At 33.1% G+C, this 141860-nt stretch overlaps 16 protein-coding genes and 1 pseudogene across 42 annotated transcripts in view; 9 read left to right on the forward strand and 8 right to left on the reverse strand.

Annotated features, from left to right (window-relative positions):
• Window positions 1–8935: 8935 nt before the first annotated feature.
• On the forward strand, window positions 8936–10415 carry LOC123196976 (fasciclin-like arabinogalactan protein 21). Its single transcript, XM_044611140.1, has one exon. The coding sequence runs from the start codon at window positions 9148–9150 to the stop codon at window positions 10186–10188; it is 1041 nt and encodes a 346-aa protein (XP_044467075.1). The 5' UTR covers window positions 8936–9147; the 3' UTR covers window positions 10189–10415.
• Window positions 10416–12555: 2140 nt separating this feature from the next.
• LOC123196585 lies at window positions 12556–13242 on the reverse strand. Its single transcript, XM_044610639.1, has one exon. It carries the CDS (start codon window positions 13240–13242, stop codon window positions 12556–12558), a length of 687 nt encoding a protein of 228 aa, XP_044466574.1.
• Window positions 13243–17626: 4384 nt separating this feature from the next.
• LOC123195907 (pentatricopeptide repeat-containing protein At3g12770) lies at window positions 17627–20490 on the forward strand. Its single transcript, XM_044609773.1, has one exon. The coding sequence runs from the start codon at window positions 17987–17989 to the stop codon at window positions 20231–20233; it is 2247 nt and encodes a 748-aa protein (XP_044465708.1). The 5' UTR covers window positions 17627–17986; the 3' UTR covers window positions 20234–20490.
• Window positions 20491–25077: 4587 nt separating this feature from the next.
• Window positions 25078–27378, reverse strand: LOC123195974 (indole-3-acetic acid-amido synthetase GH3.6-like). The gene is made up of 3 exons (XM_044609852.1): window positions 26967–27378; window positions 25926–26851; window positions 25078–25824 (listed from the first exon to the last, which is right to left on the reverse strand). The coding sequence occupies exons 1-3, from the start codon at window positions 27296–27298 to the stop codon at window positions 25244–25246; spliced, it is 1839 nt and encodes a 612-aa protein (XP_044465787.1). The 5' UTR covers window positions 27299–27378; the 3' UTR covers window positions 25078–25243.
• Window positions 27379–38535: 11157 nt separating this feature from the next.
• Window positions 38536–39364, reverse strand: LOC123196005 (calcium-binding protein PBP1-like). Its single transcript, XM_044609891.1, has one exon. It carries the CDS (start codon window positions 39085–39087, stop codon window positions 38728–38730), a length of 360 nt encoding a protein of 119 aa, XP_044465826.1. The 5' UTR covers window positions 39088–39364; the 3' UTR covers window positions 38536–38727.
• Window positions 39365–50999: 11635 nt separating this feature from the next.
• On the forward strand, window positions 51000–54604 carry LOC123195494 (G-type lectin S-receptor-like serine/threonine-protein kinase At4g03230). 5 transcript variants are annotated; one of them, XM_044609230.1, is made up of 8 exons: window positions 51004–51216; window positions 51341–52504; window positions 52587–52730; window positions 52812–53014; window positions 53116–53326; window positions 53430–53667; window positions 53770–53920; window positions 54007–54604. In XM_044609230.1, exons 2-8 carry the CDS (start codon window positions 51586–51588, stop codon window positions 54307–54309), a joined length of 2169 nt encoding a protein of 722 aa, XP_044465165.1. In that variant the 5' UTR covers window positions 51004–51216; window positions 51341–51585; the 3' UTR covers window positions 54310–54604. The 5 variants fall into 5 exon arrangements, with proteins under 5 accessions (XP_044465164.1, XP_044465163.1, XP_044465165.1 ...); XM_044609231.1 differs by having other exon boundaries at window positions 51396–52504; XM_044609229.1 differs by having other exon boundaries at window positions 51000–52504; window positions 52815–53014.
• Window positions 54605–58736: 4132 nt separating this feature from the next.
• On the reverse strand, window positions 58737–60013 carry LOC123196587 (G-type lectin S-receptor-like serine/threonine-protein kinase At4g03230). The gene is made up of 5 exons (XM_044610640.1): window positions 60002–60013; window positions 59723–59933; window positions 59385–59619; window positions 59126–59276; window positions 58737–59039 (listed from the first exon to the last, which is right to left on the reverse strand). The coding sequence occupies exons 1-5, from the start codon at window positions 60011–60013 to the stop codon at window positions 58737–58739; spliced, it is 912 nt and encodes a 303-aa protein (XP_044466575.1).
• Window positions 60014–60281: 268 nt separating this feature from the next.
• LOC123195497 lies at window positions 60282–62478 on the forward strand (annotated as a pseudogene).
• A 7629-nt stretch (window positions 62479–70107) lies between these two features.
• LOC123195493 (G-type lectin S-receptor-like serine/threonine-protein kinase At4g03230) lies at window positions 70108–88559 on the forward strand. Of its 4 annotated transcripts, none has more exons than XR_006497477.1 (8): window positions 70109–71598; window positions 71681–71824; window positions 71906–72108; window positions 72210–72420; window positions 72524–72761; window positions 72863–73013; window positions 73101–73461; window positions 88509–88559. XR_006497477.1 is itself a non-coding variant. In XM_044609227.1 (8 exons), exons 2-8 carry the CDS (start codon window positions 70671–70673, stop codon window positions 73401–73403), a joined length of 2178 nt encoding a protein of 725 aa, XP_044465162.1. In that variant the 5' UTR covers window positions 70110–70301; window positions 70481–70670; the 3' UTR covers window positions 73404–73691. The 4 variants fall into 4 exon arrangements, 3 of the variants coding, with proteins under 3 accessions (XP_044465161.1, XP_044465160.1, XP_044465162.1); XM_044609227.1 differs by lacking the exon at window positions 88509–88559 and having other exon boundaries at window positions 70110–70301; window positions 70481–71598; window positions 73101–73691; XM_044609226.1 differs by lacking the exon at window positions 88509–88559 and having other exon boundaries at window positions 70108–71598; window positions 71909–72108; window positions 73101–73691.
• Window positions 82944–83844, reverse strand: LOC123195496 (G-type lectin S-receptor-like serine/threonine-protein kinase At4g03230). The gene is made up of 3 exons (XM_044609236.1): window positions 83647–83844; window positions 83388–83538; window positions 82944–83301 (listed from the first exon to the last, which is right to left on the reverse strand). The coding sequence occupies exons 1-3, from the start codon at window positions 83730–83732 to the stop codon at window positions 82999–83001; spliced, it is 540 nt and encodes a 179-aa protein (XP_044465171.1). The 5' UTR covers window positions 83733–83844; the 3' UTR covers window positions 82944–82998.
• On the forward strand, window positions 85228–88788 carry LOC123195492 (G-type lectin S-receptor-like serine/threonine-protein kinase At4g03230). Of its 4 annotated transcripts, none has more exons than XR_006497476.1 (8): window positions 85230–86644; window positions 86727–86870; window positions 86952–87154; window positions 87256–87466; window positions 87570–87807; window positions 87911–88061; window positions 88148–88512; window positions 88560–88788. XR_006497476.1 is itself a non-coding variant. In XM_044609223.1 (8 exons), exons 2-8 carry the CDS (start codon window positions 85720–85722, stop codon window positions 88448–88450), a joined length of 2175 nt encoding a protein of 724 aa, XP_044465158.1. In that variant the 5' UTR covers window positions 85256–85350; window positions 85530–85719; the 3' UTR covers window positions 88451–88559. The 4 variants fall into 4 exon arrangements, 3 of the variants coding, with proteins under 3 accessions (XP_044465157.1, XP_044465156.1, XP_044465158.1); XM_044609223.1 differs by lacking the exon at window positions 88560–88788 and having other exon boundaries at window positions 85256–85350; window positions 85530–86644; window positions 88148–88559; XM_044609222.1 differs by lacking the exon at window positions 88560–88788 and having other exon boundaries at window positions 85228–86644; window positions 86955–87154; window positions 88148–88559.
• Window positions 88789–95583: 6795 nt separating this feature from the next.
• LOC123195495 (G-type lectin S-receptor-like serine/threonine-protein kinase At4g03230) lies at window positions 95584–98936 on the reverse strand. 2 transcript variants are annotated; one of them, XM_044609235.1, is made up of 7 exons: window positions 97440–98936; window positions 97214–97357; window positions 96944–97143; window positions 96632–96842; window positions 96291–96528; window positions 96038–96188; window positions 95584–95951 (listed from the first exon to the last, which is right to left on the reverse strand). In XM_044609235.1, the coding sequence occupies exons 1-7, from the start codon at window positions 98803–98805 to the stop codon at window positions 95649–95651; spliced, it is 2613 nt and encodes an 870-aa protein (XP_044465170.1). In that variant the 5' UTR covers window positions 98806–98936; the 3' UTR covers window positions 95584–95648. The 2 variants fall into 2 exon arrangements, with proteins under 2 accessions (XP_044465170.1, XP_044465168.1); XM_044609233.1 differs by having other exon boundaries at window positions 96944–97146.
• Window positions 98937–104070: 5134 nt separating this feature from the next.
• Window positions 104071–105230, forward strand: LOC123196274 (zinc finger protein CONSTANS-LIKE 2-like). 3 transcript variants are annotated; one of them, XM_044610242.1, is made up of 2 exons: window positions 104071–104802; window positions 104906–105230. In XM_044610242.1, exons 1-2 carry the CDS (start codon window positions 104380–104382, stop codon window positions 104951–104953), a joined length of 471 nt encoding a protein of 156 aa, XP_044466177.1. In that variant the 5' UTR covers window positions 104071–104379; the 3' UTR covers window positions 104954–105230. The 3 variants fall into 3 exon arrangements, with proteins under 3 accessions (XP_044466177.1, XP_044466178.1, XP_044466176.1); XM_044610243.1 differs by having other exon boundaries at window positions 104071–104766; XM_044610241.1 differs by having other exon boundaries at window positions 104095–104823.
• Window positions 105231–106259: 1029 nt separating this feature from the next.
• On the reverse strand, window positions 106260–109591 carry LOC123196272 (frataxin, mitochondrial-like). Of its 12 annotated transcripts, none has more exons than XM_044610235.1 (6): window positions 108280–109588; window positions 108035–108116; window positions 107668–107715; window positions 107486–107580; window positions 106805–106911; window positions 106260–106429 (listed from the first exon to the last, which is right to left on the reverse strand). In XM_044610235.1, exons 1-6 carry the CDS (start codon window positions 108495–108497, stop codon window positions 106401–106403), a joined length of 579 nt encoding a protein of 192 aa, XP_044466170.1. In that variant the 5' UTR covers window positions 108498–109588; the 3' UTR covers window positions 106260–106400. The 12 variants fall into 12 exon arrangements, with proteins under 12 accessions (XP_044466170.1, XP_044466168.1, XP_044466169.1 ...); XM_044610233.1 differs by lacking the exon at window positions 106260–106429 and having other exon boundaries at window positions 106590–106911; window positions 108280–108547; window positions 109345–109586; XM_044610234.1 differs by lacking the exon at window positions 106260–106429 and having other exon boundaries at window positions 106590–106911; window positions 108280–108564; window positions 109345–109586.
• A 1513-nt stretch (window positions 109592–111104) lies between these two features.
• On the forward strand, window positions 111105–115125 carry LOC123195477. Of its 3 annotated transcripts, none has more exons than XM_044609195.1 (6): window positions 111105–111488; window positions 112173–112428; window positions 112495–112623; window positions 112711–113947; window positions 114083–114229; window positions 114331–115125. In XM_044609195.1, exons 3-6 carry the CDS (start codon window positions 112573–112575, stop codon window positions 114957–114959), a joined length of 2064 nt encoding a protein of 687 aa, XP_044465130.1. In that variant the 5' UTR covers window positions 111105–111488; window positions 112173–112428; window positions 112495–112572; the 3' UTR covers window positions 114960–115125. The 3 variants fall into 3 exon arrangements, with proteins under 3 accessions (XP_044465130.1, XP_044465131.1, XP_044465129.1); XM_044609196.1 differs by having other exon boundaries at window positions 112503–112623; XM_044609194.1 differs by lacking the exon at window positions 111105–111488 and adding an exon at window positions 111608–111754 and having other exon boundaries at window positions 112173–112623.
• A 10878-nt stretch (window positions 115126–126003) lies between these two features.
• LOC123195478 (universal stress protein PHOS32-like) lies at window positions 126004–128110 on the reverse strand. Its single transcript, XM_044609197.1, has 2 exons — window positions 127350–128110; window positions 126004–126327 (listed from the first exon to the last, which is right to left on the reverse strand). Exon 1 carries the CDS (start codon window positions 128054–128056, stop codon window positions 127358–127360), a length of 699 nt encoding a protein of 232 aa, XP_044465132.1. The 5' UTR covers window positions 128057–128110; the 3' UTR covers window positions 126004–126327; window positions 127350–127357.
• A 12493-nt stretch (window positions 128111–140603) lies between these two features.
• The window catches only part of LOC123195866 (5' exonuclease Apollo-like), a 2487-nt gene continuing 1230 nt past the window's right edge, over window positions 140604–141860 (forward strand). The window contains exons 1-3 of the mRNA XM_044609730.1: window positions 140604–140993; window positions 141084–141292; window positions 141692–141799. Of these exons, the coding sequence (XP_044465665.1) occupies window positions 140702–140993; window positions 141084–141292; window positions 141692–141799 (609 nt within the window). The 5' untranslated portion in view covers window positions 140604–140701. The remainder of the gene's footprint in view (window positions 140994–141083; window positions 141293–141691; window positions 141800–141860) is intronic.

Genomic DNA, 141860 nt, shown 5'->3' on the forward strand with positions numbered 1-141860 from the left:
TTTCATCTCCCATGGGTGTAGGTTTAAGAAGAGTCTAAAATTTGGATAGAAAATAGTCCTTTTCCTTTTTTTTAAAAGATAATCCACCTATTATAAATTTCAGTTCAAAATATGTTTTCATAATATCCATTTATTGTACAATACAATTCTTAGATATTTTTAATATAATCAAATTATAATAATATAAAAATTCTTTTATCTCGATCCCTTCTAATATCCATCTCTAAAATTCTTTTAGAGGGCCTCTATTCTTTATGTCAACTTTAATTTTCAACAAGTTTTTCAACCTATATAAGTCTTTGATATCTTTAAAAACAATTAATATGTCACATATATAAATGAGTAAATACACAAAACCATTTTTATTTGACTTTTGAAAATAAACACAATGGCCAAAGCTACATCTAGAGAGCTCCAAAGATAAGACATACTCATAAAATCTTTTATACCATTGCTTTGAGAATGTTTTAGTCCATAAAGTAACTTTGTTTTCAAAACCCCTTTTTATAGACCCTTCAAGTTGTTCTAGATAGATTTGTTCTTCTAGATTATTATATAAAAAGGAAATTGTGATATCTAATTGTTCTAATTCTAAATCAAGCATTACAACAACAAACAACATTAATCTTATGAAAGGATGTTTAACTACAGGTAAACAAAAAAAAAAGAAACTTCATGATAATAAATGTCCTCTACTTGTGAGAACTTATTGGCTATTACTTTAAGCCTTAAATCTAAAATTTTCAATGTCAAGTATTCCATATTTTTTTCTTAAAAACCCATTTATATCCTATTACCTTCTAGTTTCAAGTGTGTCCACTAAGGACCATGTCCAGTTCCTTTCAACTGAACTCAGTTTTTAGTCCATGGCTCTTAGCCATTCAAGCCTATTTCTACTTTGACATGCCTACCTAAAATTAACTGGTCCTCCTAATTCAATAACTCCACCAATTTACAAGGCATAAGAGATCATATCAGCCTGAGCAAATCTAGAGGCGGGTTTTTTTTTTTTTTTAAATACTATTCCTAGACTAGAGATAATCGGAAAGATCAACATTCTAATTATCTTTAGTTTTGATTCTCAATGTAGCTTGAGATACTTCCTTATTGTCGTTAGTTTCTTAATGATTTGAACAATTTTGAAGCATAAATTTCATTTGTATTTTGATCAAGTGTGTTATCCACCATTTGATTTTGGTTTTGGTTGGGGAGTACATATTTCTCCACCTCAATTTTAGGCTATCCAAAACTCTGCATACCATTGTTAACTTGTAAGAGATCTTTATGAAAACATCAGTTCATTAAAACAACAACTCTGCTAATAATACAATTCTTTTAATTTATTAGCCAGACCTTATAACCCCTTGCACCTATATGGTATACAGAAAAATTGCCTTAAAGGGCTTTTGGATTCAAGTTCCCCTGATTTTATAGACTAAACATCCAAAAGGTCTTAGATGATTTAAATGTTATAGCTTATTTGTCCAATTTTCCGTGGGTGTTTAAAAATTCAAGGATAAAAATGGGTGACCTATTTATTCAAAAGTAGGTATTTGCTATTGCTTCCATCCAAAATTTCTTACTCAATCTGAAATCAATTAGCATACACCTAACATTATTTAAAATGTTTCTATTCATCCTTTTAACAAATCCCTTTTATTGAAATGTATCAGCACATGTATTCTATCTGAGAATTATGTGTTTTTGGCAAAAGTTAGAAAACAACAAAATTTTAGACCATTATCAACCATTAAAACTTCAGATGATCACTTCCCAACCATCGACAAAACCTATTTTTTCCAACGAAGATGAAATTGTCTTTGTCAAAGTGTCTTCGTCTCAGACACTTTGATGCCACCAGAGATGACTATCTCTGGCTACGGTTTGCAAACCTTAAGGGGGAAATTTTGATTTTTTTAAATTTTAAATGAAAAAATTATGAGTTTTCAAACTAAGGGGGCCAAATAAATAAAACCTTAATTTTTTTAATTAAATAATAGTTTTATCATTAACCTTAATTTAAATTTGTAATGAATAGATAAGATTTTTAGATTTTCAAATCTCATAGATACAACTTCAAAAATACACTTAAACTTGGGTGGGAAAAGTCGTTTGGCCTTTACAATGTAAGAACTGCCTCAAGCACAATATAGATCTTATGGAGAAAAATAATCAGACAATGTTGTAGGTCCATTGTACATTATTAAAAAATATTTAGATGTTACGGAAGCAATCTAATGCACGAAGCCTCGTATAGAGAGATTAAAAAAGTGATGGGTGACATCTTGGATTGTGGACAGCCGATGCAAATCTTTTATTCAAGGGGAAAATAACAATTTCCCACCCAAATTTTAGCATCATCCAGAAATCGTATCTACGATAGAGGAAAAGTTAAATACTTATCCATAGAATAACTGTTATCCAAATTTTCAGTTAAAGATAGAGGTAAAATTATTATTTTACCTATAAACTTTAAAACTTTAAAATTTTTATCATTTTCCCTTCAGATTTTAAAGACTAACACTTCAACTTATTTTTAAAGTTTAAAAAGTTTAGATTTCACCCCTAAGGTTTGCTTTCTTCTACGACCACCATCATTTAGAACGACGATCAATGCTTTCAATTGATCTTCCATCTTTGACTATAAAGGACAACGAAAAATGACATTTTGTTATTCAGATTTAGATGACAAAACGTCGTTCAGATTTGGAAGAAGAGACGAAGGATGACGCTTTATCATCTTTCGTCACGTCATCCAAACATGTCATTACTTCTGGACGATGCGACGAAGGATGATGAAATGTCGTCATTCGTCTCTTCTTTTCGATTTGGACAACGTTTCGTTGCGCAGCTTTGAGAGACAAAGGGTCATCCTTCGTTGTCTTTTGCAGTTGGAGATCAAAGATCAGTGGAAAACATTGGCCGCCGGTAGGAATGATGGTGGTCGGAGAAGGAAGCAAACCCTAGGGGTGAAATCTAAACTTTTCAAACTTTGAGGATGGATTAAAGTGTTAGTTTTTAAAACCTGGAGGGTGAAATAGTAAAATTTAAATTTTTTAAGTTTATAGGTAAAATGATATTTTACCCATGTGTTTAACTGAAAATTTGCATGACATTTCATTTATTGTGGGTAAGATTTTTATCTTAGGCTAAACTTTGGGTGGGAAATAGATCTTTCCCCTTATTCAAGATGCCAAACGGCATGGGATCCTTAGTGAAGTCAATGATATAGCCATCTTTTTTCAGCTGCCCGACCCAACTTCATTTTTTAAAGTTATCTTTCCCTAATTTTGAATAACATTCTTCGACTACTCATTTTGTCTGAAATTCTTCAGCACTAATCTGAATTTTCCGCTAACTTAGGTACCTTCCAATCCATTCTATCATTCCTCGAGTCTTCGTAGAATCTTCTCTCTTCATTCTGCGCATATTCCTTCCATCCCTCTTGGAAATCCATCGCATTTGTGGGCAGTGAAAGCAAGAAGACTATGACTTGTCACGTGTTTGGTCTGCTGCTCAGGAATATGATGAGAGCAGAGTTGAAGTCTTATGGGTCGATAGGGTTTCAAGATTTGTCCACAGATTTTGGAGCTTTGTTGTGTATCCCTGAATATCGCCTATGCATGCAACATATTGTTATTGGTTTTGTTGGGTTTGAATCAGGCATTATTTTATTGTTTGGGGTTTGGAATTTGGTTGAAAATTCTTGGAAATTTACAAAACTGAATTTCAATAAAATTATGTGCAGAATGCACAATTTGATTTAATAAAAAAGTAGTATATAATTATATGATAATATATTATTTATGAAATTTTATATACAATTTTTAAAGTAACTTAAGGTTGATCACTCAAAAAAAAAAAATAAACCTTGTAAGTTACGGATAGATAAGTTTTACAAAAATATAATGAGATACCATAACCGATTATATGAGTTTTCACTTATATGAATTGACGGATTTCACTTTTGATTTCGCCCTCTTATCTTTTAATAAGATATATGGACTTGCTCACTGCTAATGTATACATCCATTCTATTCATTGTTTTTATAAAATAATTATGTGTATCTATTTTGAATATACAAATAGATACATATTTGATGTATGTTATCATGTGATTAAATAATTTTAAATTAAAAATAAAATAACGCTTAATCGTATGATAACACCTATAAATATGTATTTATTTGTATATTCAAAATGAATACGTATAATATTATTTTTGTTTTTATATATCTTATGTGAGATTTAAAGACTACCTCGCATGAACGAAAGTTCCATTGTAACTTATAATGGTTGTTACACTAGTTCATAAATTTTAATTATGTGTGGTAAAATAAGATGGTCACAATACACTTTCAAGTAAAAAAATATTGTATAATAATAATAATAATTTGTACTAATTCAAACCATATAATATTTAAAATTACATGTTTTTTATGAGGGAATGGTCAGAGTAACATGAATTCCCGCGTTTACTTAGCTTTGTTTGGTTTGGCAAGTCGTTGTGGACCAAATTCTTGACTTGTATTGTGCCTTTTATAGCGAGTCCCAGTCAACAGAGTCAATCGATTGTTGAATATATAGAAGCCCACCTGGTTGGTGAGATCTAACATTGATAATTTGTAGACCCCACGGCATCCAGCTGGTTTTGCCACCAACTACCCTCAATTTTCCTGAACCAACTTTTGCTATCATTTATAGTATAAATTTTTAAGTTTTGGGTCTTCAAAGGTACCTAGTTTGAGTGGTAAATGAGAAATATTCCAAACGTAAAGGGTGAACAGAAAGAAATTGGTTAGCAGATGGCAGAATTAGTGAAACCATTGAAAAGACTGACTGTTTGCCCTTTCCTCTATCGAAAGAAAAGAAAGGAAGGAGATAACAAATGGATGGAATCCAGTTAATACTTTGAATTGTCACTCTGGGTGTGGCTGGCTGTGGCTGGTTTTAGGAGAATCTAATTTAACTCAACTCTACAGCTTACTTATGACTATTCTGTCACTTTCCCAATACCAGATTCCACCTCCCCCTGTTAATTTCATTTTACTACCGCATGGGTCCACAGTCTATGCTGATACTTCTTTCCTCTTTCTCAATTGACCATATGTTTATTTCAAATCCGATAATCTTAACCATCCATTTCCTTTCTCTCTATATATTCCCCTCCAACACTTCACACATGCAAGCAAATTAAGATTCACTCAATCACTTTTCCTTTTGCATTGGCAAATCTGATTTAGATCCCAAGTCAAATACCTAAATCTTTGTTGTCTTTGCATATTCTTTAACCATGGCTAGACTTGTCCTGGTTTTATTTGTTGTTGTTGGGATCTTGGGGTTGCAAACAACGGCTGAGAAATCTGAGGTGAACCCATCATTGGTCAAGTATCAGAAAGAGGACGAAACAAATGGGGTGGCAGCTAGAATATCAGATCAACCTGCTTCAAGTCCCTCAGAGTCATCATCTGATGAGTCCACAGCAGCTGAGGCTCCGGAGATCAGACGGCTGGGAAAGCACCATTCATCTGATAAGTCAGTGGCTGGTGGTGGAGTCATCATTGGTGGTCTTGTCACTGCTATTTTTGCAGCTGTCTTTTGTTACATCCGAGTAACTAGAAGAACTGATGATGTTAAGTGACCAATCATGGTGGTTCTGATTCCTGTGGATAGTTTTCTTCTCCTTTGATTTTGTTCAAGTTGCGTTGGGGTGAAGAAGAGATTTTGATAGGAAAATATAATGTGAGCCGATGAATTAGCAGAGATTTTTTCTACCGTAATGTAAATATTAGATTGAGATTGCTATATAGTAAAGATTTTCTTGTTTGTTCTTTCAAATGAAAATCTGAGACATGGTATAAAGTTAATGGGGAATGGCATCATGAATTGTCAAAAGAAACTCTAAAAGCAACATCAGTTTACACAAAGAAACAGAAAAGAATAAACGAAAAGCAAATTCTTTATGATTTAATCTAATGTATTGTTACTGGAATATTTCTCAACTTTGAGCAAAATGTTTCTTTTCACAATGGCAAGATCGATGGTCGCAGAACTTGGAAAGAAATGTCCTGACTCCTGAAGCGAGTTCTGTGATTTTTCTGAGTTCTGATAAAGTCTCTTTACGTCATAACCAAGAAGCTGAGTGGTTAAGGAAACATGAGAGTAATCGTTCTGATTCTCTCCAACAACAATATTTTAATATTAAATTTCTGGCTTATTTGGTGTATTAATTATAAATTTGTTTACTTAATTTGAGATTTTACTTGTTTGGTGTGATTAGTTCAATCTCAAAGAGACAATTCCAACTTTTACCTACTTGAATTGATCGGTTTGGTTTCGAAAAAATAAATCCGTTTGAGTAAAGTTTAGTCTTTACCAATAATTTAAAAAAAAACAGTAGGTGTTCCAATTTCCAAATGTGTGGGAACAGAACACCTCAAAACTCACAGCATGACCTTACAAACCAAAGCTAGAATTTGGTTGGGAGATTTCACGTTTGGCCTTGGTATCATAACCAGGTCATATTTTAGAAGTCAAAAAGTGGCAGAGAAACTCTGAAAGCAACGTCAGTTTACCAAAAGAAACAAAAGAAAAATAAACGAAAAGCAAATTCTTTATGACTTAATCCAATGCAGCGAGTTCTGTGATATTTCTGAGTTGTGAGAAAGTCTCTTTAGGCCATAACCAAGAAGCAGGTGGGTGTTCCAATTTCCAAACGTGACCGAACACCACAAAACTCACATCATGACTTTAAGAACCCAAAGCTAGAATTTGGTTGTTAGATTTCACATTTGACCTTGGTATCATAAACAGAATATATTTTAGAAGTCAAAAAGTGGCAAAGATGCAAAGTTCAGACTTTATTACTTGCATTAATTGTATTGCTGGGTCTAGAAGGTTGAATAAGTCATTGTCATCCCTGTAAATTCAATTCAACTCCTAGAACATTAAGAATTGGGTCTGCAACTGCGAGCATCCAGCCATACCCATAATGGAGGCCTAGCGTTGAAGGGAAAAAGTAATCCCTCCCTCCATTTAATGCTACAAGATACCTAAGAAATCACAATTCTTAAGTTACGCGGTATGATGTTGACTATTATGCTATCCTTCACCCTTCTGAATAGTAAGGAATTTATATTATCTAGAGGAGGATGATAGCACAAGATGATGCTCAACCCACAAAATAGTATCATATAAAGATATGTTTCTGTATCAACAGTTATGCTTCGTTTGATGCCTTTTTGTCATCGATTAAAAGAATGTAACGTGAAGCTTTGTATAAAATGGGCTAGGATAACAGTGATTGAAACTGTGAGATAATTCATTTACCTCACAAATGAGACATAAAGAGAATGTTTTTAACAGAATTCAACCCACAATTTGATAATCTACATCCACCATTATAATATTCATAGAAAGTGTTTTGACAAGGTTTATATAGTGATTACAAAAGACTTGTCCTTCAAATAAAAAAATTATCTAAAAATATCTAGCAAGGGTATGTATATACTTTTGGAGGGATCTCATTTGACTATCTCTTGACAGATTATTTTATGTCTTCTTTATATTTATAGGATGAAGAGATCCAGTTATAAGCTAATACGTTACATTCAAATTTAAATTCGAAATCGATTTTTCACATTGTTTCATTAGAGATTTGATAACATTGATTTCGGTTTGATATAAAGTTATTATTTTCCTACGTTGACACGAGATATTAATGATATATATTTTAGAGTATTGTTACTTTCGGGTGAAAGGTTGCAACATGCATGCTTACTTGATATATATATTGTTATTACTATAGTTTATCATTTCATTGGATGTCGTTTCATGAATTTGATTGACAAAAAGTTTTATAATGTAACATCGGCCAAAGGAATTATTCCCGCTCAAAGGATATTGTTTTCTTAAATTTTCATCCTTTAATTTTGAGAATTTCATTTACCCATCCATAAACTAAAATTTTATTTTTTTTCCTCTTCAAAACCTTAAAAAGTAACAATTTTCCCCTAAACCAATTTTTAAAAACTCACATTTATCCCTTAGGTTATACACTTCAATATTCGGTTACTTCCTCTAGTGATTTTCCCTCCTGACAGTTCCTCTTCCTTAAAAAATCACATTTCCTCTCTAGGGTTTATATTTCAATATCCAATCACTTTCTCTGGCGATTTTTTCTCCCGATGGTTTCTTTTTCTTCAATGGTCTTTCTCAATGTCTTTTCTCCCTTTGACGGTTGTACATTACTTGTTTAGAAAGATAAATCGTCTTCCTAAACAAAGACAAGATTTTCATCGATCTCATCTTTGTCTAAGAAGATGATCATTTTGTCAAAAGAAAATAACTTGTCTTTTTCTATCTAGATGACTCATCTTTTTTTGGGAAGGTGACCATCTTTCTAGATAAAGATGAGATCCCTCGTTTTCTTCAGGGAAGACGAAGAGCTTCATCTTCTCGATGAAACTCTTTGTCTTCTCGGCTTAAATAACTAGTCAGAGGAGAGAGAGATGACAAAAGAGACATTGTCAGATGAAGAGGAAGCAATGGGAGGGAGAGGTTGTCGACGATGGCGCTGAAGATGTTGCCTAAAATTGAAACCTAGCCATAGGGGGAAAATATTGTTTTTTAAAACCTGACATTGGGAAAAATTTTTAGTTTTTAGGATTTATAAGGAAAAAGAAATAAAATTTTAAGGGGTTAGAGTTTTGTTAATTTTAATCTGTGAGTAAATGAAATTTTAATAGTTAAAGGATAGGAACTTGAGAAATCAACAATCTTTAGGTGGGACTTAGTTATTTGGCCTATAACATCTTTCAAATGAAATAAAACAAAATTCCGCATCCATGTCCAAGCCACAAAATGAAGCTTTTGAAGCAGTTAGCAACTCTTTCTAAAAACCCAATCAAATTTTCAAGTTTAACATTAAAAGGATTGCAAGTTGAATTAATTAGCGCTTAAATTTCCCTTCATCAAATTGAAGACTAGCATGCTCCTCGTATTTGTTCCAAATATTTTCTCAACGGGCCTCCTTCCTTTTCCCATTTCCCTTCCCACGATCACACACAAACCAGGAAGCATTAAACCCCTTCCCTGAGAAAATCTGGGCTACAAATGCACTTTCTCCTCTCAGTCTAAACCATAACGATGTCGCCTTCTTGCTCAGAATGGTTGCAGGCACCAATTTACTTCACCGTCTCAGCAGTCCTGGCCTTCATGGCAATCTCAACAGCAGTCCATCACACCGACGATGCAACCCCACTAACTAATCCCACCACCTACCGCCTCTCTTTGAACGCCTCTAGAGCTCTTAGAACATCAGGCTTCAACATCATCGCCACTCTTCTCCAGGTTTCGCCTGAAATCTTCCTGTCTTCTCCGAACTCAACAATCTTTGCCATCAAAGATTCTGCCATCTCCAACACCTCTCACCCTCCCTGGCTCTTTAAAGATCTTCTTCAGTACCACACCTCTCCTCTCAAACTTTCCATGAATGACCTGCTTGAGAAGCCTCAAGGTAGTTGCTTGCCTACCCTTCTTGATAGACAGAAGATTGCCATAACCAAGATTGGTGCAAAGAAAAGACTTCTAGAGATTAATAACGTCCCACTGTCACATCCTGATATGATTCTTGAAGGACCCTTGTCAATTCATGGAGTTCTCCAGCCATTTTCTTATCTTAATGCTCAAGATTCTCTCCAAAGTTCGAATTACATTCAATCACCGATATGTGATTCCAATTCTAGACTGGTTTCTGATTCCAAGATTAGTTTCGAATGGAACCCAATTATCCGTTTGCTAAGCGCAAATGGTTTTGTTTCATTTGCAATTGGATTGCATTCTGTTCTTGATGGGATTCTCGAAGATCACATGAACCTAAATTCGACAACAATCTTTGCTCCGCTAGAGTTCTCTTTTGTAACATCTCCTTCTCCATTGCTAGATAGAATTGTGAGATTTCATATACTCCCCCAAAGATTTACTTTCAAAGAACTTGCTTCTTTGCCTGAGAAAACATTATTGAGAACTTTGGTTACCCATCAAGATCTTGAAATCACTGGAGGGGTCAACTCTACCCAAGGATTATGTGTCAATAGAGAGCAAATCATTGCACCTGACATCTTTTCGTCCAAAAAGTTTGTGATTCATGGAATTTCTCAAGCTTTAGGAGATGGCAGGGCTTCCTAATACATCAAGATTGCAGAGTCTCACATTACTAAGAGCTGGTTAATGACCTAGCAATGTAAGCAATTGTGTTAGTATAGATTGTTAACTTTTCTCTGTTCCTATAGGATGTCCCGGATAGAATAGTTTCTAAGTGTTCTCATTCTGTAGATTGTAAGTGTTTCCCTTTGTATAGTTTATGTCACCTGTCTTTTTCCTCAGCTCTGATATATTTACTTCATTTGTTACGACACCTGATTGTTATATAATATACAGTCTTAAACTTCAATAACATCAATTTTCAGAATTCTAATATCCTAGGAATATATTAGGCAAATTCTAAAACAATTGCAGTAAATTCACTTCAGGTTTTGCCGTTTGGCTGAGGCTAAAGAGTCAATAGGTGCAAGCTGTAGAAATGGAAAACACCATCTTTCTTTCTTTGATATCCAACTAGTAGTACCAGCCGCTGCCTAACATTATACTGCCACGAGAAATTTAAATCCTTATGCCAAACTAGTTTCCATGTCCCGAAACTGTAGTTGTACAGGTACAAAAAGAACATCAGTACAAAACTTATCACTGATGTTCTTTTTGTACCTGAAATTGATCAGAATTTGTTATGTGTGGGGCAACTTCAACAGAAACAATACAAGAGACAATATAAAGGCCAGAAAAGCAGCAAAGTCCACCACTGGGTAGCCGTCAGAGTTTCCTTGTTAACTAGAACTGTCGTTATTTCTGTGGCTACTTCCTGGCTGTATCATTGAAAACTCTCTTCAGCCAATAGCCCTTCCCTATGGCTACCCTTTATATGGTCCCATCTCTATAGGGAAGGGTAAAAGTATAACAAAAAAGAAGGAAAAAGAAAAAAGAAAAATACCCTACTATTTTGAACGCAGTTGACTAATAAGGTTACTAACAATGTGGTTCAAGTATGACCAAGGGAAACTCATGGTGGAAAATGTGGCATCAGTTTGAAGTGAAAATTGACCACAATGACCCCTAAGAGTCAGCAAAATTGGTTGAGCAATTGAATTTTCAGAGAAAAGGTTTGGATTTAAGTTCCTACCACGTTTGTAAAACTTTGACATATTTGATACAGTGGTTATGGGTCGGGTTACTTTGTTCTGGGTTTACCTATTCACTCAATACGGTGGGGTCCCCAATTACCCAAAAAAATTTGACCACAATCAGACTTACTTGCATGAAAAAAATAAAAATATAGAAGATCATATTCTCTGACATATGTCTGAACACCCACACGACATACAGAAATACGGACAGATTCAATAATCAAGAGAAGTTTATGCTCATTTTGACAGGAAAACAAGTAGTAGCAAAACTTCAATCGGTAACTAGGGGGGATAAAATCAAAAGCACCCCTCTTATGTAGAAATCTAAGGATCTTAAAATGGCTACTACTCAAATCAAACACAAGAGAGTGGGGAGAGTTACATTTGTGTCCTGTGAATGGGTGTCCCTTTTTGTTTGTATGGAAAATAATGATATCAAACTCCAGCACTCAAGTTCCTACATATTCTTTTTCACCATCTCCCAAACTATCTCCAACGTTTGTACATAAGTGTATAATTTTGAATGTAGAGAATGAAATGCAGCATCACCAACAAAAATGTCTATAAGTAAACAAGCAAGTCTATGCTCATTAAGCCATTAACATGAAAACATGATTCGATTCTAAATTTCATGAGTTTCTAATCCAATTTATTCATGGTTCCAAAAAACTATCATTAAAAAATCTGGTCATAATATAAACAAAACAATTGAATCCTGGCACATTCATATTTTCTTACTTCTCAAACAATAACTACAATAATGCATAAAAAAGATATAAGCTATACTTACATGGTATAAATCCACCAAATGGGAAGCATGAAGCCTGTCCCTTGAGTTAGAAATTGAACTTACTGCAGCACTGTGCATTCACCCACATATTCATTAAAGAGCTTAAATTCAAATGCTGAAAATTCCAATTGCTAACTTGATAAATGCAAAGGTGAGCAGTAACTTAATCCTCATACTGAAGAACCTAATTAGCTCCAGTCAGAGCATGATTTTTATCATCAAAGAACATGCAGCATTCACCTCCTTCAAATTTGCAAAGGCCACAATCAGCATAAGTCAATAACACTGCCACGATATTACAAATTATAGAAATACAAATTTTATTCTCATCAAGTTTTGATTAAAGCAGAAGTATACTACAACTCCAGAAAGTCAGCCGATACACTTTATTATGTCTAAAACACCATGTAAACCAATCTAGCTAATTCTAAATTACAAAGTTGGGAAAACCATTTTAACGGCAACAGGGCATAATTCAATTGCCTCTACAACAAATAAAGAATGAAATGAACAATTTTCAAACACTCAAGCAGAAACTCTAGTTGTTCTCATTAAAATCCGAGTTACATTAGACCCAATAAACGTAATATTAACTGCATCAATTAACCTCGACTTTCTAAACAAACCCACGATCTCCTTCAGCTCTTGAACCCCGCATTGCTCCACAAGAACCACACACAACCCATCATTCTTAACCGTCCTCTCCATCTCGCTAGCAAACCGTGATGGAAACAACGCCTCTGTCAAATGCGCCGTGAACGCCAAGTCAAACACCTCATCAAAAAAAGGCAAATTATGCGGGTCGGCCCTGCTGACTAAAGGCAACGAATCCATCAGCTCGACACCAGTGACATCAGCCACTCCGAGTCTGTTCAAAGCCATGACCTCGTGGCCAGCACCGGCAGAAACGCAGAGGACTTTGGAGTGGTTAAAGAGAAGGTTGAGGCGTTGGAGTTGTTGAAAGTGTAGCATGTGGGCGCGTACTTGTTGGTTCCATGACTTGGAGGACCAGAGACGTTGGTTCTTTTTTTCGAGTGGGAGGTGTTGACGGTGCGATGAGTCGCAAGATGATTTGGGGAATTTGACCATGGGTTTCTTCTCGACGATGCAAGTTTCAGGGGTTCGGAGGATCATCATTACTAGAGTAATTGTTGCAACAGTTATTGCTCCGAATGAGATTTTTCTTAAGATATCCTCGATGTGTTTCTCCATCTTCTTCTTCAGATCGCACGCTCTTGTTTTTCTCCTTTTATCTTTCCCTCTTTCTCCCTTTCAGCTGAGCGAATAATGTTGCTTTTATTTAAATCTTATTCGAATGTAATATTTAAATAAATATTAAATATGAGTCATTTTGTTTTTTTGGTCCCTTGGATTCAGCCTAATTACCTTTAGGTCCTATAGATTTGGAAATAACACGCAGATTTTTATCAGATATTAATTATATAAGTTTCTTTTTTACAGCGTAAATTGTAAAATATCTTTAATTTTATAATTCTTCTAAATAACATAATTGTCTCTTTAAAGTTAATTATGTTATAATGGAAGGTGGCAATCTAGGTTTGTTCAAACCTGATTCAATCAATAATATCGAATTGTGGGTAGAACTTTTGGTCTAGCCAGACTCAAAATCACATTTAAAAAGTTTGTAACTTTTGTAAATAACTTATTTCGTTCTCAATGTTATCAGTTATCACTAAGTGTATAATTTTTTATTATAAAAAATAAAGATTATAACAAAATAAATTATTTAAAAGATTATTAGATATTGTAATATCCCTTTCTAAATATATTCCTATATTCGGAATATAGACTTGAAGAAACATGTTAATTTAAAATTTTTTATGACACTTTTAAACAAATCTTACTATGAATTGAGAATATTGATTTTCTTATTAATTCAGAGTACAGAACGTTACAATATATATAATATCAGAGAAGGTATAAAAAAAAAAATCCCTAATCAAATCAAATCAAATCAAATCCCTAAAAATATATATTTTATCCTAATATGCTTTGATAACCTTCCTAATATAACATAATACAACTCAACACTCCCCCTCAAGCTGGAGCATATGAATCATATGCACCAAACTTGTTACAAATGAAATTAATTTGAGGTCCTTGAAGAGATTTAGTAAGTATATCCGCTAGCTGATCATTTGAACTGACATGACTTGTAGAGATACAACCAGACAAAATCTTTTCTCTCACAAAATGACAATCGATTTCTATATGTTTTGTTTTTTCATGAAACACAGGATTTGAGGAAATCTTTTCTCTCACAAAATGACAACCGCCATATAGAGAACGACGAAGTTTACAAACCAATCCAGACTCCCCCTGAGCAACAAAACCAGAAGGTTGCTCCATATAAATTTCTTCTTGCAATTCACCATGAAGAAAAACATTCTTGATATCTAACTGATGCAAAGACCAATGGCGAATGACAGCCATAGAGAAAAATAGGCGAACAGAGGACATTTTAGCAACCAGAGAGAAAGTCTCATAATAATCAAGACCATATGTCTGAGTGTATCCTTTAGCAACCAACTGCGCTTTCAATCTGTCAACCTGACCATCAGGACCAACTTTAATAGTATAGATCCATCGACATCCAACCGTTGAGTGACCAGGAGGCAAAGGAACTAGTTCCCAAGTATTATTAGCATGTAGAGTAGACATCTCATCCACCATTGCTTGTCGCCATTCGAGATCAGATAATGCCTCATGAATAGTAGTAGGGGTAGATACAGAGGATAAAGTGGACACAAAGACATAGTATGGTGAAGATAAACGATGATAACTCAGAAAATTATAGATGGGATGAGGATTACAAGTTGAGCGCATACCTTTGCGAATAACGATGGGAAATTGATCATCATGAGGTAAGACTGCAGAGACAGAGGATTTTAGAGCAGGAAGTGAGTGCATTGGGTTTGGAGAGACTGTCTCACTTGAAGGAGAAGTAAGGCCATCACCTGTAGAATGACTAGTTAGTGTAAGATTTGCACTAATCGAAGATTGGTTAGTTGAAGAGTGTGAATTTATTAGGGGAACAATGTAGGACACAGGAAGAACTTCTGTAACTGACCTGGAGAAACCTATAGAATGTAAGATCACTTGTAGAATGACCTGTAACAATGTAAGATCACCTGTAGAATGACTAGTGGGTGTAACGAATCAAAGAACAGAAGAAGTTTTCTGAAGAAAAATGAAGATCCAGAGAAATCGAGGTCCACAAACTGACCACCGGAGCAACCAGTGGAGGTGGGTCTTTAACATAACTGACCACCGGCTTCTACTGAGTCAATTGGTGGCGGCGGTGTAGTTCCACATGCGTTGAAACAGTAGATCGGAGATCACGTTTCAAGAGGATAAACGGTCAGCGCGTGCAACAGATTTCGGTGTCGGATGACTGCAAACTCACCACAGATGGACTCGTCAACATCGTCTGAGTTCAACGGAAGAGGCGGTGTCATCACACTGTGGTTAAAACAAGAGATAGACGTCAGAAGATACCAAGAGATTGAGTGGCGCGTGGAACGATGAATAATGATGTTGCTTTGACGGATGTGTCGACGAGAGAATCTTGATCACACTGGTATAGACACGATCATCAAAAAAATGACAGAAGCACAGTGATCAGAGAAACAGTAGAGAAAGGACTTGGATTCGTCGGAAACTAAGTTGAGAACGTCGAAAAAATTTTAAATGCTAGGCTCTAATACCATATGAATTAAGAATATTGTTTTTCTTATTAATTCAGAGTACAAAACGTTACAATATATACAATTACAGAGAAGGTATAAAAAGAAATAAATCAAATCAAATCAAATTAAATCCCTAAAAATATATATTTTATCCTAATATGCTCTGATAACCTTCCTAATATAACAGAATACAACTCAACACTTACATCGGTAAAACACGAGAGATATGTTAGGTTTGTCTGTACATTTCACATCGCTTGAGAATGAGGAGATTAAACTGATTAAATAACATGTGAGATTCTTAAGCTGTCAAAACAAGTTTTGTGTTGTAAAACCTAAAAATAAAACCATGATGGACTACGTATCCAAAGTAGATAATATGTTAATAATGGGCTAGACTATTCGATTAGAGATGTTACAAATGGTGTTAGAGCTACTGCATATGTACTCTTGAGTGATGGTAGGGCAAACCTCAGCGAAAACGCTAAGTCCCGTAAGGGGGTGTATGTGAGAGCCCAAAAGTGAAACTATGATAAATTGTGTATTTAAAGTGAAAAATCTCTTGATAGTAGGTTGAATTATTGGACCAGAGACATTAAGTAAAAATGAGAGTGAGAGTAAGTATTTAAGTGATATAAGAAGTGTATGTAATGAGAATGAGAAGGTTTATATAGATGTGATAAAAAGTAATTTTGGTATTTTAAAAAAAATTAGCGCATTTTTGTTTATAAATAGGAAAAATGGGCATTTTTGCTTAGGAATAAGAGAAATAGACATTTTTTTTTAGGAATAGGAGAAATGGGTATTTTTGCTTAATAAAAAGGATAAAATGGGTATTTAATATAATTTCCCTAGATTAAAGTACCTTGTCGCTCCCTAATTTTTTGGCTTGTCATTTTCCACCCTTTGAATGCAAAAATTACACTTTCTCACCCATTTACTCACTACGTTAATAGAAATTTGGTGGTTGAAGAGCAAGACTGCTGTTTTGCTTTCACCAACTAACAACATCACAACCCATTTGCAGACTCAATTTCCAGCAATTGGAAGGGATTCGTAGATGCTAGAATTTGCATCTAAATTCTAGAAAACATGCTTTCTTATTCAAAATCAATCTTCTTAGTTTCTCTTCTATATTGAAAAATATGTTTCCCAACTCTTTCAATGATTCCATCGCAATAACAAACTCAATATTATAGTTAATAATCATGCTTCACAAATTTGCGTCTCCACTTTTTGCACCATTACCACAACTGCAATCATCTCAACAACTCATGAGCCCCACACCACACTTTTTCAAAACAAATGGCCCTAAGGAAATCATGAAAGGCCTAGAGTGTCACACCAATTTGTGTCTCCACTTTTGCATCATTACCACCACCATAACCATCTCAAAAGCTCACAAACTCTAGGATTTTTCAATCAATAACTAAATGGCCTTGCAGTGGTCGTCGAAGGCCTGGATTCTCACGCCAACATCAAGTTACCCTGTGACCACCTGTTTTCTTCTTTCCTTCTTTCTCCACAACCTTTTCTCATCTCTTTCTCTATTGCATTTCTTATTTCTTCTTTATTCTCCATCTCTATACCTTTCCTTAAACAATCAAGAAACCTGCGATCCTCACCTCGTGCTAACTATACCATGTTACACCCACAACCTATCTTTCCTTTGTCGTCACAACCTCACCCATCTAAGACCTTCCCTCCATAGCCACTTACCTTTAAATCCACATGACTACATGGGAAATCAAAATAAAAATGATCAATTTTTTTTACTGCAAGTTAAACATAAAAAGTCAGATCCAAGCATGGGAAAATTATCTATAAGTGAACTAAAGCAAAGATGGGAAGAATGGAGGTACGGAGAAACATAACTATTAGAGGCCAAATTTAGACTTAAAGGCAACTCATTGAGGCACTATCCAATACAATTAAGTTTAAAGCCTTAACATCCATCCATAATCATCCATCCAAACCCAAACCTAAACCACCGGAATCTTTGCTTACCCAATCTCTAATCTATTTCTACACCAGCCATCTACAAAGTTGGAAAGAGTGAAAACGAGAGCAGAGAAAGATGGTGTTGATGACAGATTCAATAAGTAAAAATATATTAAAATTTTTGTTAAATTGAGTTGATACGTTAATTCTGAAAAATCAAATAGATCCTGAAGCATTGTGAAAATGTAAATGGCTCAAATTTTGAATATAAATGATTTTTGAAATGAGTGAGGTTAAACACGCGCATGGCTCTAAATCTTCCTCCCATTAGAAAAATTTCAGTCATTCACCGTTTCATTTCTCCGTATCCTCTTCCCGCAAAAATCCTAAAGTTGGGTTCGCCAGCCGGACCATCATTTCAACTGCCCGCAGCCCAGTTCGAATTTCTCAAACAGATTTCTTCTCTATCATCGTCCCTTTACGAAGCCGACTATTACGACGAACACCGCTTCCATTTCCCCAGTTTCAATCCTGACTCGTTTTATGCATCTCTTATCGATAATTCAACCCATTGGAGAAACTTAAAGCAAGTTCATGCCCAGTTGCTGGTATCTGGATTGTTCAAAAGTGGTTTTTTAATTACAAAACTTGTTAACGGGAGCTCAAATCTTGGAGAAATTTGCTATGCGAGACAACTGTTCGATGAATTTATTGAACCAGATGTCTTTTTGTGGAATGCTATTATTAGGTGCTATTCCAGGCACAATTTCTTTAGTGAAGCTGTTGAAATGTATTGTAAAATGCAAGTGGCGTGGGTCAGTCCTGATGGCTTTACTCTGCCGCTTGTGCTCAAAGCTTGCAGTGGCATCCCTTCGCGTGAAATAGGTCGAAGAGTACATGGGCAGATAATTAGGCATGGGTTTGGATTGGATGTGTTTGTGCAGAATGGTCTTGTGGCATTTTATGCTAAATGCGGCCAAATTGTGCAGGCCAGGATTGTGTTTGATCGGTTGCTTAATAGAACCGTTGTTTCTTGGACTTCAATCATTTCTGGTTGTGCGCAGAACGCCCAGCCGATGGAAGCTCTTAGAATCTTTAGTCAAATGAGGAAAATGAATGTGGAACCTGACTGGATCACTCTTGTGAGTATTTTGAGAGCCTACACTGATGTAGAAAACTTGGATCAAGGGAAATCTCTTCATGGTTTTGTGATTAAATTAGGTCTTGAACTTGAACCTGATTTACTTATTTCACTTACAGCCATGTATGCAAAATGTGGGCAAGTGACAATTGCAAGATCATTGTTCGATAAGGTGAAGATTCCAAATTTAATTTTGTGGAATGCTATGATTTCTGGTTACACCAAGAATGGTTATGCAGAGGAAGCCATAGAGTTATTCCGTCAGATGGCATCTAAGAATATAAGAACTGATTCTATCACTGTTAGTTCTGCTATTTTAGCTTGTGCTCAAGTGGGATCACTTGAGTTAGCAAAATGGATGAAGGATTATATCAGCAAAAGTGAGTATAAAAATGATATTATTGCTAATACTGCCCTCATTGATATGTATGCAAAATGTGGAAGTGTAGATTTGGCTCGCCAGGTTTTTGATAGAACAAATGATAAGGACATTGTTACGTGGAGTGCAATGATCATGGGATATGGATTGCATGGTCGAGGCCAAGAAGCAATTAATCTTTACCATGCGATGAGGAAATCTGGGGTTCACCCAAATGATGTCACATTTGTCGGTCTCCTCACAGCGTGCAACCATTCAGGTCTTGTAGAAGAAGGATGGAAGATTTTCCATTGCATGAGAGATTATGGGATTGAGCCTCGCCACCAGCATTATGCTTGTGTCGTTGATCTTCTTGGTCGTGCAGGCCACTTGACTCAGGCTTATGATTTTATTATGAACATGCCTATTGAACCTGGAACTTCTGTATGGGGGGCACTTCTGAGTGCTTGCAAGATCCACCGCCATGTCACATTGGGAGAATATGCTGCAAAACGTCTTTTCTCATTAGACCCATACAATACAGGGCATTATGTGCAGCTATCAAATCTCTATGCTTCTGCTCGCTTGTGGGATCATGTTTCAAAGTTACGAGTATTGATGAAGGAAAAGGGACTAACTAAAGATCTGGGCTACAGTTTAATTGAGATTAATGGAAAGCTTGAGGCATTTAGAGTTGGAGATAAGTCACATCCAAGATACAAGGAGATTCTTGAGGAAGTTGAGATATTGGAGAGAAGGCTGAAGGAAGTTGGATTTGTTCCACATACAGAATCTGTTTTGCATGATTTGAACTGTGAAGAGACAGAGGAGACACTTTGTAATCACAGCGAGAGGATAGCAATTGCTTATGGGCTCATTAGTACTGCTCCTGGAACTACTCTTAGGATAACAAAGAATCTGCGGGCATGTGTAAACTGCCATGCGGCTACTAAGTTTATATCAAAGCTAGTAAACAGGGGCATTATTGTAAGGGATGCAAATCGTTTTCATCATTTTAAGGATGGAATTTGTTCTTGTGGAGATTACTGGTGAAGAGGGTGACTAGCTTTTCAGATCTATTCTGAGTTTTCTTGTTCCGTGCAAGTTAACACTTGTCAAGATAGCTCATTTATGTTCAACCTTCAAAATATGAATCTATTATCAGAATGATATAAACAAGGCTAAATGATATTACCAATTGGCTTTTAGTTTGTCTCAAGAATTTAATTTTGAAAAGATTTCATTTTTCTCTGTTGTAGCAAAAGTTAGCATGGGTGCACTCAAGAAATTAATTCGTTCTTGTATCCCGACATATACTTCGGCGAACACCAAACTAACCATGTTTTATTTTATACTGTCAACCAGTTGTAGTTCAAATTTATTACATTACTATTTTTCTGCAACTCTAGTTTCCTGGTACTCTGTTCTGTTTTCTTTCTCTAATTTTTTCCCTCAGATGTAGGATGGTGCATGAAACAGTTCAAACTGCAAACCAAATTAAGCCATTCGAAATTTATAGTTCGATTTAATTTGAGTTTAAAAATGGTTTGGTTTAGATTGGAAAGATTTAAAATACAATTATCAGTTTGAATTGTGGTTTGGATGGTTTTTAGACCTCAAACTGTCTTTTTTTTTTTTTTGAAAACATAAACATATGCATGTTAGCCATAATTTTGTTTGGTTTGTTTTTTATGTTAAAATTGAAGGCTACATGTGTGAGGAGGCTGAAATATGATTGATAGTATATCTTTTGTTGATAATATTATATTATATTTTTATATATTTAAATTGTAAACTAAACCATAATTCTTTTTTAGTTTGATTTAGTTTGTTTGTTTAACTTAGTTTGAAAATTTGTTAAATCGTTTTTCCGGTTTAATTTGAAAATGTTCTTAAACTATACCAAATCAAAGGTGAAGCTCCCTGGACTTGCAATCTGTGGGATATCACAAAACTCACAAGTGGGTATATGTACTCTCTCTTCTGACATGGCAAGGGATTATGTGCAGGATGTGTTGGCTTGTGCAGGGGTATCAGTGTGGCCAAGTGGATTCCACTAGGGCTGCTCATGGTCGGTTGATAGTCCATGAAACAGGAACGAAAACATGAAATAATTTTTTTTATCTTCTAAACCCTAACCGCTAAAATACTATCGGTTTTTTAACCAAATCAAAAAATATTTTTAAAATTCAATTAAATTTCACCTGAAATCTCATTTTTATATAAAAAATAAAATACTGGCAAATTAACATGCAAAAAATCATCCAGACAATCTTAATTATCTCAAGTTCCATACATAAGAAGACAGTGGATTGCATAACCAAGCTAAAATTCAAATTGAAAAATAGTATTACAATTTCATTGCTCATTTTTATCCTAAACTTTGTAGAACCGTAATCAACCTGAAGAACGAGGTTGTTCAATATTGAATGGATCGATTTGATTGGTTTTTCCAATCCAATTTTTTGGACAGAATTTGAACCCTTATATACTCATGCTTGAAATTTCAAATCTTTACCACTCAAGTTACCAAAGCAGTAGTGTGTAAGGTTTTCTTCTAATGTATATATGTACTTTTTTGTTGGTGTAGTAGTTGAAGTGGGTTGAATTAGTTGAAGTTTTTGATGTATTTTCCCTTAATTCATTGATCTTGGCTTGATCCTTGATTGACTAAATGTTCAATGAAATAGAGATGAAATCATTCATCCATAAATCCCTACCTGCTGCTCCCTCTCATTTTCTCTTTCCAGTTGACAACCAACTTCTTCGAATAGAAAAACAGAACCTGAATGCTGCAGCAGAAAAAAATCACTGCCGCATCACTCCCTTGTTTTCCAACATTTCTCTCAAAGTACATTTCCTTTCACTCTAATGCAACATCATACTCAAAAACCATATTTTCATTATTGAAACTTCCAATTGTTCTTGCTTCATCTAAAGTGAATCTACTATATATAGTCTCAAAGGAGAATTTCAAATATTTGATAAACGCACTTGATAACAAAGCATTTTTGAAGTTGAAACATGATGTCACCTATATATTCATTCTCTTTTACTTGATCCATTTGATGCTACTGGATAAGAAAATGATGATATATAAGATATACTGTGATTTTTCCACGGCATTGGGCCAATCAAAAGAGTTGAATGGGATAAATTTAGTGCTTGATCCATTATTTGTACGTGTATAGTTGCAAAAATTACATAGTCAATGAATCAAAATTGAGCTTGAAGTCTTGAAGTTGCGCATTAATGTTGGTTGATGTATTTTAATCAATTGATGTAACAACAAACTTGAAAATGTCTAGTATTCTCTCAATTCACTCTTTTGAAATGTTCTATTTCCAATCCTCGTAGAAACTTCTCGCAGCAGACTAAAGGCTAGCTACCCATAACAACCTTGGGAACAAGATCTGCAAAATGAAGAAAGCTTTTGTTTGTTAAGAACGAAATTGAGGTTAATAAGAATGGCATCGACAGAATCAATGATTTCCGTGGTGTTATTCTTTGTCAAGTACTCTTCCTTCTCTCCATCAAATCTTTCGCTCAAACCATCAAAACGATGGAGATCCCTCTAGTCTTCATTCCTTGACCTTGACTTTAGCACCATTAACCCGCTTGGCATTTCTTCTAACCCTGCCATCACTTATAATAAAGGCCATACGTTTTATCCTTTAAAGAGATGGACTGAATTTCCCTTCCGTTTTCTCTTTTAGTTGCTATCCAAATTCATTTTTTGTGTATATAATTATGTAATCATTTATAATTTTAATGTATTAGACTATGCACTTTATGTTATGTTATAGGAGACATGTTTTGATGTTTTTATTCTTGGAGTATTTTTAATAAAATGGGTGTTTTAGTCATTTTATGCGAATTTTATATTTTTTTAGTAAGTTAAGTTTATATTTTCCATAATAGATAATAAGTGAATCATGCTTTATTAATCAAGTGTAGTATTTTTTTTAGCATTTTTATATGTATGTATTTTCTGTATACAAATAGATATATACTTACGTATATTATAATGTGATTGTGTGTTATTTTATGTTTAATTTAAAATCATCTAATCATATGATGACATACATCAAATGTGTACATATTTTTGTACTTAAAATGAGTATACATAATTTTATTGATTTTTTTATTTAAAAGATAGCACTTTTGAAAGGGGTATTATAGACCAATTTTCCTATTTTTAAACTCAACTGAAAAACAATTTCCAATAAGTTTAAACTATTATGTTAGGGTATAAGATGTGACGTTTAGTTAATATATAATAAGTTATTAGACTTTCTTATAAAATATTTAATAAATCATAAAATGCACATTCAACCATCCACCCCATATTATAAGGTATTGGATAATCTTGAATGATCATATTTAAACTTATCTACAAATTTTTATTGCACTAATCATTCAACCCAAATTTATTAAACTAAATAATAATTAATGTTGCCCTACATTGAGCATATTGTCTTCAACAATAATAACGTCCAGGGCTTAGCAAGCCTTTTTAGGAGCACTACCACACTTGACACACTGATTCTCAATATTATAAATGATGACAAGATTGAAAGGTGAGTAAGTACCACGAATTACTTGACTACTGTTCACTATGCATATTTAAGATACACACATCTGAATTTGAGTTAAATTCAACTTCCAACAGTTGCTTAATTTCATTACTATGTTCTCTTTTTCAGCAATGGTGTAAGGACCTGTAGGACATTTATGCTTCAGAAGAAGAACAATATTGGCGATCTCAAACACAAACTTTGAAGCCTTTCTTAAACCACCATAATGTGGTAGAGATCCAGGGGTTTTAGAATGCGAGAATGAGGTTGGTATAGCAAAGTTTTTGCTCAAGAATGGAAGAGCCTTGCAAGAAATGACTCTTTCCACAGGACACTGCAATTACAGAAAATCTCTCAGACGACAAAAGATTAGGTCTCAGATGATGGGTTTCTTCAAAGGCCAAAGTTGCATTTCACTAATCTTCCCAGATACTTAAGTCACTTGCTAACTTGTCAATTAAACTCTTAAGCGCATAAAACATTCTTTTTTAATAGCCAATGGGTACTCAAAGCTTTATCGATTCCAGCTAGTAGAAAAATATTATAATCATGAAATTGGTTTGTTGTCAACTCGTTGTTTTTTTGTATTTTTTAGTACATAGCTTTATCTATATTGAAGTACAACTCAGTTCTACTTGGTGGACAATTGATTAATTGGGATTATGCTGCTTTGCATGGTGTTCACTGTTCAGCATTATCGGCTAAGACTAAAAAAATGTGTGGTGACATCTAGCCAGGCAGGCCCCCTGTATGTGCAGGCTATGCTTAATACAAAGCTGGCTGGTTCTCATCACCTTAATCCTTTTTTGTCCATATAATTTACAACACACTTTTCATAATGTAATGCTAATTAGTTATCAAGCTGACTAGCAGTTTCCAATCAGTTTATTTCAAAATGCATATAATTATTTTGTCTGGCTCTTGTTCAACACCTTCAAAAACCTTTGGAACTCATTATATGAGGCATTGATTTGATATCTTATTATATATTATCCTCTAGGACTCGGCTACTTAGAAGATAAGTGGTTCTTCTTGTATTAGGATGGTACTAATTAACTTTATTAGTGAGCAGCATTAGTTAAATGGACTTAAATTCCCATCGATTTTATTGAGACAAAAAGTTCAAACGTTATGTCGCATGTGTCGTTATTCCAGAGAAAGGCACACATTATTTGTTGCTCTAAAGTGGAGCCATGTCTCTAATGTATTTGCTGTTTGGGGCACAAAAAATAATCATGTTTTTCTTGCTAAGTATAATTAATTAGTTGAACCATATTCATAGATAGAGTCAGGGAGTCAGAAGAATCCAAATGGACAAAGTTATCTAGAATTAACAAGCTTTTTATTAGAATAAAATTAACTGATTTTTATAAGATTGAACAACATTGGAGGGGCCAAACTTAGTTTTTTCGCAACACAGTTCTTGTTCAACTTTAGTTTTTACCAAAACCTATGACACATGAAAGCTGAAAAGGCCTCTCTTTATTCAATTCTCAGAGCTCCAAAGCTTATGACCCGGCGCCCATTTCGGGCATTTAGGGCTAAAGTAACTTGACACAACCCTCGAGTTCAAAAGTTCAATAATGGGTGCATATTTTACACACCGTGGTGTCTTGTACTGGTTTATTGATGCACCCCGACTGAGAGCAAAGTCCATGAGCTTGTCAAATGTCCCACTTTCAACGGTCTTGATTTCCAGAGGGCCAATTGACTTATCTGAAACTCGGCCTTGGCGGTAGACGCTGTTCAGAGATTCTTCGATGGTGAGGCAACAATCCTCAAAGACTGAAGGGGGAATTTCGCTTTTATGGCTAACTTCCCAATATAGCACATAGTGACCAGGGATGTTTGATGTGTCAGCATAGCTTGTATATTCTATGAGAGATGCGTCAAATGAAGAGAGATGGCTTGCCCCGTTCTTCACTGCATTTTGTAGCTCTACTTCGTCTGTTTTATCAGAATCAATGCTCAAAACAACATTTTTTCGGCATACAAAGTTGAATTGAGGGGCTTTGTTCTTGAATCCGGCCACTTTGAGTATGTCTCCAACACGATATCGGTAAAGCCCTACAATATCAAAAATAATATCATGAACATATTCTCAAGTCCTGTACATATTTGAGTTGAACTATTCTATTAAACACTATTATTATAATCTTGAAACTTACCAGCATAAGTGGTTACCACAAGCTCATATTCTTGTCCCAGTTTAACATCGACGAGGTCAACCAATTGTTCACCAAATTCTTTCTCATTGAGAGATGTTGGGCGAGTGATGAATCCGTCATTATTTCTGTTGACAGGCAAGAACTCAAAATACGCCATGGTGGGGATGATGGTATAGGCCACTTCACTTGGCTTGCACATAGGACTAAGGTTAAGGCCAAAGTAGCACTCTGAAGAAGCATACATGGTGCAAACAGTGGGAAGGCCATTGCTATAATTATCAAGTATAGGAATATACTGAGACATGGTTCCAGTCACAATAACATCAATATACCTAGTGTTAGGCCATAACCTTGTTATTATTCCTGTCCATGACTCTTTACCACATTCTGCTTCGATAAAATCAGCAAGCTTGGGGTTTGGTTTGAGAATTTTTGAGACAGCCTCTCTTACTGATGGATCAGTGATTTTGGGGTCTATGGTTCCTGTTCTAATATCATTACAAAGAAGAGGCCAGTGCTTTTCGAGGAATCGGATGGCTCGAATAAAGCCAGAAGCAAAAACAGCACCAACACGAAGGACTTGATTGTTTAGATAAAGGCCACAAAGCAACTGAGAATACATACTCTGGTAAGAATCTTGGCAGAGAATGGTTTCGTTTGGGCTAGTGTAGTTGGTGTATGGATCATAAGGCCTGTCCTTAAAATATGAGCTTTTGTAATAACTGGTTAAAACTGGACGAGCTGCAAGTCCTCCTGGGGTCTTAGCTTCAGCTTTTATGAACAAAAAGTACATCCCTTTCCCTTTGTCCAAACCAGGAACAAACTGGTCCATTACCGGCATCAAAAGGCTATAAAGCAACGCTCTTCTCCCCAGCTCCTCTTGGATTGTAGGCATCAGTTTCCTCTCTCCACCAGATGTCCCTGAGCTACATATATCAAATAAACCCACGAAACAAAATTAGATTAAAAAAGAAAAAAACCATTATAAGGATCAAGAAAATAATCGAGGAAACTTATACATGCAAATCTGTGTATATTCACCTAGTCAAGAACTCTGATATAGGTTGTGAGCAAAGAATTGGAGAAGTATCGCCATTGGCAATACGGTCAATATCGGGCTTGAGATCTTCATAAACCACAACAGGCATCGTTTGTTTGAAAGTTTCTCTGTCTACATGCCCATTAAGGCCGTGCCGTTTCAAGTACTCAACATTTGCACTACGAGAAAGGATTTCAGTAAGAACACGCTCTTGCACTTCATCAGCATGACTTGTAACATTCTCAATAAACTGAATTGCTTTCTTGTTTTGATCAGAAATCAAACTATCGTGATCATCAATTCCCTTGAGAGAGTTTTCAGGAGCTTCTGGCATGGTTTTGACACAGAGAATGAAACTATGCGGAACACAAAGACAACCAATAGAAGAAATGATTTGTGCTAATTATGGTATAGAGAAAATGAAGCGAGGGTAATAGATATATATAGACCAAGTGAAGGTGGCTGTACCCCACTATCCCATACAAACTGTTTTACTCTACCAACAAAATGGAAAGCCATAAATTTCTTTATCCCCATTTGCTTTTCATTATTTAATTACACATTCTGACTTTTCAACGTTAGGTGATATAGAAGATAATTCATACATTAATCACTCAATTCAATTCTATTGTGTGCTTGGATTTCAAGTAAAACACGGGAACCCTTTGGAAGGATCTCCGGGAAAGACGATTTCAAGTGGAAGGGAACTGGAGGGGTACATGCGTGCATGTACTTCGGCTGTTGTTAAAAAACCGAGCAGCAAACTGGTTAAAAATTGATTAATAGCCTTCTTCTTCACGATATATCAATGATATATTCTTCCCCGCCGACACTAATTTCTCACGCTACTTGAACACAAAGACTGAAGATTTTCATTTGATATCTTGTTTCTAACTTAATTAATCTAAAGTCATTCTATAAAGTTTCAGATTTTCAAGCCATGTTAAGCTAAGAGATTCTAGTGGTTCATAGTTCAACAATAAAAGACTTTTTCACCAAGCATGTGCATGGCATTGGATTGGATTCTCTTTTAGTCTATTGTACATCACTTGAGGGATATGTAGCCAATATATCTAAATAAAAAACAAATAAAGAATAAAAAATTATGCTTGCTGATCATAAATCCGTTGTCATTTTCTGGGGATCGAGTCAATAAAATCTGCTCTTCTTTTCTTTGTAATTTACCGAAATTCATTGACATGTGTCAATACTTGTAACAGATTTTCTTTCCTGGGATTGCGTACTAAAATGAACCAAAGATATATGAATTATTTGATAAGTTATGCTGGAAACAAGGTCACATAATAGATGCTTATATGTGTGCTTGAATGTGTGAGACAGAGAAGAGTACTGCTGGATTTTCCAAGGGAAAGCTTTACAATGTAATTAGCAATTAATTACTTACACGGCTCACACCTAACTATTTTTTTTCCTTTTCATGTTGGATTACTTATAAACATAACTATATAGACTTCAACCAATCATATTGAAGGGCATTTGCATTCAGAAAATGCGTGCTGCTTTTTCATAGACTTGCAATATAATTAAGCAGCAGTCTTTTTCTTTCTTTGATCAAGAAAAAGAAACATCGAGACGCATTATTAACCCAAAGAAAGAAACAAAGACCTGCTTTCCTTTTACAAACTCTTACATCTCATGAACGTTTTGTGACTTTTAATACATTAATATTTATCAAATACGCAAAGCACTTGTTTGAATTTTATAAAATACTAATATCATATCAAGCACATTAGTTTCAGAAAATACTGACTTTTGGAATATATTAATTGACGAACATTGAGTAATTTATTGAAACCTGAAACTTAACTTCCGGGCAAACAAGGAGGAGGAAAATGTGTTGAGAATTGAAAGAGATAAATAATATATGTAGTAGTAGTGAGGTTATATCAGAAAATATATATAAAGATGAGATTAGAGAAAGCATGCAATCTGGTGGAGGCGTTGACTTGAAGTCCCATCCCGCCCTCATCTCCGGGTGTCTCCTGTGAGTATGCATAGTCATTTTCAGAAGCCATGTGTTAAACAAGCGTTGGTTGTCCCCACCCTCGTTGCTTATAGCTTTGTTTTATACAACATTAATCAAAGAAAAAAGTCAGTTGCTTAGGCTGCAGAAATGAAGGTGGAAGAGCCCCCACCACCAAGCCAGCGTTTGCTTGGTTTGCCTTGTGCTTGGTGAGATTGTTTTCAGATATGAAGATTTTGTGGAATGTTTCTATGGGATTATTGTCATCTTGTTCAACTGTGGGTTACACTGTTCCTTTCTTTCATATTCTTGACCATTTGCTCCATATATTTTTTATCCTCTTAACATTACGTTGAGATCCACCATGATTTACGAGATCTTTTTATTTCCTAATGTTTCCAGATTTTTAATATATATTTACCAAGATTAGTATAGCTTATTTGGATAGTTAGATTAAATGATAAATTATGACCTATAATCATGTTTTTAGATTATTTAAGCTATAATCCAAAAGTTAATATGATTAGCTTTTTTATATTATTTGATTATTAAATTCAATGAATTTCGTACAATTCTAATTTAAAAACTAAAATATTGAACATTTTGACACAAAATAATCAGCTATTAAAAATTATTTGTCAAAACAATCACAATTTGATTATGATTATTGAATAATAATTAGTTATACCAAATGTGTAAGACTTAATTTGAATAAAATCAATTAATAATTATAATCCATAATCATAATTCAAAATTCTAGTTATGCAAAAGGGACATATTATATAGCCTGTACTGGTACATACTTATTAAAGAATAAAAATTTCAAAGTTTTCAACACAAGAACATACATATATTTGAACCAAGGTTTTCACTTTGACATAAAACTTTGGTGAATCAATTTGTGGCCCAACAGAGATAGAGTATTTGAGGCAGTTCTTTCGTGTTTCTTGAATCGGGGTCATTGTGTTTACACGTTTTTGGTAAACAATATTATATGTACTCAGTTTTAAGTATTTAATTAGATACTTAAATAATATATAATTATTTAGTTTAATATTATTTTATTTTTAATTCAAAATTATTTAATTATGTAATAATTCGATATTTGTGTACATAATTAAATATTCAAAACTAAATATACACAGTTGTATTGTTTTTTGTAATTATACTTGCTTTTGATTGAGTTATACACATGGGTTTAGGCTATGTTTGGATAATCAAAACTCAGTTTTCTAATTTATTATAGGCTTTTCAAGAATTTAGGTGTATGATCTTTAATTTTGGCTTTGAAATTTATTATCTTATATAATTTTTTATTTGGTCATAATAAATTTTTTATGTCACTTACATATATGCTAGTCTTTTCCCAATGTAAATCGAATTTCAACCAAGAGTTACAAGAAAAACTCTTCAATAAAAGAGTTAAGCCATCTTGAAAAGCTTTTTCAATTTTTCAAATCATATTTTTGGTTTGATAACATCACAAAAATTAAACCCATAGAAATTAGTGGATTAATATGAATAAAACTGTACAAAATGGTTCTATTAATAATGAAAACCGTAGCAGGTTTGCATTAGTATAGGGATAAGAATGCAATCTCGCGCCTTCTTTTTAGGATTGCAAGCTGCAATGGAGACACTTTGACAACTTTTGCCTTCACTTGTACCGTGAGATGAACTATCATGTCATAGCTAATGTTCCCCTCTTGCTGCCCCAAACTAGTGTAAGTTTATCAGCAACCGGCAGGCCATCACTCGGAAGATGTGCTATAATTTATTTTGGTTGAAAGCCACCGAACTTTGGCCCACTCAGAAATACTATACTATTCCTATGACTTTTTTTCCGGCTAAACAGCCTTTAAATTATTGTCAAATCCAATCAAATGACTCTCGTGTGCCCTTTCTCTTGGCCCACATTAGCTGTTATCAATTTATGTGGTCAAATTGATGAATGCATGCATTGCAATAGAGAAGTAATTGTTGTTTAATGGATTGCAGTCTCGCTCTCAAAGAAAAGATCAGAATTTAGTATTGTCACCGGAGTGAGACCACAAGAGGTTAGTGGAAGATTTCTTTTCTATAAACTAAAAAAATAAATCAATCTTAAAACTGCAGAATTTATACATAAAATATAAAATATTGAATTAAATACCTTAAGGTTATAGGAATACCTGTAACGTTATACAATTAATGTGACTGTTCTTCTGCTCTAAAAATCTTTTTGAATGACAACTTTTAATGGACAAACCATATTGCATATGATTTCTGAATGGAGATCTAGTCAATATATAATAGGTTAATTGCCCATTATATCAAAGGTTTGATTCACCTTAAGTGTTACACTAATATTGTCCATTCAGATCATAACTTTTAAGTGTATTATACTTGTATTTGTCGATTACTTAAATTCATCTATAAACTATCATTAAAATTTTCAATTACTTAATTTTATTAAATCAAAATCATAATTAATATTATTTCACGTTAAAAAAGTTGTACCGGTTAGAACAAGTCAGATGTGAGTGCTTCAAGTTAAAAAAAAAAAAAATACTTTTATCACATTGGAAATAGAATAGTCTTTCTCAATTAGAAAAGCATTTTCACGTCCAAAATGAACTTGCATAATATCAGGAAAATAGTTCGGCAGTCACCCCACAAATAACTTTTGTTTCCACTTTCTTGGCTTGTTCCCTTTTTCTACACGTGAATGCACATTATTACGCACGTAAACTTTTGGGAGAAAACTAAACATGGTGAACTGTTGGTGAGCTAAAAGACACAGCAAGCGTATGGCCAATCGACAACTCGGTACGTGAATTGTACAATTCACTAACATGGATTGCCTTTTTTGGAGAAAAAATAACCACATCTAGAAATATATATCTACCTTTCCGATCGGATCAACTCATTCTCACTCCACAATGTCTTTAGCAATATCGATTGTTTTTCAGAAGATAAGGATGAAGATATTACACTACCACAAACATAGTGAAAAACGCTATTTGGGAAGATTTGGTGATTCTTTGTTGTTACATTTTCTGCAGTGTTTCATCCAATGTTATCCTAGTTTCCATGTGGAGAGAATTGATTGCCTCAAACTTTCTTTTCCTTATCCGGATCATAAATTACTCCATGACTTTGTCACATGATGTGATAATTCAGTACATGTTTTTGTTTTCACTTTCATGGGATAAAAATCTTCCCCTTTACTCAAATTTCTGGGTTGCAGTACTGGGCTGGCGTGATAATGGATGTCGGTGCTTGTCTGTGTCTACCAACAGTAACCACACTCTTCTATGTCAACTGCTATAGCATTAGGCCTCTATTCATTCATTCATGTCTCGACAGTCCAATTTATTGATGTGCAATTGCCCTTAGCTATTAAAACCTAACTTAGTGCAAAGGTAAATCTACAATGTGTGGTCAAGTTTAGAACTATAACTTCCTAAACATCTTAGCGGAAATTCAAAATGTTACAGCTTATATATGCTAAATCAAAGATGTAAACACATGGAAGCAAGCACGTAATTTTATATTTTTGAAAATTTTCAGTGACTTCTTTAATGTTTTGGAAGAATCAATTAGATTAACAAGACTTTTCAATGGTGAAGAGACTTCCCTCAAGACTACTGGCTAAAAATGGAGGACTTTTGAATTAGATCAAGATAGTTCTTTATATAGTAGATTCCCTTTAATTTACTATATTTTGGATATGAACGAGATTAGTGTCATTGAATTCCACTCTTGTCTTTAGAAATATTAATCTTTCCCTTGCTATTTGAGTGAAACCCCAGCTTCATTAGTGTTGATGTAGGAAATTGCACCAATGTAATAATGTAATTGTCCGAAAATATTACGAGAGAATTGTATTTTGAGTGCAATAGAGAGTGTTGTGTATGGAAAATAAACACAATAAAACAGTAAAAGTAAAAACATTTTTAAGTGGTTGAATTTTCTGAGCAAAAACTACTATTATAATGTTATTACTCTTTTTTACAATGTGTACATGTGCAGTGGAAGCAATTACAAAAAGTAATATAATAATTATCAAGAAACTTTTGAAGATATTACAAAGAGTGACTCGATAATTATCAGGAAACTTTTAGGGAGAATTGAAATAATATCTTTTATTTTGACTTAAGAAAATTTTATGAGAATAAGACAACAAGAAATCACAGAATAAATGCTAAAAAATTTATTGTTGTTATAAACAGCTTGATTGATATTGTCCGTTTTGGGTTTCAGACCCTCACGGCTTTAAAACATATCGTTCGAATTAAGGGCTTCAGACCCCTGCTTATATACAAGCTCAGTAAACAGTACAGGAACGATGTGAGACTTCAGGTCACAACAATTGTTATGTTTTCCTTTTGGTTTTTATACTCAAAGGGAGAGGATGTTGTTGTCATCCTGAGTCACTAGTGCATAAAGTTTTACTAAACTTGTATATCTATTTTATTAATAAAATATATGTGCTATCAAAATTATTATAGGTTGAAGCAAGTTGGATGCAACGTCACTTATTTTTATTTAATCTGATACGTGTTGTATGATCACTTAATTACTTTGTATGTAATATACCACTAAAATGGCACAACTCTTTTGTATTAAATGTGGCACAAGTAATATGGTCGACAAACTGATAATTATACCTAATAACTTTATGATAGTTTGAATATATTAATTAATGGTTAACACATGATCATATAATTGAATAGGTTAAACATCTTATTAAAAAAAAGATTACATCAGGTAAAAATCCGCGTATCCCTGTTACGAGAATATATGTATTTAGATGAAATGAGTCATCTAATGCGCTTGACATGAATTGGCTATACATCTATAATAAGGCATTAGGTCACTAAGATATTAGGCTTACATAATTTAACAACTTGATGTGGCCAGACAATGCCAGAGATGCAATTATTAAAGGGTGATTCTACCCACATAGAAAGGTTTTAAAGCTTTTTACGTTTTAAGTGAAATCTCCACCGTCAGCGTTAAAATATCATTGTTATTGGCACCAAATTTCTTTCCTAAGATCATTATACCTATCATGAGAAAAAGCAGACGCAAAGGATGCTGAAATCTTCCAAGTAATCAAGCAAAAACTTTATATTTCCAACTCTGTGATCTTGAGGGCCCAAGGAAATACCTCTCACCAAGAAATATATGATTGTCGGCAATTATCAGCGTTCAACTTTATTACTGAGGATATTTATTTATTTTACCTATAGGGAAAAACCATGCCGATGGTTCAACACGAGCATGAAGGAGACTGACTAGTAATTTCTTAATTACAAGCCACAAACTTTCATGATCTTTAAGCAGAAGACTATTATAATAATAGCCTTTTTGTATCTAACTTAAACCAATTAGATTCCTTCAAAACCCTAGTGATTTAATGTTCAAGGGGGGCAATTCAATCCTGTAGAAGGAGATGTAGCTCTCTGCATATCTTCTCATGTTTCCATTATGGCTAGCACTGGGGGCCTATTTATCCAACATTAGCTCGAGTACAAAGTACGCACAAAGTGTGTGTCTTTCTGGAAGATAATTATGGACATGGAGGAGACAAGTCTTTAAACTTGCTTTTTATTTTATATATAAATATGACACTTCATTTGCTTCTAGCTTTTTAATTTTCACATAGATGAGCATATATAGGTGGGGAGCACATTCATAAGAGAGTTGAGGAGTAAACATAGCCATACAGTTTATGGGACAGTATCCTTCGTGATAATGGATGACTTAAGCTTCCAATAAAAATAGTAAATATGGCATGTTGCTTGATTAAGTTTGTAGATAGTGCTAGGACTTTACAGATACGGCTGAATCTACACAAAAACTGTCGTCAAAATCAAATTGAAGGCTAGGGTTTTAGAAGAAATGGGTCCATGCACAAGTTTTTCTTAAAAGATCTGAAGTGATCGCCATGTCTCCCTGATATTGATCTTAATGAGGAATTTAAGGGGAGGCATGATTATGTGTTGTTTGTGTTGCACACTTTTGTTCCCTACTTTACTTGGATCTCATGAATTTGACTCATTGACTTGTCACCTCCGTTCTTTTTTCTTTCCACAAGTTGCCAGAGATATTATCCATTATTTTTTTCTTGTATCAAAAGAAAAATGAGAGACTAAGAGAAGAATATCAATCTCTGTTGACCGCTGCTATATATTGAAATTATTAAAAATTGAAATGTGAATAGAAATCTTTGTATAGTCATGCACAATGGCAGGCAAACCATCATGAAAAGGATAAGAGATATAGCATATTGTTCAGACATATTCTGTGTTTTAGATTAATTGTGGGTTGTTGGCTGAGAAGACTTGACAACTGATGAAGCTCACAAGAACTTGTATCTCCCCTATTTAAGAGATGAGGAAAGACCCTTTTTTTTTTGGTAAAACTAATAAAAAAAATAATCCAAAGACACAATTAACCATTATATAATAACAATATATAACGATAAAGTAAGTCATCTACACATAGATCAATTCAAATATGGATATAGATCTTTTTACCTAAAACAACGAGAAAAACAGAATTTGATATTATCAAATTATTCTCTTTTATTTTAAATATATATTAAAATCTAGATATATCTCTTATATAGTAGAAATTTTCTTTTATCTTGTAAACAATGAAGAGTAGATGTTAGATTTACTTTTTTTAGTTAATTCATTGTATAATTTATAGTTTCTCTGTTAAACTTCAGTTAAAGCAAATAACAACGTAATGGTGGACGTAATTTCCAAGCAATGACATTATTCATTATTTCATTATCTCCTTTATTTCCTTCATTTCTTGCAATCATCCCATTAATTCTTATTACTCATTTATCATTATCACTCATCACCATTTTCTTGCACAAAACCCATTCTTGGGTACTTATCGTTGTGGATGAATTATCATATCAACAATTTGGTGCTAAAAGAAAAGTCTTTGACATGCTTTTCCTAACTTTCCAATGGAATCATATTTCCAATGAATAATTCTTTTGATGGCCCCTTGCAGAAGAATATTAAAGTCTAAGAAATCTCTCCTTTGTCCTTCCACCAATCTTTGTCGGAACACTCTTCTCATGACATCTCATAGGAAAAGATCAAAGAAAATTCTAATTTACGAGGCTATCGAAACTAGTCATAACGTCTCTCCTGTTGAAGAAACTAAACATGTCTCCAAAGACCAACTAGTTCCTTCTCCAGGGTAACATGATACTATCACTGCAAACCAACTTGTTCCAGCAGTTAAAGAATGGTCAATCGAACCCAATGCGATTCGCAACTTCATGACATAATTGGTGGCTTGTCCAATGCCATCAACACACTAATCTAGCAATTAGATAGCACTTCTCTAAAAGCAACATTTGTTTAAATGCCTTTTTAGTAATTCTTACTCGGAATTGTAGCTTGCATAAAGTCCTATGAGATTATGCAAAAATAACACAGGAAAAACAATATTGTCAAGGCCAAAAAATCACTCAAAAACACAAATTCAGAAAAACCACAGAAACTTCTTAAATAGATTCATTTACACATCTTTAAAAGATCATTTCTTTTTTCAGTTTTAAATTGTTTTGAGTGAAGTGATCTTGTTATCAATTTAACGCTCGCATATAGTACTACAACTAGGTACAATTTTCTGGGATTAAAAAAGGCATTTTAACAGATATAAAGAAAATAATCACATCACAAATATAGGAAACTATGTTGATTTGGTTAATTGAAATTACTAATGTCATCAATTAGTCATTTGTTACACTCATTTAACTCATAAACATGCATTTTCATCACGAGATTTACATGAGAACAAAGCATAAAAATCTGATACCAATATTGGATAAAAGCTAAACAAAACAAATTAATTGAGGTTAATATTGTGCGCAGAAATGATCGAGTGGTCTTGTTCTATGTGCTTCAATTTACAATGAACAAGCTTCTTCTAGGTACGGAGACGACTACCATAGTCTTCTTTACAAAATCCACACCTTATTGCTATTTTTGTGACTGGGGAACCTTGAGAGATTAGAGAGAATTTTTCCTTTTTTGTGACTGGGAAACGAAATATTCCTATGAATGTGTAAATATTTTGAGCTGGCAGTTCCAGAAGTTGCCATGGCTTGTTTTGGATATCAAACAATGGGTTTTTTTTCTTGCAGACTACAAGTTTGTGTTTATAGCCCATCATTTTCAGTGTAAAGCATAAGGGCCTTCTTGGTGGGCTAGACGTTTATGCTTCCGTATATTATGGCAGACAACTTTGAGATTATGATTTCATACAATCAAAGCCTCTTGTCATTTTGCTGGCCTAAATATACCTAAGAAAAGGCATTGGAATTTATCTAGGAAGAAAATTCTACCAAAGAGAGAAGAACGTAAAGTGCAGGGATGTTATTTAATGCTAGTAAATAATTAGATGAATTTTAAAAGAAGTTTAGTCTTCTGCTCAAAAATCTTTCAAGTGTTTTGGATGAAATTCGACAGGGTAATAGTATGAATTATAAAATTATCATCCTTTTGCATATGTGCAATCCACATGAAAGTATTCTGACACAATTATGTAAAAATGTGCATTTAAATCCTAATTTATTGAATCTAAATATAGAAAAGTGTCAGGTAATTGTGTTATTCATATATGAGAAAGGTAAATGATAATAATAAAACGTGGGCTCATGAATAATAAGAGATGAAAATGACATGTTGAAGATATCGTATGTACGATTAAAACTACTAAAACCCACTTTTCCCATTATTTTAGATAGCAAGATTTCTACTCGTATTATAAGTTGCGCGTGTTTAATCGTTATGTGTTCATCAGACAACTAATTGTTTCTTCTTTTGTAGTTATTGTGCATCGTGCTATGAAGAAATATAATTGCAACAGAAAATTTAGAAGAAACAAAATGAAGGTTGCCTATGAATGTAAGCCAAATGGCATGTATTTAGTTAAGTAGACTTTGCATATTATTAAGGGTAGACACAACAGTGAATTATATTAGATCGAATATAGTATAACCCATTGTGTCCATAGACTATGTCATGTCAAGATTTGTCAATTGACAAATTTTATAGGACGAATTTATCCACAAGTATGATATGCTCGTGACATAACCTAAAACCCTTTAAATTGTGCCTTTGTAGAACCTTAATAGATCGGCTTGCATGCTTTTTTGGGGCAAACCTACCTCTTTTCACATATATATTGGTTTTTTTGGGAAGCCTTACCTCTTTATATACAAATAGAGAGAGAGAGATCATATTCAATTAGTTTTAAAAAGATGTAAAAACATGATTTTAAAAAATCAGGTTATAAATTAAAATAATTCAACATAAAAAATCAACTATTTTTTTTTAAATTAATTATTAAAATTAAACCTAAGACTTAATCTACCAATTTTGAATATATATACTATTAAATTAAGTTTTTTTTAATAGTAAAATAATTCAGATTACAAATTTAATAAAAAAAATTATTTTTAAACCATTAATAGATCTTTTTACTAATTAAATGACCTGACTATTGATTAGATTAAACCGTCCCTCCATTACATCAACATATGGGCTGATTATGAAAATATTATATAAATACATAAATAAGATGATTCTATTATTTTAAGCTTCAGTAAACAGGTTTCGGCCGGTATTCATCACCGCCCAAGAAGAATAAAAATATCCGATTTAGTAAGGTGTTATTTCCCTGTATGTGCTGTTAATTTGTCACTGCAAAACATTGCTCTGCCCTGCCCTGCTGTAGAAAACGTAAATTAGATTCTTTCAAAACCCGGCTTTCTTCAGCTCCTCCTCTAATGCTTCTTCAAGCCAAAACTGTGACTCTTCCATTAACTGAGGGCTTAATCTGAACATCAAGACGCAAAACTCCATTTCGTTTAAGGCACCATCACCATCAAGATCACCTTCTTCAACCATGCTGACAAGCTCATCATCTCTCAGTCCTTGCAACCCCAGAAGAGCAGAGTTCTTCTTCAAACTCTCTATCGTGATGACCTCCTTTTCTTTATCCATCAATGCCTCGAACCCTTTACAAAGCTCCCTTATCAGACCTTCACCGCCTAACTGATCTGCCATTACAGGCAACAGATCCTCAAAACCGGCCTTCTTGCTTATCCCCTCCATAATAATTCTTGTTCTTCGATTTCTTTGAATTTAAAATGTATAAGAGAGAAATCAAATTGTATCGCAATTCTTGAGCATGAAAATGTGCATGTATATATATATAAGAAAGAGAGGAAAGTTGGAAGAGTATCTTCCTGGAAAGAGAGAGAAGAGATGGCCTGGCTCCTTCCGGATGACAGAAAAGGAACGTGTAGATAATAGCTGGTTAGCTTCTGCCTCTTTTGATCTGCCGTTGCCTATCAGTTTCTGAGAAGTTTGTCAGGGGTACTTTTGACTTTTACGTATTTAACTTCCGAGAATTCCTAATATAGGGCCAGATGGCGTGTTGCTTTTATGTTTTTTATTTTGATCTTTGAAAATAAAGATTTGGAAGGCACATAATTCTTATTCAATTTCTTTCGAATTTCTCATAATATAAATAATTAAATTTCTTACAAAAATGTATTGGGAAATTTAGTTACGATTATAATCAAGTAGTGTCAAATAATATATATATATATATATATATATATATATATATATATATATATATATATATATAAACAACTAGGTTGAGATGTGGGGTATTGCTATTGGACCACCGTATAAATTCACAATTCCAATAAGAAAAGTCAATCCTATTAGTGCATAAGTATGAACTACGAACCCCACAATAGATTCGTGTATTTAGCGTGTATACTAACTCCCCCAATACTTCACACAAATAGTCGTGGACAACGTGTAAAGTTAGGTATGAATTGACTCATTTTAATTCAAATTAATATTTAGTTTAATTTAAATCAAATTTAAATTAAAGTTTTTATTTAATAATTTGTTTGAATTTTGTTATGATGATATTATTTATTTATCTTGTTAAGAATACTATTTAAATGTTATTGATACTATTTATGTTACTATACAATCTCTAATGATAATATCTTTAATTAGTTTAAACTTAAATTTAAATTAATGATTTAGGATTTAAACTAAATTCAAATTTATTTATATTTAAATTTGATGAATCTAATACTAACTACGTATCTCTGGCGGATACTGATTTTCACTGCTCCTACAGCAGCTATAATGTACCCCTACCACACTGTAAACTTTCCAACTCTCGCCATCTCTTTTCAATTCTTTTTTCTTATCTCATGTTTATTGGTCATATCCTAAGCTGAAAACGTATCCCAAGTATTGAATCATTTAATTAATTTCATACATAATTGACCATTCGTGGATGAGCTTAAGGGAGCGTTTAGTTTGAATAATATTTTATTATCAGAATAGAAAGAGTAACTTGAAGATAAATTATTTAAAAGATTACTGGGTATAAATGATTACTATGTTTGATAAAATTTTATAGATATAAATAATTATTGTGTTTGGTTAAAGGTAATAAAAGATTACTAGTAAATTATTTTACTTAAAAGCCCTTGAATATAATTATTTTAAATATTTTTTATATTATTTATCATATTAATTAAAAATAAATTTATTTTTATCTCAAAAAATTAATAAATAATAATATAATTATAATAAAATCAAGATTACCTTAGTAATTTTTAAATACCTAAGGTGAATGTGGTAATCAGATTACCACTTATATTATCTGTCACGTCAGTATTGATAATAAAATATTACAGGTAAACTAAATAAGAGAATAAAAAATAGATTACCAAGATAATCTTTAAAAACTGGAACCAAATGACCCCCAAATGTATTTGGCGTATTTCTTTGATTTAAAATGGTATGGAGTTCACATGGTCATTGTCCCATAAATAAGGGGCGTTGAATATTTTGCCGACCTATTTATATATACATTAAACACTTTTTATAATTTAAACATTTTTATTATTTTATGTATTGAAATATCTAAATTGTTATTGTCTATATCCTTATAAAGATTCATAGTTATAATTTCATATGAAATATAATATGTTATTGTTTAATGTTTTAATTTTATACTATAATATTGTTTAATATTATTATAATATAATTTGGGGAAATTAAAATAAATGCCCTTTTTATTGGGGTAATAAAAAATTTACCCTAAATTTTGGGATTAAAGCAAAAATACCCTTAAATTAAAGTATTTAAATGAAAATGTCTCAAATATCCCCTTAAATACCAAAACTACCCTTCTAAATTAAATTATTATTTTATTTAAGGGTAATAAACAAATTTACCCCTAATGTTGGGGTTTAAACAAAAATACCCCTAATCATAGCATTTAAACAAAAATACCCCAAAATAATACCAAAACTATCATTCCTCTATTTCTATATAAACCACATATCTTCCTTAATTTTTCACATATCTGAGAGAGATTTCTGAAGAGAGAAAATAAGTCCGTGTTCAAGATTTCGGGCGTGAAGAGAAAAGTTCGTCATTTCGAGGTATTTATCCCTGTCATTACTTTAATTGTTATTATTTTATTAATAATGTAATTATAGTTGTGTGTAATATGTAAAATAATAAAAATTATATAGGTTATGTTGTAAATATTATAATAGTATAGGATAATATGATATTACTTCAATCGTTATTATTTTATTAATAATACAATTATATGTGATTTTTATATAATAAATTATAGTTGTATGTAATAAGTAAAATAATAAAAATTAGTAGGCTATGTTTAATAATATTATTATGTCAAATTGAATTATGAAATAGGTATAATTGTGTAATAGACATCTATAAATAGTATTTTCAGTCGTATTATTTATGTTGATTATATATTTTATTTGGGCAATATACAAATTTACCCCAAATTTTAGGGTTTAAGCAAAAATACCCTTATATTAAAGTATTTAAACAAAATGCCTCAAATATCCCCTTAAATACCAAAACTACCCTTTTAAATTAAATTATTATTTTTTAAATGATAAAACCAAAACATGATATATTTAAGTAGTCACAATATATAATTGAATTATGGAATTGGTATAATTGTGCAATAAACATCTGTAAATAGTATTTTCAGTCGTATTATTTATATTGATTATATATTTTATTATAGAATTAATCTAAATGGCTGGATATACTTCAATTAGATATGGGGGAAATTGGATAGAAAATGGTGACAATGTTATAAAATATATTAGAGATAATAGGAAATTGATTAAAATTCCAGAACACACATCATTCGAAGAATTAATCGAAATAGTGAGCGACAAGTGTAATATAGATCGACGGATATTTAACATTCAGTTAAGCATGAAACCGAGGCATCTCGACGACGGTGTTCTGGTAGAAATTTTGAATGATGAAGATGTTGAGGTTCTTAACGGTCTATCTAACCTCTTCAAAGAATGTGTTCCAGTTTTTGTTATAACTATAGTTACTGATGATAGTTATGAGGATCAACAAGCAGATGAAGATTTTCAAGGTGGTGAGTCGAGCAGTTATCCAGAAAATCAAACTATTGGTGTAGAAGAGATTCAAAATATCGAGATCAATCCGAAATAAGAATTCTTAGAGGAAGGTTTTGCATATATAAATGAAGTTAATGTTGATGCATTATATCGAGCAGAAGAATTTCTTAATGGGGACGAAACAACTTTTCCAGAGTGGAGTGAATTTAATGGAAAGGTTGTACATGATATTCCAATTGAAGAACCAGAGGTTGAAGAGAAGACCTATGTTAATAACGATATTGGAGGTACAAGTTATTTTCCAGAAATAAATCCTACTGGTGGGAATGTTCGTACTGATGCATTTCATTGGTTACCACCTTTTCTTAATCAACCATCTACATCTAGAAACTCTAAAGCATCGACCGACACTGATTCTTCAAAAGTTGGTACATTATTTCCTAATAAACAACATGTCATTGATGCGATACATCAAGACGCGCTTCGTAGGGGATATCAATTTTTCGTGGACAAATCCGACACACTTAGATGAGTGCTTAAATGTCGCGACGAAGAATGTAAATGGCGTGCACAGGCAGTTAGGGTGGGACAAAGTGATAGCTTTGAATTACGTCATATGGATAGCTGCCACACATGTTGCAGAGATTAGATATTACCTAATCATAGGCAAACAGGTGCCCGAGCTTTGGGACAAATTTTGAGAACCAAATTCATTTTAGTTGATCGTGTTTATCGATCGAAGGAGATCATTGTTGATATCGCTGACCGATATAAAATTGATATATTATACGCACAAGCATGGCGGGCGAGAAATTAGGCGCTTCAATCATTGAGGGAGACACCAGAAGAGTCATTTATGTTGCTGTCGGAGTATTGCCTCAATTTAGAATGTTGTAATCCAAGGATGGTGACACATACAATAATGGATGAGCACGATTGATTTAAATACTTTTACATGACATTCGGTTATAGTATCCGTGCATTTCAACAATATATTCGATTGGTTATTTGTATTGATGTTGCTTTCTTAAAAGGTAGATATCTAGGTCAACTATTTATTGTTGTTGCATTAGATGAGAATAATCAGATATATGCAGTTGCTTTTGGGATTGGTCCCAGGGAAGATCATGACACATGATGCTGGTTTTTAACAAAGCTGAGGGATTGTATTGGTGAAGTACCTCATTTAGCCATCATTTCAGATCAACATGTCAGCATATTTTCTACAATGACTGAAGTATTCCCTAGTGTGCACCACGGTTATTGTTGTCACCACCTTCATTGTAACATGCGGTCTAAGTACAAGAAGCAGTTAGCACTCATATCGATAACAGGTGGAGACGGGAACGTGAAAGCCCCTGTCGATAGTCTGCCACCATCGTCCCAAGAAGGCTATAATATCATGTACAATTATTATAAGGTTTATATGATTACGTATATAAATAGAAGAAATATCATGTAAAGTATTAACTTGTTTACCTGTCCGACAGTATTTGTATGGTGATGAAATTGTTTGGCCTCCGTACAAGTCGTCGTATCCACAATACGACTCAGTTTATCCTCCATAAGAGTTATCCTACCCTCAATGCGACTAAACCTATCCTCCATCTTAGCCTCTAACCCAATAAGTTGAGCTAAGATAAAATTTCTCCGTCGAGCCAATGCACCATCGAAGTGATGAATAAAGAAATCTGGTCTAATGACAGGAGGATCATCTAATATCTGCTCAGTGGTAGAGGGCATAAGCATAGGATCTAATGATATGTGCTCAGTGGTAGGGGGCCTAGGCACGAGATCCGGTGATATAAGCTCCTCGACAGGGTAGCTAATCGGGCACGTGGGAGAGGGCTAAACACGAGTACCAACAGGAGGATGAGCAACGATCGGAGAACTAACATCACGAGGACTCGATAGTGCATCTCCTGACACCGAAGAAGATCGACTATCTGACACCCTTGTATATTGGACGATATCCTCATACCACTCCGTATCTCTCTCAACTAGAGATAAATCTAATGGAAAATTAACATTATTCTACAAAATATTTATTTTCAGTATTCATTATTGTTATATCCAGAGTATATGTTAATGCTTAATAAATTAGTACTTACTGTATCTCCAGTGAAGATAGCTGAGATAGAATCCTATCCCGGAATGTGCTTTGTGTGCCATCTCAACATCTGGACGACTCCTATAATCGGTGACATATCTACCCATCGACCATTCGTGGATGAGTTAAGGGGAGCGTTTGGTTTGAATAATATTTTATTATCAAAATAGAAAGAGTACCTTAAAGATAGATTATTTAGAAGATTACTGAATATAAATGATTACTATATTTGATAAAATTTGATAGATATAAATAATTATTATGTTTGGTTAAAAATAATAAAAGATTACTAGTAAATTATTTTACTTAAACGCCCTTAAATATAATTTTTTTAAATAATTTTTATATTATTTATCATATTAATTAAAAATAAATTTATTTTTGTCTCAAAAAATTAATAAATAATAATATAATTATAATAAAATCAAAATTATCTTGGTAATATTTAAAAATCTAAGATGAAGGTGGTAATCAAATTACCATCTATATTACCTGTTACGTCAGCATTGATAATAAAAGATTACTGTAATATTTTATTACTGGTAAACCAAATAAGAGAATAAAAGATATGTTACCAAGGTAATCTTCAAAAACTGGAACCAAATAACCCCCGAATGTATTTGGCGTATTTCTTTGAATTAAAATGGTATGGAGTTCACATGGTCATTGTCCCATAAATAAGGGATGTTGAATATTTTGCCGACCTCTATATATATATATATATAAAACATTTTTTATAGTTTAAACATTTTTATCATTTTATATATTGAAATATCTAAACTAATATTGTTTATATCTTTATAAAGATTCATATTTATAATTTTATATAAAATATAATTTATTGTTTAATATTTTAATATTATATTATAATATTTTTTAATATTTGTTATAATATAATTGGAGTATTGATTATTAAAACAAAAAATGAGTTAATGAAATTCTAAATTTGGATTGAAAAACAATCGAATAAGAAGTTGGCCTTGATGTGGTGTAAATATATAGGCAACCTATTTTAGGGTAAAAAATTCGATAGTCTCATACATAGCTAAGCGGCGGTTTGGGGAGCACTCCATTCGATGCTTCTACAAAGGCCGGTTGTTTGGAGATTGAAGCGGTGCATTTGCATTCTCATGCATCGGAACTCTGAACCATGGTCATTGACTTCAACACACGACAGTTCCACCAGCTTCACCTGCACCGCATGTGTATCTGATTGCTGGATCAACTTTGTCCTTCTGGCATCCACCTGAAAAAGTCTTCAGATTTCCCACAAAATTCATTGTTCTCTTGGTTTACACCAAATCAAACGCCAACCTTTCCTTCCCTTCTCTTCGCTTCATCTTTTCTGCAGTACTGTCCATCACGAAGCACTGCAAAGTCTTACAGCACAATAAGTTACGTCTTGATCATTTAAGACTCACATTCTATTTATCTAATCTTTATTCTTTCTTCCAAAACGATGAGGATGTTACATCCATTCTGTAAAATATTTTTTTCAAAATATGATTTGGTTATCTACTTGGTAGCCAGTCTCAAAGGTGAAATTCTTTCTGCCAGATCATCTTGACAATTCTATTAAGGTAATGTTATTGGTCATAATGCTTCAGATAAAATAAGGGAGTGTTAATGGAATCTTAAAAAGGGTATAATTAAAACTTTTCCAACTCATGCATTTGCAACATATAGAAACATCATATAACATTGAACAATTATAGTAAAGAAGAGCTCAGAAATGAGTGAAATCACAAAATCCTAAGATTAACAATTGAGTCATTGGTAGACTTGGTAAGGGGTCGGGCTAAGCCCATAGCCTAGATCCACCATTTTTAAACAATTCATGAGAGTATAATTCGATATTGTAGTATATCATGTCAAACCCACAAACCATGCAAGTTATGTTAGGGCTTTTGGATAAGAGCCATAGATTGACCCAGTACAACCCATTAAAAATAATAAATAATTAAATATAATTAAAATTGAAAAAAATAATAAATAATAAATTTTAAGTTGTTAATTAATAAATTTAAACAATTTTGTTTTCTAATAAAAGAAAACATAAAAAGAAATTGTAGTATGATGAAAAATAAAGAAATTAAACCTATTTATAAGAAATGAGTTGGATTTTTAAGATCAACCCATTTATATGGAATAACTAAAAACTTGAGTTTGGTTGAAAATTAAATGATACTTGAGCTTTATTTATACTAAATGAAGAAAGCTATGGGAGTGTATTTTTTCAATGTGGAACACTTTTGTAAAAGTGTAGAATATATACAGAAGTTTCATATTGGAAAGATTGAATACTTTTGTAGAGGCCAAAAGACCTATTCCCACCCAAGGTATAGTTAAACTTTAAAGTCTTATTTTTCAACTTTAAAAAACCCAAACATCTACCCATAAGTCAAATTCTATTAAAATTTTCAGTTGGGGTTAAGAGTGAAATCGTTATTTTATTAATATTATTAAAAATATATATAATTAATTATATTTTCTCTCTCAAGTTTTAAAAACAAACAATTTTACCACTGTTTAAAGTTTTATAACTTTGAAAACTCATATTCCCCCCTTCAAAAAAAAACCTGTGGTTTCCATCTTTTTTCAATTTTAATCACCCCTTAGAACTTTTAAAAATAGCAGTTTCACCTCTCTCTTAAACTTCACTTTTCGATGATGATCTGTTCGGCGCACGATATGACAAAGAGATGATGATCTGTTCGTCACATGGTGCAACGAAGAGTGCATATTGCTACAAAGACTTTGTCGCACTCGTCTCTGATGGATTTCTCAGGTAAGGGAAGGCTGATGTTGGCTCTACTCAAGCGAAAAAGGTGGCCAGAGACGGATGGAGATGATGTCAGAAACTGAAGTTTATGAGAGGGTGAAACTGCTATTTTTAAAATTTTTAGGGTAGCTTAAATTGGAAAAAAAGATGAAAATCCTAGGTTTTGGGGGGGGGGGGGGGGGGGAGGGGAATGTAACTCTTCAGATTTAGAAAACTTTAAGTGGGAGTAAAGTTAGTTTTTAAAATTTGGGAGGGAAAGTATAATGAATCATATATATTTTTAATAATATTATTAAAATGATGATTTCATCCTTAATCCAAACTAAAAATTTTAATAGAATTTAATTCATCAGTAGACGTTTAGATTTTTGAAAATTAGAAAGTAAAACTTTGAAATTTCACTATACCTTAAATGAAAACAAGTTTTTTGACCTTTTGTAAAAGTGTAAAGTGCAAAAGTGTCTCATATAGAAAAACATATTCTAACAATTTTCTTCGCCTACTATAAATAAAACTTAAGTATTTTCAATTCTCACATAAGTGAAATTACCCCTAATAACTCAACTCACAAAATATAAATAAACTTATTTTTTTAACCATAATTCATTTTCCTAACATGTAGTAATATTTAATTATTTAATTTCAAAAAATATATTTTATTATTAAATTAATGATCATCTTGCCAATAGTCTGTGCTCAGGGGCGATGTGGCACGACTTGCTATATTATGGGTCATGCTTAGAGACTTCACTTGTTAATGGGCTGGTTCTGGTCCCCAAAGCTTATATTGTTGCGGATCTATTGACTAGTCTAATGTTTAACTTTGTTAAAATGCTTTTTCAGAATCTTGGGCAAACAGTGCGTACACGGCAACTGGCCTCATCATCTTAATGCGTCTCTCCAGAAATTCAAATCAATCAAAAGCAAGAGGCACAAGTTTTTCTATATACAGGAAGACTTGTGACGCCGTCTATTTATTGTATCTATGAAGGCTGTTAGCCTATTAAAATAAATTGAAATTGACGACTAGAACCTTATTTGCCACCGTTACGTGCTGAAGCTTATTCCTTGTTCATTTTTCCAAAGGCTTTCACATCTTACCATGCTATCAACATCATATAGAATTTTCAATTATTTTATATTTTTGGTTTAAGACACGTTTTCTACTTATGGACCGCTATGGTTGAATGGGTTGTTGTTGCTTTAATCTTCTGCATTTTACAGCTCATTGAACATGGTATATGCTAGCTGTATATTTTGACCATTCCACACCGGTTCACATTATGCGATCGATGTGAAACTTGTTGACCATACTCAGGATAAAGGGGCTTGTAAATCAACCTGAAAGAGTCTTCTGCTAATTAGATTGAACTGTTGTGAGAACTTGCTCAAACACCCTGCATAATGCAGAGATATAGGGGAATGATTAGAACCGTATTCATTGAATGTACTCAAATTCACATTTTGTAGTGACAAAATACCCTTTGATCTTTTGGCAAGATTTTTAATCTCAATCAAGTGATAATTTTCAAGAGATCCACCAAAATGAATTTGGCTATAGACTAATAAATACGACAACACAACGAAGAACAATCACCTAATTTACATGAAAAGTTTTCTTACTGTGATGAGATGAAAAAAAACTATAAGAAAACAATCTTTCACTCTTTCAACCTATCAAAAGAATAAAACATGAACATTAGAATGGAAATCTTAGCTCTTCCACTCACAAAGTCGGACTCCTGTTTGTTATTTCTTACTCAAGACTATTCTTGCTTTCAATCGTAATCCACAAAGAGAAATTAGCCAAAAAACTTATTTTTGGTTCAACGCACACCCACTTCAAAAGTTGTAAAGAGAGACACAAGAGAAATGTCCAACACACACACACAAAGGAAGATGCAAAAGTGCATGCAGGAAGAAGAAGACAGCAAATTTGCTTTCAATTGTTTTGGTCAACTTCTTTTCTCTTTTCTTTCAGCTAAATAGATTCATCTCTCACTTCCCCTATTTTTTATCTCTCGACTGAATCTCTCTTTTATATGTGATTTTTGTAAAAATTATAAAGGAAGTCTTCAATATAAAAGAGCTTCTTCTCTATTGTTTTAGTTGTTTGGATCCCATCACATGGGTAAGATCACCCCCCACAAATCTTTTCCTCGTTAGGGATCTACGATATCTACAACTCTTTTACAAATAACAAGTTTCACCATAGATAAAACTTTTATATTTGACTCATTTTTAAAATTGATCTAAACTCAAGTTAGGAGATATTTGACTCAATTCAATTTGAATTTATAGTTTAAATTCATAATTTTGTAAACTTTAGGTTACAAGTACTATTTAAGATTTCAAATTATAGATTTATGAGATTTAAAACTTCAGGTCCAGATTCATAATTTTGTAAACTTCAGGTTATAAATAATATTCAGGAGTTCGGATCTAGATTTATGATATTCTAGATTTCAGGTTCAGATTCATGATTTTATTAACTTCGATTTGTTAATATAATATAAATATAAATGAAAACTTAAATAGAAGATAACAATAACTAAAATATCAGTAGTTTGTATTTTGTAAATGGAACAATATCATAACTGAGATATTTGTATTTATAATATATAAATAAACAATAATATAACTAAAAGATAATTAAGAGTAAAATATACCTGAGTTGATTGTATTGATAACATGTTACACATTTTATATAACTGGAACAAAATATTGAAGGAAAGATGAAAGCTTAAAAGAGTATAAATTTTATGTATCTGTTTCTCTAATCCAAATGGAAAAAAGAGCCCGGTGTCGGGTGTGGGGGGAGGGTGGGGGTTGTGCGGGGGCCACGTATTCAGAGTTCAAACATTTTACACATATTTATAAGTAAAATTTTATATTAAAAAATTAAAAAAAAAAAAGCCCACCACTCATATTTTACACATTTGCAGGACCCGGTCCCTGCAAATGTTTTAAAAGCAGCCATATTTTAAAATTTTGCAGGGGACCCGGTCCCAGTAAATGTTTAAAATATGGTGGTCCCTTGCAAGCATTTGCCGGTTCATGTGAAAAAATACCGGTTCATAAATTTTTGAACCGTCAGTTCAATGGTTTAAAAATATTAAAATCAGAATCGAACCATCAAAAACCGATTTTAATTTTAGTTTGTACCAGTTTTGGTTTTGAATGGGCCAATTTCGGTCTAGTTCACGGGTCAAACCGGGGACTATGTGACATACACCAACCTACTAATTACAATAACATAAAACACTTTATTTATTTCTTCAATGTCATTTTCACCCAAGCACGGCTTGAAATTCAACTTGAAGTCGCTTACAAGTGAAGAACATGCTGGTTTAAAATTGTCAATATTGAATATATTAAGCACCTTTTCAATGGATCTCTCTTAAGATATGTAAAACTAATATAAATGCAATTAGTCCTAAAGGAAGGTGGATAAGAGTTAAAAAAATTATTTCAAAATTAAACATTAATAAACTTAAATTAATTTAACGAATAAATAAACAATTCTAAGCAATAACCAAAATACAATAAATTTAAAAAGGGACAAAAAAAGGGATTGCTTAATCATTTTTTTTAGTACAAATGATCACAATAATTATGTCTATAATTAGGTTTATAAACAAATGGTTGCAGACGCGTTTCACGATGAATGAGCCCACAAAATAAAAAAGATAAAGAGATGTACAAACTTAGACGACCTTGACCTTGGTTGTCGACTACAAGTCCACTCTCACACCACATATTCAAAGTGAAATCTGCAGATCAGAGTTAACAAAATCATCTGGATGCCATTGGAATTTGAGGCCACTCTCTGTAAGTATAATTGCTCACACCCATCTATAATGAAGAGGAAGCTGGGAATGGTACGTACTCTGCTCATTTTATACCCAATTTTTTTCTGTTTTTATCTTCTATGCTGTTATGCGAAAGATACCTTAACATTAAATGATTCCATCAGTGATCGAAAAAATGAAACTCTCATCTCAGCTAGTAAAAGATTTGAATTAGGATTTTTCACCCCTAATGGAAGCTCTGATAACAGAAGATATGTGGGAATTTGGTATATTGGATCTAATCCAAGGAGAATTGTATGGGTTGCAAATCGATCGCCTCCACTAGATAAGCGTACAGGGGTTTTTTGCATTGCTGAAGATGGTAACCTCGTGGTACTTGATGGAAACAACGAACCCAAATGGTCATCTGGGCTTTCAGGATCGTCTTCCTTTAAAGGGATGGTGAAGCTCTTCGATTCTGGAAACCTGGTTCTAACAAAAGAAGACAACGGCAAATCGACTGATGTCTGGGCAAGCTTCAGTAATCCAACTGATACATTTCTTCCTGGTATGAACATGGATGATAACATTAATTTGACTGCATGGAAAAGTCATGATGACCCAGCACCAGGGAACTCTGTATTCCGGAAAGATGAAGAAAACGGAAACCAATACACTATTATTAAAGATGACGACGTGTACTGGAGAAGTGGAGTTTCTGGAAATTTCATAAAGTCTGCTGTTTTCTCCGTTATATCATCAATGTTATCAAACTCTACAGAATCTGGCTCCGACTTAAGAAATATTTTTAAGAATTGTAGTAGTCCCAGTTGTAAAATTGCATCATCTTCAAACATCGATAGAAGTAATATGATGTTAGTTATGAATTATGATGGACAGATACAATATTTCATCCGAAATAATCAGTCAGATTCATGGCCTTTGATCTGGCGGGAACCGAGAGATAAGTGCAGTGTGTTTAAATTCTGTGGAAACAACGCTATCTGCAATACCCAGACAGGATGCAAGTGTTTACCTCCATTTGAAATTGTGTCACCTGGTGATTTTTCTCAAGGGTGCCGAAGAAGAACACCTCTATTATGCAACAAGTCTAGCGATGGAAACTTCTCGAAATTAGAAATGATGAAACTGGGAAAGCCAGATAAGGAAGTTGAGGCCCCAGGTGAAATTGGATGCAGAGAAAAATGTTTGGAAAAATGCGGGTGTCAAGCTTATTCGTTTGAAACACCAAATATAACAAGAAGGGACAGTAGAATAAATTCCACATGCTGGCTTTGGACTGAAGATCTCAACAATATTCAGGAGAATTACACAGATGGTGGCCGTGACATATATCTCCGTTGGCTGCCTGATTCAGGTGATTAATACCCTTTTCGTTTCTAATCACTTTCCATTCTCCATGATTTCTGAGCGAGACTAGTCAATTTTCCTTCTTGTAGTAGTAGGATCTAACAGAAGAGACGACATTTCTCATCGAAAGTTTCGAGGGACTCTGATTGCTTTGGTGACTATGGCAAGTTTTACTGTTATGGCATGCGTCATTGCATATGGCTACATGCAAAAGAAAAAGGCCAACAGACAAGGTAACCAACTAGAATCCATTTATTCAAATATTATTTAAATAGGACTGATTAAGTTACGAATAATTAATTTTTTGAATACAGAAGAAATGCAAAGAGCTCTGGGGCTTCACTTATATAACAGTCAGATGCACGTCAGAGATCTGATAGACTCTGGCCAGTTCAGAGAGGAGGATAAAAAAGGCATAGACTTACCTTTCTTTGATTTCAGAAGCATACTAGCCGCTACAGATAACTTCTCTGAAGCAAACAAGCTTGGGAAAGGAGGCTTTGGCCCCGTTTACAAGGTAATATTTTAATATTTAAAAGATTTATCGATACTTTTGTCACTAGGTTTTAGTCATAAGTATAATAATCCTTGTATTTTATAAAATAATATACATTCCAGGGTAAGTTTTCAGGAGCTCAAGAATTTGCTGTTAAGAGGCTCTCAAGTGTTTCAGGACAGGGTTTGCAGGAGTTTAAGAACGAGGTTGTGTTGATTGCTAAGCTCCAACATCGAAATCTTGTTAGAATTTTGGGCTACTGTATAGAAGGGGGCGAAAGGATTTTGCTCTATGAATACATGCCTAATAAAAGCTTAGATTTCTTTATATTTGGTCAGCCTCTAACGAGTCTAATTTTTTGCCAATAGACCATATTGTATTTGGATTGATACGAAGTGACCATAGTACTAATATTGGGAAATGAAAACTCTTCCAGATCCTACTCTCAGCATATTACTGGATTGGGAGACACGCTTCAATATCATTTTGGGAATTGTTCGAGGACTTGTCTATCTTCACCAAGATTCTAGGTTGAGAATCATTCATAGAGATTTGAAAACTAGTAACATTCTATTGGATCATGAGATGAATCCCAAAATTTCTGATTTTGGGTTGGCAAAGATTTTTGAAGAAACACAAACAGAGGGGGCCACAAATCGGGTGGTGGGAACTTAGTAAGTTACATAATTTCATCAAAGTAAAATTTTATGTTTTCCACCAAAGCCTTTCAGTTGCCCGTTTCAGTTAAAAAAATAATAATAATACAATTTTTGCAGTGGTTATATGTCCCCAGAGTATGCATTAGATGGATTTTTCTCAGTCAAATCCGATGTTTTTAGTTTTGGTGTGGTGGTACTTGAGATTATAAGTGGAAAAAAGAACACTGGATTCTACAATTCAGAAGAAGCTTTAAGCCTTCTAGGTTATGTAAGTAGTCTGACTTCTGCATGCCCATTGCCTCTTTGGTCATTTTCTATTCTTACCAACTAGTAATTTTTTGAACTACTCTTCAGGCATGGAGATTGTGGCAAGAAGACAAGGCACTGGATTTAATTGACCAGAAACTGAGAGAAAGTTGGAAAACAGACGAAATATTGAAGTGCATAAATATTGGGCTCTTATGCGTGCAAGAAGACCCAGATGATCGTCCCACCATGTCCATGGTTATTGTCATGCTAGGCGGTGAAACTGTGACCCTTCCAGCTCCCAAAGCGCCAGCCTTCATTTTAAAGAGAGGAAAATTTGACATGCCTTCTTCTTCTAGCAGTAAACCAGAATCAAAGGTAGAAATAACAGTCAGTTTAGAAGGTCGGTAGACGATAGCCATGGAAACCATCATTATGCATTTCATTCTTCTCTATATATCAATCTTAGATAACTTTTCTTTCCTTGAGTTGATCTTTCAGCAAATCGCAATATTCTACTAGATGAAGAGATAAAACCCAATTCCAAAGCGTACTGAAACTTCAAATCTATCAATTTTAATATTTTATTAGAATAGATGATGGAGATCTAAATTGAGTTGTAACACGTTCTGTAATCAGTCTCTGCACACGTCAGTTTGATTTTTATTGCAAGTTTGGTAGCATTGAAGCGACTTATTCAGCTAAACATAGACTTATAATGGGTTACAACTCATTCTGCACCATTGCAATAAATAATGGCCAAAAGACCTTGTCCCACCTATTGTATAACATTTAATTATAAGGTGTCTTTTTCCTTCCTTCCGTCTTTATTGAAACAAAAATGTAGTATAAAGTTTAATTATAATGTGTCTTTTTTCTTAAATACAGTGAGCTCACATGGCTCATGGGCCGCTCAGCTCCATAGCTTGAGTTTGTGAATTTTAATATATATAGTTTGGGCTTAGACTCAAGTTTGTATTTGATAAACTCGTTTTGGATTCGTTTAAATCAAACTTAAACTAAAACAAACTCAGTTTAAATCTAATATTAATTAGTATCAATATATAGGAATAAAAATAATATCAAATATAAGACATGTTTCATTTCCAATAAATAAAAATAACATTATATCACCTTGAAGATAAGATTTGTATTTAATACGGCCACATAATGCCACATATATGCACAAAACATAGTAAAAACATAAACTAAGACATGTTATTATAATTGTTCATGGTTTGTCAATTACATTTAGAATCTCCCCTTTTAGAAAATCTATAAACAAAGTTTGTATTAAATCTAAAGCAACAGTCTTGCACTACAAAACAGATCAAAATGCAAACAGGCAAAAGATCAGGTTCAACAAAATATAACAGTTAAATTTCACTTGTAATAAATATGAAACATGAAAAAACATACGCAACTAAAAGAACCGAAGTATTGTCCATAGGACACAAAAGCAATTCAAATAAGAATCGAGAAAAATTTTTAATTTAAAAAGCAAGTCTGGTCGAGTTTTGTCACCATGCAAAAATCATCCAATAAGAAAAACTCCCCTAAGAACATAAACTCCCGATGAACAGGCTACTTTGCCACTCCCCATCTTTGACATAGATTTTTTGAAAGACCACATGCTTCTCAAAAGTGAATTCTCCTTCTCATATCTAATTGACTTGGAAACACCAACAGTTTTAAAGTGAAATGCCATGGAAATGAGAAGAATGTGGTCATATGTAGAAGCGAATGTGAGCACAAATAAGCATGAAACTATTTAAGCTTTAACACTCCAAATCAAGTTGAACATAAACAAAAGAATTCAAACTGACATGCCAGTAAAAATTAAAAAACACAATAACAAAACATGATACAACAATTGATTACATAACCAAAATAATAAGCTCTAGAGGATCGAATGTAATAGGAACAAGTACATACAATTGAAGTTTCAATTTGTAAGTAACTCAAATATGTCTTGAGCTCTATTAGGTAGGCTGTAGAAGTTCCTCACCTTATCCTTGTAAGGTGCATCCAAATCAGGCTTATGATGGTTAATTGTAGGAAAGAGTGAGTGTACTTAGAATCGGATAGAAAAAAGAAAAGAAAAGAAAACACCTAGCCGTACTCGTTATCCTAAATTTCTTGTTTTATAGGTATGGGAAGAAGAAATATTTTTTCAGCCAATTGCCCTTGACGTCTCTTTTATTGGTGATCCCTTTCAAGTCTTTCTCTATATATTTGGACAAGAATCAGAAGTCATCCTCTGTAGGAGTTGACTAATTTTTAATGAATGTTGACTAATTTTTAATGTAATGTATATAAATGTCAAGAGTTGATTTAAATAATTAATGTAGACAAGATAACATATACTATATAAAATAAAAGATGAATGGTTTAGAAAAACAAACACATAATATACAGTGATTCGGCGTAATTAGACCTACGTCCACTCTTTTAAGTTATCTGTCTTAGAGTATTCTACTAATTTTGGGTTAACAAAACCCCAACTAAGTGTTTCTTCACAATACAAATAGTTTCTAATGTGTTATTAATCTTACAAGAACTAGAACTCTATTTATCTCTCTAAAAATTTTTATTGGCCTCAACAGGAGTGAAATTCACTCTTTTCCAACACAAATTTGTATGAAAGTGAAATTCAAAACTCTTTCAAAAAATGTACATGAAAGTTTAAGCTTAATACAACCCAAAATATATGTATTCAAGAAAGTAAATGAGTAGGAGTTTGATCAAAGAGAAAAATTTGCAAGTGAAATAACTCAATAATGTTTTACTCTAAAATGTATGAAAATTTTAGCTTGCCAAAGTCATTCCGAAGTGAATTTGATTGGGTTTATATAAAGAGAAATAAAGAAACTAGTCGTTATAATTTTCTAGAAAACTCATAATTTGATTGATTAGATATATTTCAGTCAACCGTATATATTGTGGCACTAACCGTTAGAAAATTTATTGCCCCATTCAGTCAACTTAAAGAAATCTAGTCAATCATATTTTTGAAAATTGAAATATATGACTTCTAGATAATTTGATAGCCATTAATTGAAAATTTTGATTGGTAAATTTGATGAATCAAGTTTTGTTACATTTTGACCCTTAAAGTTTTGAAAAAAATTGTTATTTTCCCTCTAAAACTTTGAAAAGTGATAATTTGACTAATTTTGGAAAACTCTTTCAAAATCAACTTTAAGATATTAAATTTTATTCTACAAACTTCATAATTTCATATGAGTTATATGAATTTGATAAAAATTGACTTAATTCAATAAGTTTGAAAAATGAAAAATTAACCCAAAAATTTGAAAGATATGAAAAATATCAATTTAACCAAATTTTGGAAAACTTATTGAAATCCAAATTTGAGATATTTTCGTTCATAAAGCTTCATAATTTCAAATAGGTTATTAAAATTTGACAAAAATTGGTTTAATTCATCAAGTTAAAAAATAACACTTTAACCCCAAAGTGTGAAAAATTATAAAATCAAATTTTTTAGAGAACTTTCACATTTAAATAAATATTCTAATCAAAACTAATACTTCAAGATTACAAAAGTCATCTATATAAACTTGAGTTTTTCTTCAAATTTTCAAGAATTCTTTATTTAAGTTTTGTCTTTGATTTTTCACTTTGATCATCCTTCAAATGCATTAGGTGAATTTTTATAATCTAAATCTCATACTTAAGTAGCAACATTAATTAATATGTTTAAGGATATATTAGTCTATTATCATCAAGATAACAACATAATGAATTCTTGAGTCAGTATATCTATTTTCAATTATATAATTACACAATAATTTTTTTCTTTTGCTCTATAAATAATATAATCGTATAGAGCAGAGGAATTACATTTTGTATTCTCATATTGTTATTCCACTAAAATCATTCTAGAAAAGTTAATAATATAATATTAAATGTAGATTTCTAATCAATAAGTCGAACCTTTTTAAACATTTATTGTGTTTTCTAGTACTTATGTATAATTACACTGCTAATTTTATGTACTTTTTATCAATGGATTTTTATCTATCAACAACAAGACTATCACGAGTAAGTGAAAAGTTGGGGCATTGGTGAATTTTCATTTTCTTCAATCTAGGTCAAGGTCTTCTTATTTTGTCTATGTGTTCCTTATGGTCCTAAAAGCTTGAAACGAAGGTTGTTTTTGACCATAACCATGGAAGAATTTATAAGCGTCTTTTTGTGGAAGCACCCAAAGATATCTATCAGGACCGCAACATAGCTTTGTAAGAGCGTATGCAACACACTACAGACAGAGAGCCTTACTTCACTTCACCAGAATTTTTATAAGTGAGAGTTCCTGTGTGTGCCATGTCTATTCCCAAACAGGTTGACAACTCTGATACCAATTGGATAGAATAGACGATTATATTTTGTAGTGGTGTAGAATGAATTTTAATGATAATTTTTTTACATAATTTACTTTATAAATTTGGTTGTAACTCGTTATAAGCCTATGTTTAGCTGAATAAGTCGCTTCAAGCTACCAAAATGGCAATTAAAATCAAATTGACATGAGCAGAGACTGATTACAAAACAAGTGACAACTCAATTTATATCTCCATTTTATAGTCTAATTAATATTAAAATTGATAGATTTGAGGTTTTAATATGCTTGGGAATTGGGATTTTTCTCTTCATGTAATAAAATATTGCGATCTGCCGATAGATCAACTTGAAGGGAAGAAAAGTTATCAAAATGCTTCCTATAGATTCCATGAATTGAAGCACAAAAAAAATAACCAAGAATGATATATAGAGAAAGATGAAATGCATAATAATGGTTTTCTTGGCTATGTCTACCGACCTTCTAAACTGACTGTAATTTCTAAGTTTGTTTCTGGTTTACTGCTGGAAGAAGAAGGCATGCCAAGCAGTCGTCTTTTTAAAATGAAGGCTGGTGGTTTGGGAGTTGGAAGGGTCACAGTTTCACCGCCTAGCTTGACAATAACCATAGACATGGTGGGACGATCATCTGGGTCTGCTTGCACGCATAAGAGGCCAATATTTATGCACTTCAATATTTCGTCTGTTTTCCAACTTTCTCTCAGTTTCTGGTCAATTAAATCCAGTGCCTTGTCTTCTCGCCACAATCTCCATGCCTGAAGAGTAGTTAAAAAAATTACGAGTTGGTAAGAAGAGAAAATGACCAAAGAGGCAATGGGTATGCAGAAGTCAGACTACTTACATAACCTAGTAGGCTTAAAGCTTCTTCTGAATTGAAGAATCCAGTGTTCTTTTTTCCACTTATAATCTCAAGTGCCACCACACCAAAACTAAAAACATCAGATTTGACTGAGAAAAATCCATTTAATGCATATTCCGGGGACATATAACTACTGCAAAAATTGTATTATTATTATTACTATTTTTTTAACTGAAACGGGGAACTGAAAGGCTATGCTGGAAAACATAAAATTTTACTTTGATGAAATTATATAACTTACTAAGTTCCCACCACTCGATTTGTGATCCCCTTTGTTTGTGTTCCTTCAAAAATCTTTGCCAACCCAAAAGAAATTTTGGGATTCATCTTATGATCTAATAAAATGTTACTAGTTTTCAAATTTCTGTGAATGATTCTCAACCTAGAATCTTGAAGAAGATAGACAAGTCTTGAAGCAATTCTTAAAATGATATTGAAGCGTGTCTCCCAATCTAGTAAAACACTGAGAGTACGATCTGGAAGAGTTTTCATTTCCCAATATTAGTACTATGGTCACTTTGTATCAATCAAAATACGCTATGGTTTATTGGCAAACAATTAGATTTGTTAGAGGCTGACCAAATATAAAGAAATCTAAGCTTTTATTAGGCGTGCATTCATAAAGCAAAATCCTTTCGCCGCCTTCTATACGGTAGCCCAAAATTCTAACAAGATTTCGATGTTGGAGCTTAGCAATCAACACAACCTCATTCTTAAACTCCTCCACACCCTGTCCTGAAACACTTGAAAGCCTCTTAACAGCAATATCTTGATCTCCTGAAAACTTACCCTGGAATGTGCATTATTTTATAAAATACATGGATTATTATACTTATGACTAAAACAGTAAAGCCCCACCGCTATTTGCATGTCTTCTGATTTAAATTATTAATTAATTCCTAAAGGAGGGTGAATAAGAGTTTTAAAAATTATTTCAAAATTAAACCTTAATAAATTTAAATTAATTCAACAAATAAATAAACAATTAAAGCAATAACCAAAATAAAATATATTTAAAAAGAGACAGGAGAAGTAATTGTTTAGTCAATTTATAGTGGTTCACAACTTCTTCCCAAGTCTCTTGTGTCAATTTCTTTAAAAAAAAATCTTTGAAATTTAACTAATTCGTAATCTGCAGCAATACCCAGAAACAGTGCAAGTGTTTACCTAAATTTGATATGGTGTCACCTGGTTATATTTCTCAAGGGTGCCGAAGAACAACACCTCTCATATGCAACAAGTCTAGCGATGGAAACTTCTTGAAATTAGAAATGATGAAACTGGGAAAGCCAGATAAGGAGGTTGAGGCCCCAGGTGAAATTGAATGCAGAGAAAGATGTTTGAAAAAATGCGAGTGTCAAGCTTATTCGTTTGAAACACCAAATATAACAAGAAGGGACAGTAGAATAAATTCCACATGCTGGCTTTGGATTGATGATCTTAACAATATTCAGGAGAATTACACAGATGGTGGCCGTGACATATATCTCCGTTGGCTGCCTGATTCAGGTAATTAATACCCTTTTCGTTTCTAATCACTTTCCATTCTCCATGATTTCTGAGCGAGACTAGTCAATTTTCCTTCTGGCAGTAGTAGGATCTAACAGAAAAGAGGACATTTCCGATCGAAAGTTTCGAGGGACTCTGATTGCTTTGGTGACTATGGCAAGTTTTACTGTTATGGCATGCGTCATTGCTTATAGCTACATACAAAAGAGAAAGGCCAACAGACAAGGTAACCAACTAGAATCCATTTATTCAAATAATATTTAAATAGGACTGATTAAGTTACGAATAATTAATTTTTTGAATTCAGAAGAAATGCAAAGAGCTCTGGGGCTTCACTTATACAACAGCCAGATGCACGTCAGAGATCTGATAGACTCTGGCCAGTTCAGAGAGGAGGATAAAAAAGGCATAGACTTACCTTTCTTTGATTTCAGAAGCGTACTAGCTGCTACAGATAACTTCTCCGAAGCAAACAAGCTTGGGAAAGGAGGCTTTGGCCCTGTTTACAAGGTAATATTTTAATATTCAAAAGATTTATCGATACTTTTGTCACTAGTTTTTAGTCATAAGTATAATAATCCATGTATTTTATAAAATAATATACATTTCAGGAGATCAAGATATTGCTGTTAAGAGGCTCTCAAGTGTTTCAGGACAGGGTTTGGAGGAGTTTAAGAATGAGGTTGTGTTGATTGCTAAATTCCAACATCGAAATCTTGTTAGACTTTTGGGCTACTGTATAGAAGGGGGCGAAAGGATTTTGCTCTATAAATACATGCCTAATAAAAGCTTAGATTTCTTTCTATTCGGTTAGCCTCTAACAAGTCTAATTGTTTGCCAATAAACCATAGTGCATTTTGATTGATACGTAGTGACCATAGTACAAATATTGGGAAATGAAAACTATTCCAGATCGTACTCTCAGCGTATTACTGGATTAGGAGACACGCTTCAATATCATTTTGGGAATTGCTCGAGGACTTGTCTATCTTCACCAAAATTCTAGATTGAAAATCATTCATAGAGATTTGAAAACCAATAACATTCTATTTGATCATGAGATGAATCTCAAAATTTCTGATTTTGGGTTGGGGAAGATTTTTGAAGGAACACAAATAGAGGGGACCACAAATCGAGTGGTGGGAACTTAGTAAGTTACATAATTTCATCAAAGTAAAATTTTATGTTTTCCAGCATAGCTTTTCAGTTGCCCGTTTTAGTTAAAAAAAACAAATATTATAATTTTTGCAGTGGTTATATGTCCCCAAAGTATGCATTAGATGGATTTTTCTCAGTCAAATCCGATGTTTTTAGTTTTGGTGTGGTGGTACTTGAGATTATAAGTGGAAAAAAGAACACTGGATTCTACAATTCAGAAGAAGCCTTAAGCCTTTTAGGTTATGTAAGTAGTCTGACTTCCGCATGCCCATTGCCTCTTTGGTCATTTTCTATTCTTACCAACTAGTAATTTTTTGAACTACTCTTCAGGCATGGAGATTGTGGCAAGAAGACAAGGCACTGGATTTAATTGACCAGAAACTGAGAGAAAGTTGGAAAACAGACGAAATATTGAAGTGCATAAATATTGGGCTCTTATGCGTGCAAGAAGACCCAGATGATCGTCCCACCTTGTACATGGTTATTGTCATGCTAGGCGGTGAAACTGTGACCCTTCCAGCTCCCAAAGCACCAGCCTTCATTTTAAAGAGAGGAATTTTTGGCATGCCTTCTTCTTCTAGCAGTAAACCAGAATCAAAGGTAGAAATAACAGTCAGTTTAGAAGGTCGGTAGACGATAGCCATAGGAACCATCATTATGCATTTCATTCTTCTGACTATCACTGCTCCTGCAACAACTATAATGTACCCCTACTGCTGTAAACTTTTCAACTCTCGCCATCTCTTTTCAAATCTTTTTTCTTAACTCATGTTTATAGGTCATATCCTAAGCTGAAAACGTATCCCAAGTATTGAATCACTTAATTATTTTCATTCATAATTGACCATTCGTGGATGAGCTCAAATGTATTTGGCGTATTTTTTTTGAATTAAAATGGTATGGAGTTCACATGGTCAATGTCCCATAAATAAGGGATGTTGAATATTTTGCCGACCTATTTATATATTTATATAACAATTTTTATAGTTTCAACATTTTTATCCTTTTATATATTAAAATATCGAAACTATTATTGTTTATAATCTTATAAAGATTCATATTTATAATTTCATATAAAATATAATTTATTATTGTTTAATGTTTTAATTTTATATTGTAATATTATTTAATATTGTTATAATATAATTTGAGTATTGATTATTAAAACTAGAAATGGGTTAATGAAAATCTAAATTTGGATTAAAAAACAAACTAATAACAAGTTAGCCTTGATGTGGTATAAACATATAGGCATGCTATTTTAGGGTAAAAAATTCGATATTTTCATACATAATTAAGCAACAATTTGGGAAACACTTGATTTGATGCTTTCACAAAGGTCAGTTGTTTGGAGATTGAAGCGGTGCATTTACATTCTCATGCATTGGAACTATGAACCACGGTCATTGACTTCAACACACGACTGTTCCACCAGCTTCACCTGCGTCGCATGTGTATCTGATTGCTGGATCAACTTTGTCCTTCTGGCATCCACCTGAAAAGTCTTAAGATTTCCCACAAAATTTATTGTTCTCTTGGTTTACACCAAATCAAAGGCCAACCTTTCCATTGCTTCTCTTCGCTTCATCTTTTCCACAGTACTGTCCATCACGAAGCACTGCAAAATCTTACAGCACAATTAGTTAAGTCTTGATCTTTTAAGAGTTCACATTCTATTTAACTGATCTTTATTGTTTCTTCCTAAATGATAAGGATGTTACATCCGTTCTATAAAATATTTTTTCAAAATATGATTTGGTTGTCTACTTGGTAGCCAATCTCAAAGGTGAAATTCTTTCGGCCAGATCAACTTGACAATTCTATTAAGGTATTGTCATCGGTCATAATGCTTCAGATAAAATAAAGTAGTGTTAATGGAATCATAAAAAGGGTATAATTAAAACTTTTCCAAGTCATGCATTTGCAACATATAGAAACATCATATAACATTGAACAATTATAGTAAAGAAGAGCTTGGAAATGACTGAAATCACAAAATCCTAAGATTAACAATTGAGTCATCGGCAGACTTGGCAAGAGGTCGGGCTAAGCCCATGGCCTATATCCACCATTTTTTAAATGATTCATGAGAGTATAATTCCATATTGTAGTATATCATGTCAAACCCACGAACCATGCAAGTTATGTTAGGGCTTTGGGATAAGAGCCATAGATTGACCCAGTGCAACCCATTAAAAATAATAAATAATTAAATATAATTAAAATTGAAAAAAATAAAAAATAAAAAATTTTAAGTTGTTAATTATTAAATTTACAAAACTATGTTTTCTAATAAAAGAAAACATAAAAAGAAATTATAGTATGATGAAAAATGAAGAAATTAAACCTATTTATAAGAAATGAGTTGAATTTTTAAGATCAACTCATTTATATGGAATAACTAAAAACTTAAGTTTGATTGAAAATTAAATGATACTTGAGCTTTATTTATGCTAAATGAAAAGAAAGCTATTGGAGTGTATTTTTTCAATGTGGAACACTTTTGTAAAATTGTAGAATATATGCAGAAGTTTCATATTGGAAAAATTGAATACTTCTGTAAAGGCCAAAAGACCTATTCTCACCCAAGGTACAGTTAAACTTTAAAGTCTTATTTTTCAACTTTAAAAAACCCAAACATCTACCCATAAGTTAAATTCTAATAAAATTTTCAGTTAGAGTTAAGAGTGAAATCGTTATTTTATTAATATTATTAAAAATATATATAATTCAGTATATTTTCTCTCTCAAGTTTTAAAAACAAACAATTTTACCGCTTTTTTAAGTTTTATAACTTTGAAAACTCATATTTCACCCCTAAAAAAAACCTGTGGTTTCCATCTTTTTTCAATTTCAATCACCCCTTAGAACTTTTAAAAATAGCAGTTTCACCCCTCTCTTAAACTTCACTTTTCGATGTCGTCTCTGTCCATCTCTAATGACCTCCTTTGCCTAAGTAGAGCCTATATCGACCTTCCATTGCCTAAGCAATTCACTAGTGATAGGTGCAACAAAGAGATCTTCATCTCTTCATCGCACGATATGACGAAGAGATGATGATCTGTTCGTCGCATGGTGCAATGAAGAGTGCATAGTGCTACAAAGACTTTGTCGCACTCGTCTCTGATGGATTTCTCAAGTAAGGGAAGACTTATGTTGGCTCTACTCAAGTGAAAAAGGTGGCTAGAGACGGATGGAGATGATGTCAGAAACTGAAGTTTATGAGAGGGTGAAACTGCTATTTTTAAAAGTTTTGGGATAGCTTAAATTGGAAAAAAGATGAAAATCCTAGGTTTTGGGGGGGGGGGGGGGGGGAGGGGGAATGTAACTTTTCAAATTTAGAAAACTTTAAGCGGCAGTAAAGTTAGTTTTTAAAATTTGGGAGGGAAAGTATAATGAATCATATATATTTTTAATAATATTATTAAAATGATGATTTCACCCTTAATCCAAACTGAAAATTTTAATAGAATTTAATTCATCAGTAAGTGTTTAGATTTTTAAAAATTAGAAAGTAAAACTTTGAAATTTCACTATACCTTAGATGAAAACAAGTTTTTTGACCTTTTGTAAAGGTGTAAAGTGCAAAAGTGTCTCATATGGAAAAACATATTCTAACAACTTTCTTCGCCTACTATAAATAAAAATTAAGTATTTTCAATTCTCACATAAGTGAAATTACCCCTAATAACTCAACTCACAAAATATAAATAAGCTTATTTTTTTAACCATAATTCATTTTCCTAACATGTAGTAATATTTAATTATTTAATTTCAAAAAATATATTTTATTATTAAATTAATGATCATCTTGCCAATAGTCTGTGCTCGGGGGCGATGTGGCACGACTTGCTATATTATGGGTCATACGTAGAGACTTCACTTGTTAATGGGCTGGTTCTGGTCCCCAAAGCTTATATTGTTGCGGATCTATTGACTAGTCTAATGTTTAACTTTGTTAAAATGCTTTTTCAGAATCTTGGGCAAACAGTGCGTACACGGCAACTGGCCTCATCATCTTAATGCGTCTCTCCAGAAATTCAAATCAATCAAAAGCAAGAGGCACAAGTTTTTCTATATACAGGAAGACTTGTGACGCCGTCTATTTATTGTATCTATGAAGGCTGTTAGCCTATTAAAATAAATTGAAATTGACGACTAGAACCTTATTTGCCACCGTTACGTGCTGAAGCTTATTCCTTGTTCATTTTTCCAAAGGCTTTCACATCTTACCATGCTATCAACATCATATAGAATTTTCAATTATTTTATATTTTTGGTTTAAGACACGTTTTCTACTTATGGACCGCTATGGTTGAATGGGTTGTTGTTGCTTTAATCTTCTGCATTTTACAGCTCATTGAACATGGTATATGCTAGCTGTATATTTTGACCATTCCACACCGGTTCACATTATGCGATCGATGTGAAACTTGTTGACCATACTCAGGATAAAGGGGCTTGTAAATCAACCTGAAAGAGTCTTCTGCTAATTAGATTGAACTGTTGTGAGAACTTGCTCAAACACCCTGCATAATGCAGAGATATAGGGGAATGATTAGAACCGTATTCATTGAATGTACTCAAATTCACATTTTGTAGTGACAAAATACCCTTTGATCTTTTGGCAAGATTTTTAATCTCAATCAAGTGATAATTTTCAAGAGATCCACCAAAATGAATTTGGCTATAGACTAATAAATACGACAACACAACGAAGAACAATCACCTAATTTACATGAAAAGTTTTCTTACTGTGATGAGATGAAAAAAAACTATAAGAAAACAATCTTTCACTCTTTCAACCTATCAAAAGAATAAAACATGAACATTAGAATGGAAATCTTAGCTTTTTCACTCACAAAGTCGGACTCCTGTTTGTTATTTCTTACTCAAGACTATTCTTGCTTTCAATCGTAATCCACAAAGAGAAATTAGCCAAAAACCTTATTTTTGGTTCAACGCACACCCACTTCAAAAGTTGTAAAGAGAGACACAAGAGAAATGTCCAACACACACACACAAAGGAAGATGCAAAAGTGCATGCAGGAAGAAGAAGACAGCAAATTTGCTTTCAATTGTTTTGGTCAACTTCTTTTCTCTTTTCTTTCAGCTAAATAGATTCATCTCTCACTTCCCCTATTTTTTATCTCTCGACTGAATCTCTCTTTTATATGTGATTTTTGTAAAAATTATAAAGGAAGTCTTCAATATAAAAGAGCTTCTTCTCTATTATTGTAGTTGTTTGGATCCCATCACATGGGTAAGATCACCCCCACAAATCTTTTCTTCGTTAGGGATCTACGATATCTACAACTCCTTTACAAATAACAAATTTCACTATAAGTAAAACTTTCATATTTGACTCATTTTTAAAATTGATCTAAACTCAAGTTAGGAGATATTTGACTCAATTCAATTTGAATTTATAGTTTAAATTTATGATTTTGTAAACTTTTAGTTACAAGTATTATTTAAGATTTCAAATTCTAGATTTATGAGATTTAAAACTTCAAGTCCAGATTCATAATTTTATAAACTTCATGTTATAAATAATATTCAAGACTTCAGATCTATATTTATGATATTCTAAACTTTAGGTTCAGATTCATGATTTTGTTAACTCCAAGTTGCTAATATAATATAAATATAAATGAAAACTTAAATAGGAGATAACAATAACTAAAATATCAGTAGTTTGTATTTTGTAAATGGAACAATATATATTTGTATTTGTAATATACAAATAAACAATAATATAATTGAAAGATAATTAAGAGTAAAATATACCTTAGTTGATTGTATTGATAACATGTTACAAATTTTATCTAATTGGAATAAAATATTGAAGGAAAGATGCCAATGCTTTTTAATGCTTTCAGATTATCTTTTGGCAAATTTTCTTTCACGTGGTGAGAAAATCCACCATTTATAACACAAATGACTATTTCTCATCCAAGTTTTTTGATGAAATAATCCTACTATTTTGAAAAGCTAATTTTCCGCTGTTTGTCAAATTTGAACAATTTTCTGTGAAATTTGCAAAAAATGAGGTATTTTTAAAAATTTTAAAATTTTTATACCATTCAATAGTTTAAAAAATTGACCTTTACACCCTAAAAACTAGCCTAAATGATTTGGTAGAAAATGTTCATATTGGATATTAGGATAATTATGATGGATTTGTAAGTGTTTTAGTTAGAGATTTAAAAAATTTATAATTTTAGCAAAAATATAGATAATTTATCGTTAAAATTATAATAATAGTACTTATAACAACAAGATATTTACCTTCTCATTAAAACTTTATTTATTTATAGTGTGTTTATGCAATTAATGAACGGTTGTTCACGGTGTTCACTATTTAAAGGGACATGATTTTAGAGTGTCATTCGCAAAACCTTGACTATCAAACACAACTCCTTATAGACAGATACCCTATTCATTGAACCTTGAGAGCCTCTAGTGAATAGTTATAACTTTCTCTAGTTTATACTCTGCATAGATTTAAGATGCCGTGTCATTATGATTTGGATAAACATTTTAATAGCTATGTGAAGATCTGGAGGAGTCGTCTAACACATGTATTGGTTTCTAAACACTTTATGGATGTTTATTGTCACTTTCATGAAATTGTAATTCTAAAACGTGATCCCCACGAGGTTATTGAGCTCTCTTTGAAAATTTTATCACCTATTTTGTTCTCATGCCAGTATTTGACAACCCAAAAATCTAACATGACCTTATACACTCTGTGACATTAGACCTGACCACGGTTCATGAACAGGTGGTTTCGGTTCAGAACCGTCGATTCACAATTCAAAAAAATAAAAACACTGAACTAGAACTGTTACAAGACGGTTCGTAATTGGTTTGGAACCGATGGTTCCGGTTCTTCTAATTCATGACCTTGATTTATTTTTTAATTAATAATTATAATAATTAAGAATAAAAAATTAAAAAAAAGCTTAGATTTAATTTTTCAATTAAACTTTCTACGTATTCTCTTGAGATTTAGAAGAATCAAAGTCTAGGTAGTTCTATTTACTATTTTTCGAGAATGAATAAAATAAATTATATAATTAATTATGAAAGATAATAAAAAATAATAAATAAAATTAATTATAGAGATAAATTTTATAATTAATTATGAAATTGTATAATAAAAAAATAATTAAATTATAGAATTAAAATTAGAATTGATAAAAATAAAGAGGGAATTTAATTAAATTTGAGATAATTTGATTGAAAGATTGAGAGAGTATTAATAATTGAGAGAATGAGAAATGAGAGATGAGAGATTTGAAATGTTGAATAATATTTATAAGTAAAATTTTATATTAAAAAATTTAAAAAAAAAAAGCCCACCACTCATATTTTAAACATTTGCAGGACCCGGTCCCTGCAAATGTTTTAAAAGCAACCATATTTTAAAATTTTGCAGGGGACCCAGTCCCAGTAAATGTTTAAAATATGGCGGTCCCTTGCAAGCATTTGCCGGTTCATGTGAAAAAATATCGGTTTATAAATTTTTGTACCGTCAGTTCATAAACTGGCCATGAACCGACGGTTCAATGGTTTAAAAATATTAAAATCAGAATCGAACCATCAAAATCCAATTTTGATTCTAATTCGTATCGGTTTCGGTTTTGAATAGACCAGTTTCAATCTAGTTCACGGGCCAAACCGGGGACTATGTGACATACACCAAATAAAACACTTTATTTATTTCTTCAATGTCATTTTCACCCGAGCACGGCTTGAAATTCAACTTGAAGTCGCTTACAAGTGAAGAACACGCTGGTTTAAAATTGTCAATATTGAATATATTAAACACCTTTTCAATGAATCCCTCTTAAGATATGTAAAACTAATATAAATACAATTACTCCTAAAGGAAGGTGGATAAGAGTTAAAAAAATTATTTCAAAATTAAACATTAATAAATTTAAATTAATTTAACAAATAAATAAACAATTCAAGCAATAACCAAAATACAATAAATTTAAGAAGGGACAAAAAAAGGGATTGCTTAGGCAATTTATAGGGGTTCACAACTTCTTCCCAAGTCTCCTGTTGTAATTTCTTCAAAAAAAAAAAAAATCTTTGACATTTGACTAATTTGTATTTAATTGGTACACTAGCTTTTTACGGATTATGCCCTACTCATATTGGATTATGTCTTTTACAACCATTTTTTTAAGTACAAATGATCACAATAATAATGTCTATAATTAGGTTTATAAACAAATGGTTGCAGACGCGTTTCACGATGAATGACCCCACAAAATTAAAAAAGATGAAGAGATGTACAAACTTAGACGACCTTGACCTTGGTTGTCGACTACAAGTCCACTCTCACACCACATATTCAAAGTGAAATCTGCAGATCAGAGTTAACAAAATCATCTGGATGCCATTGGAATTTGAGGCCACTCTCTGTAAGTATCATTGCTCACACCCATCTATAATGAAGAGGAAGCTGGGAATGGTACGTACTCTGCTCATTTTATACCCAATTTTTTTCTGTTTTTATCTCCCATGCTGTTCTGCGAAAGATACCTTAACATTAAATGATTCCATCAGTGATCGAAAAAATGAAACTCTCATCTCAGCTAGTAAAAGATTTGAATTAGGATTTTTCACCCCGAATGGAAGCTCTGATAACAGAAGATATGTGGGAATTTGGTATATTGGGTCTAATCCAAGGAGAATTGTATGGGTTGCGAATCGATCGCCTTCACTAGATAAGCGTACAGGGGTTTTCTGCATTGCTAAAGAAGGTAAACTCGTGGTACTTGATGGAAACAACGAACCCAAATGGTCATCTGGGCTTTCAGGATCGTCTTCCTTTAAAGGGATGGTGAAGCTCTTCGATTCTGGAAACCTGGTTCTAACAAAAGAAGACAACGGCAGTTCGACTGTTGTCTGGGAAAGCTTCCGTAATCCAACTGATACATTTCTTCCTGGTATGAACATGAGTGGTAACTTTAATTTGACTGCATGGAAAAGTCATGATGACCCAGCACCAGGGAACTTTATATTCCGGAAAGATGAAGATAACGGAAACCAATACACTATTTTGAAAGACGACGACGACGACGACGAGTACTGGAGAAGTGGAGTTTCTGGAAATTTCATAAAGTCTGCTGTTTTCTCCGTTATATCATCAATGTTATCAAACTCTACAGAATCTGGCTCCGACTTAAGAAATATTTTTAAGAATTGTAGTAGTCCCAGTTGTAAAATTGCATCATCTTCAAACATCGATAGAAGTAATATGATGTTAGTTATGAATTATGATGGACAGATACAATATTTCATCCGAAATAATCAGTCAGATTCATGGCCTTTGATCTGGCGGGAACCGAGAGATAACTGCAGTGTGTTTAAATTCTGTGGAAACAACGCTATCTGCAATACCCAGAAAGAGTGCAAGTGTTTACCTAAATTTCATATGGTGTCATCTGATTATAGTCCTCAAGGGTGCCAAAGAACAACACCTCTCATATGCAACAAGCCTAGCGATGGAAACTTCTTGAAATTAGAAATGATGAAACTAGGAAAGCCAGATAAGGAGGTTGAGGCCCCAGGTGAAATTGAATGCAGAGAAAGATGTTTGAAAAAATGCGAGTGTGAAGCTTATTCGTTTGAAACACCAAATATAACAAGAAGGGACAGTAGAATAAATTACACATGCTGGCTTTGGACTGAAGCTCTCAACAATATTCAGGAGAATTACACAGATGGTGGCCGTGACATATATCTCCGTTGGCTGCCTGATTCTGGTAATCAATACCCTTTTCGTTTCTAATCACTTTCCATTCTCCATGATTTCTGAGCAAGACTAGTCAATTTTCCTTCTGGCAGTAGTAGGATCTAACAGAAAAGAGGACATTTCCGATCGAAAGTTTCGAGGGACTCTGATTGCTTTGGTGACTATGGCAAGTTTTACTGTTATGGTATGTGTCATTGCATATAGCTACATACAAAAGAAAAAGGCCAACAGACAAGGTAACCAACTAGAATCCATTTATTGAAATAATATTTAAATAGGAATGATTAAGTTACGAATAATTAATTTTTTGAATTCAGAAGAAATGCAAAGAGCTCTGGGGCTTCACTTATATAACAGTCAGATGCACGTCAGAGATCTGATAGACTCTGGCCAGTTCAGAGAGGAGGATAAAAAAGGCATAGACTTACCTTTCTTTGATTTCAGAAGCGTACTAGCTGCTACAGATAACTTCTCCGAAGCAAACAAGCTTGGGAAAGGAGGCTTTGGCCCTGTTTACAAGGTAATATTTTAATATTCAAAAGATTTATCGATACTTTTGTCACTAGTTTTTAGTCATAGATATAATAATCCATGTATTTTATAAAATAATGTACATTTCAGGGTAAGTTTTCAGGAGGTCAAGATATTGCTGTTAAGAGGCTCTCAAGTGTTTCAGGACAGGGTTTGCAGGAGTTTAAGAACGAGGTTGTGTTGATTGCTAAGCTCCAACATCGAAATCTTGTTAGAATTTTGGGCTACTGTATAGAAAGGGGCGAAAGGATTTTGCTCTATGAATACATGCCTAATAAAAGCTTAGATTTCTTTATATTCGGTCAGCCTCTAACAAGTCTAATTGTTTGCCAATAAAGCATAGTGCATTTTGATTGATACGTAGTGACCATAGTACTAATATTGGGAAATGAAAACTATTCCAGATCGTACTCTCAGCTTATTACTGGATTGGGAGACACGTTTCAATATCATTTTGGGAATTACTCGAGGACTTGTTTATCTTCACCAAGATTCTAGGTTGAGAATCATTCATAGAGATTTGAAAACCAGTAACATTCTATTGGATCATGAGATGAATCCCAAAATTTCTGATTTTGGGTTGGCGAAGATTTTTGAAGGAACACAAACAGAGGGGACCACAAATCGAGTGGTGGGAACTTAGTAAGTTACATAATTTCATCAAAGTAAAATTTTATGTTTTCCAGCATAGCTTTTCAGTTGCTGTTTTGGTTAAAAAAATAATAATAATATAATTTTTGCAGTGGTTATATGTCACCAGAGTATGCATTAGATGGATTTTTCTCAGTCAAATCCGATGTTTTTAGTTTTGGTGTGGTGGTACTTGAGATTATAAGTGGAAAAAAGAACACTGGATTCTACAATTCAGAAGAAGCTTTAAGCCTTTTAGGTTATGTAAGTAGTTTGACTTCTGCATGCTCCATTGCCTCTTTGGTCATTTTCTATTCTTACCAACTAGTAATTTTTTGAACTACTCTTCAGGCATGGAGATTGTGGCAAGAAGACAAGGCACTGGATTTAATTGACCAGAAACTGAGAGAAAGTTGGAAAACAGACGAAATATTGAAGTGCATAAATATTGGGCTCTTATGCGTGCAAGAAGACCCAGATGATCGTCCCACCATGTCCATGGTTATTGTCATGCTAGGCGGTGAAACTGTGACCCTTCCAGCTCCCAAAGCGCCAGCCTTCATTTTAAAGAGAGGAACTTTTGACATGCCTTCTTCTTCTAGCAGTAAACCAGAATCAAAGGTAGAAATAACAGTCAGTTTAGAAGGTCGGTAGACGATAGCCATGGAAACCATCATTATGCATTTCATTCTTCTCTATATATCAATCTTAGGTAACTTTTCTTTCCTTGAGTTGATCTTTCAGCAAATCGCAATATTCTACTAGATGAAGAGATAAATCCCAATTCCAAAGCGTACTGAAACTTCAAATCTATCAATTTTAATATTTTATTAGAATTGAGTTGTAAATTGAGTTGTAACACGTTCTGTAATCAGTCTCTGCACACGTCAGTTTGATTTTTATTGCAAGTTTGGTAGCATTGAAGCGACTTATTCAGCTAAACATAGACTTATAATGGGTTACAACTTATTCTGCACCATTACAATAAATAATGGCCAAAAGACCTTGTCCCACCTAAGGTTTATTATAAACCCAAACTACTACCAGTTAAATATTAAAAATTCAAACTCTCAACTTATATAGTATTAAAATTAACAGAAATAATTAGTTTTAAAAATAAAATCATTATTTGATCAGTAATATATTAAAAATAATAAAATATTATTCATTTTCTCTTACGTTTAGAAAATTAACAATTTCTTTCAATAACTAAACTTTGAAAAATTATATTTTTCTCTTGTTAGGTTTTGTTTTTTTGGCTCTCTCTTCCCCCAGCAACCTTATCTCCCTTTGGCGACAATCCTTTCTTTTCCCCCTTCTCTATCGTCTTTGTCTCTGACAAGACGTCGAAAAAGAGGGAGAAGAGAGAACTGTTGCCAAAAAGAGATTAGGTCGCTGAAGGGAGAGAGAGCCATAAAATGTAAAACCTAATAAAGAAAAAATGATTTTGAAAAGTTTAATTTTGAAAAGAAAATTGTTAATTTTCTAAACTTGAGGGGGAGGGAAGGAATATATAATATTTTATTATTTTTAATATATTACTAATTAAACGATAATTTTACTTATAAAACTAACTGTTTTTGTTAATTTTAACACCCTATAAGTAAAAGTTTGAGTTTTTAATATTTAACGGATATTAATTTGGATTTGTGATAAAGCTTGGGTGAGAATATGTCTTTTGGCCATAAATAATTGTCTATTCTAGCCAGTTGGGCCAAATCAGATTTTAAAGAAAGGAAAAAGGATAATTTTCTATCCAAATTTTAGCTTAATTTCAAAATTATACCTATAACAGATGAAAAATTCAAATATGCATTCATAAACTAATTGTCATCCAAATTTTCAGTTAGAGTCAGCAGTAAAATCGTCATTTTGTCCATAAGCCCTAAAACTTTGAAATTTTATCATTCCCCATAAGTTTTAAAAACTAACATTTCAATCCATTTTCAAAGTTTGAAAAAATTAGATTTCACCCATAGGGTTTGTTTCTTTCTCTAACCACCATCATTCTGACTAACGACTAGCGTTTTTCTACCTATCTTCCAAATCCAACCACTTTGTTGCCTAGGAGACTCGAAATTCAACTAAGAGCTTCACCTTTTTAAAAATAGTGGAAATTGGACTGTATAGTGTGTCAACTAAGAGCTTTACCTTTTTAAAAGAAAGTCAAACCAAAATGTGACTAAATATGTATAGTGAGATAAAAAGTCGCTAGATATGTACAAGGAGAAAAAAAGTTGGTCAAAATAATTAATATCCTCTTGTTTACATTACTTATATATTGAACGAGTCTAGGGATGGCAATTTGGGCCCGACTTTAGGGGCCCCGATCCTCCCCGACCCTAACGGGGAGGGGATTCTCCGATAAAAACGGGGAAAGGGGCGGGGATGGGGATAAAAAAAATCCCCGTAATCGGGGACGGGTCGGGGACGGGGATACATGTGTCCCCGCCCCTCCCCTCCCCTCCCTGCCCCGCCCTTCCCCCTAAATCTAATATATTAATATAATAATTTATAAACTATTAAGTTTTAGAAAATTTTACATTATGATTTATTAAAATTATAACTTTAATTTTACTAATTTTTGAATTATCAATTATTAGTTTTTACTAATTTCTAAACTATTAATATAATATATTAAAAAAACCTAGAATTTCATTATCATAAAATGTAAATGCACCAAATTAATTTTATTTCAACTTCAAAACTTAGTTAGTCAATCCACTAGGTTTTACACACAAAAAATAATAAATTATAAACTTAATAAAATCAATTGAAGTGAATGAAAAGTGTTAAATTTAATGTTATTATAAAATTACCCTAAATCACATACATGAAGAGCTACTAATGAAGAGATTGATTATTGCATATTGTTAGATTTTATAAAAACTTTATATTTGAACTAAAATAACAAAGAATATTTTATAGCTCTTGTAGCAAATGATAGTTTGGAAAAATATGATTTATTTTATTTATTGAAATATATAAAAAAATTAAAATTTATATTTATGGGTATGGGGAGGGGATTTTTCCCCACGGGGACGGGACGGGGATAGGGAGGGGATTTTCCTTCGCGGGGAGGGGATGGGGATTATTTTTTATCCCCGCAACGGGGACGGGGCGGGGACGGGGATTGATATCCCCTACGGGGACGGGGACGAGGATTGATATCCCCTCCCCGCCCCTCCCCATTGCCATCCCTAAACGAGTCCTTGGGTTTTTCTTGGGGTTTTATATTTATCAATCAACCAACAGACGAGAATTCTAGAAGTTTTTCTTAATTGGGGTTTTATACCAACTAGCTATTAATATCTTTTCTTAGGGTGACTGTAGACTTAGCTAGGCGCTCGTTTGGCTCATGAATCGAACCGAAACTGGCCCGTCTTAAATCAGAACTGGAACCAAAACCGAAATTTAAAGGTTTGGTTCCAATTTTTTTATTTTTAAACTGTTAAACTGCTGGTTCATAATCGGTTCATAAACCGACGGTTTAAAGCCTTGTGAACTGACAGTATTAAATTTTTTTTATTTTTAAAAATTTAAAAAGAACCAAATAGTCCCCTACATATCCCTGCAAAATGCAGGGACAACCCCTGCATTTTTAGCTTTTGTAGGGGATGTCCCCTGCATAATTGTACAATTTCATTTCCCCACCTTTTTTTTTTTTTTAATTTTTTCAAAATTTCTTCTATAAATATTCTCTCAATCTCTCAACTCTCTTATGCAATCTTTCAAACTCTCTCATTTATTCTCATTTCTTATTCTCTCAATTCTCAATACTCTCTCAATCTTTCAAACTCATTTTCTCAAATTCAATTAAATTCTTTCTTTATTTTTTATTAATTACAATTTTAATTTATATTATACAATTCATAATTAATTATATAATTAATTTTATTTATTATCAAAAAAGGAAAGTAGTGAAAATTCTTCAGGTAATAGGAGATTTTGTCAATATTCATATATATCAAATGTGAATAAAAATCAATTTATAGAAGATTTTTCAATACAAGAAAGTGAAAGTTAATATGTAGAGGTAAAACAATAGTCAAGATAGTGGAGATGAATGATAAGGTAAGGGGGTACTACCAGCTATCGGATTCAAGTGACCGTTCTATAACGGTTCCGATTCAAGTTCTTTTTTTTTTGAACTGTGAACCGACGGTTTTGAATTGAAACCACCGGTTCATGAACTGTAGCCAGGATTAGGTGACTGGATAACTTACTTTACTGTCCTTGATTTAGGAAAAAAATATGTTCATTTTGATGAAATTCATTGCTCCATTTCCTCGATTTTTTTCCTTCTTTATTGAAACAAAAATGTTGTATAACATTTAATTATAAGGTGTCTTTTTCCTTCCTTCCGTCTTTATTGAAACAAAAATGTAGTATAAAGTTTAATTATAATGTGTCGTTTTTCTTAAATACAGTGAGCTCACATGGCTCATGAGCCGCTCAGCTCCACAACCTAAGTTTGTGAATTTTAATATATATTATTCGAACTTAAGCTCAAGTTTGTATTTGATAAACTCGTTTTGGGTTTGTTTAAATCAAACTTAAACTAAAACAAACTCAGTTTAAATATAATATTAATCGGTATCAATAAATAGGACTAAAAATAATATCAAATATAAGACATGTTTCATTTCCGATAAATAAAAATAACATTATATCAAAAGAATATTATATCAAAAGATAACGATCATAACAATTCCGTAAATATAGGAATAATATTATATTAAAAGAAAAGTATTAATATATTGTCATATCTTGAAGATAAGATTCGAATTTTCAAATTATGATCACATAATGCCACATATATGCACAAAACACAGTAAAAACAGAAACTAAGACATGTTATTATAATTGTTCATGGTTTGACAATTACATTTAGAATCTCCCCTTTTGGAAAATCTAAAAACAAAGTTTGTATTAAATCTAAAGCAACAGTCTTGCACTACAAAACAGATCAAAATGCAAACAGGCAAAAGATCAGGTTCAACAAAATATAACAGTTAAATTTCACTTGTAATAAATATGAAACATGAAAAAACATATGCAACAAAAAGAACCGAAGTATTGTCCATTGGACACAAAAGCAATTCAAACAAGAATCGAGAAAAATTTTAAATTTAAAAAGCAAGTCTGGCCGAGTTTTGTCATCGTACAAAAATCATCCAAAAAGAAAAAAAAATCCCTTAAGAACATAAACTCCCAATGAAGAGGCTACTTTGCTACTCCCCATCTTTGACATAGATTTTTTGAAAGACCACATGCTTCTTAAAAAGAACTCTCCTCAAATCTCATTGACATGGAAACACCAACAGTTTTAAAATGAAATGCCATGGAAATGAGAAGAATGTGATCATACGTGGAAGCGAATGTGAGCACAAATAAGCATGAAACTATTTAAGCTTTAACACTCCAAATCAAGTTGAACATAAACAAAAGAATTCAAACTGGCATGCCAGTAAAAATTAAAAAACACAATAACAAAACATGATACAACAATTGATTACATAACCAAAATAATAAGCTCTAGAGGATCGAATGTAATAGGAACAAGTACGTACAATTGAAGTTTCAATTTGTAAGTAACTCAAATATGTCTTGAGCTCTATTAGGTAGGCTGTAGAAGTTCCTCACCTTATCCTTGTAAGGTGCATCCAAATCAGGCTTATGATGGTTAATTGTAGGAAAGAGTGAGTGTACTTAGAATCGGATAGAAAAAAGAAAAGAAAAGAAAAGAAAACACCTAGCCCTACTCGTTATCCTAAATTTCTTGTTTTATAGGTATGGGATGAAGAAATATTTTTTCAGCCAATTGCCCTTGTTGTCTCTTTTATTGGTGATCCCTTTCGAGTCTTTCTCTATATATTTGGACAAGAATAAGAAGTCATCCTCTGTAGGATACTTCTTCAACATGTGGATATGGACGAGCTCTTACAAGGTGGACTTGTCTAGCTCTTGCTCCATTTATGCAATGTACATTTCAATGATGCATTGGTACACATTAGGTGATAGCTGAAAAGAAGTAACATTAAAGTATTTAGGAACAACTTGCACATATGGTTGTAGGGGAAGTGTTACCCCACAAAACATAATTACATTTGAGAAAACAATCCATCCTAGAGGAGGGGCATGAAATGGATAGTTGTTTGGTTCTCGTAGTTCAATGGAGATACATAAGTAGTCTATTATACACTCTAGATCTATTAACCTTATGATCAAAATAGATGTTAGACCACTGTCATGTCCTAATTGAGGAGCACTCCCATTATCTTCAAATGACATCATTGTTATAAAAGCTAGATGATGAAGATTTAACTTTACAGAGACACTTGATTTGCTCAACTTGATCCCTAATAGGTTAAACCCTTTTAGGTTAAGTCCTAATCATTACATGGGTTGGTTGGTCTTGTCTATCTATGTTCCCAAGCAAGGGACTTTGGTTACTTTAATAGGAGACCTCTAAGTCTATTACGTAGAGTTGGACCTCATTGTTGGCTAAGTTGGATCTACTCATGGATGAAATCTCAAAACAAGAGCAAGTATCCATGAACATGCTACTTTAAATCATTTCTCATGTTTGTTTGTGTCTATTAAAGTATCTACTTGCTACTTGCCTTCAATCCTATGAGTTCAACCAATGACTAATTATAGGCTTAATAGCAACTAATTCTACCTATGGATTTTGCTCGCATCTAAATAAACCAAATTTTAATGTTGAAACCCTAAAAACATATTTCTACCTTACATTATTGGCTAACCCTATCAATTTATCCAGAATTCATACTCAAAGACAAAGCAAGCGAGGAAATACAGAGTACAAGCCCAAGGAGATTTACCTTATCAATGGTATATGAAAAGAATGCACTGGCTTGAGTTCATTGAAGATTGGAAAAGTTTAGGCTTTTTTCAAAAATCAAGAATTCTTTTGGAAAGCTCAAGAGTATAAAAATTTTGAAGTTGACAAATTTTAAGGTAAAAGATATGAAAATTGGTTTTCTTCAAGGTATTTATAGATGAGTAGGGATTGAACATGAAATTTCAAGTTAAGTTGATCACACATGTCAACCATTTAGCGCAGTATTCAAGTTTTACTTAACATAAACCAAGAAAACAATTTGAGCCATCTTGAAACACGTTTAAAGCATAAGTATTGTTTCAGTCTCATGTTGTGGGCAAGAATCTCAAACGTCCACATGTCATTCATCTATACACAAAGGTGATTAGTTTTTAAAGCCTACTAGAACTCTATAAATTGGGGCCAATTATGGTGTATTGTTATGCAATGAGACTTTTTCTTACGAGAAATGCATCAAAGAAGTGTCTAACCACAACATGATTGAGTATTCAACTATGCTAGCAGCATGTAGTGACTAAACACACCATCTACAAGGAGGATGACTAAATATGTGAATATCAATGCTTCTATCCAAAAACAAAGCAAATGATGAGGCTTAACAATTCCACAAATCACTTAACTACATTCCTTCTCGATCTCTTACATTAACATAATAACATTCCATTTGTGTCACTTATTTCTTCAAATAGCATAATTAATGGATTTCTTTAAACATCAAGATTTGATGTCAAATCTAAGAGTATCTTTTGAAAGATTGAACGACGTAAAAGGGGACTGAATCAGGTTTTTAAAATTATTTATACCAATATACTAGATTAATGCAATTAATACTACTTAATGAATGTTGACTAATTTTTAATGTAATATATATAAATGTCAAGAGTTGATTTAAATAATTAATGTAGACAAGATAACATATACCATATAAAATAAAAGGTAAATGGATTAGAAAAACAAACACATGATATATAGTGATTCGATGTAACCAGACCTACATCCACTCTTTTAAGTTATTTGTCTTGGAGTATTCCACTAATTTTGGGTTAACAAAACCCTAACTAAGTGTTTCTTCACAATACAAATAACTTCTAATGTGTTGTTAATCTTATAAGAACTAGAACTCTATTTATCTCTCTAATTGGCCTCAACAGGAGTGAAATTCACTCTTTTCCAGCACAAATTTGTATGAAAGTGAAATTCAAAACTCTTTCAAAGAATGTACATGAAAATTCAAACTTAATACAACCCAAAATATATGTATTCAAGAAAGTAAATGAGTAAGAGTTTGATCAAAGAAAAAAATTTGCAAGTGAATAGCTCAAGAATGTTTTACTCTAAAATGTATGAAAATTTTAGCTTGCCAAAGTCATTCCAAAGTGAATTTGATTGAGTTTATATAGAGAGAAATAAAGAAACTAGTTGTTATAATTTTCTAGAAAACTCATAATTTGATTGATAAGATATATTTCCGTCAATTGTATATGTTGTAACACTAAACGTTAGAAAATTTATTGCCCGATTCAGTCAACTTGAAGAAATCTAGTCAATCATATTTTTGAAAACTGAAATATATGGTTTCTAGATAATTTGATAGCCATTAATTGAAAATTTTCACTGGTGAATTTGATTAATCAAATTTTATTACATTTTGTCCCTTAAAGTTTTGAAAAAAATTGTAATTTTCCCCTTAAAACTTTGAAAAGTGATAATTTGACTAATTTCGGAAAACTCTTTCAAAATTAACTTTAAGATATGAAATTTTATTCTACAAACTTCATAATTTCATATGAGTTATACGAATTTGATAAAAATCGACTTAATTCAATAACTTTGAAAAATGATAAATTAACCCAAAAATTTGAAAGATATGAAAAATATAAATTTAACCAAATTCTGGAAAACTTATTGAAATCCAAATTTGAGATATTTTAGTTCATAAAGCTTCATAATTTCAAATAGGTTATTAAAATTTGACAAAAATTGGTTTAATTCATCAAGTTAAAAAATAACACTTTAACCCCAAAGTGTGAAAATTATAAAATCAAATTTTTTAGAGAACTTTCACATTTAAATAAATATTCTAATCAAAACTAATACTTCAAGATTACAAAAATCATCTATATAAACTTGAATTTTTTTTCAAATTTTCAAGAATTCTTCATTTAAGTTTTGTTTTTGATTTTTCACTTTGATCATCCTTCAAATGCATTAGGTGAATTTTTACATTCTAAATCTCATACTTAAGTAACAGCATTAATTAATATGTTTAAGGACATATTAGTCTATTATCGTCAAGATAACAACATAAGGGATTCTTGAGCCAACATATCTATTTTCAATTATATAATTACACAATACTTTGTTTCTCTTGCTCTATAAATAATAGAATTATATAGAGCAGAGTAATTACATTTTGTATTCTCATATTGTTATTCCACTAAAATCATTCCAGAAAAGTTAATAATATAACAATAAGTATAGATTTCTAATTGATAAGTTGAACCTTTTTAAACATTTATTGTGTTTTCTAATATTTATGTATAATTATATCACTAATTTTACGTACTTTTTATCAATGGATTTTTATCTATCAACAACAAGACTATCACGAGTTAGTGGAAAGTTGGGGCATTGGTGAATTTTCATTTTCTTCAATCTAGGTCAAGGTCTTCTTATTTTGTCTATGTGTTTCTTATGGTCCTAAAAGCTTGAAACGAAGGTTGTTTTTGACTATAACCATGGGAGCATTTATAAGCATCTTTTTGTGGAAGCACCCAAAGATATCTATCAGGACCACAACATAACTCCGTATGAGCGTATGCAACACACTACAGACGGAGAGCCTTATTTCGCTTCACCAAAATTTTTATGAGTGAGAGTTCCTGTGTGTGCCATGTTTATTCTCATACAGGTTGACAACTCTAGTACCAATGAGATAGAATAGACTATTATATTTTGTAGTGGTATAAAATAAATTTTAATGATTATTTTTTTACATAATTTACTTTATAAATTTAGTTGTAACTCGTTATAAGCCTATGTTTAGCTGAATAAGTCGCTTCAAGCTACCAAAATGGCAATTAAAATCAAATTGACATGAGCAGAGACTGATTACAAAACAAGTGACAACTCAATTTATATCTCCATTTTATATTCTAAATAATATTAAAATTGATAGATTTGAGGTTTTAATATGCTTGGGAATTGGGATTTTTCTCTTCATGTAATAAAATATTGCGATCTGCTGATAGATCAACTTGAAGGGAAGAAAAGTTATCAAAATGCTTCCTATAGATTCCATGAATTGAAATGCAAAAAAATTAACCAAGAATGATATATAGAGAAGGATGAAATGCATAATAATGGTTTTCTTGGCTATGTCTACCGACCTTCTAAACTGACTGTAATTTCTAAGTTTGTTTCTGGTTTACTGCTGGAAGAAGAAGGCATGCCAAGTAGTCGTCTTTTTAAAATGAAGGCTGGTGGTTTGGGAGTTGGAAGGGTCACAGTTTCACCGCCTAACATGACAATAACCATGGACATGGTGGGACGATCATCTGGGTCTTCTCGCACGCATAAGAGCCCAATATTTATGCACTTCAATATTTCGTCTGTTTTCCAACTTTCTCTGAGTTTCTGGTCAATTAAATCCAGTGCCTTGTCTTCTCGCCACAATCTCCATGCCTGAAGAGTAGTTAAAAAAATTACGAGTTGGTAAGAAGAGAAAATGACCAAAGAGGCAATGGGTATGCAGAAGTCAGACTACTTACATAACCTAGAAGGCTTAAAGCTTCTTCTGAATTGAAGAATCCAGTGTTCTTTTTTCCACTTATAATCTCAAGTACCACCACACCAAAACTAAAAACATCGGATTTGACTGAGAAAAATCCATTTAATGCATATTCCGGGGACATATAACTACTGCAAAAATTGTATTATTATTATTACTATTTTTTTAACTGAAACGGGGAACTGAAAGGCTATGCTGGAAAACATAAAATTTTACTTTGATGAAATTATATAACTTACTAAGTTCCCACCACTCGATTTGTGATCCCCTTTGTTTGTGTTCCTTCAAAAATCTTTGCCAACCCAAAAGAAATTTTGGGATTCATCTTATGATCTAATAAAATGTTATTGGTTTTCAAATCTCTGTGAATGATTCTCAACCTAGAATCTTGGTGAAGATAGGCAAGTCTTGAAGCAATTCTTAAAATGATATTTAAGCGTGTCTCCCAATCTAGTAAAACACTGAGAGTACGATCTGGAAGAGTTTTCATTTCCCAATATTAGTACTATGGTCACTTTGTATCAATCAAAATACGCTATGGTTTATTGGCAAACAATTAGATTTGTTAGAGGCTGACCAAATATAAAGAAATCTAAGCTTTTATTAGGCGTGCATTCATAGAGCAAAATCCTTTCGCCGCCTTCTATACGGTAGCCCAAAATTCTAACAAGATTTCGATGTTGGAGCTTAGCAATCAACACAACCTCATTCTTAACTCCTCCAAACCCTGTCCTGAAACACTTGAAAGCCTCTTAACAGCAATATCTTGATCTCCTGAAAACTTACTCTGGAATGTACATTATTTTATAAAATACATGGATTATTATACTTATGACTAAAAACTAGAGGCAAAAGTATTGATAGATCTTGTGAATGTTAATATGTTACCTTGTAAACTGGGCCAAATCCTCCTTTCCCAAGCTTGTTTGCTTCAGAGAAGTTATCTGTAGCAGCTAGTATGCTTCCGAAATCAAAGAAAGGTAAGTCTATGCCTTTTTTATCCTCCTCTGTGAACTGGCGAGAGTCTATCAGATCTCTGACATGCCTCTGACTGTCATATAAGGAAAGCCCCACCGCTATTTGCATGTCTTCTGGTTTCAAATTATTAATTAATTCCTAAAGGAGGGTGAATAAGAGTTTAAAAAATTATTTCAAAATTAAACCTTAATAAATTTAAATTAATTCAACAAATAAATAAACAATTTAAGCAATAACCAAAATAAAATAAATTTAAAAAGAGACAAGAAAAGTAATTGTTTAGTCAATTTATAGTGGTTCACAACTTCTTTCCAAGTCTCTTATGTCAATTTCTTTTAAAAAAATCTTTGAAATTTAATTAATTCGTATTTAATCGTTGCCCTAATTTTTTAGTGATTATGCCTTAGTTATATAGAATTTTGTTTTTTATAATCATTTTTTTTAGTACAAATGATCACAATAATTATGTCTATAATTATGTTTATATACAAATGGTCACACACACGTTTCACGAGAAATGGGTTTTAGAGCCAGGAGTGAATAAGACTTTAGTAAAAAGTATGAGTTTTGAGCAACTAAACTTCTTTAGTTTCAACCCATACTCATCATCACAAAGGTTGTAAAAAGAGACATAAGAGGAATGCCCAACACAGAAAAAAGAATTACCTATCTTGATTAAAAGGTCCATAGCCATAACTTCATGCCCATTTGTTTTTTATGTACGAAACCGGGTCATAAGGGCAATCTTGAAGGACCACACAAAATGAAAAAAGATAAAGAGATGTACAAACTTAGACGACCGTGACCTTGGTTGTCAACTACAGGTCCACTCTCACACCATATATTCAAAGTGAAACATGCAGATCAGAGTTAACAAAATCATCTGGATGCCATTAGAATTTGTGGCCACTCTCCGTAACTATAATTGCTTACACCCATCTATAATGAAGAGGAAGCTGGGAATGGTGCGTACTCTGCTCATTTTATACACAATTCTTTTCTGTTTTAATCTTCCATTCTGTTCTGCGAAAGATACCTTAACATTAAAAGATTCCATCAGTGATCGAAAAAATGAAACTCTCATCTCAGCTAGTGAAAGATTTGAATTAGGATTTTTCACCCCTAATGGAAGCTCTGATAACAGAAGATATGTGGGAATTTGGTATATTAGGTCTAATCCAAGGAGAATTGTATGGGTTGCAAATCGATCGCCTCCACTAGATAAGCGTACAGGGGCTTTTTGCATTGCTGAAGATGGTAACCTCGTGGTACTTGATGGAAACAACGAATCCAAATGGACAACTCAGCTTCCAGGAGGGTCTTCCTTTAAAGGGATGGTAAAGCTCTTAGATTCTGGAAACCTGGTTCTAACAAAAGAAGACAACGGCAATTCGACTGTTGTCTGGGAAAGCTTCCGTAATCCAACTGATACATTTCTTCCTGGTATGAACATGGATAGTAACTTTAAGTTCACTGCATGGAAAAGTCATGATGACCCAGCACCAGGGAACTTTATATTCCGGAAAGATGAAGAAGACGAAAACCAATACACTATTATTAAAGATGACGACGACGACTTGTACTGGAAAAGTGGAGTTTCTGGAAATTTCATAAAGTCTGCTGTTTTCCCTCTTATATCATCAATGTTATCAAACTCTGCAGAATCTGGCTCCGACTTAAGAAATACTTTTAAGAATTGTAGTAGTCCCAGTTGTAAAATTGCATCATCTTCAAACATCGATAGAAGTAATATGATGTTAGTTATGAATTATGATGGACAGATACAATATTTCATCCGAAATAATCAGTCAGTTTCATGGCTTTTGATCTGGTGGGAACCGAGAGATAAGTGCAGTGTGTTTAAAGCCTGTGGAAACAACGCTATCTGCAATAGCCAGACAGAGTGCAAGTGTTTACCAAAATTTGATATTGTGACACCTGGTGATTTTTCTCAAGGGTGCCGAAGAAGAACACCTCTAAAATGCAACGAGTCTAGCAATGGAAACTTCTCGAAATTAGAAATGATGAAACTGGGAAAGCCAGATAAGGAGGTTAAGGCCCCAAATGAAACTGGATGCAGAGAAATATGTTTGGAGAAATGCCTGTGTCAAGCTTATTCGTTTGAAACACCAAATATAACAAGAAGGGACAGTAGAATAAATTCCACATGCTGGCTTTGGATTGAAGATCTCAACAATATTCAGGAGAATTACACAGATGGTGGCCGTGACATATATCTCCGTTGGCTGCCTGATTCAGGTAATTAATACCCTGTTCGTTTCTAATCACTTTCCATTCTCCATGATTTCTGAGCGAGACTAGTCAATTTTCCTTCTGGCAGTAGTAGGATCTAACAGAAAAGAGGACATTTCCGATCGAAAGTTTCGAGGGACTCTGATTGCTTTGGTGACTATGGCAAGTTTTACTGTTATGGCATGCGTCATTGCATATAGCTACATACAAAAGAAAAAGGCCAACAGACAAGGTAACCAACTAGAATCCATTTATTCAAATAATACTTAAATAGGACTGATTAAGTTACGAATAATTAATTTTTTGAATTCAGAAGAAATGCAAAGAGCTCTGGGGCTTCACTTATATAACAGTCAGATGCACGTCAGAGATTTGATAGACTCTGGCCAGTTCAGAGAGGAGGATAAAAAAAGCATAGACTTACCTTTCTTTGATTTCAGAAGCGTACTAGCTGCTACAGATAACTTCTCCGAAGCAAACAAGCTTGGGAAAGGAGGCTTTGGCCCTGTTTACAAGGTAATATTTTAATATTCAAAAGATTTATCGATACTTTTGTCACTAGTTTTTAGTCATAAATATAATAATCCATGTATTTTATAAAATAATATACATTTCAGGGTAAGTTTTCAGGAGGTCAAGATATTGCTGTTAAGAGGCTCTCAAGTGTTTCAGGACAGGGTTTGCAGGAGTTTAAGAACGAGGTTGTGTTGATTGCTAAGCTCCAACATCGAAATCTTGTTAGAATTTTGGGCTACTGTATAGAAGGGGGCGAAAGGATTTTGCTCTATGAATACATGCCTAATAAAAGCTTAGATTTCTTTATATTCGGTCAGCCTCTAACAAGTCTAATTGTTTGCCAATAAAGCATAGTGCATTTTGATTGATACGTAGTGACCATAGTACTAATATTGGGAAATGAAAACTATTTCAGATCGTACTCTCAGCGTATTACTGGATTGGGAGACACGCTTCAATATCATTTTGGGAATTGCTCGAGGACTTGTCTATCTTCACCAAGATTCTAGGTTGAGAATTATTCATAGAGATTTGAAAACCAGTAACATTCTATTAGATCATGAGATGAATCCCAAAATTTCTGATTTTGGGTTGGCAAAGATTTTTGAAGGAACACAAACAGAGGGGACCACAAATCGAGTGGTGGGAACTTAGTAAGTTGCATAATTTCATCAAAGTAAAATTTTATGTTTTCCAGCATATCTTTTCAGTTGCCCGTTTTAGTTAAAAAAAATAATAATAATATAATTTTTGTAGTGGTTATATGTCCCCAGAGTATGCATTAGATGGATTTTTCTCAGTCAAATCCGATGTTTTTAGTTTTGGTGTGGTGGTACTTGAGATTATAAGTGGAAAAAAGAACACTGGATTCTACAATTCAGAAGAAGCTTTAAGCCTTTTAGGTTATGTAAGTAGTCTGACTTCTGCATGCCCATTGCCTCTTTGGTCATTTTCTACTCTTACCAACTAGTAATTTTTTGAACTACTCTTCAGGCATGGAGATTGTGGCAAGAAGACAAGGCACTGGATTTAATTGACCAGAAACTGAGAGAAAGTTGGAAAACAGACGAAATATTGAAGTGCATAAATATTGGGCTTTTGTGCGTGCAAGAAGACCCAGATGATCGTCCCACCATGTCCATGGTTATTGTCATGCTAGGTGGTGAAACCGTGACCCTTCCAGCTCCCAAAGCACCAGCCTTCATTTTAAAGAGAGGAATTTTTGGCATGCCTTCTTCTTCTAGCAGTAAACTAGAATCAAAGGTAGAAATAACAGTCAGTTTAGACGGTCGGTAGACGATAGCCATAGGAACCATCATTATGCATTTCATTCTTCTCTATGTATCAATCTTAGATAAATTTTTTGTGCATCAATTAATGGAATCTATAGGAAGCTGTTTGATAACTTTTCTTTCCTTGAGTTGATCTTTCAGCAAATCGCAATATTCTACTAGATGAAGAGAAAAATCCCAATTCCAAAGCGTACTGAAACTTCAAATCCATCAATTTTAATATTTTATTAGTAGGTGATGGAGATCTAAATTGAGTTGTAACACGTTCTGTAATCAGTCTCTGCACACGTCAATTTGATTTTTATTGCAAGTTTGGTAGCATTGAAGCGACTTATTCAGCTAGACGTAGACTTATAACGGGTTACAACTCATTCTGCACCACTACAATAAATAATGGCCAAAAGACCTTGTCCCACCCAAGGTTTATTATAAACCTAAATTGATATCAGATAAGTATTAAAAATTCTAAATCTTATTTATATAGTGTTAAAATTAATAAAAACAGTTAGTTTTAAAAATAAAATCATTAGTTAATTAGTAATATATTAAAATAATAAAATATGATTTATTTTCTCTTAAGTTTGAAAAATTAATAAGAGAAATTATAAAAAAATGGCCAAAATACTCCCCCACTAAGCAAAAATGCCCAAAACCACTATTCCTAAGCAAGAATGCCGATGAATTTTTTTAAAATACCAAAATTACCCTTCCCCTCATTTATATAAACCCTCCTCACTCATTATGAGGGGTTAAATAAAATTTTATTAAAATTAGAGGGGTATTTTGATATTAAACATTGTAAGAGCATTATAAATTTCTCAATGAATTTTTAGATTGTTGTCGAAGAATTCTGAAGAATTTTTTGTATTTTTCAGATTTTCGAATAATTTTTCGATTGTTGTCATTCGACTGTTGCCATTCTAAAAAACAGATCTAAATTTATAAAACTATATGTTCAAATAGCTTATGAACGAGAACACCGAAAAATTGATCAAAAATTTCGTAATTACATCGTAAAATGTATCTAAAAAAGCATGTCATAATTACAAATATCAAATTTAAAAATTACATATGAAAAAAGTCTAGTCCGGTCACAAACAAACTCAAAACCATAAAAACCAAAAATTCTAAATTTGATAAAATAATAAAACTGTATAATACACATTGAAACCGTTTTATTTTGGCCTCCAAATTCAGTATAACTAGCAAAGTAGGTTGTCGTTATAGAGCTCGAAACGAGCTTCGTGTTGATATATTATAGGCCCCGTAACTCCTCCCGGATACTTCTTCAACATGTGGATATGGACGAGCTCTTACAAGGTGGATTCGTCTAGCTCTTGCTTCATGTATGCAATGTACATTTCAATGATGCATTGGTACACATTAGGTGATAGTTGAAAAGAAGTGACATTAAAGTCTTTAGGAAAAACTTGCACATATGGTTGTAGGGGAAGTGTTACCCCACAAAACATAATCCTAGAGGAGGAGCATGAAATGGATAGTCATTTGGTTCTCGTAGTTCAATGGGGACACATAAGTAGTTTGTTATATACTCTAGATCTATTAACCTCATAATTTAAATAGGCCTTAGATCACTTTCATGTCCTAATTGAGGAGCACTCTCATTATCTTCAAATGACATCATTGTTATAAAAGCTAGATGATGAAGAGTTAACTTTACAAAGACACTTGATTTGCTCAACTTGATCCCTAATAGGTTCAACCTTTTTAGGTTAAGTCCTAATCATTACATGGGTTGGTTGGTCTTATCTATCTATGTTCCAAAGCAAAGGACTCTGGTTACTTTAATAGGAGACCTCTAAGTCTATTACTTAGAGTTGGACCTCATTGTTGGCTAAGTTGGATCTACTCATGGATGACATCTCAAAACAAGGGCAAATATCCATGAACATGCTACTTTAAATCATTTCTCATGTTTGTTTGTGTCTATTAAAGTATCTACTTGCTACTTGCCTTCAATCCTATGAGTTCAACCAATGACTAATTATAGGCTTAATAGCAACTAATTCTACCTATGGATTTTGCTAGCATCTAAATAAACCAAATTTTAATGTTGAAACCCTAAAACCATATTTCTACCTTACATTATTGGCTAACCCTATTAGTTTATCCAGAATTCATACTCAAAGACAAAGCAAGCGAGGAAATACAGAGTACAAGTCCAAGGAGATTTACCTTATCAATGGAATATGAAAAGAATGCCCTGGTTTGAGTTCATTAAAGATTGGAAAAGTTTAGGCTTTTTTCAAAAATTAGGAAGACTTTTGGAAAGCTCAAGAGTACAAAAATTTTGAAGTTGATAAAATTTTAAGGTAAAAGATATAAAAATTGGTTTTCTTGAAGGTATATATACATGAGTAGGGATTGAACATGAAATTTTAAGTTAAGTCAATCACACATGTCAACCATTTAGCGCGGTATTCAAGTTTTACTTAACATAAACCAAGAAAACAATTTGAACCGTTTTGAAACACGTTTAAAGCAGAAGTATTTAGGGATGGATTCGAGCTGAGCTGGCTCGAGCTCAATTTCGAGCAAGGTAATAACGAGCTCGAGCCTGAGCGTGAGCTCGAACTTCAATTTTTAGAGAAACCAAGCTCGAGCCCAAACACGAACTATAAGTCGAGCAGCTCGTTTTGGCTCGCGAGCCAGTGTGCGTCAAGGCTCGCCAGCCAGAGTTTTCAAGGCTCGCGAGTCAAGGCTTGTGAGTGAAGGCTTGTCAAGGCTTGCGAGTCAAGCTCGTCAAGGCTCGCTAGCCAGTGCTCGTCAAAGCTCACGATCCAGGCTCGCGATCTTTGTTGGTTAAGAAGTGTTACTCTTCTCAAAGTGAAAATTTACAGTGTGTGATTCTTCCCAATCTATGATATTTGTTATCTGTTAGTTGCTCTCAATTTGGGTTACATGCCAAGAAGAACATCGAGGAGCCAACGGAATAGTCAGTCGAGATGATACCTTAATTTGGGCGCCCAAGAACATACTAGATTAGAGAACATCACTTTAGGACATCAGATTGTTAATCAACATTACATGCCACGTAACTCTACTTTGATGAAACCCACAAGCACAGATGCAACTCAAAATCCTGTTGTTCAAAGCAATATCAACTCCACCAGGAAACTTCCCTTTACATCTGAGAATTTTCCTCACATGAAATCCTGTTGTTCAAAGTAATATCAATTCACTCACATGGGTTCAAGTTGACATTTATAAGGACAATTGTAAATTTTGACCTTATTTAAATCGCAATACAAGTGGGTGCTTAATTTTTATTATTAGATTAAATAATTTTAATCTAATTTTTATTATTTATACAAATATAATAAAAAAAACTTTTGTCAAAATTACCATGTGTCAAGCCAACCTATTTACTGTTTTGTTAAAACTTAAGATAATTTTATTTTGTTTATTTTCAATAAGTGATTAATATAAAAGGATTGATTTCATACAATCAAACTTAAAAATTCAGTTTTAATTTGAAAAATTAAATAACATATAGTATAATTAAATGTTTACATAGATTAAAGTAATTTTGATGTAAAATTTATTTTATTTTGAATTTTAGACGAAATTAGGGATGGGGTTAAAATGATTATTAACTCAAAATCTTTTTACATTTGTATAATAAATAAAAATTAAGGTAAAATTGTTTATCTAAATAAAAAATTATTTTAATTTATTTAAAGAAAAAATTCCAGTTAAAATTAATGTATACGGATTAAAATAAGATAAAAGAAGTAAAGTCAATTAAGTTAGTGCCTGAAAAATGAAAATTTATTATGAAAACCAAAAAAACCCTCGCTCAATATACAACTAACAACTAACAAACAAGAATGGAAGTTGCAAGGATTGATTATCTGCTGAATTAGTTTTGTGTTTATTCTTGAAAATATTTAAAATATATAAATAGATTGATTTACAAACAATGAAAATGTATTAAACAATGTTTAAACGAAAATAACATTTTGAAATTGAAACTGTGATCCTATGAACAAGCTCGTTAGGCTCGGCTCGACCGCTCGCTCGATAGCTCGACTCGTTAAGAATAAGCGAGCCTAGCTCGATATCTCGGCTCGTGAAACATATTCGATTTTCAGTTAGTTATAGGCTCGCGAGTAGCTCGGCTCGGTATGTATTCCGAGTCAGGCTTGTCAAAGGCTCGTGAATAGCTTAAGAGCCAACGAGCTCGAATACGAGCTGCATTTTTGTTAAGCTCGGCTTGAGTGAACAGTAACCGAGCTGAAATCGAGTTTGCTCGAATCCACCCCTAGAAGTATTGTTTCAGTCTCATGTTGTGGGCAAGAATCTCAAACGTCCACATGTCGTTCATCTATACACAAAGGTGATTAGTTTTTAAAGCCTACTAGAACTCTATAAATTAGGGCCAATTATTATGTATTGTTGTGCAATTAGACTTTTTCTTACGATGAATGCATCAAAGAAGTGTCTAGCCACAACATGATTGAGTATTCAACTATGCGAGCAACATGCAGTGACTAAACACGCTAACTACGAGGAGGATGACTAAATATGTGAATAACAATGCTTTTATCCAAAAACAAAGCAAATGATGAGGCTTAACAATTCCGCACATCACTCAACTACATTCCTTCTTGTTCTCTTACATTAACATGATAAGATTCCATCTATGTCACTTATTCCTTCAAATAGCACAATTAATGGATTTCTTTAAACATCAAGATTTGATGTTAAATCTAAGTTTATCTCTTGAAAGATTGAATGACCTAAAAGGGGGGCTGAATCAGGTTTTTAAAATTATTTATGCCAATTTACTAGATTAATGCAATTAATACTACTTAATGAATGTTAACTAATTTTTAATGTAATGTATATAAATGTCAAAAGTTGATTTAAATAATTAATGTAGACAAGATAACATATACCATATAAAATAAAAGGTAAATGAATTAGAAAAACAAACGCACAATATATAGTGATTTGGCATAACTAGACTTATGTTCACTCTTTTAAGTTATCTGTCTTGGAGTATTCTACTAATTTTGGGTTGACAAAACCCCAACTAAGTGTTTCTTCACAATACAAATAGTTTCTAAAGTGCTATTAATCTTACAAGAACTATAACTCTATTTATCTCTCTAAAAATTTTTATTAGCCTCAACAAGAGTGAAATTCACTCTTTTCCATGACAAATTTGTATAAAAGTGAAATACAACACTCTCTCAAAGAATATATACGAAAGTTTAAGCTTAATACAACCCAAAATATATGTATTCAAGAAAGTAAATGAGTAAGAGTTTGATCAAAAAGAAATATTTGTAAGTAAAAAGCTCAAGAATGTTTTACTGTGAAATGTATGAAAATTTTAGCTTGCCAAAATCATTCCAAAGTGAATTTGATTGAGTTTATATGAAGAGAAATGAAGAAACTAGTCGTTATAATTTTCTAGAAAACTCATAATTTAATTAATCAGATATATTTAGGTCAACCATATATGTTGTGGCACTAGCAGTTAGAAATTTATTGCCCGATTGGGCCAACTTGAAGAAATCTTGTCAATCATATTTTTAAAAACCAAAATATATGGCTTTTAGATAATTTGATAGCCATTAATTAAAAATTTTGACTGGACAATTTGATTAATCAAATTTTATTACACTTTGTCCCTTAAAGGTTTGAAAAAATATTGTAATTTTCCTCCCAAAACTTTGAAAAGTGATAATTTGACTAATTTTGGAAAACTTTTTCAAAATCAACTTTAAGATATGAAATTTGATTCTACAAACTTTATAATTTCATATGAGTTATACGAATTTGATAAAAATTCACTTAATTCAATAAGTTTGAAAAATGATAAATTAACCAAAAAATTTGAAAGATACAAAAAATATCAATTTAATTAAATTTTGGAAAACTTATTGAAATCCAAATTTGAGATATTTTAGTTCATAAAACTTCATAATTTCAAATAGGTTATTAAAATTTGACAAAAATTGGTTTAATTCATCAAATTAAAAAATAACACTTTAACCCCAAAGTGTGAAAATTATAAAATAAAATTTTTTAGAGAACTTTCGCATTTAAATAAATATTCTAATAAAAACTAATACTTCAAAATTACAAAAATCATCTATATAAATTTGAGTTTTTCTTCAAATTTTCAGGAATTTTTCATTTAAATTTTGTCTTTGATTTTTCACTTTGATCATCCTTCAAATGCATTAGGTGAATTTTTACAATCTAAATCTCATATTGTTATTCCACTAAAATCATTTCAAAAAGGTTAATAATATAACAGTAAATGTAGATTTTTGATCGATAAGTAGAACCTTTTTAAACATTTATTGTGTTTTCTAGTACTTATTTTTAATTACACCAATAATTTTATGTACTTTTTATCAATGGATTTTTATCTATCAGTACCAAGACTATCACGAGTAAGTGGAAAGTTGGGGCATTGATGAATTTTCATTTTCTTCAATCTAGGTCAAGGTCTTCTTATTTTGTCTGTGTTCCTTATGGTCCTAAAAGCTTGAAACAAAGGTTGTTTTTTACCATAACCTTGGGAGCATTTATACATGCCTTTTTGCGAAAGCACCCAAAGATACTTATCGGGACCACAACATAGCTCCGTAAGAGCGTATGCAACACACTACAGATGGAGAACCTCACTTCGCTTCACCAAAAATTTTATGAGTGAGAGTTCCTGTGTGTGTCATGTCTATTCTCATACAGGTTGACAGTTCTGATACCAATTGGATAAATTAAACAATTATATTTTGTAGTGGTATAGAATGAATTTTAATGATAATTTTTTTACATGATTTACTTTATAAATTTAGTTGTAACTCGTTTTAAGCTTATGCTAAGCTGAATAAGTCGCTTCAAGCTACCAAAATGGCAATTAAAATCAAATTGACATGAGCAGAGACTGATTACAAAACGAGTGACAACTCAATTTATATCTCCATTTTATATTCTAATTAATATTAAAATTGATAGATTTGAGGTTTTAATATGCATGGGAATTGCGATTTTTCTCTTCATGTAATAGAATATTGCGATCTACTGATAGATCAACTTGAAGGGAAGAAAAGTTATCAAAATGCTTCCTATAGATTCCATGAATTGAAGCACAAATAAATTAACCAAGAATGATATATAGAGAAGGATGAAATGCATAATAATGGTTTTCTTGGCTATGTCTACCGACCTTCTAAACTGACAGTTATTTCTAAGTTTGTTTCTGGTTTACTACTAGAAGAAGAAGGCATGCCAAGCAATCGTCTTTTTAAAATGAAGGCTGGTGGTTTGGGAGTTGGAAGGGTCACAGTTTCACCGCCTAGCATGACAATAACCATGGACATGGTGGGACGATCATCTGGGTCTTCTTGCACGCATAAGAGCCCAATATTTATGCACTTCAATATTTCGTCTGTTTTCCAACTTTCTCTGAGTTTCTGGTCAATTAAATCCAGTGCCTTGTCTTCTCGCCACAATCTCCATGCCTGAAGAGTAGTTAAAAAAATTAAGAGTTGGTAAAAAGAGAAAATGACCAAAGAGGCAATGGGTATGCAGAAGTCAGACTACTTACATAACCTAGAAGGCTTAAAGCTTCTTCTGAATTGAAGAATCCAGTGTTCTTTTTTCCACTTATAATCTCAAGTACCACCACACCAAAACTAAAAACATCGGATTTGACTGAGAAAAATCCATCTAATGCATACTCTGGGGACATATAACCACTGCAAAAATTGTATTAATATTATTTTCTTAACTAAAACGGGAAACTGAAAGGCTATGCTGGAAAACATAAAATTTTACTTTGATGAAATTATGTAACTTACTAAGTTCCCACCACTCGATTTGTGGTCCCCTCTGTTTGTGTTCCTTCAAAAATCTTCGCCAACCCAAAATCAGAAATTTTGGGATTCATCTCATGATCCAATAGAATGTTACTAGTTTTCAAATCTCTGTGAATGATTCTCAACCTAGAATCTTGATGAAGATAAACAAGTCCTCGAGCAATTCCCAAAATGATATTGAAGCGTGTCTCCCAATCCAGTAAAACACTGAGAGTACGATCTGGAAGAGTTTTCATTTCCCAATATTAGTACTATGGTCACTTTGTATCAATCAAAATACGCTATGGTTTATTGGCAAACAATTAGATTTGTTAGAGACTGACCAAATATAAAGAAATCTAAGCTCTTATTGGGCATGTATTCATAGAGCAAAATCATTTCGCCGCCTTCTATACAGTAGCCCAAAATTCTAACAAGATTTCGATGTTGAAGCTTAGCAATCAACACAATCTCATTCTTAAACTCCTCCAAACCCTGTCCTGAAACACTTGAAAGCCTCTTAACAGCAATATCTTGATCTCCTGAAAACCTACCCTGGAATGTACATTATTTTATAAAATACATGGATTATTATACTTATGACTAAAAACTAGAGGCAAAAGTATTGATAGATGTTGTGAATGTTAATATGTTACCTTGTAAACTGGGCCAAATCCTCCTTTCCCAAGCTTGTTTGCTTCAGAGAAGTTATCTGTAGCAGCTAGTATGCTTCCGAAATCAAAGAAAGGTAAGTCTATGCCTTTTTTATCCTCCTCTGTGAACTGGCGAGGGTCTATCAGATCTCTGACATGCCTCTGACTGTCATATAAGTAAAGCCCCACCGCTCTTTGCATGTCTTCTGATTTCAAATTATTAATTAATTCCTATTTAAACATAATTTGAATAAATGGACTCTAGTTAGTTACCTTGTCTGTTGGTCTTTTTCTTTTGTATGTAGCTATATGCAATGACGCATGCCAAAACAGTAAAACTTGCCATAGTCACTAAAGCAATCAGAGTCCCTCGAAACCTTCGATCAGAAAAGTCCTCTCTTCTGTTATATCCTACTACTGCAAGAAGGAAAATTGACTAGTCTCGCTCAGAAATCATGGAGAATGGAGAGTGATTAGAAACGAAAAGGGTATTAATTACCTGTATCAGGCAGCCAACGGAGATATATGTCACGGCCACCACCTGTGTAATTCTCCTGAATATTGTTGAGATCTTCAATCCAAAGCCAGCAAGTGGAATTTCTACTGTCCCTTCTTGTTCTATTTCGTTTTTCAAACGAATAAGCTTGACACTCGCATTTTTTCAAACATCTTTCTCTGCATTCAATTTCACCTGGGGCCTCAGCCTCCTTATCTGGCTTTCCCAGTTTCATCATTTCTAATTTCAAGAAGTTTCCATCGCTAGACTTGTTGCATATGAGAGGTGTTCTTCTTCGGCACCCTTGAGAAAAATCACCAGGTGACACAACATCAAATTTAGGTAAACACTTGCACTCTATCTGGGTATTGCTGCAGATAGCGTTGTTTCCACAGGCTTTAAACACACTGCACTTATCTCTCGGTTCCCGCCAGATCAAAAGCCATGAAACTGACTGATTGTTTCGGATGAAATATTGTATCTGTCCATCATAATTCATGACTAACATCATATTACTTGTATCGAAGTTTGAAGATGATAAACTGTTACAACTGGGACTACTACAATTCTTAAAAATATCTCTTAAGTCGGAGACAGATTCTGTAGAGTTTGATAACATTAATGATATAACAGAGAAAACATCAGACTTCATGAAATTTCCAAAAACTCCACTTCTCCAGAAATAGTCGCCATCTCTTTTAATGGTGTACTGGTTTCCGATTTCTTCATCTTTCAGGAATTCAAAGTTCCCTGGTGCTGGGTCATCATAACTTTTCCATGCAGTCAAATTAATGTTACCATCCATGTTCATACCAGGAAGAAATGTATCAGTTGGATTACTGAAGCTTTCCCAGACAACAGTCGAATTGCCGTTGTCTTCTTTTGTTAGAACGAGGTTTCCAGAATCTAAGAGCTTCACCATCCTTTTAAAGGAAGACCGTCCTGGAAGCCGAGATGACCATATTGATTCCTTGTTTCCATCAAGTACCACGAGGTTACCATCTTTAGCAATGCAAAAAACCCCTGTACGCTTATCTAGCGAAGGCGATCGATTTGCAACCCATACAATTCTCCTTAGATTAGACCCAATATACCAAATTCCCACATATCTTCTGTTATCAGAGCTTCCATTAGGGGTGAAAAATCCTAATTCAAATCTTTTACTAGCTGAGATGAGAGTTTTATTTTTTCGATCACTGATGGAATCATTTAATGTTAAGGTATCTTTCGCAGAGCAGAATGGAAGATAAAAACAGAAAAAAATTGTATATATAATGAGCAGAGTACGTACCATTCCCAGCTTCCTCTTCATTATGGATGGGTGTAAGCAAATATACTTACAGAGAGTGGCCACAAATTCTAATGGCATCCTCCTGATTTACAAGTACCTTGAAATTATGTCAACTCTGATCTGCAAGTTTCAGTTTGTATATATGGTGTGAGATAAGTGAAATACATATCCACATTTAATGAACAACCAAGAACACAAGGTGTGATTGCTCGCTGACTAGCTCTCTAGAGTCAATTCCAACAATTTAGAGGGCTAATATAATAAGTATTTAGAAATAAAATTGTAAATTCCATGGAAACTTTCCTGTTAAAACAAATTTTGATTTGACAGGCTGATAGCAAAGTAAGATATGAAATCCTTTGGGAAAATGAACAAACATAAAGTTCATAAGCCGCTGAAAAAGGATAAATTAAATTATATTTATAATCAGAATTAATTTAAGTATTAATGAACATAATGTGATTATCTAATTTTGAGTTAAAATAAAATAACACCCATGATAATAAAAGAAAGGCAAAACAAGGAGGCCTAGCTGTGGCAGGCTAAAGCCTTGAAGTTGACAAGCAAGGTCAAGGTCGTCTAAGTTTGTATTGTACATCTCTTCTTCTTTTTTCCTTTGTATCGGTTTCATACATTTAAAAAAAAAAAAAAAAAACCAACTAAACCTTTTGTTAGCAAGCAGGACTTTGGGAGTACCTTCAACTTGCATTATTGCTAAAACTTATTCTTGTGAACTTGACCATTCATAGATAATACTCTAGAATCACTTATATTTTGTGATAGGCACTTTGCTTGAGAAGCATCTTAGTAGATGTGTAGTAAGAGTGAGCAAATGCTTTAAGAAAATCACACAAATTCTTAATGGATGAATGTAGTCCACAATGTTAGATGAGAATTACAGGCTACCTCATCTTTCGAGAAACTAAGTTGTGGCTATGGACCTCTTAATCATGATAGGTAATTCCTTTGTGTGTGTGTTGGGCATTCCTCTTATGTCTATCTTTACTACCCTCGTGATGAGTATGGGTTGAAACTAAAGAAGTTTAGTTGCTCAAAACTCATACTTTTTGCTTAAGTCTTAGTGTCTCCTTGTTCTAAAACTCATTCTTCGAGAAAAGTGTATGTAACCATTTTTATATAAACCTAATTAGAGACATAATTATTGTAATTATTTGTACTAAAAAAATGATTGTAAAAAACAAAATTCTAGATAACTAGAGTGTAATCTCATAAGAAATAGTATATTTATTGATTGCAAATTAGTTAAACTTCATGGATGCTTCTTTAAAGAAGTTGATGTAAGAAACTTGAGAAGAAGTTTTGAACCATTATAAATTGATTGAGTAATCCGTTTTCTCGTCTCTCTTTAAATTTATTACATTTTGGTTATTACTTGAATTGTTTTTTCACTAGTTGAATTAGTTTAAATTTATTAATGTTTATTTTCAAAATAATTTTTATAACTTCTATTAACCCCTTTTAGGAGTAATTGTAGTCATATTAGTTTTACATAACTCAAAAGAGATACATTGAAAATGTGCTTAACATATTCAATATAGGCAATTTTAAACCAGTGTGTTTTCCACTTGTAAGCCACTTCAAGTTGAATTTCAAGTTATGCTTGAGTGAAAATGACATTGTAGAAATAAAAAGAAGTGCTTTATACTTATGCAACTGGTAGTTTGATGTATGTCATGGTGTGTACAAAGCCAAACATTACTCATGCAATTGGTGTAGTGAGTCAGTTTCTTCCAATTTTAGGTTGTAGTGAAGTGGATCTTTAGATATCTTAGAGACACTTTTAGGATATGTTTGTGTTTTAGTAATGGTAAACTTATGTTGGAGGGATACACAGATACACATATGGCTGATGAGGTTGATATTAGAAAGTCAACTTTTGGATTCTTAATGACTTTTGCAAGAGTTGTTGTATCTTGGAAATCGAAGCTACAAAGTGTGTTGCCATATCTTCCGCTAAGATTGAGTATATAGCCATTACCAAAGCCAGTGAAGAACTTTTGTTGATGAAGAGATTCCTACAACAGCCAGGCCTTATGCAAGAGAAATATGTCATGCGTTATGATAGTAAGAGTGTTATTCATCTTAGTAAGAAGTTCATGTTCTATTCCAAGTCCAAACACACATGAATGTGAAGTTACCATTGGATTCGAGATGTGTTAGAAATGAAGCAGTTAGATCCATCCTAATGAAAATAGAGTCAATATAATGATGAATAAAAATGGACATAAACTAAACTGAGCTGGAATATCTCTCAATTCAAGTTCGAGTTCATATCAAATTAATGCTTAAATTAGTAGTTTAAATTTGTGGTTTGATTTAACTAAAATTCATAGTTTAAATTCGTGACTCAGATTTATTATTTGAGTTTGTAGTTCATTGACAAAATGACGTCGTTTTATTCAAATATTAGACAAAACCATCTATTCAAGCTATGAATTCAACTAAATCGAGTCAGAAATTCAACTATGAATTCAAACCAAACCAAACCATAAATATAAACTATCAATTTGAATTACAAATTCAAGTTAAATCAAGTCAAATACCTTCTTACTTGAGTTTAAATCAATTTCAAAAAAGTCAAAATTTTTAACTCAATTCAAATCTAATCCTAATAACGAAAGTCTTATCTATGATGAAACTTATTATTTGTAAAGGAGTTGTAGGTATCGTTGATCCCCAATGAGGAAAAGATTTGCGGGATAATCTTACCCATGTGATGGGATCCAACAGATAAAATAAAAGAAAAGAAAGTCTTTTATATAGAAGACTTCTTTCATGAAAGAGAGACCTAGTCGAGAGATTAAAAAATTGGGGAAGTGGGAGACAAATCTATTTAGCCGAAAGAAAAGAGAAAAGAAGTTGACCAAAACAATTGAAAGCAAATTTGCTTTCTTCTTGTTCTTGCATGCACTCTTACATCTTCCTTTGTGTGCGTGTTGGACATTCTTCTTATGTCTCTCTTTACAACTTTTGAAGTGGGTAGGCGTTGAACCAAAAATAAGTTTTTTGGTTAATTTCTCTTTGTGGGTTTTGATTGAAAGCAAGAATAGTCTTGAGTAAGAGATAACAAACAAGAGTTCGACTTTATGAGTGGAAAAGCTAAGATTTCTATTTTTATGTTCATGTTTTTTTTTTTTGGTTATGTTGTTGTGGACTATAGTTGATTAGAAAGAACTCTTTTGGTTGTAAACTTATTGAAAGAGTGGAAGACTATTTTTTTTTTTGTAGTTTTTTCATCTCATCACATTAGGAAAACTTTTCGTGTAAATTATGTGATTATTTTTCATTGTGTTTCCATATTTATTATTTTATGGCCAAATTCATTTTGGTGGATCTCTTGAAAATTATCATTTGATTGAGATTAAAAATCTTGCCAGAAGATCGAAAGGGGGGTTTCGTCGCTACAAAATGTGAATTTTAGTGCATCCAATGAATATGGTTCTAACCATCCTTCTGTTTCTCTGCATTATGCAGGGTGTTTGAGCAAGTTCTCACAACAGTTCATTCTAATTGGCAGAAGACTCTTTCAGGTTGATTCACAAGCCCCTTCATCTTGACTATGGTCAACAAGTTTCACATCGATCGCGTAATGTGGAATGGGTCAAAATATACAGCTAACATATACCATGTTCAATGAGCTGTAACATGTAGAAGATTAAAGCAACAACAGCCCATTCAACCATAGTGATCCATAAGTAGAAAAGGTGCCTTAAACCAAAAATATAAAATAATTGAAAATTCTATATGAAATTGATAGCATAATAGGGTGTGAAAGCCTTTGGAAAAATGACCAAGGAATAAGCTTCAACACGTAACGGTGGCAAACAAGATTATACTCGTCAATTTCAGTTTATTCTAATAGGCTAGCTAATAGCCTTCGTAGATACAGTCAACAGACACTGTCACACGTCTTCCTGCATATAGAAAAAGTTGTGCCTCTTGCTTTTGATTGATTTGAATTTCTAGAGAGACGCATTAAGATAATGATGAGGCCTATTGCCGTGTACATGACATCGATGGATACATTCAAGTGGTTAAGGAGACACTATAGAAATCTATTGGGCCTTGCCTGCTGTTGACGTGTCAGCCTGACCCAATAACTTAATGCCACAGTACAGTCGAAATAGGGTTTGTCATATAGGTGAACTAAGTTTGAATTTGGCTGGTTTAATTTTACTCATTTGACCCAAATGAGCAAAGTTTGATACTAAACTAAAGCTTGACAAGTTTTGAAAGAGTTGCGCTTAAATTTGAGTTCATTTAATATTATAATTTTTTTTAAAAATTAAATATTATTTTAAATTTATTAATCATTAAATAGAAGAAAAAATCTGAGATAATTTATTTATAATGAGTTAGGGAAAGTTTTAAAATTTCTTCATTATTCAGATTTTTGGAATTGGGTTGACTTATTTATACGAGTTAATTGTTAAAATATTATTTAAGTTGAGCGCAAACCCAACCCCCGTAGCCTGAGCCCAATAATACCTTAAAACTGTAACTCAAGTTTGAGCCATAACTCTCATTATTGAACTAAATTCATAATCAAGCTTGAATTATCTCAATTGAAACGTGAGGAATTGCATTATGACTTATCAAAAATCGAAGAGGAATTCGTTTTTTTAGTAATGTTATATGAATAAATAAATTTCACTAATTTATTTATATTAAATAATAAAATAATATGTAATTAAATGATTTTAAAATAAAAAAATAAATAAACAATCGTATAATATAATCATATACTATCATTTTAATTTATATGAATATATTAGTAAGTTTGTTTGTAAGTATATTTTTATTATTTTATTATATATTAGTTTTTTAAAAAATAATTTTTTTATAATTTATTATTAAATATATAATTTTACTTGATTTAATACTAAAATAATTAAAACAAACTTAATTTAATGATATATATTTATAAATAATTAACGCCTTTAGTTCAAATTTTAATAATAATTTTTTTAAATTAATTTGTTTATTTTTATATTAACCAAATTAAATCCAATTTTTCCCTAATTTGATCAGATAATTTGAACAGTTTAAACTAATTCAATCCAATTTAATTGTTGAAGCAGGCTTCAAACAAATAAGAACCAGACTAGAAAACGGGTTTCAATCCACTGAGGTCCCTCCAACAACAAACCCGCCACGTGGATTACATGTCACGATCAAATCAGAAGGGCAATACACACCTGAATCAGGAGATAAATCCCAGCTAACTAAGCAAAGTAGCATGCTATGTATCGACCTGGCACCACCTGTATGCACCACAGCCTCTAGTTCGATGGCGTGTTGGCGCAGACCTCGAAGCCCTGTGATCCTGTATGTTTAATTAAAATGACTGTTGCACCCCTGTTCAGAAAACCAGTTTGATTTGTCGTTTATTACTATTGCGATTTTTTTATTTGTTTTTAAAGGCTAATTTCGTAGTTTAAAGAAAATGCAGGTCGCTAACTGTAAACTACTGCATCTTGTTCACCTTCCCCCACTCTTTCACTTATTCTTCACACGCTTCCTCTGCAGCCTGAGATGTGAGAGAGAATTATAGCAAACTAGAGAGAGGAAATTCCCTAGAAAGCGAAATATAAAAAATAGAAAAATAGCCACAAATAAAGCAAACAACAAATGAACAGCTGTGAGCTGTGCAAGTCGAGGGCGAGAACATACTGCGAATCTGATCAGGCGAGCCTTTGCTGGGAGTGCGATGCCAAGGTCCATGCAGCCAACTTTCTAGTTGCTAGACACTCTAGAACCCTCTTATGTCATATATGCGACTCTCTTACTCCTTGGAAAGCCTCCGGTTTAAAGCTCGGTCACACCGTTTCCGTCTGCGCGACTTGCCTCAACAGACAACAACAGTACGAAGGACAGAGGCACGAAGAACTAACTGACGACGACCAAGAGGATGGCGAAGAGGACGCTGAGGTGGAGGAGGGAGAAAATCAGGTGGTGCCGTTGTCCACCATCGCATCTACACCGCCGCCGGCTACCAGTTCTTCTAGCAGTGATGAGGTTTCTCCATCTTCGTTGAAACGGCGTCGTGAAGAGGCGTCAGATCTTCAACTTCAAGTATTTTTTCATGTTTCCGTATTATTATTTTTTAAAATGCAATGGACGGCTAAGATTTATCTGGTGTTAATGCCCTGCGTAGGATGAAGAGAACGTTTCATCGTCTCAACGGAAGCACTGTGCGACTTAACGATGCAGGCTACTGGTATCCACTCAACAAAAGTGGTTCGTTCAGAATCCGTGGCGATTATTTCCGAGCCGCTGAAGAGATTACGTCATCAGCGAGATGAAGGGGAATTAAATCAGGTTGATTCGTGGGGATCATGCAGCCGCCCGATTTGATCAAGTTTGTGATAGTTTTCAAGTTTGACTAGTTCTAACAATAGCCTCTAGTTGATGCTTAGATTTAATTTTATATTAATGGGAGAATTCAATTTGATTTCTCTCCGGGAAATCTGATTCCGATATGTTTACGATTTTTGTCTTGCTCGCATGGCTTTAAATATCTATTTACAGGAATGGAGGTAGAAAAAATTTGAAAATTGGATGAATTATGATAGAAGTATGGATGGTGCAGCAGAACAAATAGCAGCGTTAAGATGGTGTGAATCTTTAAAAGTTAGGCGATTGATTGATGGATTGATGTAAGAGAATGGGAGGGCCAATTTAAAGTCAAGAAGGGTTGATTGTTAGAGAGCACTTGATAGCATCAGTGGAAGAGATATTTATGATTTTTTTAATGGTAAATATCTACGGGGTTAGGAATGACTACCATATGGGATCCATATTTGATCATTCAAAGGATCATATTATGGTTATGGCCGGCCATTACATCAACTAGGATGAACTTTATGCTTAAGAAATCAACTTTATTCAAACTATATATTATTTAAATTTGGCAATTTTACAATGAACAGAATAATAGTGAGAAGAAATTGTGGTTGAGGAAGCTGCTGTTGTTGGAAAGGATTCTTTCTTGTAAAAATAATATAGTAAAGAAATGTCACATGGGTGAGCAGAGAAGTGTCAAGTGGGAGATGGGTTTTTGTGGTGGAGATTAGTTGAGTGGATTGAGGAGAAAGTTTTGTGGCAGTGGTTGTATACTTCTCAACGTCCATGGAGATATTATTATTATTATATAACTGTTATTCATCTTGGGATTCTGGTGACCATTGTTCCCATTTGTATCGTGAAAGTGACTCAAAAGTATAGTTTAATTAGTTTTGTTACAATGAAATGGATATACATTCCACTAACATCAATCATGGGCTGATGGCCTATTCATATGATGATATCCATCGCACTTTTCAACTCTATACTTGCTCAATGGGTGATTTGCGAACCCACTTTTACGTTCCCTGTAAGGCTTTCCAACATAAAATGCGCATTTTCAGAATTGGTGTTTGTTCATATGATATATATATATATATATATATATATATATATATATATATATATATATATATATATATATATGTATATATGTAAAGGGAGTCTTCGAACAAATATTGACATTTCTTGCATCTTCCTCGTACATAACATCACTCTATGATAATGTTTTCTAGTTCAACATCTTCCATTATTATGATCATTTGAACTTCCTCTCATTTATCATCATCAGTATCCTTGTTAATGTCTCAAGACTGTAATTTACTATATGCCAAACCTGGAAGAAAATGCAACATTAGCTTCAAGCAACATAGTGTTTAACTTTAAACTTGAGTCTTGAAAGTTCTATTTCTCATACAAGAACCAAGAGGCACCAAGCTTCACCAAGGCTTAGCAAACCTAGTGACGTATTAAAACTTTCAAGTAAAAAGATTTGAGTTTGAATCTCTGTCATATTTAAAACTTTGTTACGATACTGAATGGTTGTTACAAACCCAAAAAAAAAAGACGTACCAAACGGATATATCATCTAGTGAATAGGCATGCAAACTACCTCAAGTCTACATATGTAACAGGAAAATGAAAAAGGAAAACTTATAGAATAATACATCAGAGTATCTTTAACTACTTGAAGAAAGATTGATGGGCTCACCACATAATTGCTCCAACTCACTTTCAAAAATTTTTGACAAGTTCGCTCTAGTTCGTCTATATACCCAAGCTTGAGCACTTCGATCCCAGTCAAATCTGGAAGGACCGCTGCCACAAGAACACTACCTTTAAGATGAAAGAGAGATACACAGAAAACAAAGGAACAAAAAGAACTGAATAAATCTTGACATCATACAATAAAAATAGAACTGTTAAAAGCAATCTGGAATAGAATGTAACAAAATGCAAGTCTAGATTACATGGATATTACATTCCAATCTCAAGGTCTTAACTCAGAATTTCTGAACATAAGAATCATCTATGAGGACACTTACAGATAAAATATTACTTTGCTCCTTCAAGAATGACCATGAGATAAGAGGTGAATATAAAAGGGAAAAGGAGGAGGGCATGAAATTACAAAGGGGGTAAGATTTGAAGGTTTTTTGTCAAATAATTAGTTCCTATTCCTTCACAAAAAATTGAACCTAGTGACATTAAACAGTATATGAATATAGCAAAAAAATTAATTGAAGGAATTATTTAACCCCAAAAAGAAAACATCCAAAAATGTAGAAGACGGTCAATCAAACTAGAAAAGCAAAATAATGAACCATATACATTACTGACACAAAAGCATAAAAGCCACAAATAAAACAAATAGGTAATTATAAATTCATACCTCACAGGAGAAGATAACCATATTTGTCTATTCGGTGTTTGTTTGTTCAACACATAAGTACCCAGAGCTCCAAGCTTCAGGGTCAAAACCTCATTCTGCTAAATCAAAGCAAAATTATATAAGAATGGATTGGTGCATTTAAAAAAATGAGCCAACTCTGAGTACTAATAAACCACTCTCACCCCATAGTCTACATCAAATCCATCAACTTGGACAATATCGCCGTATTCCTACTAGGCATTAAAAAAAATTTAATAAGAGTTAAAATGTGGTTGTGTCCATTGCTATAGAACACAAAAAAACTTTATTCGAGGTAAAATCTGTAATGATATAATAGTTATAATACTAGGCATAAAAAACAAGTTATAAAGAAAACAGAATATGTGAACAAATCTTGAAACAAAAATATGATTATTTTGTATAATATAACAAAACGTCCAAAGAAGAAAGATAAGCTAAAGTTCTACACTAAATTGTTTATTTACTAAGAACAAAGATGCAATCCACGACTGTAGAAAGCTAAACACATGAACTACACGTGTGATTTACCTCAAATTTCTCTTGCAAATCATGGATTGTAGAGTTAGCAAGCCTGTGAAACTCATCCTCCTGCAGAAGAGAACTGTATCCACTTTAATCTATATTAGCCCAGCACTATTTCTATAGTCATTATCACAACTATTTCCAACTGATGCAAACTCAATTACATACAAGTAAACTTGAGTTCAAAACCACAAGTTTATTAAATGAAAAGGTTTCAGTAAAACAAAAGTAGAAAAAATAAAGCTACATACTGATAGTCGATGGCAGTAGGCACTTGAGAGTCAGAACTAGGATTAAGAGGGCTAGAGCAAAAGTTTCTAGGAGCAGTAATTAAGCTGCCATAAGAAGACTTGTTCTCAGAAAAACCAATAAGTCTCAAAGGTTCCAGAAGAACAGAACTTGACCTATGAGTCAAGGAAGGTTTTACAAATCTTGCAAGCCTTCGTAAAAGAATGAACTTGGTATCCATTATACAATCATCAATGACCAATAAGCTGCTGCGTCAGTTGCTACTGTTGGCTGATAAAAATATGGACCTAATTAATTCCAGAACAGTGTTCATAATTTGAATTAGATCTAAATAACTAAGGAATAAAACTATGCATACAAACAAATAATATAAATTTATCAGTAAAAACTGATGTCGCATTTTGTGATTAAGCCAGATGATTATTTACTTTTTCTATCACTTCAAAATCACACAATCAGATGCAACCACCTTAGATTCTACGAATAAATTTGTAGAATTTGTTTTTATGTATAATATTACTCAATTGCTAAGCTTGAACAACCATAACCAATCAATAAGGGAAAAAAGGGGAAGAGATAATGTCTTCTCACGGATATAATTTATTTTTCTCCTAATAAAGACCAATTAAACTAACTATATCAGGTATTTTAGATTAAAATAATTTTATTGTAAAGTTGAGTTATTCGTGCCCAGATAAACCTAGTCTCAATAATTAAACTTGTTTCATCAACTTCAAGCATCAAACATGGAAAGTAAATTTAATTTTTAGATATGCAAAAGTCAGGATGTCACCTCTCCATTATCTTCATCAAGTAGAGCCTTTTGTTCCATCATATTTACCCAAAAAAAAAAAAAAAACCACTATTACCAGACAACATTACAAACACCAAAACTCACTCATCACAAACATCAAATTCAGTAAAGAAACTGAAGCCAACTCCAAAATCCAAACCATCGAACAGAGAAAAGGTTTTTCAAGTATACATGCTTCCCATATAAAATGCTTAAAAAACAAAATAATAAATCAGTGACCGAAAAACCGGTTGCAGAGAAGAAGAATTGCTACGGCTCAGCAATCTGGTTGGCGGAGTAGCAAAACTGCTGTGATATGGCTTAGGGTCAAGGCCGGCAACGGTGGGGTAACTTGGGTTGCTCCGGGCTGGAGGCGAGTTGTGGCGGTGAGGGTGGAGCGCTTGAAGCGATGGTGGATTTGAGTCTTCCTTTAATTTTTTCAAGTGCCCATATGCTTGTAAACACACCCTAACGAACGACAGCCATCTGTGTCAGGGACGGCAGTGTGAGTTTTCAAACAAAGAACATTTCCCACCCAAGATTTTTCCAAATAAAATTGTCATCTCTAAATTAAAAAACTCACATTTTCACCCATTATCCTATTTTTGTTAATAAATTTCTTTAAATAAAAAAGGTTATTTTTTTCTAGATTTTTTTTATATTTTTACTTTTCAAAATGAAGTATATTTGGAGATTAATTGTAATTATTGTAATAATTAGAGATATGTTAATAACATTTTCAGGGGAGTGTTGAAAATTTCAAAAAAAGTTTAAGGCTTTTTTTTTCATTTTTAAAAATTTAATATATCCGTTAATGTAATTATACTATTAAAAAATCAAACAAAATACAATATTTTAAGATTTTTAAAGTTTTAATATTTTTAAAGATTTAAATAATATATTTTTCAATTAATAATAATATATTTAATGTTTATGATAAGTATTAATCACAGTTTCTTAATTTCCATAAACAAGCAAAACAATCATAAAACCAAATAGAATTTATTAATATTTTAAAAGTTATGAAAATTGTCATTTTATCAAACTTTGGGTGGAAAATGGTTAGTTGGCCAATTATGTGGTCTCAGAATTTATGACAAACAAACCAGATTACTGATTTCTTAATTTGGCAAATTAACACGGGATATTAATTAAAATAAGTAAAAAAATTTTCGTGTAAACGTTTTAATCATTTCGTATGTGAAATGTTAAGGTTCGTACAAGGTGCGTGAGTACGTGCAGAGTGTGTGAATACGTGCGAGTGTATACAGAGTACGTAAGTGCATGAGAAGTACATGAGTGCATGAGTGTGTGTATATATATATATAAGAAATAGTGCGAGAGTGCGCTTACCCTGGCACTATACGCACCATTTTTTGTTTTTTATATATATATAATTAAATAATATAATATAATATTTAAAAAATATAATATTTATTATATTTTTTAAATATATATTATTTTATTTATTTATTATATATATATATATATATATATATATATATATATATATAAGAGTGCTCGCACTGCACGCACCGCGTACTCTGCACGCACTCCGCAAACACTCAAGTATTTTTTTCCCGCGCCTACGCATCCTGTATGACACCTATAGGGTTGGGAGGGTATTTTTGAAATTACAAATAAATTTGCTTATAAAGATAAAATGACTGTAGGTTTCCCTAAAAAAGTTTAAACGGATAAAATTTTACTTATTTTAATTAATATTCCAATCAACACACCCACTTAATTTAATGCAAATATATTTTGATACTGTAATTAATTATTATATTATTATACTTTTACAGTTGGAATTTTATTTTTTTGATATTTATTTATAATAATAAAGATGTAAAAATATTTAAAATCAGAAATTACTGGTGTTAAATAATAAAAGCACGTTTTTTCGGAAGCAAAAGCAAAGCCAAAGACAAACGACAATCAACATTCCCTCTAAATTTAGGAAACTGCAAATTAGCGGTAATTTTTGTGGTGGTGCATAAAGACAAGGTCCGCTCTTTCCTTCCAACATACCAGACCCAGACCCATCTCTTAGACTCGAATCTGTGGACATTAATTTTCTCTCAGTTATGCCTTTTTTATATTCCTTCTAAATTTTCTTTCTTTACCTCTTTTGATTTTGCCGGACTCCAACTCAAGCTTTACTTTCCATTCTCCCTTTCATACACGGAAGTACCCCTTGTTTCTTTTAAATCAGAGCCCTTGATTGGGCCTATAAATCAAAGCCACACACAAAACTTAGGGTTGTTAGCGTGTAGCCTTATTAATCTCAAAGCTGTTTCTTCATATATCTATTTGTATATATATACATATAGAGCTAAAAAAAACAAATTACCTGTTTCGTGGTCTCGATTTTTCCTTCTGCTTTGTCTTCTCGTAACGAAATCTGGCTAAAGAGAGGTAACTTTTATTTTTGATTTATCTATTTTTAAGATTGTTTGTTTTTTGTGTATCTGGGATTTGTTGTTTTTAGGATTATTTGGTTGGTGTATTTAAAATGTATTGATCTTTGGTTGAGGATACTATGTCGAGATATGCATGTAGCCACGGTTTGATTCTTATGATATATGGGCGTTTATATTTTGATTCTATCTTATTGTTTTCATCTTTGTTCCGCTGAACTGCTACTGAAAAAACTTGAATCAATCACAATGATAAAGATACAGGTACAGTGGTTGTGTTTTATGGGGAAGCTCTTCTTTCTCGAATCGACTATTGGGGATATGAAGTTAGGCATATTTATGTTTCTTCTTCATATTAATAATAAATTACAAAATTTAAGAATAATTCTTGAGAGTAATGAATAACAATGAAGCTTTATTCTTGTCAAAGATAGAGCCAAGCTTCTTTTCACACTCTTTCCTGGAAGAAACTGCAGCCGTTTATGCTTTAAGAAAACTATGTGACTTTTCATCTTTGGTATAGCTTTTATTTTGGGTTGTTAGAATGTCCTCTGCAACACTTCTAGTAGTAAAACGCGTTTTGATATGATTGTACTTCTTCATTATTATAATTCTATTAACTAGTCTACATGGTCTCTCAATCAAGTTATTTGATTGTTGTTTTATTTCCCTTTTTTTTCAGGCCAGGATCTCCTATATATGTTAAGCGTAAAGTTTGCCTAGTCGCAAAAGATCTTTTTTCACTCTGGCCGCTGCAGTAAAGTCGAACACTTCTCGCACCTCTGAGCAGGTGTGGGGTGATAACGGGGGGCTAATATTACTTTGTGTTTTAAGAAGATCAAGGTCCTCGCATATTTGGAAATTGTGCCGTGTTTCAGAGGGTTTGTCGCTTGATTATGGCTAAGGTCACCTTTGGTTAAGTCCGTAGAAGTTTGATGGTAGGTTTTCTTTTCATTGAAGAATATTCAGGTTTTTGTTTCAGGCTTTTGTACATTAATGAGCAGGATGGTAGGTTATCCATAGCTTAGTGTGACACAAAAAGAAGATCTTCTGTGAATGTAGCTGTGGTCACAATTTCCAGAATGGTTAGGTTTCCTTGCTTCAGTGGTATTGTTTATTGCCCAAAAGGAAAGGTAAGCTTATTATGCTTTACTAAGGTTAAATACTTCTGGGTTAATAGTTCTTTTATTTCTGACTATGAATTTTACTCTGTCCATCAGAAAGCAGTTCAGCCATCAGTTGAAGCAATGCAATCAAGTTTGCAAGAATTTTCTGAAATTCGGGGCATGAGAGGAGTTACTCAAATTAATGGTGATGAGAGACATGTTTCAAGTTCTTCCTTTATCGGACGTGGCTGGAAATCAGAGGAAATAAAGAGCAAATTCAGTTTGGAGATGGATATGCGGTCCACTGAGTTGGGGCATCTGAAAAAGAGTCAGTCTCTAGGAAGTCGACTGTGGTGGGAAGGGAGAAGTCCTGGTGACTATGATACTGAGTTGGAGACTGATCGAGGATTCTCTTCTGATTCCCCTGACCAGAATGGTTCGGTAATTCAAAATGGCTGCAATAATGCAGTAGTAAGCCCACCCAATAAGTATCAGAAAGCTTCACAATCAGAGTCTGTTCAAGTTGGCTCTGATTATGTTAATATGGAATCAATGTTCTCAATCAGAGATCCTGAGAATCCAGAAAAGGGAGGCCATACAAATTCTGATGCTCCAATATCTGGTCCTGAGGACTATGCTGATGAATATGTTGAACCTATCTCTTGTATTCGAACAAATGGAAAATCACAATCTTCAACCAATATTTGTGGTTTTATGTGTTCTTCTGGGGTGTGCTATTCTCTTAAACCATTATCTCCTAATTCTAGATCTGCTGGTGATCTACAAGGTCTGGACATGAGGTGGAAGGATATGTCAGTTCATGATGTAGACACAGAGGTTAGGCAAAAGCAAGAAAGAGGAGATGACATATGTAAAACTGTGGAAAACCACTTTGATGCCCCTGGTGAAGACTGTTTTGATTCCTGTAGTTATTCTGCTGCAGCTAAGGACTGGATAATACCTGATGAGGTGAACTCAGTAAAAAACCTTCATGGAGAATCCTCAGCTCAGAAGATGGATAATTTGCCAAGCAAGGATTTTAAGATTAGGCGGATTGAGGAATGGGTTAATGATCTTCAACATTGCAGTCTGAGCAGCCCATTGGAAGAAACAAATGATTTATCTCTTTCTAACAGTCAGGTGAAGAATGATCATGATGTCTTGAATGGTTTGAATTTTTCTAATGTTGATGGTAAGGTTACTCCTGGCATGGAAGCTGCCAAAAGGTATATTGCTTCCTTGAATGGCTCAGCAACTGCAGCTCAGCTGTCAAATCATGGGTTGGTTGCGATCCCATTTCTTAGTGCCTTTGTCAGCCTGAAAGTGCTTAATCTTTCAGGAAACGCCATAGGTTTGTGTCTCTAATAGCAGCAATTATCTTGATTTATTTAGTTTGCGTAGTAGTAAAAATTGGAGTTTGATTCGCATAGTCCTATAATTATTTTGCTGTTATTTGCTCATTTTTCTGTTTTCCTGCTCATTGCAGTGAGGATCACTGCAGGTGCACTTCCTCGGGGACTTCATATGTTGAATTTGTCAAAAAATAATATCTCCACAATAGAGGGCTTACGTGAGCTTACCCGCCTTCGTGTTCTTGACCTGAGCTATAATAGAATTTTTAGAATTGGACATGGTATGGTTCATACTTTTTCTAGTTGAAAGTTGTTAGTCGGCTTTTTCTTATCTTGTCTTTGAGTTCTAACTTGGCATTCTTCTGGGTGGTTTTCTTGTCAGGTTTGGCATCATGTTCCTCTCTGAAAGAGTTATACTTGGCTGGAAATAAAATTAGCGAGGTTGAGGGTCTTCACCGCCTCTTGAAATTGACTGTGCTGGATCTGCGTTTCAACAAAATTTCTACAACCAAATGCCTTGGTCAACTTGCATCCAACTACAATTCCTTGCAGGCTATCAGCTTAGAAGGAAACCCAGCTCAGAAGAATGTCGGTGATGAACACCTAAAGAAATACCTACAAAGCCTTCTTCCAAACATAGTTTACCTCAATAGGCAGCCTATGAAAGCAAACACTTTGAAAGATACTGCTGATCGAGCAGTTCGGTTGGGTATCAGTGCCCATCAGTTTGATCGAGGCCTTAGATCAGATAACAAAGCTACTAGGAAGAGTAGTCATGGTTCAGGTGTTCATCGGCCATCATCTTCAACTCATGGCCGGAAAAATCAGACTGTGGTTTCACCACCAAAACGACCAAGAGGTAGACATGTGCGCCTGCCACCAACTGGAACTAAAGCAACAACCAGTCATCGACAGAATTATCTTGATCTTAGTAGCAAACTATTAAACCCTAAATCAGAAAATCTTATCCGCAAGAGTCGAAGTGAAGGAACTCTAGGAGGTGGCCTCTGAGATGTTTTTATTTTATTTTATTTTTTGTGCTGTAAACAATCTGGTTAGTAGATTTTAAATTTTCCTTGTGTGGTTGTCATAAGAGGATTTTCAAAGTTTTAAAATCCCTTTTGGATCTTACTGGGAGTCAGTTGTCATTATAAAAGAGTTCGTGAAATTTTGTCAATACCAATCTTTTAGCTATATATATTTATGTACATGTACACACGCAGACAAAATATCCAGTTATATTGTATTTTCTTAGCGGCCCGGCCGATTCACACAGTCAACACACAAACACAACAGAATGTGATTTCCAGAAATTGAAACAGATGAAGACAACAAATTGGAATATCTCTTTGTTGGATTGTATTCACAAAAGAATAAGAAATTAAAAATATATAATTGACAATACGCGGTGTCAGGACCTGTTGGTACTAGTGGCTGCAGGAACCATTTCCATACCGTGTCTTTTTTCTCTCCCTTGTCCCCATCATATTCCACCCTTGTAACAAAATTTCCAAGGTCTCTATAAGAGATGACAATGGGATTGGACAAGGAGGATTTTAATCCTCATCCCCGTCTCTGACCTATTTGCATTGTGGGGATGATAAGAATTTTTTATCTTCTTTTTGTGAAAAAAATCTCCTTCTTTATCTCTCTCTTGTTCTCGTAAAGAAAAATTCCCTCTCTATACCTACGGACAAAAATTTTCTCTTTATACTCTTTAAACATAATATAAATATATTAAATAATAAAATTAAGTAAAATTAAATTCAACCCATTATTTCAAATATTATAAATATCATATATTAACCACTTTAATATGCACAATAAAAATTTAAATAAATTTGAAAGATATAAATAATCTAAAAATAGAAAAATATGTTAGTATTTTAAGTAAATATATTAATATAAAATGACAGGGTGGGACGAGGGTGAGGAAGGGACACGTGTATCCCTAACCTCGGTTTGTCCCTGATAACAAAGATTTTTGTGTCCTTATCCTTTTTTCTATTTTTATCGAAAAATTTTCTCTTCGTTAAGATTTGAGAGACTCAAGATCTTTAAATTTGAATAAAAATTGTCATCTCTAACTTCTATTTCAAGCGACCCACCCAAGCGACCTTTCCCCGTCATTTGGAGTTCTCTAAAATTTCAACCAACCCCACAATTGTTTCCCCGTAAATTCCTCTAATAGCAGCCACACGTCTCCTATTGTACACCTGGAAGGTAGGAGTAGCAATATTACACTACTCCTTGATTACGACCATGTCCTCAAAGTGTAGTGAAGGAAACTTCTCCTTGACCTTGATTACTTCCCACGTGTTCTCATAGTCCGAAATTTGGCACTATCTAATCAGCCACTCCTTGGGTCCATAAGCAACCATTCTCTCTCGTAAAACCCTCTCCGATTGTAACACTGTACTTTATGTTCTCAGACAGACAACGTGGTAATAATTGAGAGGCGATAGTCGGTTCAATTCTTTTCATAAGCTGAGTCATGGACAACCGATTGGATCTTTGCCTCAAGGGGAAGGGAAAGCCTTGCACACTCCATGATCTCGAATGAACTATAATAACAAGGACTCAACTTCTTATTTGGGTTATGGGCTAGAGAACCGAAGCGGTATGATTGTATCTTCAAAAACACTTGTTCCCCATTGCAAAAATCCATTACTACTTGTCCCAAATCTGCGAACTTTTTTGTTTTTTCTTGTGCCTTCCTAAGTATTAGATCCAGTCCACCTATGATAGGTTGACCCGATCTATTAGAACTATAAAAGGCAAAATTAACCCTTATAAATAATAATAACCTTTTTACTCTTGACAGATATTAAGATTAACTGTCACTTTCCCTTTTAATAAAAAGTAGTGTAACTTCTATTAGAATTGACTCTTATGCTAAAACTCACAGAATGCTCTCTCCTCCAATATTCTCCTCATATGTAAGAAATTTTTACAGAAAACAAAAAAGCAAATCAAGCAAAGTGTGTTGTAGATTCCGATAGAAGTGCATTGGATCACCAATCATCATCAAAGTTTTCGATTACTAAATCGGATATGTTTTTCTATGATCTTGGACCCTTTTAATTTCCACTAACATTGGTATCAGAGCCTTGTTTTATCTGTACAATTGTGATGTTGGTGATATAAACATGATTTAGAAGTATGTTTAGAAATTAATTAGCGTGAATAGTGTATTTTTTTATTTAAATGCGTACGGATGTATTTTATTTTTAATGAATTCGTTGTGATTTTGTGGAATTGATGCATAGAATCATATTAGGATGCATTCTAAATATGAGAAGCATGTTAAGTTATAAAAAATTGCATTAAATTCGAATGAAATTGAACAATTCTCGATGGCTAGTTTTTCACCCAAAACCGTGATGTTCATGCATTTAATTTGTCGAAATCCGGCGACGTTTTCACTAGAAATTCTATGAATATGAATCTGCATGCTACGAGTTTCAAAAGCCCTATGAAATCATCGTCGTTTGATGGCCGAAAAGTGACCAATTTTGTCGTAAAAAACTAGGGTTCATATTGCTATCGCAGGTTGCAGTTGGGTCGGGAAAACCCAATTGCTAAACACGATTAGTCAATGGATTGGTCAAAACCTGTTGGTCAATAGGTTAAACCACTAGTCCACTAGGTCGACCCAATCCGGGTCCTAACCCATAGATAGACCGATCAACGTTAGACAGTCAACAGTCAATGCTCAAATAATTGACCAATCAACGGTCAACATTTGACCGACACGTGAGAATTGTCACCGACGTGTGAAAGCATGAGTTGACGCATGATGACCTTATTCCGGCGTGTGGCAGCACGTGAGCTATGTTCTCCGGCACGTGGCAATGTGTGAGCCAGGTTTTTGGTGCTTGGGAGCCCATACATGCTTTCATTTATGTTTGGCTGCTTGTACAAACATGCATAGTTTTATCCACAATTGAAGCAGAATTTGTGGCATATTCTGTAGCAGTGCAAGAAGCCATTTAGTTGAAAAGATTTTTTGAGAATTTAGGTGTACTGGATGCAACAATTGGTCGTATAGTTATGTATTATGATAATCAAGCTATGATAACTTTCACAAGAGATCCCAAATTCCATAATAAAACCAAATATATCGACACCAGATATAATTTTGTCAGAGACATCATTTCAAAGAAGAAAGTGATAGTACAATATATTTCTACATGTAATATGATTGCTGATCCTTTAACCAAACCGATTTCAAGAGATGTATATCTTACACGTGTTAAGTCTCTTGACTTACGTAGAATATGGTAGATGACTTGTTAAGTATATATTGTACTTGTAACACATAATTAGAACATCAAAGAATTTGAATTTATCTTATTCATGTGTTTGAATTCTTGGTGTTTATCCATATACACATTGTTTTAGAAAACTCAACAAGATGATAATGTCAAACAAGTTTGATTGGATCTCTTCTACGAGCAATCGCCTTTAACGCTGAGGAGAGTGTGCAAAGATGAGACATGTTTCTTAAAATTGATACCACTGAGAGAGTGCACTTAGAAGATGAGAGTTGCTTAAGAAACAAATTATTGGATATGTCATCGTGATAATTAATCAAGACGAGGTCATGATTTGATGAATTTGAAAATACCCAATTTGGATTCCCCACGTCCAAATAACTTATGAATGCTAGATATGAGTTCTTAATATATAATAATGCCTGCAAGATTGGAAAAATGATTAAGAATTCAGGTGAGGTGCTAAGTGCAGCAACTGAACTAACATATGTACAATGTTGGTAATGACATTTTGAAAAGATACACATTGTAGCACATGATTCATACCATGTGTGCATAAGTAAGACAACCATTTGAAATAGTGGAAGGATGAATTCATGCTCGTTGACTGTGTGAGACTTTATGAGGATTACCTCAAATTGATACCTTTTGACTCTTTATTGTTATTTGATGTTTACTTTTAGTGTTGCTATCTTAGCTTTGCCTTATGGCTATGTATGATTCAGTCTGTGAAACATGACTAGAAAAACAGTAAAGTTTAAATTAAGAATTTCGAATAGAAAAGAAAGACTTATATATTACATATGTCCATTGACTAACTGATTATGTCACTGTAACATCTCTGGCCCAATAACCCGGCCCACTGTCAAGATATTGTCTACTTTGGACACACAGTCTATCATAGATTTGCTTCTGGGCTTTGCAACCCAAAACACGTCTTAACAGTTAAGGAGTTCACAGGCTATTTAACTAATCGAATTCTCTCACCACTAACCAATATAGGATACATAGACAGACCCAACATCTCTCCCGCGCTTTGTCGATGTGGGATTCGCTTAAAGGTATCACATACACCCCTCCTTACGGGACTCAATGTCCTCGCTGAGGTTTGCCCCACCATCATTCAAGAGGACACGCGGAGCTACTCTGATACCATTTGTAACATCCCTGACCCAATAACTCGACCCACTGTTAAGATATTATCTACTTTGGACACACAGTCCATCATGGGTTTGCTTCTGGGCTTTGCAATCCAAAACGCGTCTTAACAGTTAAGGAGCTCACAGGCTATTTAACCAATCAGATTCTTCCACCACTAACCAATGTAGGATACATAGACAGACCCAGCATCTCTCCCGTGCTTTGTTGATGTGGGATTCGTCTAAGGGTATCACAATCACTTATGTGAGAGATTGTAATACCCTCAGGTATATTCCAGGGGCAATTATGTCTTTTGACCATGTTTTGAGATTTTTTCCATTTTAAATATATATATGTATGGGTGTGTTTATATATATATATACAAAAAAAAAAGACAAAAAAAAAGAGATAAAGAGAAAAAGGGAGATAAAACTTAGATAAAGGGAGAGAAAAATCAAAAAAGGCATCTCATACCATTTTTCCATCATTTCTTCTGCCCTTCCAGAAAAATCAGCCTCTTCATGCTTGTTTTCTTCATTTTTTAGAAGGAACTTGGATGCTTGGAAGAGAAGAAAGAAAAGAAAAGAAAAGAAAAGGAAGCACTTGGAAGCTTTGGTAACCAAAGATCTCCTTCCTTCTCCTTTTATCTATGTTTATATACATGTTATGTGAATATGTTAGTGTGTTTTGGTATTGATTTAAAGTGATTTTGGTGATAAAGGAAGCAAAACAAAAAGAAGGAAGCCAACTTGCAAAGATTTTGCTTGAAACAAGGTAAGAGGTATCCTCCCTGATATGTTGCATGTTTTAGGCTTTTGGTTCTTTGGATCTATGTTATAAATGATGAATTTGAAGTTGAGGAATGTTGTTTTGCCATTTGGGATGTCTATGTGTGTTATTTTGTTCATGGTAGAAAGTTGCATGATATTTACAGTTTTGCCATTGAGTTCGTCCCATGTTTTGGCTACCTTATCTGATGAATTATGAGTGCTATTATATCTTGTTGGAAAGCTCTTTGAATCCAATTTCCAATTTTATATAGCTTGTATTAATTAGAGATCATTTGGACTGTTAAAGATTTGTATGAACCGAAGGGACTGGTTTACAGAGGAGGCAGTTTTGTCACTGAGTTTATCTCACGTTTTGACTGTCTTATCTATGGAATTATGAGTGCTATTATATCTCGTTGGAAATCTCTTTGAATTCTATTTTCAGTGATATATACCTTGCATGAATTGGGAATCATTTGGATTGTTAAATATTGCATGAACCACAAGGATTGCTTTACCAAATAAACAGAAGAGGCAGTTTTTGTCACTGAATTTATCTCACGTTTTGACTGTCTTATCTATTGAATTATGAGTACTATTATAGCTTGTTGGAAAGATATTTGAATCCCCTTTTCAACGATATATAGCTTGTATGAATTAGAAACCGTTTGGGCTGTTAAATTGTATGAAAAGGAAGGCTGCCCTGCTAAATGACTATTCTGTGAACAGTATTTCGTAGTTTTGGGCAAGAAAGAAAGAAAGAAAAAGAGGAGAAAAAAGAAAGGAAGAAGAAAGAAAGGAAAGGAAAGAAAATAAGAAAAGAAAAAGAAAGAAAATGAAGAAAAGAAAAAGAAAGAAAAACAAGAAAAGGAATTTGGGGCTCAAGATTTAAGGGTCGTCCCAAGAGTAATGTCTGGTAAGTTATGAATAATTTTAGATGGAAGCAAAATTAGTAAGATATAAGACCTACATGCATGCTATAAACTATGAAGGGGCACTTTATACTACACTACCCGCAGTAGGGTACGTCCGCAGTAGGACACGTCCGTAGTAGGATATAGACCCCTAGTAGGGTCTGCTTACAGTAGAGCTCAATTCAGATTCATAAATAGTGTAGTAAAAGAAAGAAAGAGAGCTTGAGCTTAGAAAAGTGTCAAATCCCTATAGTTAACTTCCAGAAAGTATCAAATAGACATCGGATGGGACAAAATATGGCCCAAATAGTAAAGAATGAACTAGATTACGCCCTCAATCTCTTATAGAGGTTAGGATGTAAGGTTGAGTCCCGAAAGTGAGTTAGAACAGGAAACGAGATAGTTTACTTGATTCTTTCCCCTTATTGAGTGTTCTTATCACTCACTTCCTTTTCTTTCCTGATTGCAGGTACAAGTGATCGAGGTAGCTGCGAGGCAGGGCCAGATCAGCGTAGGTAGATCCGATTGGAGCAGGTTATCTCTGGTTTATATTACATGCATACAGTGGCATGTTCTTGTCAACTTTTGACTTTTTGAGATTATGGTACAGTTGCATATGATTACTTCCTGTTTTCAGAGGCTTTCATATGAGTTTTCATATGAGTATATACATCTTTTGTTCGCTTCCAGATTTTCAGTTTTCTTGGAATACTTCCTAAACACTTTTAATGATGCGTTTATTTTAAAGTATTTTAAAAAGAAAAAAAAAATAGACGCTTCAAATATTAATTCGTAACATTTCTCCTTCGGTGGGTAGTACTTCTAGGGAGGGATGTTATAGAGATTGGACTTGATCATAGATACATAGGAATATGACACAATAATAAACGAGAGATTATAAGAAGCTAGTGTTATCGAGTAAGTCTAGAGTACTACGAGACTAACGCTTTAGTATTTTTCGGATTGAAGCAACAATGTTATTCCTAACAGATACATAGTAAATTAGCTCCCAAATGCAAGTTGCTCATAAGATCGCACGACACATTTACCAATATAAATTACTCTATTTTATAATATTTCTATGGAAGAGTTTTGTGATTCAGATCACCCTATCATGTGTGAGTGGGAGATATTAGATTCAGTCCACCCATGATGGGTTGACCCGATCTATTAAGGCTACAAAAGGCAAAATTAACTTTTATAAATGATAATAATTTTTTTGCCTTTGACAGTTATTAAAGTTAACTGTCACTCTCCCTTTTAATAAAAAGTAGCGTAACTTCTATTGGCACTAGATCTTATGCTAAAACTCACAGAACGCTTTCTCTTCCAATATTCTCCTCATTTGTAAGAAATTTTTACATAAAACAAAAAAACAAATCAAGCAAAATGTGTTATAGATTCTGACAGGAGTGCATTGGATCACTAATCATCATCAAAGTTTTCGATTTCTAAACCGAATATATTTTTCTATGATCATGGACCCTTTTAATTTCTACTAACAGTAAGATTAGCCTTAAGCTCGTCCAAAATGACATTTCACTCTCGAATTTGCACATTAACTTCTTCAATTGTAGAATTCTCTTCGACCAATTGAAAAAAAGCATAGGTCTCTCCCATATAGGGCTTAAATGGGAGTAATACATGCGTTATCGGGGTATTTGATACTAATATTTTTAAAATTGGACTGATGATCAAACTAATTATTTCATTAATTCATAATTCGACTAGTTTAACCAGCCGATTCACTAATTCATGCCATATGATATTTCAAAACTTTAAAAGTTAGTTCATTATGTTACAAAATGTTAAAACCAAAATTCTTTTAGATTTCATGAAATATTTATTTCAAAGCTTAAAGATAATATAAACAGAGATTTACCATCCCATTTCTATGAAGCAATAGTACATTTTCCACCTGTTAAAGAATATGTAATTGAATCAGTTTCATTTTCCCATCTCACAATAAAAAGGAATTCTATTAATGAAAGTTAAACTTAATATTGTTACAGATCCAGGTGGCTTTCCACCAAATTAAGTCAAGAAAAAGTGGTGGGAAAGCATTTATTAATTGCAAGCACATGGAGGAAGAAATGGAGAGGGCTGACGCAGGAGAAGAAAAAAGAGGTGTTAGTCAATTGTATTAGGTAAAAAGGGTGGGGGCAAACTGTCGTATAAACCCCCCCTTTCTATCACTTGTACACACATTTTTTTCTCTTCTCTTCTCTTCTCTTCTCCTCTCTTCATCCGATTCATATATAAAAACACTCTCTCACTACTTTCTTACTTACTTCCTTCAATTCTTCTTTCATTTCTTCATTTTTCATATTAGTTAAATTAATTTTATAACAAATATCAAACTATTAAAATTTTTTTCTTTTTTTAATTTTATTTTTGGTTTTATGTTTTTTTTTACTAACCTTTAAAAATTGATTTAGCCTAAGTATAAAATAATCAAATCACTCAAAAATAATCAAACTAACTTATCAACTCCAATCTAAAATAACTAAATTCGAGATATTTAAAATTTTTGCAAAACCACTATTATAAAAATAAGAATTGTGAAACAAAATTTTATTGACTCTTGGTCAAACCCAATTTAGTCAGTTCACTGATTTTGACTTGGTTTGACCAAGTTAATAAGCAACCCACTTTTCAATGTGAACCGAAGTGGATTTGAAGCTAGTTCTCCATTCAACTGGAAGAACCAGTCAATTTAATCTGGTTTTAAAAACTTTATTTGATACTATACCAATATTCTGCTTAAACTAATCATTTGCTTCAAGCTAACACTACAAAAACACTATAAATAGGATCTCAGACTTTGATTTACCACCCATATTTGTCTATCCATTTGGTGATGGTAAGTTGAACTAAATTTGAGCATGATATCAATGATTTAAAGAGCTTTGAAGGCAAGTAGTTATTAATCTTATTAATTATGATTACATTATTTTGAGGTTAAAAGTATAGGCTTATTTGAGTTTTTTATTATGATATTATATTTTTATTCTTACAATTGATCATGTAAAAAGACAATTAATAAATTATTAATATTACCTTGGAATATAATAATTCTGTTTTGACAAAATATCGGTTTGCGTCAAAATATATTTTCATGTGTTATTTTATAATAAATGAAATGATTCTTTGACATTTGATAAATTTTGTTTCGTAATAATTTATGTCGTTATATGTTGAGTTTTGATATGACTTTATTTTTTACATAGTTTGAGTTAATTCAAATCAGGTCATATCAACCTGCAAATATTTGGGTTCGGTTTAAGATTGAAAAATTTTAACATGATTCTGTTTCGGATCGGGTTAGGCTATAGGTTTTCAATCCAAAATATGAATTGACAAAATACGAACACAATCTAATAATACAAATTGTTAAGTCTATATTTATCGAAGTTGGATCCTCGTGTAACTCCATATTTTTCCCTTGCTATCTAAATTTTACAATTTATGTCCTCCCATCGACTTTGAGTTCTCCCAGTTCGTGCAACCAAACCACCCTCATTATCGCATCCAAACCACCTAACTCCAAGGAAAAGAAGACTTCTTGAGGCTTTGCTTGGAACTCAATATTAGATAGATCGAAAATTCCCCCTTGGTTGATTGACACGAGTGGTGAACTTGGGCATATGTGTTTAGGTTTAAATAATTAATGGTCTAGTGAATTAGTAATATTTACTTGAATTGCCTGGATTGAAGAATTGCAAGCTTTCTTCATTTATGCTACCTACTTCAAATAGGTTTTGACTCATTGGAAAAGTTCCCTTGGGTTGGGTTTCCCCTTCAGGTCATGGCACAATTCCTCTATTCAATTTTTTAGGCTAGGTCAAGGGGTTGGTCCAAGTTGGATGAGTCAAGCATTTGAAGCTCTGCCCATATCTCCTTTTTCAAGCCGTTAAGAAACACCCCATTAGCAACTGGTCAGAGATATCAATCAACGTCACTAACAAAACCTCAAATCGGCAACGATGATGTCCCTCTGTCAAAGTGCCATGAATTTCTGGTGAGAAGATCTGCCTTGTCAAGGTATGAATTTCTCAATGGAACACAGGTAGCTCCAACTGTCAAACACTTGTATCTCACCAAGTTTCCTCCTGAGCCAAGATGCTTTCTGTCCAATTCACCCCCTGTTATGTTGTCGCATCAATATTAATATTCTCTATAGCTGGTCTAGGAGAATCTTGCCCCATCCTGGTTGTTGCCCCTGTGTTTCTTGCTCCACTGACAATGAAGATTTTCCTCTCATGACTCTTCCCAGGTCTTTCGTCTAAGCTGACAAATTCTACATGTCTCCTAGACACTCTTGCAAGCCCTGCAACTTCACCATTATCACAAAGAAGCGAACATTTTTTATGGGATAATTCATTAACTTCCCTTTTTATCTCACACACCCTTTTTGTTTAATTCATGTTTGCCTCCATTCTTGTTTCAACCATTTCCAAAAGAAAGCTCTGATACCACTTCAGCACCTAGCCAATTCACACACACAACTAACACAAACACATCCAAATGCAGTTTTCCAGAAATTGCAAAAGATTAAGACAAAAATTGGAATAACTCCCTGTTGTATTCACAGAAGACTCAAACTATTTACATCAATTCTCTCCTACAACTAGTATAAAGCAAAACAACAAGAAATCAAAAATAGATAATCGACAATTTGAAGAATCTGAGACCTCCCTTCGCCAGTGGTAGCCCAAACCATTTCCATAATCTATCTTATTGCCTTTTCTCTCTCCCATTGTCCCCCTATTATTCCACCCTTCTAACTAATTTCTTAAGCCTCCATTCTAAGCAAACCCCGTGGCTTTTCCCCATCATTTTGAATGAATTCTCTACAATCTCAACCAACCCCAAAATTGATCAATTTTATTTTGACTTTTCTTTAAATTCTTCTTTTTACTGATTATAATTAACAATTTATGCACATAACAAATAATAACAAAACTCATTTCTTATACAACCTTGCCAAATACTAAAGGAAAGGCTACAACATTACTTTGTCAAAGATGTTAAAGCTGTAAAGATACAAACGGAAACATTAAAATGCATGGTGGCTAGCAAGAAAAAACAGTAAATGGGTATCACAGTAGCTAACTACATCAAATGTACTGCCAAAACTATATTTACAGGGCATATATCATACTACACAATAAAATTACATCACGGTTTCTTTCTTATAATTAGGAAAATATATCCTGCATTGTTAGGACCTTGCTGTCCTGCGGATTTCACGTTTTGTTTTGGTTGCTTTCATCTTCTGCAAAATTGTTTTAAATTCACATGCTATATCAGTTTTCCAGGAGACAGCAGAACAATGTTATTCCAAGATAATAGCGAGTATATTATAGTACTCTTTTGTGCATATGAAAATTTACAAGCATTACACTGACACGAGATATGAAATGGCAAAAAGAAAAGGAGCTAGACGAGACCTTGCTTCAAACCACTCAACATAATACAAACTTCACATAATTGTAACCTTTAATATATTCCATAATTAATCTAAGATACAGCAAGTTCGAACATGAATGCATCAGTAATATAAAAGATCAGAATATACTGTAATTTGACATATTAGATAAACATAGCAGTATAACAAATCATAGAATACTAAATCTATAAAAATGGATTCATCCAAATACACTTTTCCACAAAACCTAACCAGCCTTTTCTCTCTTATTTCAATCAATCATACCATACAAACTACTAGGATCTTACTTCTCTAGCTTCCCAATTTTGGTACAACTCATGATGTATCAGTATCATTATATGATTGAGTGATTTTAAATCAAACATAAGACAATATGCAATTACATAGAGACACATCATCATTGGAATTCAAATTAGTTACCTATAACATCACATAAGGAAAAAGAAGAAAAAGACTTCAACAAGAAATTAAGAGAACATATGTTGTAACTGAACCAGCCAAGTAGTTGAAAGATCTTTAAATTTTCAGCATCCAATACATAACATACTTCAATTGTTGTTGCTTGTAACTTCCCATGATTATTCACTTCAACGCTCTCTCACTCATTTTGGTGTGTCTAACTTCCATGCTTTAAACATAATTTTACTTTAGTGGAAACTATCTTAAAACTCACCTCCAATAAAATCCTCTAGGAAGAAAATTTTCAACAGAAATGGTACTGCTACAGTATCCTAGCTATTGAAATCAAACATTCTTATCTCGCTAGTCATACATGTCAATAACAAAACCCCACATACAATTATGGTTAATTTTTAAAAGAAGAAAAAAAAAAAAAAAAGAATACAAACCTTTGAAATCACTCAGAGGAATCGTGATACTCCATATCCTCCTCCGGCACCGGATGCAACTCCGCCACCGCAGAATCCTCCCCAACTCCATTATCTCGAGTTTTGCTTTCTTCAGGATACCTGACAACAACAACAGGACAAACACAATGATGTACACAATAATCGCTCACACTCCCTAACCTCCCCACACTGCTCCTCCTCCCGGCCCCACCAATTCCTCTACTGCCCATGATCATCGCGCTTAACCCTAATCTCTCCACCTCCAAACATAATCTCTCCTTCAGGTCGTGGTCCTTCACTATGTGTATCTTGTACGGTATCCTCGCCTCTTCTAACGGCCCCGCTATGTTCTTCGCCGTCGAGTCCGTTAAGTCGTTTTCATCGTTGGCCTCTTGTTGGCTGTTGTCGCTGTTTCTCGGAACATATTGGTGATTAAGGAATCCCCAATCTGCGCCGTAGAGGACGGAGGTCTGTTGGACATGAAGGAGGACAACAGCGTCGCCCGGCCGGAGGTAATTTTCAACCGCCCATCGGACGGCGTAGGCGCTCTCGTCGCTTAGGTCGACTGCTATTGCAATCTTGCGTTGAGCGCCGGCAGTTGGGGTCGTTATGAGAGACGAAGAGGAGGAGTGTTTGGCTATGATTTTTGGCAGAACCGGACGGTCGGGTTCCGACTGATTAATTAGGTGGTTGTCCTGCGAGCTCATAGTTGACTGGTTTGAGTTCTGGAAGAGACAAAACAATCTATTCTACAGAGAAGGAGCGAAGAGGAATTAAATTTATAGGAAGATGGGAGTTTCAGTTTCACATCGTACGTTAGAGATTAGGACACGTGTTAGGTGATATATTATTATGTCATTGTCACGGTTTCGTGTATGGATAGTTGTACTATATAAATTCATTTATTTATGTCATCTAGAGTACACCGACGACAACTGCAACAGCTTTGGTTTGTCTTGGTGCACTTGGATTGCCAGCCTTAGTGAAACTGACCAACAGTGAGAGCAAAGGAAGTGAAAATATCAATCTTAAGCTGGAGATAGCTGTAGGTTGTAATGGTCTTTCGTTCACATTTGGAGCACTTTTCCGGTTTTTATCGTTTCTGCCTGTGAATGTTTTTTCTGTTGGTGCACTGGTCACTCGCCTATATGGAGATAGGGATTATTACGAATCAAATTGAATTTAAATATCTTTTTTTATAAGTTTAGTTTAGATAAAAAATAATTTAATTTAAGTTTAATTCAAATTCATTGAATCAAAATTAAAGCTGACTAAAGTTTAAATCAAGTTTGATTCGAATTTATAACTCAAATCAATAGTTTAAATTCATAATTTGATTTGATTCAGATTCATAGTTCAAATTTATAGTTTAGATTTGTAGCTTAAGTTCATGACTTATTGATAAAATAACATCATTTTATCTGAAATAATATACAAAATCCCCTATTCGAACCAAACTAAATCGTAAATTCAAATTATCAATTTAAACTATGAATTTGAACTGATTCGAATCATAAATTCAATCAGAATTGTGACATAATTTAAACTATCAATTCAAGTTATAAATTTAAATCAAATATCTTCAAACTTAAATTTATCTTAATTTAAAATATAAAATAAAATTTTCAATTTGGATTCAGTTGAAATTCAAATTGAATCAACATTCAAAATTAAACTCACTCTGATCATATCCCGCATTTGATGGAGGGTCCGATGCAGCCAGCTGTGCGATCCTAGTCCTTGCCAAAGAGACGTAGAAAGAGACTTCCTATCTACCTTACCAAAGAGACGTAGAAAGAGATTTCGAAGCCGGTAAAGTAAAACCAGACTCTGTCATTGGCCCATCTTGCCAAAGAAATTTTAAAATAGAATAAGAGATGATTATCAACTATCGCAAATCTGGATCAACAACCAACTACCTACAAGTCCAAAAGTAAACTTTATCCTAATTGAAAGCCTAAACAAGGACCCTAGTGTCTTCTCTCTTCTCTTAACGCTATTGTGTGCAGTCTCCCACATATTCAAACACGTAAACATCACACAAACACAAAAACCTAGAAATTTTGGACACGAAACCACGTTGCGAATGGCTTGCAAGAGGATATTATGAGATGGTATTCGTTCAAAAACAGGGAGATTTCTGTAAGGTCTTGTGCAAAAAAACTAATGGAATCTTTGGAAAAGTGCAGAAGCTCAAGTGTTTGTTTTGGTAATCAAGAAGTTTTGTGAATGATTTAGAGTTTTACAGAGAATAGTTTTTCAAATTCTTGATAATAATTAGGGTAACGAAGAAGCTAGTGCTTGGGCTTGAAGCCTTTTAATATATAGTTTGGGATTGAGGAGGAAGCTATCTCAATCACTCAAGTCAAGTCCATGGCATGCATCGATGATCCAATGAAGTAGATGAAATGTGTCCAAGAAGAAATCATCACGAGTTAAACCACCATGCTATGCTTTACAGTGCACACATTCAATGCATCAATTGTAAAATGGAGACGTAGTATTTATGATATGCTTTGAAGTAAAAATCATAATTATCTATGTGTTGTTTATTCGTATAAAAAGGTGAAGAGTTTATGAAGTTTTATTCACTCTTAAAAAATGAGAGACAATTATTGTACGATTAAACTTTTCATTTGTCGAACTCACAAAAGTGATAGAAAAAAGTAACTAATCATAGGATTTGCATGCAACAAATAGTCACGTCATTTATACACAAGTTTATTATCTAATGCGGCCAAAATACCTTTCTTTCTAGGGAGTGGGGAAAAACCACCACAATTACAATTGTTCCTCATGATATTCTTAACATGCCTTTTTTCATCCCTTACTATTACAGGATATAGATCATTTCCTATCAAATTGGGGAACACAATCATCCACTTTCCATAATACATGATTTGTCTAGATTCATGAAACTAAGGTTCTAGTATTCAAATATGTAATTACACAAGTGACATGTCCGCTTGTCGAATAAATTAAGGATTACATAGAGGCTTGGGGATTAAAAATTTTACATACACATTATTATTGTAATAAAACATTAATAACATAACAGTGAATGTAGACTTTCGAGCAGCAAATCAAACCACCTTCAAATTGTTATCATGTTCATCATAATTTTATTATCCTTGATTGCTTGCACTAAATTGCATCTCAATTTTGTGTACTTCTCGTTGGTGCGATTTTTAGTATCAATAATTTGACACTAATCTTTGAAACAAAAACTTGCTTTAGTAATTGAAGGACAACTGATAACACCTAATGAACTTATGCTACTGAAAGATCAAATTGGAGGTTTAACTAATGTTATCACCACCCTAATGCAATGACTAGATTATGTTGTCCTAGAGCAACATCAAGGACTTTAATCCCCTCCTAATCAAGAATTGTTATGACTTATGAGGTCATGGAAACCTCTCACATAGCCACTCGATGTGTCCAGCAACAAAGGCAATGACAAAGTGCCCTCAATCGATGGTTTTAGAACTAGACTGAACATCGATCCGATGGCATAGGTGGTCTGATCAAATTAGTGATCGATACTTTGACTAATGATTGAACCAACTAACTATTTAAAATATTATTCAAAATACTTTTATATAATTTATTATTAAATATATAATTTAAATTATTTTAATATGAAGATAAACTTAACTTGATGGTATGTATACTTAAAATTGATAGATAAGGTATTGAGTTTAAATTCAAAAAATTAATTTTAAACAAATTAATTTTTTATGATGATTGGCCCAAACCTAATTTTTACTTTGTCCAACGATTTGAATCTCCCTATTCAATTCGATCTAATTTAATCTAACTAAAAAAAGTAGTTTTCAAGCAAACTAAAACCATTTTTGTTAGCTAGTGATGATATAACCAATTGAATTTGTCGATCCAATCTAAATTTTAAAACCAAACCCCCAGTTTGAGGACTGAATACCCTTTTTGATGTACAAAAGATACTTATACAATAGACATGACATCTTCTATTAAGGCATTAATATACAACATGTAGAACCTTACTCACATAACGATGGTGTTGGCCTAAGGCATGCAATCTCTAACTCATGTTATGATGTGCCCAATTAATGACATGAATGACATAAACTATGTTTGAGTAGTGTCAACTCCCAATGTAAAGAATACAACTCACGTTATGGTGGCATGAGCTTAATGACATACAAACCATAACTATGTCATGATGACATCAATCAATGGCATATAGAACATAACTCATGCCATGTGAACCCACAACATGCAAATAAAAACTCATGCCATGAAGACATTGGTCCCAACATGTAAAAAATAACTCATGTTACTAGGATACCATATTACTCATTGCCAATCCACGATGGTTTGAGGATCATCTTTGATAGGTTAGGTAACTCCAATTATTGTTTCCAAAAACCTAATCTACATGATCACTTCAATGGCCAATGAGTCTTTTTAGAGAAGGTGGTTAAAAAAAAAAACTTAGTGGACATCCTTCTACAAAGGCTCAAGCAAGCCTTCAACATTCTAATAACCTAGGAGAATGAGCTAGAAATTAGAGTTAAAGAATCCACTTACTTTAAAATTCACTACAACAAATATTCAATTTAGTGGCAAAGCATTTTACTTTTTTAGGATGATGTTTTTGACATTTAAGGACTTTTTTACTTTTATGGATGAATTTTTGACTTTTTGAAATGAAAAATTTTTGTCATATGTTATGAAATTTGTTGTAGTGATTGTACACCATGCATCACTATCAAACAACTTTAATGCACCATCAATCAATACATTTGATGTAGCTAACGGTCCACAAGATCACTTAGACATCTATAACAGCATCATGAGACTCTACAAAGTTTTTGAGATGGCCAAATGTCACTACTTAGCGGTCACCCTAATTGGAGAACCAATAAATGGTTTAAAAGACTACCAACTAGTTCCATAACCTTTTGGAAAAGCAATCCAAACAATTTCTTAAATAGTTCCAAGCAACTAAATGGTTTCCCATGCTAATAAGTCATCTGGGAGATATGCATCAAAAAAAGGACAAAAATTTAAAGTTCTATTTAAAGTTCTTTAATGTAGAATTTTCTAAAATAGCCTACCTCATCAAGGAGTCAACTTGAGCAATAATTATGGGTGAAGTATCCCCCACACAAGTTTTAAAAGGGACTTCAAGATAAGGAATGCAGATCCTTAGCCTCCTTCTACAAAATGTCTAGGAGACATTTCCATATAGAGAACTTTATAAATGCCTAGATTCATGCTAGTTTAAAGGCTTCAACCAATGTCCCTTTAAAAAATGAGAACAAATTAGAGGGAAAGAGAAACAATAATGAAGTAGAATAGGAATCCTTTAAGAGGTAGTATAGAGAAGAACTGCAAAAGAATCATGCTTTGTTTTGCTATAATGATCACACCTTCTAGTAGTTCCAATTGATAACATTTATGCAATGCTTGAAGACATAACAATTATTATACAATACAACTTTGAAGGGAGACTGCATCAAGCAGGATCTTAAGAAGTTTTATGATTATCATGAAATTAGGCACAACACAAATCAATGTCAGGGAATTCATATAAGTCGCTTCCTACTAGGAAGCATATCCACAACAACTAAGGGAAAGAAAAGCTCTATAAAGAGGTAAATGTAATGAGGGCCATCTTCGGAAGGTTGCACATTGGAAGCACATCTAAGTATTGTAACACTCATAGGTAAGTTTCAAGGGTAATATAGTCTTTTTATATGTATTTTTTGTTTAAGTATTTAAGTTGAGTTTTTAAATTGATTAACAATTGTTCATGAATGGTATATGTTTGTTCATCTAATGTCATATTAGACAAGTTGATAATATGTTACAAATGAAAATTTATAATGATGCACAACCGTGCATGGAATGGTGTATACCCTATGTATTCGGTTTCAGATATAATTTTTATATAAGGCATGTTATCCTTATTTGTAGGATCATTATCCCATAACATTTCATTCATCCTTATCTAAATTATTGAGAGAATAGTGACAATTTCTAGTGCTTGAGGTGCTTTCCTAGGTGATGAAACAAAAAAGAAAGTTACTGTATTGAACTTTGTTTCTTGGAAGAACAAGTAGAGAGAACTGATTTTGATTTTTCGAATTGAATTTTTATGATATTACAGGTATCATGATGGTAATAGTGTACCACCATTCTCTTATGATAGTTAGAGGATATTTTATATGTGTTAATAAGATTATACTATCATATGGTTTTGTTGAAGTTTTGCATGAAAAAGTTTGATTTATGATAAGCTTCGTGATAGGAACTCTGATGTACATACGAACATAAGTTAGAGTTATGCATATGTTACATAGTAGATTTGTGGTAACTACATATGTTAATATTGCCTTGGTGTGGTAAATAATGTATATTACATAATGGGATTATATGGTTCTTGATATGTAATTGATGGGAATTGCATTTTGTTTATGAGAATATATTATAGAGACCATACAAAACGATTAGATTATGACTTATATGTAGCACTTAGTAGAATAAGCTATCATAACATTATAGACGTGTATGCACAACTGTACCAAGAATAGGCTTGGTTGTGACTTACATAAAAATTCATGAATTTTATGTCACCTATAGTCATGCATGAAACCATGCATACCTGTATGCATGATCGATAAAATTACCAATGATCAGTAGATACTTGTATAAATGGCATGTATGACTATCAATTACACATGGGATATGTGTAACATCCTTCCCCAAAAGTACTTCCCATCGAAGGAGAAATATTACGAATTAATATCCGGAACATTTATTTATTTTAAAAACTACTTTGAACTCAACTCATTATTGAAAATATTTAGAAATTATTCTAAGAAAACTGAAAATTTGGAAGCGAATAAAAGATATATATAACTCATATGAAAACTCATCTAAAAGTATCTGAAAATATGGAGTAATCATATACAACTGTACAATCATCTCAAAAAGATCAAAAGTCAACAAGAACATGTGATTGTATGCATGTAATATAAACCAGAGATAACCTACTCCAACCAGATCTATCTTCATTGACCTGACCCTACCTCACAGCTACCACGATCACTTGTACCTGCAATCATTAAAAAAAAAGAAGTGAGAGATAAAAACACTCAGTAAGGGGAAAAAATTAAGTAAACCATCTCCTTTCTTGTTCCAACCCACTTTTGGGACTCAATCTTACATCATAACCTCCACAAGAAATCGAGGAGATAATCTAGTTCATTCTTTGCTATTTGGGTCATACTTTGTCTCATATGGTGTCTATTTGATACTTTTTGGAAGTTGTCTATAGGGATTTGATACTTTTCTAAGCTCGAGCTCTCTTCTTTTCTCTTACTTGTGACTTACATAAAAATTCATGAATTTTATGTCACCTATAGTCATGCATGAAACCATGCATACCTGTATGCATGATCGATAAAATTACCAATGATCAGTAGATACTTGTATAAATGGCATGTATGACTATCAATTACACATGGGATATGTGTAACATCCTTCCCCAAAAGTACTTCCCATCGAAGGAGAAATATTACGAATTAATATCCGGAACATTTATTTATTTTAAAAACTACTTTGAACTCAACTCATTATTGAAAATATTTAGAAATTATTCTAAGAAAACTGAAAATTTGGAAGCGAATAAAAGATATATATAACTCATATGAAAACTCATCTAAAAGTATCTGAAAATATGGAGTAATCATATACAACTGTACAATCATCTCAAAAAGATCAAAAGTCAACAAGAACATGTGATTGTATGCATGTAATATAAACCAGAGATAACCTACTCCAACCAGATCTATCTTCATTGACCTGACCCTACCTCACAGCTACCACGATCACTTGTACCTGCAATCATTAAAAAAAAAGAAGTGAGAGATAAAAACACTCAGTAAGGGGAAAAAATTAAGTAAACCATCTCCTTTCTTGTTCCAACCCACTTTTGGGACTCAATCTTACATCATAACCTCCACAAGAAATCGAGGAGATAATCTAGTTCATTCTTTGCTATTTGGGTCATACTTTGTCTCATATGGTGTCTATTTGATACTTTTTGGAAGTTGTCTATAAGGATTTGATACTTTTCTAAGCTCGAGCTCTCTTCTTTTCTCTTACTACACCATTTTTGGATCTAAATTGAGCTATACTACGAGTATGTTGTACTACGAGCGGACCCTACTGGGGGTTTATGTCCTACTACAGACATGTCCCACTACAGACATGGCCTACTATAGGCAATGTAGTGTAAAGTGCCCCATCATAGTTCATTGCATGTATGTGTGCATTATATCTTACTAATATTGCTTCTATCTAAAACTATCCATAATTTACCAGACCATACTCTTGGGACGACCCTTGAATCTTGAGCCCCAAATTCCTTTTTTTTCTTTTTTTCTCTCCTTTCTTTCTTTTATTTCTTTCTTCCTTTCCTTTTTCTCCTCCTTCTCTTTCTTTCTTTCTTTCTTTCCAAAAACTGTGAAATATTGTTCACGGGAATATTCAATTGGTAGGATAGTCTTTTTATTCATATAATTTAATAGCCCAAACGGTCTCTAATTCATATAAGATATATATCGTTGGAAAGAGGATTCAAAGAGCTTTCCAACAAGCTATAATAGCACTCATGATTCATCAGATAAGGCATTCAAAACATGAGATGAAGTCAGTGGCAAAAACCTATATTTCCTATTTATTTGGGTAAAACAATCTTTTTGGTTCATACAATATTTAACAGTCCAAACGATCTCTAATTCATACAAGCTATATATCATTGAAAAGAAGATTCAAAGAGATTTTCAACAAGTTATAATAGCACTCATGATTCATCAGATAAGGCAGCCAAAACGTGGGATGAAGTCAGTGGCATAAAACTGTCTTCACTATTTATTTGGTAAGATAGTTTTTTTGTTCATGTAATTTAATAGTTCAAACGATCTCTAATTCGTACAAGCTATATATCATTAGAAAGAGGATTCAAAGAGCTTTCCAAAAAACTATAATAGCACTCATGATTCATTAGATAAGACAGTTAAAACGTGAAACGAATTCAGTGACAAAACTATAAATATTATAAAACTCTCTGTTATGAACAAAATTTCACATATAGATACCCCAAATGGCAAAACAACATTTCTCAACTTCAACATCATTTATAATATAAAGCCAAGGAACCAAAAACATAAAACATGAGACATATTAAGGATAATACCCCTTACCTTATTTCAAGTCATTCTTTGCTAAATTAGCTCTCTCCTTTTTGTCTTCCTTCTTTGATCTCCAAACCCACCTTAAATCAATACCAAAACACACTAATATCTTTATATAACATGCATCCAATATATATAAACATAGGAAAAGAGAAAAAGAAAGAGAAAAAGAAAGAGATCTTTTGGTTACCAAAACTCCAAAAGTGTTTCCTCTTCTCTTTTTTTCTTACTTTTCTTTCAAACCCTTCAAATCATCCACTTTCCTTCTAAAAACAAAGAAAAAAAGCATGAAGAAGGCTGTTTTTTCTGGAAGAGACGGAGAAGATGATGGAAAAACGTAGAAGTTGCTTTTTTTTTTACTTTTCTCTCTCTCTCTCTCTCTCTCTCTCTATATATATATATATATATATATATATATATATATATATATCTTCGTTTCTCTTTTGTAATTGTTTTGTATATAACACACACACATACATTTCAACAAATACATTTAAAACTGTAAATGTCTCAAAATAGGACCAAAAGACATAAATGCCCCTAAAATGTACCTGAGAGTATTACAATATGTTGCAATGGATGACCTTACGTAAGGGGTGTACGATTGTTCACAATATAAAAAGATTATTATACCCCCGAAATCTAAGTATGATTGTGAAAAGCAAAACATACCATTCATGACATGAGATGTACAATTGTCTATATGATATGCATGTCGGTTGATAGATTCATGGTTAAAAGAACTCGTGCACAAAGAATTTATGCATGACACAAGCATGTACATTAGGGTTGTTCAAAATTATTCGAAAATCAAATCAAATTGGTATTTGAATTGTAAACCGATCTAAAAAATAGGATAATCATTAAACTAATTCGTTATTGGAATGACATATTATAAAAACCAAATTTTTGGCTCGATTTTTAGTTTACCAAACTCTGAAAACCGATCACCTAAACCAAACCTTAAATAAATAATAAAAAATTATTTTATATTAACATTTGTTACATCACAACACAAAAGTCAATTAATAATAATGGAAAAACATAAAAGTCAACAAATATTAGCAGAAAAGCATGATCTAAGTCAACAAATATTAAAGGAAAAGTCTGATGTTGTGGGTGGCATTAAAGGATGTAAACCAGTTGCCATGTGGCTTTCTCCATTCAACGTCATTTCCTATTCTCTTTGTCATGTCCACTTGCCTTAATTCGTTTTCAAAACTAAAATTTATTGCTTCTTGCACCTTTTGCATCTTCTGACCCTCCCGACGATGGCTCTTGTCTCATCCAAGTGTGGTTTTCTTGTTTCTTCGGTTTGGCTCAGTATACTAGTTTGATTACTTAGCTTTATACAAAGTCAAAGTTAACTTACTTTTTGCCAATAGAGGTGTACACTCACTTGATAAGTTAACAAATATTTATGTAGTAGAGATTGTATGTCTCTATAGTGCTCTAGTATCCATAGTATCAAACAGAGATCCTAAATTTATTTCTCGATTTTTGCCTAGTTTACAAAATGCTTTGGGTACAAAGTTAAAATTTAGCACAACATTTCACCCTTAAATGGATGGTTAGTCAGAAATAACCATTCAAACATTAGAAAATATGTTAAAAGCTTGTGTGATGAAGTTCAAGGAAAGGTAGGATAATTATTTGCTTTTAGCAAAATTTTATACCTGTTGACTTTATTAATTGGCCTAAAGTTCGGATCTCAACTTATCTATAATGTGATATTATCTGATATCTTGAATATGTGTGTGGGATTCATTGAACGGATTTGGAATAGATTACTAGGTTTCAATCTTTTTCTCGTTACATGCCATTAACATTGTCGATCAACATGCTTAATCTCCTATCTCTTTGTGTTTGACTTGGACACTCTATACTGAAATCTTTTCTCCAATGCAAATTGAGTCATTGCATCTATCAAATGTTTTATTATCATTAAATATGTCACTATTTCTTACAACATTCTCTTCTCGTATCGATCCTACACCACTTGATGTTGTTATTAATGTTGAAGGCTATAGAGGAAGATCAGGTAGCCACTTAAATAGATCAATGGGGACAATATTAAAAAATGCTCCAACATAATTCCTATCACCCTAAAGAGGATTTGCAAGTTGGAGAGTACTTATATCATAGTTAATAGGTGATGTCTTCTCGAAGTCCGGCTCATCAAAAGGAACATTAACCATCTTGTTCTTATTAAAGTCATCTCAATTTGGAAACCTTTCTTTGTCTCCATGAACACATTCTTCAGTAGTATGCAATGCATCATTACGATAACCTTTCAAGTCTTCCCTATCAAATTATACATTCGAAGTTTTTGGACATATCAGTAAAACCCTCAACATCATTATCATTTTCAATTTTTATAGGGCAGTCCAAGTCGAGATGTTTTGGTTTCATGTATAGCTAAGTATTATTCTAGATTGGATCAATACAACACTTTTCCCTTAACAATTGGATAAATCCCTCAAGTGTTGTTTTGGATTGAATTTTAACCACTCTTTTATGACCTCTAACATATTTTGTTATGTTCTGATCACTTTGAATCTATTCTCCTTTATAATAAATAGGAACATAATTCGCCATTTTAATAATAAATCATACAATGACCAATATTAGTAAAAAAAACATTTATAAAAAAAATCTACATTAAATTGACCAATATAATCAACTTGATTTCATGAGTATAAATTCTACATGATTAATTAGATTAGAATTTTATTATTAATTTACTCCTAAAATGTAAAATATCATAATACCCTCATATTTAAATATCAATATCAATTTACACCTAACTTGACCAAATATCAACTCGACGTAAAAAAAGTTCCATGTACACCATATATATTGGCAAATTTAATTTAACCCCACATTGTTACTTATCCTTCCATCATGCATGGTAGAATATCAAAATGTCTCTTATATTTTAAAAAATTTTATTTAACAACCTCATACATTTTCTACTATTAAAATGCCCTCTGTATTTGACAACTTTCATTTAACACCCTCATACATTGTCTATTATCAAATACCCCTTATATTTTGAAAAAAATTAATTTAACACCCTCATTCATTGTCTAATGTCAAAATGCTCATATATTTTTTTAACATTTATTTTATGACACAATTCTATATAAGTATTTAAAATATACGAATTTGAATAAATAGATAAATTAAGTTTTGAGTAAAAATTTATATAAATATCTTATTATCATGAATCAATTTTTTTTATTCGAATTAAAAAACACGAAATTTTTTCCTTTTGATCAAATTTACAGTGTTATATATTGAGTGAAACTGAAAATCTAAATGATATGAAAAAGACATGAAAGGTGAGAGTTTATATAGAAGTCGTAAAAAGTATTTTTGGTATATCTTACAAATAGTTGGACATGTTTGTTTAAGTAGTTTGAATATTGAATTTTTCCATTTGAATCCTTCAAAATTGTGAATTGCTGATTTTGGCATATATATTTTGGGCAATTAGTTTAATATCACAAAAGTTGAAGGTACACTCTTATTCAATTTTAATAAACACTAAAAAATAATAGAAAAATAATTTCATCTTTTAACAGCTGTAGTACATCAAGTTAACAAATTTCACGATCAAATTATCAGATGAAATGACTGATTTTTTAATCATAAAATTACGTGAATGAGTTTTGCATATAATTTTATATATAAATAATAATATATTATTTTATAATTAAATATTAATTTATTTTTAATTTTAATATTTAATTATATAAAAATATATTATTATTTATATACAAAATTATATGAATATAATTACTCTTTTTTTATAATTTAATCTTTGATCGGAGAACGGTCTATCAACTTGTTTAATCTTAATTGGGCGGGAAACAGTTGGTTCTGACAACACGAAATAAAAAAGAAAAAAAAATTAAGGGAAAATAAAGAATTACGCCAAGCGACGTCGTAAGGAACCAGCTATATATTAAGACACATCCAGCTTTCCCAAAAATTTACAGTTTACCTCTGTAAAACCCAAAATTTTGTTGACCGAAATTCATAATTTTCCTCACTCCCTCCTTTCTCATTTCACAATACGTCACCGTTCAGCCGTGGACGATGGAGAAAGGCCTTATCTCCGTCGATCAGTGGACACAGGGAAGCCAGGCGTACTTCCTAACTCACCTGCACTCAGATCACACGAAGGGCCTAACATCGTCGTGGGCCAGAGGCCCACTCTTCTGCTCACGGCTCACCGCCAAGCTCTTCCCCTTAAAGTTCCCCGGGTTAAACCTTTCGTTGCTTCGCGTCCTCGATACTGGCTCGTGGCATTCAATTTCTCTGATCTCGCCATCTTCGAGAGAGAAAACGGTTGTCCAAGTTATGGCAATTGACGCTCACCATTGTCCTGGTCAGTTACTCTAATTAACCGCTTTGTTTGGCTGAATATTATCATTTTTTCTTAATCTGAACATTAATTATCGTATATATCTTTTGGAAGGTTCAATTATGTTGTTATTTCGTGGTGAGTTTGGGTGCCTGCTTTACACTGGTGATTTCCGCTGGGAAACAGACGGTGAGAGGGCCAAAATAGCAAGGAACACACTCCTCAAAGCTTTAAAAGATGATGCAGTCGACATTCTTTACTTGGATAACACATATTGCAATCCGAAATACGAGTTTCCTTGTCGAGAATTTGCTGCTCAGCAGGTGCGCTTTCACATTCTAGTGCAAGTCGGTTAGTGGCAAACAGTAACTATAATCATCATTAATATGCGCGTGTATGTTTTTACTTGGTAGCGAAAAGTTCTAGCAATATATAGGAAGTAAATTATTTAACAATTTTGCTTTGTTTTATTTTACTTTTCATTGTGTTTATCAAAGAGTAAAGCAATTTTGCATGTTATTGTGTGATCCATCTATGGAAATTTGGTGCTTTATTTAAGTTTCAAACTCGAGTTACTATCCATGGCGTAGTATCTCCTAATATACTGGTTGTTCGAGTAGGCATTCGCTTTAGGATTATACTGTGTTAAATGTTGTGGAATTTAACCTGAAGCAATAGTTATGTTTACTGATTCTTGGTGGTTGGATTCCTTGCTGAAATAGGTTGCTGATATAATTGCCTCCCATCCCAGCCATGACATCATAATTGGGATTGACACTTTGGGAAAAGAAGAACTTTTGCTTCACATTTCACGTCTGCTCAACATAAAGGTTTACTGATCCTTGTTATATTAATTACTTATATAATAATCAATTGATCATCATGATATTT

Source organism: Mangifera indica, chromosome 14 (assembly GCF_011075055.1).
Source record: "Mangifera indica cultivar Alphonso chromosome 14, CATAS_Mindica_2.1, whole genome shotgun sequence".
Classification (NCBI taxonomy): domain Eukaryota; kingdom Viridiplantae; phylum Streptophyta; class Magnoliopsida; order Sapindales; family Anacardiaceae; genus Mangifera; species Mangifera indica.

What these genes read in the sequence shown, in the direction of transcription:
- LOC123195974 (XM_044609852.1), bottom strand. Translation starts at nt 27,298, where the DNA reads ATGCCAGAAGCTCCTGAAAACTCTCTCAAGGGAATTGATGATCACGAT. An exon ending in ATATCAGAGTTCTTGACTAG is followed by an intron (nt 26,852 to 26,966) that starts GTGAATATACAC and finishes TGATATATGTAG; the next exon opens with CTCAGGGACATCTGGTGGAG. An exon ending in TGTGGTAACCACTTATGCTG is followed by an intron (nt 25,825 to 25,925) that starts GTAAGTTTCAAG and finishes TTGATATTGTAG; the next exon opens with GGCTTTACCGATATCGTGTT.
- LOC123195907 (XM_044609773.1), top strand. Translation starts at nt 17,987, where the DNA reads ATGGCTCTAAATCTTCCTCCCATTAGAAAAATTTCAGTCATTCACCGT.
- LOC123195478 (XM_044609197.1), bottom strand. Translation starts at nt 128,056, where the DNA reads ATGAGCTCGCAGGACAACCACCTAATTAATCAGTCGGAACCCGACCGT.
- LOC123195496 (XM_044609236.1), bottom strand. Translation starts at nt 83,732, where the DNA reads ATGAATCCCAAAATTTCTTTTGGGTTGGCAAAGATTTTTGAAGGAACA. An exon ending in AATCGAGTGGTGGGAACTTA is followed by an intron (nt 83,539 to 83,646) that starts GTAAGTTATATA and finishes CAATTTTTGCAG; the next exon opens with TAGTTATATGTCCCCGGAAT. An exon ending in CTTTAAGCCTTCTAGGTTAT is followed by an intron (nt 83,302 to 83,387) that starts GTAAGTAGTCTG and finishes ACTACTCTTCAG; the next exon opens with GCATGGAGATTGTGGCGAGA.
- LOC123195495 (XM_044609233.1), bottom strand. Translation starts at nt 98,805, where the DNA reads ATGCCATTAGAATTTGTGGCCACTCTCTGTAAGTATATTTGCTTACAC. An exon ending in GAAAAAGACCAACAGACAAG is followed by an intron (nt 97,147 to 97,213) that starts GTAACTAACTAG and finishes ATTTGAAATCAG; the next exon opens with AAGACATGCAAAGAGCGGTG. An exon ending in CTTAGATTTCTTTATATTTG is followed by an intron (nt 96,529 to 96,631) that starts GTCAGTCTCTAA and finishes AAACTCTTCCAG; the next exon opens with ATCGTACTCTCAGTGTTTTA.
- LOC123196274 (XM_044610241.1), top strand. Translation starts at nt 104,380, where the DNA reads ATGAACAGCTGTGAGCTGTGCAAGTCGAGGGCGAGAACATACTGCGAA. An exon ending in CGTCAGATCTTCAACTTCAA is followed by an intron (nt 104,824 to 104,905) that starts GTATTTTTTCAT and finishes TGCCCTGCGTAG; the next exon opens with GATGAAGAGAACGTTTCATC.
- LOC123196587 (XM_044610640.1), bottom strand. An exon ending in CTTAGATTTCTTTATATTTG is followed by an intron (nt 59,620 to 59,722) that starts GTCAGCCTCTAA and finishes AAACTCTTCCAG; the next exon opens with ATCGTACTCTCAGTGTTTTA. An exon ending in CTTTAAGCCTACTAGGTTAT is followed by an intron (nt 59,040 to 59,125) that starts GTAAGTAGTCTG and finishes ACTACTCTTCAG; the next exon opens with GCATGGAGATTGTGGCGAGA.
- LOC123196976 (XM_044611140.1), top strand. Translation starts at nt 9,148, where the DNA reads ATGTCGCCTTCTTGCTCAGAATGGTTGCAGGCACCAATTTACTTCACC.
- LOC123196585 (XM_044610639.1), bottom strand. Translation starts at nt 13,242, where the DNA reads ATGGAGAAACACATCGAGGATATCTTAAGAAAAATCTCATTCGGAGCA.
- LOC123195494 (XM_044609228.1), top strand. Translation starts at nt 51,139, where the DNA reads ATGCCATTGGAATTTGAGGCCACTCTCTGTAAGTATAATTGCTCACAC. An exon ending in CCGTTGGCTGCCTGATTCAG is followed by an intron (nt 52,505 to 52,586) that starts GTGATTAATACC and finishes TCCTTCTTGTAG; the next exon opens with TAGTAGGATCTAACAGAAGA. An exon ending in AATCGGGTGGTGGGAACTTA is followed by an intron (nt 53,668 to 53,769) that starts GTAAGTTACATA and finishes CAATTTTTGCAG; the next exon opens with TGGTTATATGTCCCCAGAGT.
- LOC123195493 (XM_044609225.1), top strand. Translation starts at nt 70,224, where the DNA reads ATGCCATTGGAATTTGAGGCCACTCTCTGTAAGTATCATTGCTCACAC. An exon ending in CCGTTGGCTGCCTGATTCTG is followed by an intron (nt 71,599 to 71,680) that starts GTAATCAATACC and finishes TCCTTCTGGCAG; the next exon opens with TAGTAGGATCTAACAGAAAA. An exon ending in GCTTTGGCCCTGTTTACAAG is followed by an intron (nt 72,109 to 72,209) that starts GTAATATTTTAA and finishes TGTACATTTCAG; the next exon opens with GGTAAGTTTTCAGGAGGTCA.
- LOC123195492 (XM_044609221.1), top strand. Translation starts at nt 85,243, where the DNA reads ATGCAGATCAGAGTTAACAAAATCATCTGGATGCCATTAGAATTTGTG. An exon ending in GAAAAAGGCCAACAGACAAG is followed by an intron (nt 86,871 to 86,951) that starts GTAACCAACTAG and finishes TTTTGAATTCAG; the next exon opens with AAGAAATGCAAAGAGCTCTG. An exon ending in CTTAGATTTCTTTATATTCG is followed by an intron (nt 87,467 to 87,569) that starts GTCAGCCTCTAA and finishes AAACTATTTCAG; the next exon opens with ATCGTACTCTCAGCGTATTA.
- LOC123196005 (XM_044609891.1), bottom strand. Translation starts at nt 39,087, where the DNA reads ATGGAGGGGATAAGCAAGAAGGCCGGTTTTGAGGATCTGTTGCCTGTA.
- LOC123196272 (XM_044610233.1), bottom strand. Translation starts at nt 108,497, where the DNA reads ATGGATACCAAGTTCATTCTTTTACGAAGGCTTGCAAGATTTGTAAAA. An exon ending in GATTTGATGTAGACTATGGG is followed by an intron (nt 107,581 to 107,667) that starts GTGAGAGTGGTT and finishes TTGATTTAGCAG; the next exon opens with AATGAGGTTTTGACCCTGAA. An exon ending in TGGTTATCTTCTCCTGTGAG is followed by an intron (nt 106,912 to 107,485) that starts GTATGAATTTAT and finishes TTCTTGTGGCAG; the next exon opens with CGGTCCTTCCAGATTTGACT.
- LOC123195477 (XM_044609195.1), top strand. Translation starts at nt 112,573, where the DNA reads ATGGTTAGGTTTCCTTGCTTCAGTGGTATTGTTTATTGCCCAAAAGGA. An exon ending in TTTATTGCCCAAAAGGAAAG is followed by an intron (nt 112,624 to 112,710) that starts GTAAGCTTATTA and finishes TCTGTCCATCAG; the next exon opens with AAAGCAGTTCAGCCATCAGT. An exon ending in AATTTTTAGAATTGGACATG is followed by an intron (nt 114,230 to 114,330) that starts GTATGGTTCATA and finishes TTTTCTTGTCAG; the next exon opens with GTTTGGCATCATGTTCCTCT.